The 144179-nt window shown below is 35.2% G+C and overlaps 3 protein-coding genes across 8 annotated transcripts in view; 1 reads left to right on the top strand and 2 right to left on the bottom strand.

Annotated features, from left to right (window-relative positions):
* The window catches only part of LOC111049408 (KICSTOR complex protein SZT2), a 123537-nt gene extending 112240 nt beyond the window's left edge, over positions 1–11297 (bottom strand). Inside the window, exons 1-8 of the mRNA XM_039442183.1 lie at positions 11105–11297; positions 10491–10771; positions 6877–7222; positions 5954–6132; positions 4810–5037; positions 3797–3862; positions 2536–2659; positions 579–760 (exon numbers count right to left, since the gene is read on the bottom strand). Of these exons, the coding sequence (XP_039298117.1) occupies positions 579–760; positions 2536–2659; positions 3797–3862; positions 4810–5037; positions 5954–6132; positions 6877–7222; positions 10491–10771; positions 11105–11258 (1560 nt within the window). The 5' untranslated portion in view covers positions 11259–11297. The remainder of the gene's footprint in view (positions 1–578; positions 761–2535; positions 2660–3796; positions 3863–4809; positions 5038–5953; positions 6133–6876; positions 7223–10490; positions 10772–11104) is intronic.
* Positions 11298–70555: 59258 nt separating this feature from the next.
* On the top strand, positions 70556–118506 carry LOC111049418 (U3 small nucleolar RNA-associated protein 6 homolog). Of its 5 annotated transcripts, XM_039442964.1 has the most exons (8): positions 70556–70843; positions 71946–72081; positions 73814–73950; positions 82305–82539; positions 88998–89062; positions 90529–90597; positions 93292–93448; positions 114929–115061. In XM_039442964.1, the coding sequence occupies exons 4-7, from the start codon at positions 82341–82343 to the stop codon at positions 93352–93354; spliced, it is 396 nt and encodes a 131-aa protein (XP_039298898.1). In that variant the 5' UTR covers positions 70556–70843; positions 71946–72081; positions 73814–73950; positions 82305–82340; the 3' UTR covers positions 93355–93448; positions 114929–115061. The 5 variants fall into 5 exon arrangements, with proteins under 5 accessions (XP_039298898.1, XP_039298899.1, XP_039298897.1 ...); XM_039442965.1 differs by lacking the exon at positions 90529–90597; XM_039442963.1 differs by lacking the exons at positions 82305–82539; positions 88998–89062; positions 90529–90597; positions 93292–93448 and adding exons at positions 116363–116458; positions 116495–116633; positions 118189–118506 and having other exon boundaries at positions 70562–70843; positions 114929–115165.
* A 7526-nt stretch (positions 118507–126032) lies between these two features.
* On the bottom strand, positions 126033–142839 carry LOC111045479 (pro-neuropeptide Y). 2 transcript variants are annotated; one of them, XM_022330908.2, is made up of 3 exons: positions 142803–142839; positions 129803–129994; positions 126033–126893 (listed from the first exon to the last, which is right to left on the bottom strand). In XM_022330908.2, exons 2-3 carry the CDS (start codon positions 129991–129993, stop codon positions 126785–126787), a joined length of 300 nt encoding a protein of 99 aa, XP_022186600.1. In that variant the 5' UTR covers position 129994; positions 142803–142839; the 3' UTR covers positions 126033–126784. The 2 variants fall into 2 exon arrangements, with proteins under 2 accessions (XP_022186600.1, XP_022186601.1); XM_022330909.2 differs by having other exon boundaries at positions 126034–126893; positions 129803–130007; positions 142803–142836.
* Positions 142840–144179: the final 1340 nt, after the last annotated feature.

The raw sequence follows: 144179 nt of genomic DNA, 5'->3' as shown, positions 1-144179 counted from the left end.
TATAGCTCCAAAACTAATAAATTCTATTCCACCCGGGCTTATCATAGAACTACCTTCCAAAAGTGTACCAAGGAATATTAAGAAATGGATAACTGAGAGTCATTATTTTGATTTGTATATTGTGTAGATAATTTAATTTACATACATTGTAATTGTACTACTATTCTGCTAAATTTAAGAGTCTCGATACATAGCTTGATTAATTCTCTTAGAATATAAGTTGTAATTTATTTATGTTATTTTGTATACATCTTTTTTTTTTGTTTTAATTAGATGTGGATGACCGAAGTTTGACAATATGCTACTCCTACTGGCGAACAAGTGATTTTCACTTATGCCAGTGGTTTCATTTCCACCTCTTGTACCTTTATTTTGTTGATAGAATGTAAGTAAACTAGATTAAGGTACATTATCCTAAATTTTGTAATTGTTGAATTTTGTGGAGGAAATAAATTTGATTTGAATTGAATTGAAAACAGTTGCACTGAGTCTTCGTAACATGTACATGCCCTTGGCCAACCTGCCACATATATAATCTAGGTGAGCATTCCATCACAAACATTCGTCTAAGTGAACACCCAAAAATTTAAGGGAAGGCTCATTTGAATTTCTATTGAAACTGAATTTGTGTCAGTGGTTTTATTTTTATTGAGAGATAGATTGTTTGCGGCACACCAATCATTAATAACTGTGTTACGTCTTTCAAGTTCTAAATCTAGATCAGGCTTGGAGGCGCAGTTAATTTTCAATCCCAAGTCATCTGCAAACAAATAGCCATCATTGTTCATGCTATCAATATTAATTGGAAGATCATTAATATAAATTACCAATAAATCATTAATAAACCAAATAATTTGGATTAAATTGACATCTGCAAATATTTGATACGGGAACAGATGATGATGAACTAATCATTTCAATTTCTGGGATGAGAAAACAATTTTTAAACGTTTGGATCAAATAAGACTCAAAATAAAATAAGACAACTTTGAACAGTGCTCTTTCAACATAATTTTGCTACAATACAGAGTGAGCTATCCACTGAAACAAAAAATCTCACCTCCACTCTCAGATCAGAAAAATCACTCATCTTCAAATGCTTATAACTGAAGAATAGGAGAGAATTTGGCCAAAGTGATGACATATTATTGTTCCTCTCGTCAAGTACTATCATTCCTGAGAGTTTGAACGATTTTAATTATTGACCATTTTTTCAAAAATCCATGATGTTGGATTTGATGGTGAATGCAAATCTCCTAGATTTGGTTGATATTCGGGCTATGGAGAGAGGTGTCCTAGACCTTAGACCATGGCGTCTGTCTAGGACAGGTAACAACGTCTGTTCTGACTCGGTTTAAATTTCCGAAGTACGAATTGTACGGGGAAGACCAGGTGTATTTTTTTCATCACAGAACTAATACTCCTAAACTCTGCAATACATCGAAGTAGAGTATTTCTCTAAAATATTGACGGAAAAGCGTTGCTCTGTGACTACAGATTCATTTTCACTAAAAACTGCTCGACAGCGAACACACGATGTTGTACGTTCCATCGCTTGAAGCTGCGTACAGATATACGCGCCTCCAACCCGCTCCGCGCAAGCTCCGCCCTCGTTCTGCCATCGCTCTGCAATCGCTCCGCCCCCGCTCTGCATTCGCACCGATCATGAACGTTACGGGAGATGTTAGCTCTTCTCGCGTTCCACTCTTGCTCCCCGGTCGATCATCAATCGCTCTGCTCGAGTGACGTTCGGTTGCGGAGCAAAGCGAAAGTCTGTACGCACCTTGAGGTGCATTCAGATTTCCGCGCCGCGAACATGAGCAATTCACTTTTAATCAGCTGATGCCAAGCTTTTTATATCTGTATCTTACCGTTTCTGTAAAAATACAGATCTGTAAATCTGTACAGGTGGAAATCTGTACGCACCTTTATAGCAACTGAAATGGCATAGTATGGGCCGTCTGCCAACATTCGTTCCAGGGAAATAATATCCCCTCCCGTCACCGAGTATTAGCGGTTCGAAAAACGGACGTTTCCTCTGCACCACTCTGTATAACACATTGGAAATTAAAACCCTTATAATATATTAATATACTGTTTTTCGGTCGCGTTTTACTTGTTACAAAACGCTATAGTGAGGTCCACGTTATAATGGCAGTATTTGATTAACATTGGTGTTGCTATCCTTGTCGATCATTGGACAAAGAAGATAGCGCTATCCTTACCTACCTCCGTAACGTTGCTAGTTCGTATTTTAACAATGTAGAAATGTAATTAACAGAGGATCTTATCTTCATTAAATTTATTATTTTATAATTAAAAAAATGTTTGGCGAATAAGATATAATTTATAATGTTTAACAAGAATAAACAGTAATTAATATGAGATATAACGGTGTCAGCTATCCTCTATAGAAGGCAGTGGCAAGGCAACATGCTGTTCTCCTATCTTTCTCCGCTGCCATTATAACGTGGACCTCACTATAGTAATGTTATCTAAGCGAACAGAAAAATGCATTAGTGGTTATATTCTTACCATGCATACTGATTTGATCACATCGTAAATCAGATATATCGGCTGTGAAATGCAGACTATCAAACTCATTAGATGACTCCAGCACTCTTAAGGAATCGTCATGTCCGAAGGGGGTCGACACAACCTGAAATTACAAATCAATAACTATTTATAAATAATACAAACTTGTTAGATATGAAGGTGCTTACACACTTAGGGCCAAACCACATTCAGACGGTTCGGAAGGGAAGAAAGCTCTCCGATTGGCTGATTGGCAATCAGCTTCCTGCCCTGCCGACTCTAAAACCCCAATCTGAAAACGATTAATATGATTGGTCCTTTTGTGCCAACAACACACGCATTTCCCTTTCAATTAGCTGATGTTATGCTTATTATCGGTATCTTACTGTTTCTGTACAATATCAGTATAGCGTTAGCTGTACAGATACAGATATTATACGTTTAGCATAATTTGATTAGTATAGCATCATCGGTGTTTGTGGCGCATAAGTCTGTACGTACTCTTAGATCCCAAACTGTAACAATTCAAACACCCCGCTCACATAGATTAATAATTATTAGAATAGCGGAGTCATCACTCAGGCCACCAAATTGAACTTTTTTACCTGTGAGCTGAGAAAGTGATGACCGCGTAGAGGCGAAACTAGAGGGAGAGCGTTCCGAGGCGCGCTAGAGGAATGTTGTGCGTGAGATAGTGAGATGTAGTTTCTAGTAATGTGATTGAGGAGTGATTATGTTGAGAGAGAGAGAGAGAGAGAGAGAGAGAGAGAGAGAGAGTATAGATGTTTGTTATGGGATTTTTTCGATAGAGTGAGATTGTTTTGGTGAATTTGCGTATTGAATTATCCTATAAAAGTAGCAGGGCCCAGGACCCTAAAAACCTGGTGGTGGCAGCGCTACTGGAGAGCACTGTCATGCTCGTCACGCACGCCACAAAATGAAGTATCCTTTTTTAATGAAAAAAATATCTATTTTTACACATCACTTGATAAACTCTCTTGTAATCCTGAATAATTATTCTTTATTTATTCATTGGCAACAAATTATATCAATGGCTGCCTTTGTTTATAACAAAGGCACTGATCTCACCCAGAGATCAACAATCAGTTCAAATGTAGATTGAGTTTACTTTTTCATTTAGATAGAAGATTCGCCATCCACAGTTCAAAGACAACAAATTATTCTAAATTAAATAATAAAAGCAAACAGAAGATTCCAAGAATATGGTGAAGAGGTTACCTTTGAAAACTACGCACCGTACCTTAAGATTTTTAGTAGCGGTTTCTTGCGATTTTTGTGCATTTCTCTTCTTCTGATTACTACAATTCTACAAAGTAAAAAAAATAATGAAATTCATAGTAAATAAAAAATGAATTATGTAAAAATAAGTGAACTATTATAAAATAAAATAAATTATATCACATAAAATAATTGTTTTTTCAAATAAACAACTAGGGTCTGCATGTTGAAATACAAACTAATAATACTCGTATTATCAATCAGCTGGTTATTAGTATAGGAAATGTAGAATACGTATATCTAGAGTGAAAAATACAGCTTTATCTCCCTGAGGGGAAGTTTGAACGATTTCCCTGAGGGAGAAAAGACATTTTTCACTCGTGATGTACACAACATGTTTCAGGGAGTAAAGTAAGTACTTTAGACAGTAGGTAGAGATAAATTTTAAATGAAAATGTCAGCATAATAATATCGTGTGACCTGGCTGGCTCAGGTCTGGTGTCAGAGTTTTCAGGTCGCAACTGATCAATTTCAGGGCCTCTGACATGACCTAACGACTGCTTTTTAGGCAGCCGGGACCAACGGCTTAACGTGTCCATCCGAAACACGGGAGTGGCCCAAGAAAAATATCTTGCCCGGGCTGGGATTCGAGCCATAAATGGAAGCATTACTTTCCAACCTATCAAAATCATGAAAAATCTTATCGGTTTTTACTAGTGTTTACTGGTTTTAAAAATAATATTGTAATAGATAAAAAGTGTACGTCACTGATAATTTTCTATGAAATCACAGATGATAGGAAGAGATTTTGTCATTAACAATATAAAAAGCCAGGTGACCTTCGCTAAAAAACAGAAAAAGTAACAAGCCTGTTGAAATTTATCAGTGATTATGACCTGTAACTTGTTACTTTTATGAAACGGGCCCCAGCTGTTTACCGGCTTGATTCCATGCATGGAAAACAGCTGAAATTTAATGAGTATGACAAAAATATAGTTTATTTGCGAATAAATTATTTTAAATGAAAAAACAAACCTGTCGGTCCCTTTCCCACATGGGCGAGCAGAAGTAATACTTGGGATCAGATGACACAGCTTTGAAGGATGCAGTCAGTATTCTCAGGAATTTATTTTTGATAAGTTTGTGCAAATGTTTGTAGTCCAAGCAGGGCCCAGGATGTTTGAAAACGGATAGTAAGACGTCACTGTCAGTGTTTTCCACTTGATTTTCGGCAAATAATTCCTTCAAATGTCCACACACCGTCTGAAAAATCAAACATTTGAAACTTTATTCTATCAATCTTGAAAACAAATTTTGAATTTTATATAGTCGTACTAAATTGTTGTACGAGTAGTCATATGAATAGTTGATACAAACACAGAAACTAGTAACATAGTATAATACAAATTATAGGCTAACAAGTCATGGTTACTATTTACATAGGGAGTTTTCTACATAATCATATATACGGTACCGGCAATTTATCGCCATATTTTAATTGACAAATATTATGTCTGGCATTGAAAAAATATTATAATGAAATTTCAGCTGCCAACATCTCAACCGAATAAAAAGCCCTGTCTTTGAATAATTCTCTAACTGTGTTCTGTAATCGATCTGTAATCTTAATTACGATGTGTAATCCTAATTACGCTACGCGTTCTCTTAGATGTTTATTGAATAATTTCACTGCCGTATATCATGCATCCTCGCGTTTTTGAAAGTCTTACCCGCCCGGTATTTATTTGATTACACTCTCTAGTATAGTGCTAATGTATATCGCACTATACATTTTTTATCATTTTTCAAATGGGGACTTTCAGTATGTGACTGTGGGGCGATGGAGCAGGCAGTGCACCACATTATATTTGATTGTGAGAGACGTGCCTACCTGGGCGAGGCTAACGACTTCACTGTAGCCAGTCCCCAGGCAATACAGTACATTTCATCCCTCGACGTACATTTCATCCATAAAAGTGTGAAATTTTAAAATTTGACAAAAAATGCCATACGCTAAATATATATATCGCATATTAGATCTGATTTATTGAGGTTACTAGCTGGCAGGCCCGCTCCGCCCGCCTTATTCGTCTAACAACCAGGGGATCATCCGAAAATAGGATCAGCTTTCTTCCTTCATACTAATAAGAATAAAATTGAGGTAAAAGTAGTAATTTACCTTCAAATAATTAGTGATATCAATTTCGACAGATGATTCTTCACACTCCTCTACGGCTGTTTTAACATCAACTGCATGTATGCTATTGCCCAAGCGTAGAGATTTGAACAATGACACGACAAATGCATTATTGAATGATTGCATCACCATTTTACAATGTTCTCTCAGGCTGAGCTCCTCTGAAAAAATACATAAAACTTGTAACTGAATGGTCTAGAAGTTTTTATTGGATACAGTGATAAGTCCAGTCACCCGACCTTGAAGTCAATTTATAAAATCAACTCATATTCTGTGTACTATCATAGAGAAACTATAGCATAAGTAGATATCCCATGGTATAGTGCGTTTATGTCGCAACTTTTACTGTTATCTCAAGCCGATAGTCCACGTAGTTCTTTCCCGTGAAGCTTTATGACGCTGGTAGTCTCTCATATTGTGCCGTTCATACACTCTCTCCCTAACAAAACAGTAAAAATCGACAATAATCGACAGTAATCGGCTTGAGATAACAGTAAAAGTTGCGACATGAACGCCCTATACCATGGGCTATCTACTTACGCTATTGTTTCTCTATGGTACTATGTAATTAAGTTGTGATTTTTGTTTTGATTTTCTGAGTTTTGTTATTGTGTTCTTTCTAGTTGATATTTGCAGCCTTCAACTCTCTTTTCAATTAGCCATTTTGAATACGGTGATCCATGCAACGAGCGCTTGCCAACGTTGGCTACCGCTGGCCTTGATTGGGCACGGATCACATTGCAGTGTGGATGGCAAGACAAATGTGGCCAAGCTTACTGGGCTAACGTGTGGACTTGGCATTACACTCTCACCCGGCCAAAACGGTAATATTCGACAGTAATCGGTTTGCTTGCAATTTGGAACATAAACAACCTATACATGCTACCTTTTCTCTATGGTCTTACCCAAAGTGATATCGGAATTGTCAGAGTCCCTCTCACTACTTGGATCATCGGCAGTTTCGTTAGTCTTGTCGATGAAAATGTCATTTCCGGTTTTGACCGAGTTGGCATCGATGAGGTTGCTGACCAGGCAGTCGTAGACGAATAGAGGCAGTGTGATGGAGTGCCTGCTAGTGCTACACGTGTCACTAGTGCCACACGTGTCACCTGTGCGACTAGTGACACGTGCACCCACCGAACTGGTTCTAGCTCGAATCGAGGCGGTCGATTGGCGCATCATGTCCCACGAGTTGGCGCGCAGACGTGACGCCGGAAACTCTTCAGAGAAATCGGCTAGCACCTTTACATCCTGTCAATTCGAAATAAAATCATACAACTACACAATTTTCAAAACAAGAACAAAATTAAAAATAATAAAATATTAAAATATCGACTAGTAAATTTTATTTCCACCATAAATAAACAGAAATTTCTTTTTGGAAAAGTTGTTTTTGGAAATTAGCTGACATCAAGTAAGCGTGGCCAGGGTACTTAAGCTATCGTAATTTGAATAACACAAAATAGTTTGAGTCAAGTCCACATAACTGTATCGATGTTAGATAATCTAAACCTGCAGTGCAACATAATGAATTTAAAAAATTTTAAATTTTAATTTGAAATAAAACAATAACACATGTATTACCATTATCCTGTCTATATATTTCTTGAAAACCGAGTGTCGATGATATATTTCATGAAAAACCGAGTGTCGTTTATTTCAAACAGCCATTCCTTAGTTCCCTCGAAGTTCTCTGTTGTGTCTCTTCCTCTACTCTCCTCCATTTATAGGTCCATAGTATTACTAAGGATCTTGTTTTCAAATAAAATAATTTTCCTTTCCTCTCTTCTATCTAACTTCCATGTCTCAGCACCGTAGAACAATATTGGACTGATAATTGTTCAATAGATTTCAATTTTCGTTGTATGTGATAACAATTTTGAGGACATAAACTTGTTGCATGCATAGAAACATCTGTTTGCAAGGTTTAGCCTATTCTGTATTTCTGTGATTTATGGGGAGCCAGATGTAGTATGCGAGTTCAAGTGTAGAATGATCAGATGGGCTGGACATGTTTTGAGAAGAAAAGATGACAGCAATGTCAATCGAGTGTTGAAAAGAAATCCGTAAGGATGACGTGGAGAATCAAGAGAGGAGGAGGGGCTTTGTTGGTGCGGCTAAAAATCTACTTAGATATGTATGGCCATGGCAGTAAGTGGATAATTCCTGTAATAATCCTAGGTCTGATAGCTGTGGCTGTGGTGTGATCGAACGCGTTAATCACTACAAATACTTGGGAGTGGTACTAGATTCCAGGATGAGTTGGGAGCAACATGTTCAGTGTGTAAAGAACAGGCTTAGAAAATTATTGTATGCCTTCTCAGAGCTGAGCCATGTGTTAAGCTTGAGGCAAAGCAAAACCGTATATTTTGCCTATGTCCAGTCCATAGTACAATACGGAATCCTAGCTTGGGGTGGGGCCTCCACCACAGTTATTGAGCCTCTGGCGGTTACTCAAAGGGCAATTATAAAAACTATTCTAAAAAAAGATTACAGATATCCAACAATTCTTTTATTCACAGAGTTTCCAGTTCTAAATGTCAGACAGCTTTTTATTAAATCTTTGTTAATTCACATAAAAAAATACAAAACAGAGCTCTTAGGAGAAACTATCAATAATATCTATTCAACACGCTTCAGATCCAATTATAACTTTGAAATTCCCCAGCTGACACATGACTCGGAACTGACAAATCCTGCTTATCTGGCGCACGTCCTTTATAGGAATGTGCCTGACGATATTAAAGAAGCAGAGATATGCAGGTTGGCGGTGTACAGGAGGAGGGTGGACAGGTGGCTATACCATATTGGCTGGGAGATGTCCGAGCAGTTACTTCGATCCCGCTATGCACGATAATCAATCCAATCTAACCCAAAGTTTGATAAACCTACTTACACTTCCTTCATATTGTTATCTATCTTTTTCTAGTCTGAATTGTTAAGATATTGTATTTTTCCTTGTCCCACTCTCCCATTTACTTCAATCTTTTAACTTTTCATTTTATTAAATTTTGTTTTTCTTTTTGATTACTGGGAATTCATCAGGGACCCACGCACTGCGGTTCATGCATCTCTTGAAATCTGTTAATACATATAAATAAATGAATAATCAATCAAATTTTATGTCAAATGATGTGAAATTATAATTAAATCCTTAAAATTATCTAGAATTTAGGTGCATGCTAGATATGTAGGAATTATTATTGTTTTTAACTGATGTGTGAAAGACTGTTACCGTACTGAACTCCCCCCTACACACAGACGGATAGTCTTGTAGGGGGTTTCCTTGCATATTTTATAATACGTTTGTGTTATGTAACACTTCTGTAATTATTTGGGAAATAAATAATTTTTGAATTTGAATTTGAATATGAAGTAAGTATTCCTTCTTCGGCTGTTACAACTTTGGAGGGACTTTGTATAGGCTTCAAGTTTACAATACATTTTTGATTTACAGATTGAAAAAAATAGAGCATTATGCAGATATTAAGGGCCGCTTGCACAGTATATATTGCTAAACTCGATTGAGTTAATCGAGTTGTTAATCTGAAAGTTTAAACTTGAATCGGTTTTCTCAGAGCATTTACTAATCCAGTTTAAGTTAAACTAGTTTAGCGTTAAGTTGGTAATAGAATGTCATTGTTTATAATATCAGGAGGGCTGATTTTTACAGGAAATTTGTTATTTGTTTACAAACCATCAGTAAATTGAGGTTATGTAGCTACTATTACCTCGTACCAAATCCACAGAGCTGTGAGCTGTACGATAATCAAAGTGAAAAGCGAATCAAGAAGTTCTTCATAAAATGATGGAATGCTATATTACTACTATTAGATACAATTTATATTTAGTTGGCACCAAAAATATATTTTAGAATGTAAGAAAAAGTTATTTTGTTACGCTTAAATTTACTACGGTCTTCCTTGTTTATTAGAAATCTTTCGAAAGAAAAATATCTCTGTTATGTGTTTTCTAATCAAAGACCACTGTTAAAAATTGTCTTATTTTCATCAAGTAGTGTATTTAATCAGATACTAAATTGGCAGTTGCTTTACTCAAGCAAAACCGTTTAAAAAATTCTCTATCATCCCAGAAATTTATATGATTCGTTTTTTGCTTAATTCTTGTCAGTTTCCAAATTTATTCACAGTCATCTTTATCAATCGCATTAAAAACTTCTATCAATTCCCTATAATATTTTTTTACATTCAAATAACGATTCACTATAACCTAAATAATTATTATTATCGTCTACAGAAGCAATAAAAACAAACGACAAAGAATGATTTACTATCAGCTGTTTCCCCATCAAATCTTTACAGATTTCAAGTCAATCAAAATTATTTGGTTTAAACCTCCTGCTTTGGAGGTTTAAACTTTCCCAGAGTTTAAACTCAATACAGAGTTTAAACTGATACTGTGCAAACGGAATTTTAGTTTAAACCAAAAAATCAAGATTTGGTTTAAGCTTTAGCTTAAACTTACACTGTGCAAACGGCCCTAAGAGAAATAGTCCTACCTGAAATGAAGCTGGAACCAGTGTGAGGATGCACCGAGACGAGGAAAGCGCTTTGACAAAGCACTTCCACTGGACTGGCACTGGCGGAGTATTTGCACTTGCACTTGCACCGACTGCTTTTTGCCGTCTCTGCCAAGAGTGGTGCAGCTGTGGTCTCCTGGTATCCGCCTCCGGGTCACCATCTCCAGTCGCCCAACATATCATCCGCTTCCAATCTCCTATCATCGGCACTTCCAGAGCTTCGTTTGATCCTGTCTTGCTGGTTGATCCCTCTGAAAATTCTGTTCAATTCCAACAAATAATGTGAGTTTTGATTCAGAATTCTGTCATGGTTTGAATTATTTTATCTACTACAAAATGCGATCAACTCATTCTAATTCTAAAAACGTTATTCATTTATTTATTTAAGGAGACAACACCAAATGATGTCTGCTTCACAAATACACGAGGCTGCCCACAACCGGTAGGACATACATAACACTCATGTCGTCATACATTGTTGTGTCATCACAGCGAAAGGCTTCGAGCCAACATTTTCGAGGTTAGGTATTTGTATTTCCGATATTTTGTTGTTTATTTTCGGGTGAAAAAATACATTTTGAATGTTTACCTACCTTTCACTTCCTCTGCTAGTGATACATTATCTTTCTCTCTCTGTATGATCAAGTCGATTAGTTTTTTTGAGTCTTCTTTCGATAGACACATATCTCGATCATGTAGGTCTTTCAAGTTTTCATAGAACGTTTCCATGAGAAGGCAGTTGGGCATATCGGCTGAAGTCTTAGTTTCTACATTCCCAACTAGTTCTGTCAAAAAACATACAAATTGAATTAATACGAAATAATGAAAAAGGTAGATTTATTTTGCAAAAAATAATTATACAAATGGAATTAATACAGAATAAGAAAATTTATTTTTTAGATAGATTTATTTCGTAGAGGAAGCTCCAATAGCAGTAAGGGTAAGTATAGTGTGAAGGTGATTCCTGTAGGTGTACAGTAAGGGTGACACCAATACAGTAACGGTAAGGGTGAGACCATATTAAGCGTTTTTTTCAGACGGCGTTTTTAAAGTCGGCAGGGCAGGAAGCCCTCCGATTGGCTGATTAGTTTAGTGCCTGAAAAACGCTTAATATGGTCTCGCCCTAAGCATTAAAGTATGGGGAACCAGATTAAAAAAGTTAGCTTCAAGAAAATAAATAATATAATAGAATATATTTTATATTTAATAGAATATTTTCTTCATTGAGCACAGCAAATCAGAACATTATACAGTTGAATATCGTTATCAAAACTAATATTGATACATATTATAAAAATGTGAAGCCAACAATATAACAAATTTGAGTCAATACAATATCATTCATCACATGATAAAGCCCAATACCTACCTACACAACTAATCAAGATTTGAACTATTAAAATCTTCTACGGTGTATAGTGATTTGGATATAAGAAAACTATACAAAACTATAAGAAAACTTAACTATTCTCTCTTAAATTTATTCAAGTCAGTTAAAGTCCGCATTAAAGCGGTAATTTACATAATACAGGTAACTTACATAATGACAAAACACGACATCATTCAAAATGTGAACGAGGATATTAAATATAAGTATACTATAATATAAGAAACTATAATAAAAGCTACGGGTTCACATTAAATCCATCCAAAACAAATAAAATCTGTCAATAAGTAGTACACAATGGGCCATATGAATAAACTTGAGCATTTGCTTATACTTCTAAAATTCAATTCAATTCAATTTATTTGCCATATATACAAGATTTATACAATTACAAATTCACATAATAATTGGGTACATCATACAGAAATTCAGAATATACTCTATTCTAGAAATAATAAAAATAAATTAGATATAACATAACTGAAATCCCAGTTGTACTCATTTTACCGGCAGTAATTGCTAGCAGAGACACGTGTCTGATCGCTAGCAATGAATTCAGTTCAAATCATTGAAAGATTTTTTCTTATTTTTCCTTCTTGACTGAAACACAAAAAAAGAGCTTTGTTGAAATTCACAAAATCACAATTTCATTTTAGGTATTCACCAAATCAATCTATTATGTGTAATTTTATGATTAAAAGTCTATTTTGAAAAATATTCTAGTTTTTACCCATTCATCAATATCTTTTTAAGTTTTTTGTTTATTTTATGGGTGAATAAGTTTAAGGGAATCATATTAATCAGCATATTGCAGTTGTGTTCATACTGTCTTCTACTTACTGAAAGTCTGGAGAATCTGACCATGAGTTTCATTGTAATCGATGGACGAGTGTTGTAATTGAGAGCACAGATTGTTCGTAAATGTTTAGTTTTATTAATAGAAAGGGAAAAAAATATTGAGCATATGCTTCATTTTCTATGAATAAATGTGAGCAAAACCTCTTGCTCATGCTTATCAGAAAAATAGTTTGAGCATTAATTTGCTCGAAAGTAGAAGCTTATACTCAAAATTGTATCAATAAACTAGAGCATTTGCTCAACTTTTGAAGCAAATGCTTCAAAAAAGGTGAGTCTAGTCTAGAGCAGCTTTTCACCTTTTGCTCATAGTAAAATGGCTCTACTAATTCGTGTGAGAAAGAGGGAGCTATACCAGATACGATCACCACCAATAGTTGAGGACTATAAAACTCTTTTTAGATTCAACCATAATATAAATCACCATTATTCCTACAAAAGAATAAATACAAAAGATACCTATCGGATATAAAGATAGCCATCATAGAATAGGAAATAGGCATTTAAGAAGATGATAGTGTAGACGATTATAAGAAGGCTATTGAGATTATAAGATTATGCTGAAGATTATTATAGAGATGACATTTTTTCACACTATTATTTCAAAATCCAGAACTCAACTAACATAAAACTCTATTCATAGAGAACAGAGCAAACGACCAAACACAAGTAGTGTCTATACTTGCATATTTAGCGCTTACTTGTGCTATAAAAACAAAGTAAGGCCACAAATTAAATTCAATAAATAAATTCAATTTTATTGTCAGCCAGCCTAAAAAGCACAAGACAAAGTCACACAAATAGAACATGAAATAGACAGTCACACATTAAGAGACACATTGTTACTATTACATTGCTATTTAGATTACTTTTCCAAATATTATAAATAACAAAGACAATATTACATAATTTGGCAGCTAGTTCATACGTGCTAACAATAAGAATTAAGGTATGCTGATTCTGCTCTCGTAAAATTCACTTAATTTATAAAAAGGATTTTTTGCCAGCCAATCGTGCACCTATAATTTGAACAGTTTTAGGGGTGTTTGTTGGAGGTGTAGCGGTAACTTATTATACACCTTTTGCCCAACTGCTTCAAAACTGTTTAAAGATTTAGACAATCTTTGGTATTGAATATAGAGATCTGTCTATTGTTTCTGGTATTAACAGAGTGAACAGTATTTCTTAATTGATAACGATGCAGATTCTCCTTAGTGTATAACAAAACAGAATATATGTACTGATTTATTACTATCAGAATTTTATTATTTATGAATAAAGGCCTACAGTGTTCTAAATAAGGTGATTCCGTGATTATTCGCACGGCTTTTTTTTGTAGCAGGAGAATATCGTTAATGTGCGCTGAGTTTCCCCATAGAAGAATACCATAAGACATGAGACTGTGAAAGAAAGAAAAGTATGCTGTCCGTAAATATAATTTTGGTACCGTATTAGCGAGGCTTCTCAGCAGATAGATCACTCTACACAGCTTAGTGCTTACATATTTGACATGAGGCTCCCAAGTGAGTTTTGGATCTAAATGTACACCAAGAAATTTTATACTAGATGCGTTGAGAGTAGCTCCGTATTTCAAATTGAAATTTATTTTTTCTGTCTTATCTGAATTCAATACAAAGCCATTCGCCCTGAACCAGAGAGATGCTCGTTCCATCGTACTCTCCGTCTCTTGGATAAGGCCTCTCAAATCATTATTGGTGTGCAAGAATGTAGTGTCATCTGCGTAGAGCACCGTATCAGACCCTATGTAGGCAGGCAGATCATTTATCATAACAAGAAAAAGAAAAGGGCCAAGTATTGAACCTTGTGGCACGCCTGATTCTATATTTAACAATGAAGACTTATTATTATCACTGCCTACAGTCACCAATTGCGTACGGCTCGTTAGGTACGACCTCAAAAGCTTAAGGGCAATGTGCCCAGCTCCATAATACCTCAAGCAGAATCCCCGAATCCACACACTCGAAAGCTCGACTCAAGTCACAGAAGGTGGCTTGAGTGAAGCTTCCCTGCTCGAATGACTGCAGTACCCTTCTCGCCACTTTTTGAAGAGCATCCACTGTGGACCTTCCCCTCCTAAAGCCAAATTGACACTCATTCATTAGTTTGAACTCCTCGAAATGCTCAGATAACTGCATGTACATAATTGTTTCCAATATTTTTGCCAAGACCGGAACAATAGAAATGAGTCTATAGCTACTTGGACAGTTCTTGTCACCTTTTTTATAAATGGGCACAACCCTCGCCTTCTTCAGCTCTTCAGGGAACACTCCTTCCTTAAGACACTTGTTTAAACAGTGAGTCTGAGGCTCCACTATACTATCAATTATCTCCTTCAATAAATTAACAGATACTCCATAGACGTCTCTGCTACTCGAAGACTTGAAACCTTTTACTATACTTAAAACCAACTCAGGCAACACCTGACAGAAATTGAAACATTGTGGCAAACTTGGCCCGTTAATTGCTTGCATATCAATTCTAAAAGTGCTGGGTCCATTCACAGAGGCTCTGATTTCTCTAACTGACTGAATGAAAAAGTTGTTAAGTGTCTCCGGTTGCATAGTTATTGTCCGTCTTGATTCCTTGGCTACATTATTTATTGTCTTCCAGGCAGCCTTACATTTATTTTTTGAGTTTTCAATGGAGTTCTTATTATGTAACCTTTTAGCCTCTCTTATAGCGATTTTATACTCATTTCTACATTTGATATACGCTAGTCTAGTATCTATAGTTTGATATTTGTCATGTATAGTCAACAGCAACAATAAGTGTTCCTTAAGAGCCGACAGATACGGGGTGTACCAGTTATCATTTATATCGTGCTTGACCCTCATGTGACCATTATCTAAAACCTTACATTCACGTTGTGGAATACACTCATTAAATGCTTTAGTGAACTGATGAAAAAATCTCTGAAATGCATCATTAGCAGACAGCTCATTTCTATATAATAAATTAGACCAGTCACAATTATACAGTAGATTCTTAAATCTAAATATGTTGTCCTTATTAATAGGTCTAGTAACTACTATCTTAAAATGACTACCGCCTACAACAGTTGCATCATTATGACATTCAATTGTCAAGAAATGATGGTCTGAGTGACTAAATGATACTACTTTATTGGTAGTAGCAGCATTCCAAACATTAGTGAAAATGTTGTCCAGACAGGCATTCCCTCTAGTATTCTCGCTATTCGAATAAATCATATTGTGCTGTCTTAGCAAATTTATTAGTTCAGTTGTGCTCCGTTGGTTTTTCTTAACATCAAATTCAGAATTTATGTCACCCCCTATAAATATTTGAAAATTTTTAAATTCAGGTCTATGTAAAAAGTCTAAAAGCTTCTCCATGTTTTCTAAAAATATTTTTGGCTTTCCATTTGGAGACCTGTACAGAGAGACAATCACCAGTCTGGTGATGCGATTTACCACACCTGTTACTTCGAAATCCAACTCTTTGCAGAGAAAGTCACAATTTAAAGACTCGAACGAGTCATTCGAACTTATACTGTATATAGCTACACCACCTCTCATGTGTTGTATCCTACAAAACCCGTTCAACAAGCAATAATCATTCAGTTTAACAAAAGATAATTCATCCCTTCTACACCAGTGCTCGCTAATTCAGATAATACCAATATTGTTATCCAGTGCAAATTCATTCATAATTAAATCTTTGTTAATGAAATCCTGAACGTTAATGAAACCCATCTTCAACCCTGATCTATTAGTTGCCTCAACGCTTAGCTCCATTGTGAGACTCGACTCTACTCTAAAAAATTAAGTGCTATCGGTGGAGATGATTCCAAATTTGATAGTTGAATGTCAATGTATTTAATAATGCTGTCACTAACATATTTCTTCCCCTGCTTATTTAGATGCATAAATCTAAAGACGTATGGCATATTTTTCCTATATTACTAATATCAATAAAACTACAGTTTGAGAACAGATTACAAATTTGTTGCATCTTCTTGTTAGTCTGTGCTATCGCCTTATTAACACATGACCAGACCGCCAAGTCATATCGATGAGGAATGGAGAAAACAATAACATTAGTTCTGTAGAGATACGCCAAATTCTTCCGTAGCGCCAACAGCACGTCTCCCGCCTCATTCTTGGACACATCGTTTGAGCCAGCTTGAATCACTAGAAAGTCTCTTTCACCGTAATCTGCTAAATTCTCTGGTAGTACGTCATGAAATTTAGCGCCAGGTTTGACAAATGAAGTGAAACTGTGATTGCTTTTCCTTGTAAATTCACTTCTCACATCCTTTCCTTGACTATCTGCGTAGTGATGGACTTTAATATTAGAAGATGAATCTATTGAGCTCGTTCTATCAGAATTTTGTGCATAAGATTAGATTTATTATGTATAGAGCCGCTGGACTGAGGTTTCAATTCACATCCACCCTCAGAATGAGCACCGTCGAGTTCTGATTGGGTGAAAATGGGCGGCTTGTCGATCCCTGAAAGTTTCTCCTCAAGGCACTCTTTTGATTTCACAAATAACTCATCGTATAGTGTCCTCCATTTATTTATCTCAATTTTATCTAGTGCTTTCTCGTTCCTCAGAGCAAGATTGTCCGCCTCCAAAGTTTCAATTGAAGTGGACATTGAGAGGACTCTATCAGACAATGACTTTTTCTCAGCCTTGAGTAATAAAATTAACTCATTTAATTCACAACTTTCAGACTGGCTTCTAGTTTTTATTTGTTCAATCTCATTTGTCATATTACTTGAGAAAGCTATCAGATCATCTCTCTGTTGCAAGAGCTCCAATTCTCGCAGGCTCCGATCCTCATCAACACTGACCGTCCTAGCTGTAGGAGTATTAACACCCATATCACATACCACCGGGGTGTTTGACACACTATTTTCCCGACTAGAGGATTTTATTGGAGAAATTAAGCCACTTCCATCAAGCGAGATATCGCGCCTACCACCTCTGACATCCTTATCATTGCCATCTGGGACCGTATTTGCCACAACCCTCGCATAGCTATGGGCTCCGCCATATTCAACAATACTCCCAATGCTGGTGTCCGTTTCAAACTCGCGGAACACCCCACCTTGAGACAGCGCCATGCAATATTCCCATTAGCCAACGAGCTATCCCGTCTGTAACTGTAACCGTCGGTTTTTATGCCCTGATTCCCCTTTTTTGTTTGAAATTTTTCAATGAAACTCGACATTTTAGTGTGGGATATGACGATCGGGAAGGCAGAAGAGAGAAGGACACCCAGAAAAGGATCAGCAGAAAGGAAAACCAAGGACTGCCAAGAGAGCTGTCAAGGCCAAGGACATGGAAGCTCCTGATTTGATGGGAATAATTATTAGGATATCATAAATTATAATTCCATTCCAAGTTTATAATCTGACAATCCTCATATACAGGGTATTAATAGATGAAATGAGTGGTCTCCCTTATCAACTTAATTCCACCATCAAAATAATAAATCACTCTGAATCCGAATCACCCGCATCTGGAAAAACAGCTGATAATGAAACTGCTCAGATAGAAATGTTGTCATGGATACGAGGAAACACGCAACAGTTGGAACAGCTGAAAAGTAACGGCATTTTGACAACCAGAGATAAACTCTCTATTCTCGCTATCTGCTTCTCGATGTTGGTGTTATCACTTCGGTTCACAACAGACGACAAAATTTACTCAGTAGTTGTTTACTGCTCGTATCGTACTCATCAGGCAAATACTGGCAATTAGAAATGGCCGAAATCCTCCAAGATCGAGTGAAAAGTACACGCTCTTCGCCAGATTATTGATATTGTCTACTTACAGTTTGTGACTGTGATGATAAAACAGTTGTAATATTTATAATCTGTTATCTCTGTTACTAAGACACATATTTAATGTCGAATAAAGCTTGTGTTGAGTCCAATTCTATTACAATTTATTCGACATTAAAAATTAAATAAATTGGTCCGAAAAGAAAAACGAGTAAACGTCAAGATTTAGTCAGTGAAGGAGAAAACGATTCGCAAAACCAAATGCTTGGAAAAATACTGAAACCAACAGTTTTATCGATTGACCAAGATTCAGATGAAGCACCGAAAACGTGGAGACATTGGAAGGTAACATTTTTAAACTTCTTAAAAAACAGTTCAATCCCGAAAAAGGATGAATTGAATGTTTTGATCAATTATGTGTCACCGAATATTTTTGAAAGTATTTGCAATTGTATATCATTTGAAGAAGCTATAACAACTCTTGAAGAAAGCTTTATAAAACCTCAAAATGTAGTACATGCACGTTACTGCTTATCTAAAGCAAAACAAACCCATGGAGAATCAATTGATCAATTCTATAATAAACTAAAACGGCTAAGTTTACCATGTAACTTTCAAGCAGTCACGGCTAACGATAACAAAAGTGAATATATCCAAGACGCGTTCATCTCCGGATTAGAATCATCGAAAATCAGACAACATCTTTTCGAAATGAAATCGCTAACTTTGCAAGACGCTATCTCACAAGCACGAATGTTAGAGAATGCTGAAAACATTGCTAAAGAATACGAAACCAGTTCAGAATATGTTGACACAGTCCTAGCAAACGAGAATAAAAATACCGAGAAAACGACTTTAGTCCGTAATTCTTACCAAAAGAAGATTCAATGCAGATTTTGTGGCTATAATAATCATACTGATAATAGCCAATGCCCAGCAAAAGGACAACCATGCCTAACTTGTAATCGAATAGGCCATTTTTCAAAAGTATGCAGAGCACGAAACGATAAAAAAAACCAAATGGTATCTGCCACAGTAATTTCAGCAGCAAATACCAGCACTGACCTCTCAAAATGTCTTGTTCCTATACGTGTTAATGGAATAGATACATTGGCACTATTACACACTGGGAGCACAGCAAGTTTTATAGATAAGAAACTAGTAGTACAATCGAAGATGAAAACTATGCCATATTCCAATTTGATTACATTTGCTTCAAGTGCCTGCAACACTGAAACAACTGAGTGCACTTTGAGTGAAATATAATTCCAGAATGAAGAATATAATGATTTTCCTTTGATCGTATTGAACAAATGTTGCGCTAGTGTAATTTTGGGACAAGATTTTCTAAAGAACTTTTCATCCATCACTTTTGATTTCGGTGGATCTAAAGCAGCACTACAACTGAATGAAGACAATGACGCAAGAAGGCCTACTTATGAAATTAAAAAGTGTGCTCTAGCCCAAGCTACAGTAGAACCTGTCTCATTGTTTCGTGATCTTCAACCGGACTGTCGGCCTATAATAACTAAATCGAGACGACATTCAGAAGAGGATTACTTGTTTATGATGAATGAAGTCAAACGGCTTAAAGATGCTGATATTATAGAAAATAGTCATTCTTCTTGGAGAGCTCAAGCATTTGTTACTTCGAGAGAGAACCAAAAGAAACGTATGGTGATTGACTATTCACAGACCATCAACAAATTCACGAATTTGGATGCCTACCCACTACCACTAATGGAAGAATTAGTCAATAAGGTAGCGCAATATAAAATATTATCATCTATTGACCTGAAATCTGCCTATCACCAGATACCAATCTTGCCTGAGGAAAGGCATTTCACCGCATTTGAAGTTGGACACAAACTGTATCAATTCAAAAGAATTCCGTTCGGAGTCACGAATGGAGTAGCTGCTTTCCAGAAAGTGATTGATCAAATCATAGAACGAGAAAATTTGACATCATGTTATGCCTATTTAGATGATATTATTGTATGCGGAAGGACCCAAGAAGAACATGATGAAAATTTAGAAAATTTCTGGAGAGCAACAGAAAAATATGGCCTCACGATTAATGAAGAAAAGTGTAAAATATCTATGGAGAATTTAACCTTTCTGGGATTCGAAATTGGTCAGGGTATGATTAAGCCCGATCCAGATCGATTGAAACCACTCCTTGACTTACCAGCTCCAAAAAATCAGAAAGAATTGAAGCGTGTCCTTGGAATGCTTGCACACTACTCCAAATGGATAAAAGAATTTTCAAAAAAGATCCATCCACTTGTGCATAATACTCACTTCCCGTTGAATGAAGAATGCAGAAATATATTTGAATCATTAAAGAAAGAAATAGGATCTGCAGTTCTAGTGCACATTGATGAAAAAGTCCCGTTCACTTTGGAAACTGATGCCTCAGATTACGCTATTGGAGCAGTATTAACACAGAATGAGAGACCAGTGGCGTTTTTCTCAAGAACTCTTTCCACATCTGAAACTAGGCACTCTGCAGTGGAAAAAGAAGCTTATGCCATTGTGGAATCAATCAGGAAATGGCGACATTACTTACTTGGACGAGAATTTACACTTATCACAGACCAGAAATCAGTTTCATTCATGTTTAGTAATAAACAAACCAGCAAGATTAAGAATGACAAAATCCAACGATGGCGCCTTGAATTGTCAGAATATAAGTTCAATATAATTTATAGAGTTGGAAAAGAGAATATACCAGCAGATACACTATCAAGAGTCTGTGCCACTGTTGGATGCCATACAGATATAAAGAAACTGATAAAAATTCATGAGGACCTGTGTCATCCAGGAGCTACTCGACTCCATCATTGGACCAAAACAAAGAACTTACCATATTCAATAGATGATGTAAAAGAAGTATGTTCCAAATGTATTACATGTTCTGAAATGAAACCACGCTATGCCAAAGGAACTGGCCGCCTTATCAAAGCAACTCGACCATTCGAACGTCTTAATATGGATTTCAAAGGCCCACTACAATCAAGTTCAAGGAACAAGTATATTTTAGTTCTTATAGACGAATATTCCAGATTCCCATTTGCCTTCCCCTGTCCTGACATGACTACTAATACAGTAATAAAACACCTTACATCACTATTCTCTCTTTTTGGTGTACCGTCTTACATACATTCCGATAGAGGAACATTGTTTATGTCATCAGCTTTGAAAAATTTCCTACTATCAAAAGGAATTGCCAGCAGCAGAACATCGCCCTATAATCCAGCCGGTAATGGGCAAGTCGAACTGTACAATGGAGTTATATGGACAAGTGTGATGCTAGCCCTAAAATCGAGAGGTTTGAACAACAGTCACTGGGAACAAGTTCTCCCCGATGCCCTTAACTCTATTCCTTCCCTATTATGCACAAGCACCAACTGCACACCACATGAGCGGATGTTTTTACATGCAAGAAACTCAAGTAATGGAAAACCATTACCAACCTGGCTATTGACACCTGGACCAGTATGGTTGAAGAAGATGACAAAAAACTCAAAACAAGAATCGCAAGTTGAAAAAGTTGAATTAATCGAGAGTAACCCTGAATATGCGTTTGTTCGCCACAACGACGGCAGAGAATCAACAGTCTCACTTCGCTCGCTCGCCCCATACCCCATGAGTGCCGATTGATATTAAGGGGGGAAGATTGTGATGATAAAACAGCTGTAATATTTATAATCTGTTATCTCTGTTACTAAGACACATATTTAATGTCAAATAAAGCTCGTGTTGAGTCCAATTCTATTACAGTGACCAGTGGATATCATCAAAAGGTAAACTAGAACTTAATAACTCACTTGATAATAACAAGTTGTCAACTATTCCACTTTGAATACTTCAATATTACAAGAAATACGGAGCCACAGATTTGAGCACTAACAAGGCAGCCCAGTGCTACCAACTCCCTTTTATATAATTAACTATTTATATTCTGCTTTTATATTGTAGACTACTTTAATGTTGTTAAATCGAGATTCTGGAGATAGCTCACCAGAAGATGAAGTATTCTGAGTTGGGTACTTGTGCTGTGTGAATCGTCATTGATACAGCTTGTATTTTATACATTGCAGGATTTAACATATTTTTTTATAGGTTAAACTTGAATCAATATAAATTATTGACTGTAGTTTTTACACTTGTGTTAGCTGTATAGCTTGTGTACTCTTTCCCCGCGCACGGATCAACAGTCCATGCGGGGAAATAATTATTCTATTCTATATTGTAAATTATTTTCATATTGGAATAAAGAAATTGAATTGAATTGTATTGAATTGAATTGAGATACACTCAAAGCTGGCGTTTTCCAACGTTTTTCTATATTTTTCGGTTTTTCAGAACTTTATGGACAGAAATTGTTTAAATCTGTTCCACAGGTCCGTGTAATTTTTTTCAAGTTCAGAGTAAGTTGTTTTTCCAGGGGTTTCAGGAACAACTGAATTTGAAAGTGTAAACTTGAGGTAATGGTGGTGATAAATCAGAGGGATTCTTTTCTCCAGTTTTTCATTTAGTTTTCTATGCATATTTCTTCATTTTTCGGAAAATTCATACTTGAGAGAGTTTGATATGAATGTTTTGTAAGTTAACCATGTCATTCCTATAATCACGTATAAGCCTGTGGTACTTTTCTGTAAGTTGTGTAATTCTCATTGATTAAATAAATAAATTCCTATCTCGAATTTTAAAGGCCTGAACTGAATACAATAATTTTCATAATATCTCAACAAAGTCTCTACAGAGAAATATTTATTCATACCAATAGAAACACGATTTTTTCCATCCTGCACTACATAATTTGAATCAAACAGTTCCTGAAAGTCTCTTTTGACTTTTTGATGGAAAGGAGCATGCCCATATGAAAAATGCAGACGAGCGAAGCGAGCCAGCCGGCTAGTCTCAAATAGTTCCATCGCTAAAACCTATAATATTGTATTTTGAAATTTTTCAATTCACTCAAGTTTTTTATATTATTGCTGCTGGATCCTCCTTGATCCGCCACTGCCTGTAATTCCATGACCCCTGAACCCCGGCAGTGTCAATGGGACTCACTTTGCTCGCCTGCAAATCCCACTGAAACGAATCTCTCTTGTACATCATATCAGTCAAAAGGGGTTTGAACTTTCTTTACTCGCTTGTTGTTTTGAAATGTGGCTCTTGGATAAGAACATAAAAATATGATCCAATACCTAAGCTGAACCTCATTATGAAGTTTGAACTATTGGTTCTTGAAAAATGTGATATAACTCTTAAAAAAGCTAAGAATGACTGGGAAAACCAGGTGTGATTTGAGGAAATCCATAGAGTAAGTGCATGAAATATATATATGTCAGTTTACTCGCAAAAACTCCGCCACTCAGAGCGAGCGAGGAGCTTGGTAGTCGGGTTTGGTGACAACAAGCAAGCTCCTTGCACGCTAGCGTCAACTAGTCTCCCCGAAAGTAAACCCCCTACTGGTTCAGAGGGGACTAGTTGTCGGGACCGTAGACGACAACTAAGCTCCACGGTCGCTGACGACAACTAGTCTCCCCATCAGTAAAGCTCCTCTTTCAGGAGCCTAGTTGACGCCGTCAGTAAATCCCCTCGAATGTGGTTTCAAAAGGAGCTTTACTGTCGGGGAGACTAGTTGTCGGGGAGACTAGTTGGCGCGTTCCCCCTTAGATACCTCATCCCTGCAGTTGTTACCCTGCTCATATGCTTTGATAAGATATAAAAGAGCATCTGCTGCTTATGGAAAGATACATTAAAGCTTCTTGTGTATCTTTTCGGATGCAACCCGTTGCTTTTGAGAAGATAGGCCTACAAAAGAGGATCTGTTGCTTATGGAAAGATACATTTTCAAACATATGTTGGATGTTTTTGAATGGTTAGTATATTGTATTCTAGTGGCCCTCCGCCGATAGGCAAAGCTACACACTGAACTCTATACTAACTGCAATGGACTAGCAACACAAAGAAAGTGAGGCAGCTGGTAAAGATAATCAACCCGCATTGCTGTGGGATTCGTTATTTTGTAACACATTGGCTCTTATGGAAAAATGCATTGCACAGTTTCAATTTCTATTTTATTTCTATATTGTAAGTCTTATTCCATGGAAGCGTTATTTTTCCTTTATTAAGCAGTTCATTGTTAACTTATTGAGAGCAAAAATAATGAAATAGGTTGAATATGAATAAAGAAAAGATTTTTTCATTTGTGACTGCAGTAGTTTTAGTATTGTCAACTTTTCACAAGCAAGGGAATAACTTTGGGCCAGATTTCAGAGAAGCGTATCATTTATTTATTTTTATTTATTTAACAATGATTGTGATGAGTTTGACAATATCGCTCTCATTGCAAAAGGTAGCAGTGCATGGATTCAATCTAAGTTCGAAGCTCTAGTTTAGATTTGTCAATTCTAAAAAAGTAAATTAATATAAATAATATGTTTTAGTACGTTTGGGCTAGAAAAATGATCGAAAGTATTAGGAGTGATAAATAGCTGTGGGTGAGTGATTATTTAGAAACCGGCCTGCAGTGACAGTTCATTTTGAGGTTAAAGACTGGGAAGTGAGTACAAAACTGAAATCTATTTTCGTAAGTAACTTCATAATTCTCATTAAAGTTGAATATTAAACAAAGAAAAACAATGAACTGTTCAGTTTGCGATAAAGATCTACCGGATGATAATGATTTTATTAGGCCTACCTGCAGCAGGTGTCAGTCTGGTTTACATTCTAGAAGAAGAGGAAGAAGAAGGAGAAGAAGAAGAGGAAGAAGAAGGAGAAGAAGAAGAGGAAGAAGAAGGAGAAGAAGAAGGAGAAGAAGAAGAGGAAGAAGAAGGAGAAGAAGAAGGAGAAGAAGAAGGAGAGGAAGATGATACTCTCTCTCTCTCTTGTCATGCTCTAGTTAATATAGTCATGGCTAATTACATTTAGTCATGCTCAATTACATTTAGTCATAGTCTATTTGATGATTAATAGTAGAGAGAGATATGTGTGTGAGAGAGAGGTAATCTACTGACAGATTCAAGTGAAACGAACTTAACTGAAACATGTTCTTGACAATGGGTTGTACACACAACGAATGTTATATTTTTAATGTTTCCAAATACACTTGTATCTTTAAACTCTCTAGAGAGCGAACTATGATCTTTTACATTTTTTATCGGCAATGTCATATAAGCATTTCCAGAGATCATTAGAATTATTAACAATAGCTAATGATTCATCATTATTTGAACAACCATAATGGAAATGACCGGTTTCTAATGCATCCAATAATTCAAAAATTTCAGATAGAATTGGAAAGTGAAGATTTTCTGTTTTTGTTAATGCAAGATCACTCACCTCATCACCCGTTGAAAATTTAATATTCTTTGCAATTAGATCAAATTCATTGAATGAAATTGTCATCAAGAGACGAGATAGTTTCTTGAACTTTGAAAAGCTATAACAATCAACCATATTTTTCAGTTGAGTGTATGTACAGGTGAAACGCGATAAGAAACTACTTGTATCTGCACACTTATTGCATTGAGCTTCAACGCATGTGAGATCTTTTCAGCTCAACTAACAAAGCAATACTGAAGGATTAAACTTAGACATTGTAGGTACAATGAAAACAATCGAGTATACACTAGAAATTTATTTACACAATTCACTACAATTGTTCATCACTTCCTCTTCAATTTTTATTAGTTTACTAACAGACAGTTTATGAGGTCTGTAATAGCATAGATAATCATTTATATCGTTCAAATTCACTGTGTTTAAGAAAATGTCTTTTAGTTGTTTCACCAAATGATGATTTTCATGAGTTGAATGTTTAATTGCAATTTCACAGGCGTCATACCAATCAATACACTCTTCTAACCTCATTTCCAATTCACTATCAGCTTGCATCCACTTGCACGGGTCCATGATGAGCAAATGAAGAAACTATACATATGTCGGTACTAATATAGAGAAATTAAACGGTTCCTGTGCCTTCCCTCCAATACAACATACACGAGCAGTATGATATTTCAATGCTTGCTTACAATAAACACATTGAATTTCTTCTCCGTTATAGAAAAAGCCATATCTTGCAAAGTTTTTCTTTTCTGTATTTGAATAGAATTGACATTTTTTCATGCTAAGCATTCTATTGTTTTCACACATGAAATTTGGAGATGAGTCCATATTTTTCATTATCAAAGTATTGTAATGAACCGCTGCGAATAACGCACATCGACCGTGCGGATTGCGATGATGAATTTCACAGGCATTATAACACCAAGAACTTGTAAAGTAGTTGAAATTTGGTTTCTCAATTTCATCCGGTAAACAACATACGTTTTTGTGTAACCTTCTAAGAAACTTAGCTTTCTCTGTACCTTTTGTGTAGATTTTATCATATCCTTCAAGATAAGATATCAATAATTCGTCTGTATAAATAAAATTACCATCTTCCCAGCGTATTTTGTGATAATTGTTCTCAGCCCATGTTACTTGCTTACGCAATTTAGCATTCAATTCCGACTTTGCAAATGGCGACTTGAAATGTAACACAACAAAGCTATTTAGCTGATCTACGATTCCGATTTCTTTCACGATAATTTGATTAGAAGTTCCCTTGAACCAATGCATGTCGACTGTTGCAATTTTTTACAGGAGGATTCCTCCTCCTCTTGTGCTGTTTTGTCCTCCTCCTTTGTCCTCCTTTCTCCTCCTCCTTCTCCTCCTCCTCCTCCTCCTCCTCCATTCTCCTCCTGTGGTTTAGGTGTACTACATCTTGAGTGATAGTAGAAGAAGTCTTGTTCGGTGTCAAGATCACACTGCGTGTCAATAGATTGTGTTTTCTTCTCAGAATTATAACACATTATAGGCGTACTACATCTTGAGTCATAGTAGATGCTGTCTTCTTTATCAAGATCGCACTGTATCCCGATAGAGCGTGTTTTCTTCTCAGAATTAGAAGACATTCTAGATGTTAACCGATCAAAGCTAAAACCTCAAATGAGTAAAATTTGAAAAATGCAATACTTATATAGCTTGTACTCTATCGAGAAATTACTGAACTTCCTTCACCATGGAAGTAAGGGGAGTGTACTCCATGATACGATCACTGATTAAAATGCAATAAGCGGAAGTATTTGGAGGTACAGCTTCCTTAAATTCCATATCTATTCTAATATCTGTGGAGGATTTCAAATGAGAAGATTGATGTGAACAGTCAATTACAATCAGGGGTGTTTTAGTACAAAATGTGTCAAAATCAATCTCTGTTCCAAGCTCAGTATTGATACTATGGTTATAGTACGCCGAGGGAAAATCCAAAAACATACGGTACATCAATTCTTGTTTACCAAGGAGGTTTTCATAAGGAAAATAGTCAGAGTTCAAGTAGACCTTTGCATTTTGAAGATTACAACTATCAAATTCCGAGATTGATTTATTAATTTTATTCTTACGATCTGTTTGAAACGCTAAAACAACATACTTTGGTGTGTCGAGATGGGATGCGGTTTTTACTGCCCAAGAATGAACAGTGCTATTTTGTAAATTTGGTAATTCTGAAATCTCCCAATGACGAAAGCTCAGCTTCAGCGGTGTATCAGCATCGAGCAATCTCAAAAATTTCAACCTCACATGATCTTCTAAAGTAATATAGGGAATTCTCCATTGAAGCTTCGTTATTTTTATATTAACGTTTGTTGCTTCTGTAGACTCGATGCAATTGAGATCTGTTGGCGATCTTAATAATACAAGTTCTTGTTTCAAGTTTAAAATTATTCTTTGAAAGTCTTCAAAAAATGGTAAAACTAATTTAAGAGGTACACAGAATGTAAACTTATTATCTTTCAGTGTATATCCTGCTCTGTCAAACCCGGCCAAGTGATATGTGTTCTTATCAAACATATTTTTCACTAGTATAGCTTTAATTGTTGATGTTAATCCAATTAGTCTTGATTTAGAAATTTGTTGACCAGCCAATTCATATCGAATTTCATCAAAGAGATTTCCATGAGGTTACTGGATAATATATACTTAGCTTCTATCGGAGCATCCCCAGCCTTCGCAGCTGGTTTTGTACACTTCACCTCCCCCTCAATAAATATAAATGATTTGCATGGAAGGCTGTACTGATCCATAGAAGCCACATGGATGCGAGCTTCATCTGAGGGTTTAATTTCTTGTCCCGAATATACTGTATGAGTATGGAACTGAAATTTAGTAATATCATTATAGAACTCGAGTTGAGATTCAACATCGAGAATTTCACTAATTGATGCGCCATACATGACGCCAATCTACTATAAATCCCAACTTTTCCAATATTCTCGCGCTCTTTGCCGATATAGCACGTAGCTTTTTAGGTGTTGACTCTATCACGTTCGAGTCTCTAATGAGCTTCTGTGAGCAAATGCTAGTGCGAGGTTTGAAAACGAGGAATCCCATTTCAAGTTCTTTGTTTTTCACGAATGTGAAGTCTAATTGTAATTATATCTCCTCGGAAATCAATAAACGATCCTTCTTGATCGGTTACCTTTACATTAATGCTTTGAATTCTATGTGTGTTTAAAGGCATATAGATTATCGGATTAGGTGTTTCATTTATCAAATACCCGCTAGGTACTCTAGGTGAGAACTCGTATATAATATGTTTCTGTTTGCCATCGGAGTAACTCCCACAGGCTATATTGCACTCAACTACAATAGAGTTAATATTTGTTATGCTAACTTAATGCTGAGAATAATACCATTTATTCGGTTGTAATATAACATTATCAAAACCAAGCATTTTTCCTATTGAAGTAGATGATGTAAAGTCAATAGGCTTATCAGAACGAATTTCGAGCTTCATAGTATTCGTGTTAGCTCTTATATTAAGTTTCTTTTTGTCACTATTCAATTTACTCTTTAAAGCTAATATAATGTCATCAACTTCATATGCACCTGTATCAAGATCAATTAATTTATCACCATATTTGAAGCTAGAATTTTTACCTTTTATAACATTTGCAATGCTATTGTAAGTACAGAAATTAATCAATCCAATTTCCCATTCTTTATTTTTATCCAAATCGAGAATTTCTTGTAAATGTTCATAGAGATCACTTGATCTAGATCGTAATGTAATAACAACCATCTTATATGTTTTCGGTACAAATACTGGATTACAACTGGTTCGCAAAAAACAAGAGCATAAGGTGTCCACATATATTTGTATGTAATGGTTGCATGTGCTCAACATTGTAAAAAATATTTACACCTGTTTCTTTTTTCCAATATTTATTCAATTCATAAGGTGGTTGTAAATTACCAATTGGATCAAAATAGTAAACATTTGATCCTCGTTTCTTATAACCAACCCAGTGTGTACCATGTCCGGATTGAGTGTCTAAATTAACAATACAATTCTCATTTTTTAGAATTTTATTAGGTAATGTATCTATCATGTATACACCTCGTAGGGGAATTTGTAATAATTTACACCATTTTATTAGATCGTGATTGGACAATTCACCATCGATATTCATTTTTTCACCTTCTTTGTCGTTCTACGTTTTTTAACTCTTTTTTTCTTTGGGAATAAACTTACACCATATGGTGAGGAGGAGGATGTGGGGTTGGGCCCAATCAAAATACGACCACCTCTCGAGATTGGAGGGTATGGTTTCAAATAGTAACCTCTACCTGCAATATGCTGTTTCAACTGAGATATAGCTTTTTTCCTTATCGAGCTGCTATGAGTTTTCCCAACACTTGTGCTCTTCTTCTTCTATCTCAATCTACCGCCAAACGCTGCTTTAGCTTTCATCACGTTTGTTACAAGATAACTAAGTGCTCTTTCACTTAGAGATGATTTTGGATTCTTGAATATTTCCCATGCTGTGTTTGCAAGAGCTCTGTCTGCAATCGCACGCGACTTATTATCACTATTTTGAGTGTATGCTATATCATGTACCTTACAGGCCCTATCTAATGAATTTATACCTTCATCCCCCCTCTTTAACCTTTCATTAACCTTGGTGCCAGGGCCACACCACTGGTACCCCCCCGGGAGGTGAATTTCAGGTGATGCGTTTATTAATTTATTTATAATAGTTGATGTAATGTCCCCCGCAGTACCTGCTATACCTTTGACAATTTTGCTAGCCGAACTCAAGATTCCTTTACCTCGTTTCCTAGAAGATAACTTTCTTCTACATACCATTTTTCATTACCTTTCAACTCAATAGTTGAACATCGACTGAGGTTAATTAATCAAACACTTAACCTCAATCGAGAGACAAAGAAATTGTCTCACTATGTGCTTTATATATTACTACAAAGTTGGTATGTTTTAATCAATAGGGAATACAATTTTCTATCATCATGATGTGTCTTATTAACACACTTGTTAAGTATGTTGTAAGTTTTGTAGAAATTGCAAAGAATTGAACGTTCATCAATCATAAATCTATACCAATGTCTTAGACTAACATCGAGAGAAGCATCTGATGAATTGACACATGATTTGATATAAGATAATGTATGATTTCTTACTAGCAGTGATTCCTGCATCAATTGAGGTGTTTCCAAATCCCTAATCTTATTTCATACATTTTGTATAGATTCCAATATTCTCTTACTATCATTTTGCATTGAATCATATTTTTTCAAAGCAATATGGGAAAGTAATAGCATATTCACACAACATATTATAAAGAGAAGAACAAATAAAACTCTCCATACGATTATCTTCATTGCACAACTTCTCCATTCAACTGTTGTAAGCATACTGATGAAAATAGATTGTTATACCTATAGTGAGTGTATAGCGCAAACAGATGGAGGAGAATCTCACAACAAGGTCAAGACTGGCATGCGCGTGCGCATGCAGCAGCAACTATAAAATAGCTTCTCTTGTGAGCGAACACTCATTGACTGTACAAGAGCATTACTATTCTACATTCATTGAGTGTTCAGTTACAAGAGAAGCTATTCTTGCGTGAACTATTCTACATCTTCTTTGACAGGTGAGAATTAAGAACAATTTTTTTTAAAAACAATATTACAATTTATTATCAAACACTACAATATTTACATTATATACTACTTGTGAAGCATATAACCGCTACATGCTATGAGAATAAAATTGTTACATTTTAACAATCTTAATGTTGCTCCATGTAGCGGTTATATGCTTCACTACTATTCCTAAATTTTTACAGTTAGAATTAAATTTAACAACTTTACAAGGTGAAATTATTGAAGAAAATCTCTGAGGCAGGTATACCTCAGAGATTTTCTTCGTAGATGCAATATTAATTTTCAAAATAATTCTTCTACCATGATGGTTCGTTTCCTCCCGCACTGAGATTATAGCATGTGGAACATCCTCCGCCAGCTCGCGGAGAGGCATCCATGGTTTTGGTGATGGGTTATTGATGAGTGCGATGAAGTCCTCATCATCATCATCATCCCGCACGGCTGCCTCCTCCAGTAGCGGAGCCATGGAGGTGTTCTCAGACATACGTTTCTGTTAAATGAAAATCTATGATTAGTAACTTTATTATAATTTGTTTCAGATTATCAACTACTTGTGATCAACAGATTATTGTCATAATCTCAACTTGATATCATCAGATTGACAAGACATTCTCTACTTGTGATCAACAGATTATTGTCATAATCTCAACTTGATATCATCAGATTGACAAGACATTCTCTACTTGTGATCAACAGATTATTGTCATAATCTCAACTTGATATCATCGGATTGACAAGACATTCTCTACACAAAGTGAGTAATATCAGTTATTGAAATAATATTTATTGCAGAATCCAATAGTGAATCAAATTAATAAGCAAACTCTTTCATTGCAACAAATAACTATCAACTGAATCAGTAATTTTCTTAACACATCACTTCAATATTATAGCAAAAAATATGTAAGCATCATAATAATGAAATCAAAATATTCATCTTATTCAATTTTTTGACTGAACTACTAGTAAGGTTGATCAGTTCAAAAATAAAATTATACACATCTTAAGTGAACACTAATCATTTAATATCACAATATAACTATCAACTAAATCAGTAATTTTCTTATCACTTCAATATTATAGCAAATAATATGTAAGCATCATAATAATGAAATCAAAATATTCATCTTATTCAATTTTTTGACTGAACTACTAGTAAGCTTGATCAGTTCAAAAATAAAATTATACACATCTTAACTGAACTCTAATCATTTAATATCACATTGTGCATTGTACAAAGACATCTATTGGAAATTAGTTTTTTCTCACTTATTAGATAGTAGCATGCATTCAACCTAATCACTTCAAATAATTATATTTCTTGAATAACATACAATATCTCGAATAACAATATTTCGAATGTAATCTCCTCATTAATTTTCATAATTAACATCACATGTTGACTTGCTAAATTTCTTCTCAATATTATTGTGATTTTCATTATGTTCGTTGATTTCACAGAGTTCGAGACTGCATAATCACTCCAGTCTTCGAGGAGGAAAGACGTATGAAGAACTAGTGTAAGCAGAGAGAGAGAGACAGTACAGCACATCATTCATTGCATGTAAGTATGATACAATTCTTTATTTTTCTAATCATGATTTTTCAGAAGTTACTTCTTTCCTGATACTACGACAATGCACTTAGGAATCACTAATATCTCGATTACAACAGAGTGCATATTGTACAATATCCAGCTTGTTTTCCCACAGCATCTTCTTTTTCATCATTTGTCGTTTCTTTTCCATTATAGCTCATCTTTTTATATATACAAAATGGAACATGTATCACTTTTTCATAAGGATTTTCAATAATATATTTGCAATATACACATTGCAGATATGATTTCTCATGCAAAAAGTATCCATTTATTGCAAAATAGTCTGCTCTATTAATAAATACCGAGAGCTTGAATGGTTCTGGACGATGGAAAGTTAAAACATGTTCTTCATATTGCCGTAGAATATTATTATCGAAATTCTCCTCTTCACATGAAATATTATCTTCTTTGCGCCATCCACAATTTGGACTACATCGTTCATGTTCCTTACTAGGATCGTCTGTTGCCAACCAATTTTCTAAATATACTGAACAAAACACGCATTGAACAACGTCAGGTGCTCGCACAAATTTAAAACCCTGTTTAGCCATATTTTTAGGTGACAACAGACTCGATTCTAATTTCCATCGATTATCAAATGTTAATAACCTCAATCGTTCGTGCATGAAAATCTGATCCTGTGATAGCATTTTTTTTGCACTATCACGTACACCCTGAGTACCTTCAGAGGTAGGTGATTGATACCCAGGTGTTGCTCCTGGATGACTTCGCTCAGTCGTAATGTGGGCGGGGAAAGGAGGCAAGTCGAAGTTCCTCTTCCTTCTTCTTTGTGCCTCAGCTGGCGTGAACAGCACCTCCTGGTGCTTCTGACGGCGTGAAGGTCGCTCTCTTCTCTGATGACACCACTTTGATGTAATTTTGTATCGGCCTTACGGCCTCGGTTCCGCTCCAGTGGAGTAGGAAAAGGAAGGACAGACAGGATAGGGACGGCAGACAACGGTCCGCTGTGCCCTGGGGAGAAGGAAGAATAGGGACGGCAGACAACGGTCCGCTGTGCCCTGAGGAGAAGGAAGAATAGGGACGGCAGACAACGGTCCGCTGTGCCCTAGGGTGATGGGAGGTCAGGGACGGCAGACAACGGTCCGCTGTGCCCTGGGGAAATGGGAGGACAGGGACGGCAGACAACGGTCCGCTGTGCCCTAGGGAGATGGGAGGACAGGGACGGCAGACAACGGTCCGCTGTGCCCTAGGGAGATGGGAGGTCAGGGACGGCAGACAACGGTCCGCTGTGCCCTGGGGGAATGGAAGGTCAGGGACGGCAGACAACGGTCTGCTGTGCCCTGGGGAAATGGGAGGATAGGGACGGCAGACAACGGTCCGCTGTGCCCTAGGGTGATGGGAGGTCAGGGACGGCAGACAACGGTCCGCTGTGCCCTGGGGAAATGGGAGGACAGGGACGGCAGACAACGGTCCGCTGTGCCCTAGGGTGATGGGAGGTCAGGGACGGCAGACAACGGTCCGCTGTGCCCTAGGTAGATGGGAGGACAGGGACGGCAGACAACGGTCCGCTGTGCCCTAGGGAGATGGAGGTTAGGGACGTACGGCAGCCAAGGGGCCGCTGTACCAGGGCAGGAGGTCGGGGACGTACGGCAGCCAATGGGCCGCTGTACCAGGAGCAGGAAGGTTTGTGAGCGGAATGCTGTGGTCTGGGGCTCGTCCGGCCTTTAAATACTCCCCCAAAGTGGAGGGGATGGAGTTGAGCCGCCGCCAGAGGCGGCGGAAATCGTCTTGATGCGCGGAAGATGGTGCGCCATCGGTACCTTCCTTATCTCCGCGGTCAGCTAGCATTGCTGATAGCCGAGCGTCTTTCTTCAATATTATTAATTATTTAACAATATTTTCCGTCACAATTTTACTTTGTGACACCCCACTCCTACTTGGGGGGGGGGGGGGGGGGTTCGGAGCCCTCTATGGCACCACCTTTAAAGGCGTGAGCCATCTAGGCATCACCTTAAGAGGTGTATACCTCCCAGGCATCACCTTTAGACCTTTAGAGGTGTATGCCACTCACTATGAGTGTCATCTATGTCTGGTCTACAGGCACATATTTAGACCGTCCATCCGGTAATCGGATTTTTATACGTGGCTTGCCGGCCCGTTTGCATTTACCAGGTGTTGAGACTCGGTGACACAACACTGGATCCTTATTCCTTGAGAGTCCTGGTCTGGGATCCTGGGACTGTGAGACTACTTCCTTGATGGTCAAAGACTGTGTTGGCTCTTCTACAACCATATCAATGGGGGGTGGTACTAACTTTTCCACATCACTCTCGGAGCTACCACTTGTATTGGTGGCTGGGGCATGAATCGTGGCCTGCCGTTCATACTCAGTCATCTCATCCCTGTGATCCATCACAATGTTGCCCCAGGATTCTTGCCTTGGAATATATGACATCTCTGCCTTTCTATCAATCAAGGCATTGGGTTCGACTCTGTTCAAACCAAACTGCATGAATATCCTTTTGTCGCGATCTTTGTTGTCCTGAGATTCGGATTGTACAGCTGATATTGTTGGGACTGCTGTTGTCTTAGTCCCCAATAAGAGAGATCGCGACATTATTAGCAGACTTGTAGGATTCAGTTGGGGAGGATCCCACTCTACCTCTCTCGTGAATGTGTGAATATTCACCCTGTTTTCACGCATAAATTCCATGCCTAATAGCAACTCTTGTCCAAGTCCATCCAGTATAGACGCCACTAGTGGAACTGTGATTTGTCCTATAGTGACATTAGTTGTCAGCTTCCCATTTAATGGGGTAGATCGTCCATCAGCTAATATTGCGTGGTGATGAGTTGGTTCTTTCCGTATCATCCCTATTTTCCGGAGGACTTCATAGACCTCGTTACTCATATAATTAGCTTCAGCGCCAGTATCTAGCAATGCCCGACACTTTTTACCGCCGATTGTCACGGTGATAAATAGTCTGTTGTCCCTTGATGACTCTTCAATCACAGGAATCCCTTGTCGCGTTCGCATCACTGCTGTCTTGTTTGTAATCTTATTCTCCTTTTGCTCATCACAGGCACATTCCAGTGCTCTCTTCCCGCACCTTTTACATGGCAGGATTTCGGGACAGTTTGATCTCCAGTGCCCCGGTCTCTTGTATTGCCCACACATGCGTTCAGACTCACTAAGAGATGGTCTGTTACTAGTAGGGGTTATAACTGTCTCAACCTTGAGCCTTGTAATCTTTTTCGTGTCCTCAATCATGTGAACTCTCGAATTCTGTCTATTCTGTTTCTCCTCTGCTTTTATTTGTTCATACTCCCTTGCGAATTTTTCCAATTCGTTGATACTATGAACATCTGATTGCCGAATATACAATTTGTACCGTGGGAGGAGATTCTTATACACTCTCTGTAATTTATTCTCGTCTGTAAAACCTCCTCGACGCCTCATGAGTGTCAGTACATCTTCGAGAAATTCGTCAAACGATTCACCTTCCCTTTGCTTCCTTGCCTGAATTAGACTCTCGAGGTCCTCCTCATAGGTAAGTGGGTAGTAGCGTGATCTGAAATCTGTCACGAAATTGTCCCATGATTTCCACTGGTCACGACGATTACGCATCCATAGAGTAGCTTTACCAACTAGTAATTCAGGAAGGGCAACTGGTAGTTGGTTGCCAGTAAGCCCATAGGCTTGTTGTAGCTCGTCTAGCCTTTCTAAGAAGCTGGGAGCATCTGATTGGCCGTCGAATGACAGTCTCCAGCTTCTTACTTTGTCACATACCGCCCCTGGGTCCATGAGGGGGTTTGTGTGAATGTTGGTTCCAACTTCAGCATGAGTACCTGTTGCTGAGTGTCCAGATTCCTCTCTGCTCCTGCTCACTATTCCGGGTCTTGGGCTGGGATAACGTACAGCCATCTTCTTATGTTGTTCTACTAACAACCTTCTCAACTCAGCAAGTGTCCCAGATGACACTATGCCCCAATCTTGTAGAAGATTGAATGCCTCATCCTTTTTCAATCTATAGATCCAGGAAACTCTGGGGTCGGCTATCACCTCGGGGTTTATGTCCTCGACCGACTGATCCTCTGTCAGCTCCTGGTGTTGAGCATCTGAATCAGACTCTCCCTGTTCACTCATGATTCTTACTTCGTTGCCTCGTGCCCCAAGTGCGGGCGCCAATCTATCACGTACACCCTGAGTACCTTCAGAGGTAGGTGATTGATACCCAGGTGTTGCTCCTGGATGACTTCGCTCAGTCGTAATGTGGGCGGGGAAAGGAGGCAAGTCGAAGTTCCTCTTCCTTCTTCTTTGTGCCTCAGCTGGCGTGAACAGCACCTCCTGGTGCTTCTGACGGCGTGAAGGTCGCTCTCTTCTCTGATGACACCACTTTGATGTAATTTTGTATCGGCCTTACGGCCTCGGTTCCGCTCCAGTGGAGTAGGAAAAGGAAGGACAGACAGGATAGGGACGGCAGACACGGTCCGCTGTGCCCTGGGGAGAAGGAAGAATAGGGACGGCAGACAACGGTCCGCTGTGCCCTGAGGAGAAGGAAGAATAGGGACGGCAGACAACGGTCCGCTGTGCCCTAGGGTGATGGGAGGTCAGGGACGGCAGACAACGGTCCGCTGTGCCCTGGGGAAATGGGAGGACAGGGACGGCAGACAACGGTCCGCTGTGCCCTAGGGAGATGGGAGGACAGGGACGGCAGACAACGGTCCGCTGTGCCCTAGGGAGATGGGAGGTCAGGACGGCAGACAACGGTCCGCTGTGCCCTGGGGGAATGGAAGGTCAGGGACGGCAGACAACGGTCTGCTGTGCCCTGGGGAAATGGGAGGATAGGGACGGCAGACAACGGTCCGCTGTGCCCTAGGGTGATGGGAGGTCAGGGACGGCAGACAACGGTCCGCTGTGCCCTGGGGAAATGGGAGGACAGGGACGGCAGACAACGGTCCGCTGTGCCCTAGGGTGATGGGAGGTCAGGGACGGCAGACAACGGTCCGCTGTGCCCTAGGTAGATGGGAGGACAGGGACGGCAGACAACGGTCCGCTGTGCCCTAGGGAGATGGGAGGTTAGGGACGTACGGCAGCCAAGGGGCCGCTGTACCAGGGCAGGAGGTCGGGGACGTACGGCAGCCAACGGGCCGCTGTACCAGGAGCAGGAAGGTTTGTGAGCGGAATGCTGTGGTCTGGGGCTCGTCCGGCCTTTAAATACTCCCCCAAAGTGGAGGGGATGGAGTTGAGCCGCCGCCAGAGGCGGCGGAAATCGTCTTGATGCGCGGAAGATGGTGCGCCATCGGTACCTTCCTTATCTCCGCGGTCAGCTAGCATTGCTGATAGCCGAGCGTCTTTCTTCAATATTATTAATTATTTAACAATATTTTCCGTCACAATTTTACTTTGTGACAGCACTGTACTTGCAGCTTGTTAAATCACAACTGATTTTTATATTAATGTTTACTTGTTTTTATATCTAATTCTGTGCCATAGTAATATATTCTTTGTTTGTTTTCAGTAACCCGCTAGTAGCAGAGATGGAGCATAGCAGAGAACACAGAGTTGGAGGCGTGAGTTCGCAAGCAATTCGCCATCGCATTTCCTTCGAAAACGTAGCACCTGACATTGAAAATGTGCTTCAAAACTCGAAAGCTCGTGTTTTCGAGATAATAAGAGAACACGCTGCACGTTTCGAAGGAAATGTTAAATGGTTTTTAGTATTAAATGTATTATTGTATAAGATGGTAGTTTTAGAATCAGAGGAATCCGAAGCTGTTTCATCCAATGTGAATCTTCATAGCTACTCGGCCATAGGCATGAATGTCTTGGAGAGTTATGACGAATTGAATGAACAATTTATGTTAGCAGTTAGGAAAATTTTAAGTTCATTCGATAACTTTGTTCGATTTGGGAGTGGGTGGGTGTTGAAGAAGATCGACTCGCTTGATGTAAATGTGATTAGATATAATCCAATGTACACAAGCAGTTATATTCAAACACCCCAGTTCATCAACAATAAGAAATGTGTTATCAATATCAAAAATCTTTCTGATAAAAAGTGTTTTCTGTGGAGTGTTCTTGCCTATTTTCACCAGAAACCGAATAGGCAGACATTAACGGTGAAATATTTGAGCAAATTTGCTCACAGGCTGAACACTCGCGGAGTTAATTTCCCAACCACCGATCGCGACATAAAGAAATTTGAAATTCTCAATACAGACATCGCAATTCATGTTATCGCGTATGACAACAAAAAGTTTTTCCCCTATCGAACAAGCATATTCCGTACGCGTAAATACCAAATTAATCTTTTAATGTTGAAAGGCGATGCAGGAAAAACTCATTTTTGTTTAATTAACACCGCAAACGGGAAAAACGGATTGTTGCGTCTTCTTTTTCACCTTTTGAAAGCTAAAGCACAAGTAGATGTTTGTAATTTCTGTTTTAACAGATTTACATCAGACAGAAGAGTAAACCGGGATGGGAAAGCAAATTTGATGAGACATCTAGAGCTTTGTTCAAAGTTCCAGTCTCAGAGAACTTCATACCCAAAACGTGGTGAGACAATCAAATTTAGAAAACTCGGTTCGACTTTGAAGAAAAAGTATACAATCTACGCGGATTTGGAAACATTTGTTGTGAATATGGATGATAATGAATCTGAGGATGTACCTATTACCAGAAGTTACACCAAGAAAACGGCGCGTCATATTCCATGCGGGTATTGTTTCGTTGTAATTGATGTGAATGGGGATATCGCGTACGGCCCAGTACTCTATAGATCGAGTAATATCAATGAAAAGATCATGGAGAAATTTATCAAGGAAATAATCGAACTGGGCGATTTATTGAGTGCAGATATAAAATGTGAAATTCCGATGGAGCATTTAAGTGAACGTCAGCAACGCGAATTTCAAAATGCTGATAAGTGCGGCCTTTGTGATGAAGTTTTTACCGAAACAGACACAAAGGTACGCCATCATGCACATGAAAATGGAAAGTTTTTGTGTGCTGCTCATGTGTCGTGTAATTTAAATACTCGAACTGACGATACGATTAGCTGTCACTTTCATAATTTTAGCGGATTTGACAGTCATTTTATTCTAAAAGCTCTCGGAAAATGTAAAAAAGAAATTTCCTGTATCGCCAATAGATCAGAAAGATTTTTGACATTGACAGTGGGAAAAATCAAGTTTTTAGATTCATATAAATTTATGAATGAATCTTTAGAAGTATTAGTGCGCAACTTGGTAGATAGTACAGATATGGAATCGAAGTTCAAACGACTGTTTTCAGTATTTAATGACCCCGATCTCGAACAAAGGCAACTATTGTTGAAAAAAGGAGTATATCCCTATTCGTACATATCTTGCCCTGAAAAATTCGCTGAGACTTCTCTCCCTCCAATAGAATGTTTTTATAATGATCTTAACGATACACCCCTCTCCCCCAAAGAATATGAGCATGCACAAAGAGTGTTCTCAACATTCAAGTTGAAATCTCTCGGCAAGTATCATGATTTCTATCTGTGCCTAGACGTCATGCTATTAGTTGAGGTTTTCGAAGAAATGAGGTCAACGCTTTTTAGGTCATATGGCCTCGATGTGACTCATTTTCTTTCGCTTGCTCATTACACTTGGAATTGTATGTTAAAGTTCACCCGGGTTGAACTCCAATTGATTAGCGATCCTGATATACATCTATTGTTTGAATCAGGAATGCGCGGTGGTGTTTCGTTTATTGGCAAGCGTTATTGCGAAGCCAATAACAAACACATCCCTGACACATACGATCCCACAAAACCAAGTAACTATTTGCTTTATATAGATTGTAATTCTTTGTATGCGCACTCTATGAATCAATTCTTACCTTATGGAAATTTCAAGTTCCTCTCAGAGGAAGAAATCCATGCTCTTGACTTTACAAATTTGGAGAGTGAATCAGAAACTGGTTATGTAATTGAATGTGATCTCAAGTACCCACAGGAGTTACATGATATGCATGCCAATTTCCCTCTCACTCCACTTCATCAAATTCCTCCTAGCGAATTGTTCTCCGAGTACCAAACCAATGAGAACGGTCAAACTCTGACTAAAAAACTCATGAACACACTTTTTGATCGAGAGAGGTACATTGTCCATTACATGAATTTGAAACTGTACCTTCAACTCGGATTGCAATTAACAAAGGTAAATCGCGTCATTAGCTTTTCCCAATCGCCTTGGTTGAAGAACTACATTGAGTTCAATACCTGTAATAGGCAAGCAGCGAAAAATAAATTTGAAGTCTCCTTCTTTAAACAGATGAGTAACTTATGCTTCGGAAAATCGATTCAGGGAAATCGGCATCAATGTAATGTTCAAATTATCACAGACGCCAAGCGTCTAGATAAGTACATTTCAAATCCCCTATGTAAACGCTGGCAGATAATAAGTTCGGATGTGATTGCAGTTTTCTCGCGAAAGTTGGAACTAAAAATGAATAAGCCAATCTATTCAGGTTTCTGCATCCTGGATTTGAGTAAACTGCACATGTATGATTTTTTCTATTGTAAATTGCAAAAAATCATACCATGGCAATGCATCCAGCTCTGTATGACTGATACAGATAGCTTCCTCTTATCATTGGAGACACCCAACGTCTACCAACTGATAAGAGAAAATCTAGAATTGTTTGACACTTCAAATTACCCAGCTGAGCACGAATGCTTCTCCAATGAGAGGAATAAAGTTGTAGGGAAATTTAAGGATGAGGCAGCTTCATTTCCTTTAAAATCTTTTCTGGGATTACGGGCGAAATTATATTCATATCTTGTAAATAATGAGGAGGAAACTGTAAATAAGTGTGTAGCAAAAGGTGTGAAGACACATGTGAAAAATAGAAAACTTAGTTTTGACTTGTATAAGAAATGTTTGATTGAACGATGCCAACATATAGAAAAATGTGATATGTTGAGATCCTTCAATCATAACATGCATCAAATTGAATGCGCAAAGGTTTGTTTAAGCCCGTTCGATGACAAGCGCTTTATTGCAGAGAACGGAATCGATACATTACCATTCGGTCACTACAAAATGGCAAACTGATGGCACAGATCAGTGTGTGTGTAACAAGCTAGTGACCAACACATCGAATTCTGTTTCAAGCGTGTCTTCACACAAAGAAGAAGAAGAATAAGTAATATTAGAGCAAAATTAGCAGCAGAGCTTCACTCTGCTGCACGTGTAAATTACCCCACACGCAGATATGAGTTGAAGAATGAGAACGATTTATATCAATCAGATCTGATTGAGATGGGTAGCTTATCTAAATTCAATAAAGGATATCGTTATATTTTAGTTGTTATTAATTGTTTTACTAAGTACGCTTATTGTATACCTTTAAAGAATAAGACTGCACAAAGTGTTTATAATGCACTCAAACCCATTATTTGTAAGAATAGACATATGCGTTTTTTCCAGACAGATGGAGGGAAGGAGTATTTTAATAAGCATGTGAAAGATTTGTTAGATAAGTATAATATCAAGCATTATTCTGTTTTTACTGATAAGAAAGCTAGTATCGCTGAGAGATTTAATCGTACAATAAAATCAAAAATATATCGATCTTTAACTGAATGTGGGAGTAAAAACTGGGTTAATAACTTACAAAATATTGTAGATGATTATAACAATACAGTACACAGTAGCATTGGAATTCGACCTAAAGATGTAACTAAAAAACATCGTAAACGTGTTTTAGAATCACTAAACTCTGCATTTAATAGACGATTCAAATTAAAAGTGTTGAAACCAAAATATAAGCTAGGTGATATTGTGAGAATTTCTAAAAAGAAACAGATATTTGATAAAAAATATCTAATGAATTGGTCATCCGAATATTTCCGAATTGTGAGCATACATCCCACAAGACCTATCACTTACTCATTAGAAGATCTTAGTGGTGAGATAATACAGGGTAGGTTTTATCAAGAAGAAATTAAAAAAACGCTTTTGAATGAATCTGAAAGAAATGTTTATTTGATAGAAAAAATATTGAGACGAGATAAGGATAAGTTGCTTGTGAAATGGGTTGGATTTCCACAATCATCATTCATAAATCGAGAGAACTTATTAGAGTAAATAATAATAATTAGAGTAAGATTACATTTGTTGTAAATAATTAGAGTAAGATCATATATGATGTAAATAATGTACATTATCTATCCACATTTGTTGTAAATAATTAGAGTAAGATCATATGATGTAAATAATGTACATTATCTATCCACATCTGTTGTAATATTCTTTACATTGTGTGTTTTTTAAATAAAAACAACTTGAATTGAATGTTCGCTCTTTCATTTCTCATTTTTGTCATAGAGAAGTGCTAGTAGCATGTGGCACAAGGTGACTAGATGTTGAATGGGTGAGTACATCTAGTCACCTAGAAACGCTTCATTACCGAGTGAACCAGACACATGAAACAGTTCTGTTTGTATATCTCACTTTCTCAACATGAACAAACTCGACATTGTAAATTTCGATAAGTTAATTGCACAAGAGGAAAAGCCTGTATGGTGTAAGAATGGAACATTGATACCGCATAACGCTAGAATTCTCATTGTAGGGCCGTCTGCATGTGGTAAAACGAATTTATTGTTCAACTTGATTTTTTCCAAAAATGGATTGAGATTTAAACATATTTATTCAAATACTAAAAGCCAATATCAAGATAAGTACTTGTTTTTAAGAAAAGTCTTTTCAAAAATGAAAGGTATTGAATTTCATGTCGATGATATTCCTGAGAGAATTCTCCACCCGAATAAAATTAAACAATTTTCTCTTGCCATATTCGACGATTTACAACTTAGTCACACACCTCAAATAAGAGATTATTTTACTATGGGTAGACATCGTAATACTGATACAGCATATTTAATTCAAAGTTATGGTGCAACACAAAAACATTTCACCAGAGATAATGCAAATATGATTGTTATATTCAAAATTGATCAATTATCACTCAAATTAATACATAGAGACTATGTGGGTGAAGATATTTGCTTCAGAGATTTCAGTAAATTGTGTTCAAATGTGTGGAATTCTAAGAAGCATAGTTTTCTTACTATTATGACCGAATGTACAGCTAATAGTGGAAAATATAGACAGGGTCTGGATAACTTTATTGACATTCAGTAGAGAGTGAGTAGCAGTGAAAGAATGAGGATGTCTCGTAGAAGACAAAACGCTAGTGTTGCTCTAATCGATAAGATTAAGAAATTGAGGAAAGTTATTAGAGATAAACATAGAAGCATTGTACATTTTGAAAAGCAATCTGACAATTACAGAGAAAAACTTTTTAAACCGATTATCACACCTTTAGTTGAAATGGGGAAAACTAAATCTTCTCACCACTCTGATCAGAGTTTTATACCAAAAAAGGAGGAACAAGAAGAAGAAGAAGAAGAAGAAGAAGACGAAAGTATGGAATTGGGAGAAAAACATGATGATGAAACAATAGAAGTTGCATCACCATCAGCACCTGAAAAAGATCTAAGCATGAACGAATCAAGTATATTTAATTCAACTAGGCTTGAGAGTGATACAAGCGGTAACATAAAGAAGATAAAGAATCAAGTGCTTGCACAATATTTGTATACATTTCATAGTGAAAAATTGGATAACTCGATTCCTTATGGAATTTCCTACGATTCTGACCGAAAATTATATTTTATGGGTGAGATGGTTGTTAGCTTTGATAACTACTTCTTTTATATTGATAACGAAAAATTCCGAATTACACATGGACTATTAGAACTGTTATTTGCGCAAAGACCAAATTCATATCTCTTTGATGAAAAAGATCTAAATAAATACAAGAAGATTTTATCAATAACAAAAGTTCATTTGGATAGACGAGGATATGTGAAACGTAACAGTGGTGTAAAGTCTCGCTTAATTCAAATGCTGTTTCCTGTTAAAAAAACAAGTAAGAGAGGTTCTGGCTTATTGAAATTTGCAAAAAATACTTCTAGCAATAGAATTTACCAATATTATGACAACTATGACGAATTGGTTCAGAGACTTCATTTATTAAAATCATCAGAACTTGCTGGGCACTCAGCTCATGATGTTGAGATTGCATCAATTATAGAAGAATTGCGTGAAGGTAAAATTATTGTTTAGTTGCAGAATGAGCGTGCACAGATTCGGAGGTAAAAGCGAGAGAGTCGCCGCGAAGAAAGACATTGTATGGAATGGACCAGATCTTACCAGTTTTAGTGAGAGAATAATACAGGCAATTAATCAACAGGGTGTTAGTGAATCTCTGCATTCGTATTTAGATTCACAATTATCTAATATAGTTAAGAATATTGGATTGAACAAGATCGAAAAGGAACACATCTTCAGTACATTACAACAGTTATCTGACAATATCGATAGGGGACTTAAAGAGAAATCTATCAATTTGGAGAATTCTCTTCATGATCTCAAATCAACAACAGAGATATTCAGATCACACTTGAATACGATCAACGATAATAAAGTTGACAAGAATTATTTGGATGAGAAATTGAAAGTTATCTCAGACAAGATTAAAGATTTGCAAGTATTAGATAGAAATTATCTAAATACCAGATTGAAACAGCTTAGCACAGAACTTTTTACTAGAGTAAATGAAACTCATTCATTATCTGTTGATAAGGAATATTTGGATGAAACTGTGCAGGCATTGAATAACATTGTTATAACAAAACAAGAGTTAGAAGATCGATTATCTGCAATGACTAATACCATAAAGACAAATCTTATGGAGGGGATTGAACAATTTGTTTCAAAAAACGATTTGAATACATTGCTAACTACGTTTAGCGAAACTTATGTATTGAAAAATGATCTGAGTAGTGAAATGCAAGCATTTATTAAGAAAGATGAATTACAAGCTACACTCAAATCAATTCGTGAGGAAATAGCAACTTCAATTAAAAATACAGAGAATGATGAAGTGACAAGATTACAATGTTCGGCTACATTCACCGATTATCTCACATTATTTATACACCGAATAGCATACCAAATAGTGCGAAATTATGCGAAAGTTAGTTTCCATATGAATTGGATTGAGGCGAAATCTCATAATTTGACAGAAGATCAAGTAGGTGATTTAATAACTGATAAGATGGATCTCTCAATCTACGCCGATGTTCTAAAACCCTAAAGTTAGGATCATATCAATCTTTAACCGATTTTCACTATGCAAATTGCTTGGGAGAAATAGCTACATTCTATTTCAATGTTCACATGCATTTTTCCAAGCTGAAACAAGAGTATGTACGAAACGTGTTAATGCACGAATTTGAGATGAATTAGAACAGAGATGCATTCGTCCTTGTGAACTCTGCAAAAACGTGACGATACTCAAGTATTGAATTAGAGCGGAACTGCATTTGTCCTTGTAAGCTATGTGAACTAAAATTGCAAAACGTGACAATAGTGAAGTATTGAATTAGACCGCAACAGCATTCGTCCTTGTAAGCTCTCTGAAGTGAAATTTTGAAACATGTTAATCATCAGCCAAGAGCAGAATTGGTGCGTAATGATAACGCCCAAGGTTGTCTCACGGTAAGCAAACGTTGCTACATAGTGTTGTGAAAACTACAACAAGAAATGACAATGTTTTTCAGTTTGATAATATGTTAAGAATGTAAGATTTGGTGAGAATGATTTATATCAATATAGATTCAGAAAAGAACTTTGAATTCACTATTATTCTTCCAAAGAATATTCAACTATGCTTGGCACATAAAGAGTTTTGAAAAGATGGGATTTGAATGTTACTACTGGACATATATTCTTGGAAGAATGATAAAATCTCATCCAAGTTGTCAAGTACATCTAGAATTTATGATAGTAAGAAGATCGTTTCACTTAAATCTCCCAGTGTTCATTGTGTGTACAACTCGTTGTCAAGAACATGTTTCAGTTAAATCTGAGAGTAAGATATTCATTTCACAAGAAGTTCGTTTCACTTAAATCTGGCAGTGTTCGTTGTGTGTACAACCCATTGTCAAGAACATGTTTCAGTTAAGTTCGTTTCACTTGAATCTGTCAGTAGATTGCCTCTCTCTCTCACACACATATCTCTCTCTCTCTACTATTAATCATCAAATAGACTATGACTAAATGTAATTGAGCATGACTAAATGTAATTAGCCATGACTATATTAACTAGAGCATGACAAGAGAGAGAGAGAGAGAGTATCATCTTCCTCTCCTTCTAACTAGAGCATGACAAGAGAGAGAGAGAGTATCATCTTCCTCTCCTTCTTCTTCTCCTTCTTCTTCTCCTTCTTCTTCTCCTTCTTCTTCCTCTTCTTCTTCTCCTTCTTCTTCCTCTTCTTCTTCTCCTTCTTCTTCCTCTTCTTCTTCTCCTTCTTCTTCCTCTTCTTCTAGAGAGAGAGAGAGAGAGGTTCTTCTAAGGGGGCGGGGGCGGGAGAGGTGCGGCAGGAGCGGGGGAGGTGCGGGTAAGGTAGGATGGGTGCGGGGGGAGGGGGGAGGGGGGGAAAAGTCATAAAAAAGTCTCGCAAAAACCGCGTTATCCGTCTACTGTTCGGGTGTGTCAAAAAGTATGTGGAAGGCAAAAGGAGTGCAGAAAAAAATGAATGGGAATGTCCTAAATGTAGATCCAGTAGTAGATTGAATAGCTTTGAAGAAGACTCTACAGACCCTGCTTTCATCGCAATGAAAAGTATGATGGAAAAATTGTTTGCCAAACAGGATAAAATAATCACTGAAAAGATGGATGAAATGAAGGAGAATTCTAAAAAATTCTCAAGGATATGATTGCGAATATCGATCTTAAGGTAGGAGAAATGAGGAAGGATATGGAAATTATTCAAGGAGAATCGGCAAAGTTAAGAAAAGAGTTGGATGATTTAAGAACAACAGTGGAATGTGAAAAGCAATATGCAAGATCCAGGAATATAATTCTTACAGGTATACCTTTCGAAAAAGAGGAAGATCTAGCTCAGAATGTGTTAACTTTGCTGGGAAAAAGGAAATCGAAATAGGATTAAAAGATATCTCAACTCACCGACTGCCATCGAAAAATAAACTTCATAGTCCTGCAATTCTGCAATTGAACTCTAGAGCGGTTAGGGATAAATAATTAAAGCAGCAAGAAAAAAGAAACCAGATACTGGATTAATAAATCCACATAGTCCAAAAAGAGCGATATACTTCAACAATCATCTAACTCCGTATTTTAATTCGCTGATGATGAAAGTGAAAGAGTTTAATAAGGTGAAAAATTATAAGTTTGTGTGGATGAACGGTGATAGAATAATGGTCAAAAAATATGAGTTATTTAAGGCTATTCGAATTATCAAGTTGGACGATCTGGATAAAATGAATTGACTTAATCGATCCATGGCCAATTAAGTTTATCAGTAAATACATTCACATTTTTTCCATTAAAGCAATATTCTATTAAATCTGCTAATCACTTACACAATAAGAACTTAAAACAATATAGGATAATTGTCACATAGTTTTTTTCCTACTTTGTACTAATTTTTAACTAATTTTTATGCATCAATTGGATAATGAGGATTTGAATTTATACGATGATACATTATGTTTTCAAAGTTTGAATGAGACTAGGGGTTTTTTGAAAAAGCAGATTGTGTCCGGTAATGAAATAAGATTTCTATGCACTAATATAAGATCTTTGAGAAAACATTGGGATAATTTAAGGATAGAATTGGATAATGTAATTAATGAAGTAGACTTTATTGTATTAACGGAAATTAATTTAAGAAATGAAGAAACAAATTTATACGGGATCCTGGGATTTGGAAATAAATTTAAATGTAGATCAGATGGAAGGGGAGGGGGAGGATTGGCAATTTTTTATAGAGATGGTTGGAGTGTTGATGAGATTGTAATAGAGTTTAAATCCGCTGAAATGATGTGTCTAAAGGTGTGTTTTCGTAACGGGCAGACGACAGAATTCACTTTAAATTAACATTGGTTCTTATGGGAGTATTCACCCATCGGCAGAAAGTTGAGCAGAAAAAAAGAACTGTTCAAATCAGAGACGAACTGTCGTTCATCTTGCTGTTCTTTATAAGGCCTATCAACACAATGCTATTTTGCTTCGACCGATCACTGCTCGTGAACCGTTTTGTCGAAAAAGAACTAATTTCGGGATTCTGTCGACGAGAACAGACAGCTTCGAATCACTTTTCTGCTCTGATCACGTGACACCGGCAGAATTATCTTTCTGTGGATCAGACGCCATGTTCTTTTTAACCTCAATCTTTAATTGTTGGATGGTTTGTTTTGATATTGGTTGTCAGATTTCGGATTGCTACTATTATACTGTGAAATTAATTTGCAGTGGAAAATTGAGGTATAAAATATTTCTATTGGTTTCTTTATTCTTATAATTTTTACAAGAGAAATTGAAAATGGATTTACAACAGAAAGGCGTGAAATTTTTGAAGTTCAAAGTTTTGTACTTTCCAGACCTGCATAACGAATTACCTATTTGAAAAATAGAATATGGTTAGAAATTGCTGATGTAATAGAGCATTCAAGTAAGTACACTTAAATTTCTCATAATAAAGTAGGCTAGATTTACTGTACACAATTATTTGATATAAATTTTATGAGTAGCCTACTAGCATGTTTACAATTTTTATTCAGGTAGCCCACTGTAGTAGGCCTTTAATAACCTAGTCTCTAGGCCTAAATTGCTATCTTTTTCATTTTTCAAGAGGTTAGAAGTTAACAATAGTTATTTGTGCAACTAGTGCGCAAAGTGACAGTTTGCTGCATCGAAAGAAACGTTTACGCCCGAGCCGTAGGCGAGGGCGGAATGGTTTCTTGAGTGCAGCAAACGAACTTTGCGCACGTATTTCACATTAAATTTTTCCTACAGTTACCATTGAATATGAAAAGTGGGTAATTATGGGTAAAATTGCCTGAATAATGTAGTAGTGTTTGAATGGCGGGGGCAGCTGTGTGGTGTGTGCTGTGGTGGCACTGTGCTGTCGTTGTCCTCCATTATAATATCTACTTAATAATTAGCGCGTTGTGCTTGGTTGCACCTCTGCTCACTATAGCAGCCACAGCAGTCACTGTTACCAACTTCATTTTGATTTTGCTGCACTGGTGCTCCATATAACCTACTAACTATTTTGCGTTGTCATGCTGCAAATCTGGAGTACGCAAAGTACTCACTTTGCGCACTAGTGCGGAAAAGTGATTCTTTGCAGCCTGCAATCAGTGCACAAATGGTCACTTTTCAGGGTATCTGTAGGAAAAAGTTTATTTATTTCTTTTTTTAATGTTTAATTTGTAGTATTTAATAATAATGTAAATCCTAGACTAGCTAGTTTGTGTATGGTAGAGAATTATCACAAGAAAGAGAGAAATCTAATCAACTGATTAGATTTAAACTCATTCAAGATTGATTGATTAGATTAACATTAAATAATCAGATTCAAAACATTATTCAACCAAGATAACATTTAGCATTTCATGCTAACAATCTTTTACAATTTCAGTAAGTTGGCCTAATCACAAAATACATTTTTTATAATGTAGCTAGTAGTTTTCACAAACAGATTTATTAAAAATAATATCATAATTTGACTTAGAAGTATTTCATAACATTCTAAGTCCTAAACTTCCATTATCCTTGTTGCACCTCAAAATATTGTAAACCCATAGTTTATCAAAATAATAACAAAACTAACCTGACTATTAGAACATTTACTTTGTCTTTGGTACCTATCTATGAATTAATCTTCTCTTAATTTATAATTCAAAATCACTTGGAAACAATATTAAATAGATTGTTATAACTTGATCAGAGTCAGTGTAATTGAATATTGAAAGACTGCCATTGGAAAAATATAAAATAGGTACTATTTTTCTGGTTGACCATTGCTACCAAACTCATTTGAACTACAATATTAATGTATTTGAAAAACTTATTCATGCTCTATTGATCGATATATTGCGTGATGCCAGGTATATCAATGTGAATAGTATAAATTAAAACAGGAGACACACAACATAGATAGATTAAAAACACTGAAAAACTTACATTATCGGAAATTTTTAAGGAACTGTGTCCCCTTTCTCAACCGAGCAGAGAGTGTAATGTAAGTTTTTCAGTGTTTTTAATCTATCTATGTCGTGTGTCACCTTTTTTAATTTATATTATAAAACTTTAAAGTGTTTTCTGTTATGTGCTATGAATGTAAGTATATACTTATAGTATTTATATCTAATGTAAATAGTTTATTGAGGCCCAGTTTACTTCTAATTTATTCAAAGTCCAAACTATGTCTTATCATTGATGATTAACTTCACATTATCTCCAAAATGAATATGCTGAAAGATTATGTTTCTTTTTTCAGGTACCATTTACAAACAAAATATTGAAGAGAATGTGCTCAAAGGAAATGCATATAAATTCTTTTTTGTTGACCAGGATGGAACAATTCTTTGGAACCTATACTTAGAATAAGTTAGTTAGGTAAGATAAAATTCCACTCATTTTTTAAACTTTATATAGGCGATGTCATTTTATACAGTTTCCCATTTTTTAAAAAGGTTTATCCACTTCAATGTTTTATTATCGATTTGATGGTAGATATTCAAATAGTAAGATTCAACTATGGTACGTGACTAAAATAATAGAAAAACTGGCTGAATTTTGAAATCATTAATAGCTTACAGGAAATCTTAATATTTCGAAACTACCTGAAACCACATGAGATCAAGATGGACAGTTGAGAAGAGTGCTTAAAAAACAATGTATTCACTTATCATTCAGGGAATAGAGTTTGGGATTCCTTCCATAAAGAAATAATTTATGTAACATTATCTAATAATGTGATAACATTACATCACTAATTTGATGTTAAAATTGTTTTTAAAACACTCTTCTCAACTGTCCATCTTGATCTTGAGTGGATGACTTTATAAATGACCATACATTAGAACTATGAATAGATGACTTCAAAAATCCACCCAGCAAGTGCTGGTAGAAAACACTGAATAATAGCTTTTAATGACAGTCATTCCACCTTTTAAAATTTATGATTAAATTCATGGATGAAATACCCACATTGTTCTGAGAGAGATTTATGTATTTGCAGTTTGGTATTCATTTTCAAATCACTTAGTTCTACTTATAATGTTGTAGATAATCATCATTTCAGATTAAGCAATTAATTTATTGATTATTTCCATTTGTTTCATTAAACTTGTTTCTCTAAATGTAGAGCTAAAAATTACTTTATGCAGTACATTTTGGAAGACTTAAGTAAACCAAACGGTCGAGAAGTAGGCCTACTGACCACAGAAATAAATAAATAATTGTTCATGGTATCCAAAAATATATTGTTTACCAACAAGTTCCTTTGATCTAGGGGCACACTGATTAATCCCAATTCCTGCATGGAGATTTATTTATTCAATCATTCAGAATTACACAACTAACAGATTGATACTAATAATAATTCAACTGAATGTTGGTTTATTGGAATTTCTCATATAATATTACTTTGTCATTATTGGAGGGTTCCTTCCCAAGAAATATAATTAAAAACTTATACAGATTACAATCAATTTCAGAATTCACTTTGCAAAGTTTTTTTTTATAATGAATAATAAATTATCTATAACTTTTTGATTTCAGGCCTAGTGATGTACCAGCCAGAAGTAGAGGATGACAAAGAAAATCAACTATGGATAATATTCCATGGATATGATTCATGTATGATGTAGTAGCCTACAGAAGAAAGAGATGGACTAATCTAAGAAATATATTCATTTTTTCAGTACATCTTGATGTGTTTATTTCATGTTATTCATAATAATATCTTCTTTTTCTGATCGCTCCTGCTAACTGCTTCAATTCAGGTAGTTTTGAAGAAAACAGCAAGTGACATGAAATTAATAAAATATGTTTTAATTGTTTATACTTGAGGGATTTTTAAATCTATATTTAACCCAAAAGCATCGAACTCTTATTAACAACTTTATTGGTTCTGTATGTCTTCTGCTTTTTTGGAACTAATAAAATTATTTAAAATTTCTGACTGGCAAATGCTATAGGTAACACGTAGTTAAATAATAGACTTGAATTGGATATAAAATAGGGTATCACAATTATTATGTATTGTATTAAGAATTAAGTAATAGTACTTATTTACTGCATTGAAGGGGTAATAATTCTTTGAATATGAAAAATAACTCAAGCAAAAGTTGAAAATATGATGTTCCAAGCCACATCAAATATAATCACTTTCAATTCTACCTTCTAGGCTATATTTCCAAGGTTTTGATTAAAATTGATAAGCTTTCAGAACATTATAGTGAATAAGGAGTTTGAAAGGCTACTCTAATTCTAATTAATACCCTAATAAAATATTAATTTTAATAGGGCAACTTCAATGGTTAATTGTAGAAAATAACTAGTAGGCCTACCCTAAAATATTCAAAATAAGCATGACCAGTTTCTAATTATGTCATTGTCGAGAGAGTCCTTATTGAAAATGTCGAAACTAATCATGTTTCATTTTGGAATATCACAAGGGTACTAGTTACCTTCTATAATTAATAAATATTCATCCATTTTAAAATAGGCTATGTGTTATTTAAAGTACCATAACAGAACTCGTTTATTGAAGCAAGATATAGTTATCTCAACAATAATTATTAGAATTAGTTCGCCTGTTTGAATACACTTTGTACATGTCATATGTGTTAATCTATAATAATAATAATTCCAATATTCGTATAGCTTTTACTGGTGAAGAGTCCTAATTGAACATTGCCTGAGAAGGCATATTGATTTAGGCAGTCAATTGGCCTCACGATTCTTATACATGATTGTATATCAGCCGGGACCGTACCCATCCAATGATCAAAAAGGGGACTGCTAAAATAAAATTGCCTAAAAAACGTTTACAATATTGATATCCCTTGGTGTAATATATCCCATAGATTCCAAAAATGCCAAAATTAAAGCACTTATTTATTATTATTTATTGATTTTTTTTCGATAGAGCTTCAATAGGCCTTTGAAGTTGAATACGGTACTCATAGTAGGTAGGCCTACCTATAAACGATGTGATTCAAAGAACATGCATTGACTCTGAAGGCAATTGATTCTAGTTAATAAAATAATTATAATAATATCTTATTAATAATGGAATGCTTCTAGTTAATAAAATAATATCTTATTAATAATGAAATACAATCAGTTACTTCAAATAATTTACCCTTACAAATTTCAAGCATAGGAAATGAAAAGTTAACTCTTAGATTGACATGCCTATAAAGCATAGAATTTTGCATAATTATTGAAGTAACTAATAATTGTGGAAAGTTATCTGAGTTTTAAAAAGCAATTAATTCACTTTATTGAATTAAATCTCCAATAATCATTTCAGAATTACCTTTTGGACAACCCAAAAAGTTCATTACCCATAACACATAAAGCAAAATTCATGTCAAAGAACTAGTTCTTTGAATGTTACTGTTTCTGCCCGCCTGGGTGCGCTGCAATCGATTCTGCTTCTGCCCGTTACGAAAACACAGCTTGTACAAAGCCTTGTAGACACTTGTAAAACAAAGCCTTGTACACACGTCCATACAGATTCGCGCGAACAATCGTATGTACACATGCCTCAACATTCACTGTACGTCCTTGTGGACGCGATCCACGTTTGCCTCGGCATTCAAAAAGCTATCTGATTTGCAGACGACATGAAGCCATGATAGATGTAGATTTTCCACAACATGACAACAATGGCGTCATTTAATCATTGAATATAGTTATCACAAATTGCAGCAGTATCATTTTATTTCAATGACTTATATAATAAAATCAAAAATAAAACTTGACAAACGATGTTGGTGGGTTGAACGATTGTAGGTTGAAGTAAGGAAATAAATTGCTACATGACATAAGATTGACAATTCAAACTTTATTAGGATGTAAAAACATTATCTTGTTAATATACTGAATCTAATTCAACTAGTTATCTAAACAAATGATATCATCATGAGGGAAGCAATAACTCCACAAGAACGATTGGCTCTAACTTTGAGATTCTTGGCATTAGGCGATTCATTGTTGGTTTCCAATATCTATTCTGAATCTCAAAAAAAGAAAATTTCTACAATAATTCCAGAAGTTTTGATGACCTAATCAAAGCACTTAACACTGTCTCACAAAATTGACAGTCTTCTTTAAGGAAATTAGCCATAAATTGAATCAAATACTAAATTGCTGCCATTTTAAACTAACTCTGCTCATACACATGACAAAACAAGATTCTCCAAAAGATTAGCTTCAAGATTTACCTTTAAGGGAATACTAGTTCAAAGTTTGAATAAATCTCTCTATAGATAGCCTAGCTATCTAAAACGTATAATATCATATTAAAGATTACAATTTTAATTAACAACTCTGATTGATAACATGAAACAAACACAAGATGATTTGATAGCCACAGTAAAATAATATTTGAGCTATACTTTCTTGTAGGAACCCTGTAGAGAAGCTTTTTTCACTTAAATTATGCAGTTCTGAATTTGTTAATCATGATACAAATTATATACTCCATGCATGTTTCTATTTAAATATTTGACAATCCACATATCCTACAAAATCACAAAAATCCTACAATTTATTTACAATTAGTTATTGGATCACAATTTGATTTGTCATTCATCAACCTAATTCATTGGAATTAGGTTATGACGCCTTCAATGTTTACGTTTTGCCTCACCCGTATGGCAAAATCGCGTCCACACGTACATTCAATGCTCGCCCGAGGCGCCTTTGAGCACGCCAAAATACCGACAGGGTTCCGGTTCGCCCACATGCCTCAGCGAACAGTGTCCACACGTGCGAATGCAAGCCCATACACGTATGCTCACCCGAGGCAAACGTACGTGTGTACACCGTTTTAGAGTTAATAATAATGGGAAACAGATGATATTAGCAGCATTCTACAGGCCTCCCAATCAAAATGTCAATTTGTTTAATGAAGAGCTAGAGTATTTTTTATCCTTGGAAAGGATTAAAAATGAAAATAATATTGTTATGATGGGAGATATTAATATTTGTTATATGTCATACATGTATAGATCAGATAATTATTTAAATGTATTGTATTCAAATGGTTTATATAACAGTAATCAGAAACCAACTAGAGAGGAATTGTATGATAATGTATTAGTGTCTAAATGTCTAGAACATATCAATGTTAAATTGCACGATGATTTCTCATTTTCATCTTTTGTTGTTGAAAATAAAATTGCTGATCACTATTGGACAGGTTTGAAAATTGTTATGAAAAATAATTCGTATGTTCATATGGAGAATATTGATGATTGTAAAAGTATAATTTTGAATAGTCGAGTTAATTATTTCATTCAAAATGAAAATTGGTGGCCTATATTGGATATCACAGACCCATCTGAGATCTACAATGAGATATTGAATAAATTTACAAGTATATATGATAAAAGTACAATAAAAGTTAAATTCAATACACGTAAGACAGAAAATCCCTGGTTCAATGATAGTATTAGGAATTTAATAGATAGGAAAGAGTATATTTGGAATAGGTTGAAAAAAGATAAATACAACTTGCAATTAAGAGATCAATTTAAGAAGATTCGAAATGAGGTTACATTCAAGATTCGTAATGAGAAAAGATTGTATTATCATAGGATATTTTCTGATAATTTGAATGACAGAAAGAAAACTTGGGAGACAATCAATCAGTTTATAAATAAGAAAAGTAAACCTACTATTTTAGATTCAATTAAGAGTAGTTTCCAGATTAATGATGAGCATCAAATGTCTAATCTACTAGAAGGGTTTAATTTTTGTTTCAAAGAAAGTGTTGAAAAAATAAATCATGAGATGAATGGAGAGCCATTTGACTTGGCGGCACAATTTGAGGAAGGCAATTATACTATTGGCAATAAAATGAGCATGAATCTGAGAAAAATTAATCAAGAATTATTAATCAAAGCAGTAAATAAGCTTAATTACAAATCTTCTGCAGGCCCTAATAAAATTAGACCGCAGGATATAAAGTCCAACTTATATTATTTGAAATTGATTTTGATGCATTTAATTAAGCGAATTGTTGATACTGGGAATATACCACATTTATTGAAAGTAACTTACCTTAGACCTATTTTTAAAAAGGGTTCTCGAAAAAATTTAGAAAGCTATAGGCCAGTAGGCTCAGTATCTGTTATAATGAAAATTTTAGAGCACTACTTATGTATGCAGTTGCAACAATACTTAGACAAACATAATATTTTGAATAATTCACAATACGGATTTGTTAATAAGAATTCTACTATTGACTTATTAGAAAAAATGACAAATGACATCAATGGTGCACTGAATGATAATAAGTTTGTAATAGCGGTGGCAACAGATTTGAGTAAGGCATTCGACTTGGTGAATTATAAGATCATGCTATCCAAACTAAAATTGATAGGCATTAGTGGAAAATTTCTTAGGATATTTGAGGACTATTTTAGGGATAGGAGATTGCACGTCATTATAGGTAGATCAATTAGTAGTGGTTATAATCATGCGGACAATGCGGATTAATTCAAGGTAGTATAATCTCGCCGACACTCTTCAATATCTATGTCAACGATTTGGCTAGTCTAGCATTCAAGGGTAGTATACGACGATAATTTACTCTATGTCATGGATAGTGATTTACAAATGGGCTTGAGAAACATGCAGCAGGATCTGAATATGGTAGTGAAATATTTTTACAATAATTCTATCAAGATGAATGCTCAGAAAACTCAAATGATTATATTTAAGAACCATAGAATAACTGTAAATGCTTTTAACTTGTTCAACGTGGTATGTCATAAAACAGAATGCTTAAGAGAGAATAGAGTAGTATGCAACTGTCAATGCCTTCCAGTTAATGATAGTATTAAACATCTTGGTATAAACTTTGATTTACATATGAGATTCAAAACACATATTGATATAATGACAAGAATAATGAAGGTGGTGCTTAACAAGTGTTCTAGAATTAGTCATTACTTTCCAGTGAATACCAAAAGAATTATATACTTCTCAATGATACAGAGTATTATTAATTATGGAATAACAGTGTACTCCCTAGCCCCTCAATACGTAAAATTGCCATTGGAGAGGACTATGAGAAGAATTGTTCAAACGTTGTTTAATGGAATTGAAAGAAATCTGCTGGGAATTTTATCATTTGATTTATTAGCCAAGTACCATGACTTGTCAAGGAACTATTTTAAAGAGGAATATAGAGTATTAAATGAAATTGTTTATGGGCTGCGACAAAGAAATTACAGAACGCAGAGATATAATAATGTTTATGGGAAAAACTTACCTAATAATAGAATACCCGATTTATTGAACTCTCTCCCCATAGAATTAAGAAATTTGGAAAGGAAAGGTGAAGCTAAAAGGAAATTAAAGGCATATTTATGAGAATAATAACGAATAGGAAAAATAGCTAGCATAACTTTAGATTATTCTGATTGAAATTATTAAATGACTTACCGTTGTAAATGTTAATGAGGTTAGAATACTTGATTCAATGTTATAATAAGTTGGCTATGGTTCAAAACGCATTTAAAGCTAGAAGTTTACTTCCAGATTATTATAAATAATTTTCATGCTACCAATTATATAAATAACTTCCATATTATTTATAAACACTGAATTGAGCCTGGTATAAGTAGATTTGTTTGATAGATAATTAAGTCATATTCAACAAGATTAAATGGAAACACATAAAAATACGATGTATAATTTGAGCAATTAAGAATTCAAAATTGAAAATAGTAGAAAAAAATGTTTTTTGTTGAGTTTATTTCTTGTAATGTTTAAACTCTGATGAAAGAAAGGTTATAATAATTATTATTATGAAAAAAATCAAAATGAGTTTTAGCAAGAGTAACTAGATAAATCTTGGTTGTAACCTGTGTGTATTAATTTGTGGCTGAGACGATGAAAATCAAGTTGGCAGCAAATGCCTTCTGTATGGATATCTGTGATCAGAATACTGTGACAAAGTGGGATGCTAAAAAAGTGTACCGACAATCTGAACTGAACTGTTTTCGAACTTGTTTTGTTGACTTTGTGTTCATTGGAAATGTCAAATTGTTTTAAAATAATTATTGTCTGTTAATTTTCTAACTGTATACCTCTCAAATAGCTAAATAGCTAGAGAGGTTATTATATATGTACTTGGTGAAATGTAATATTGTGAAAATTGAAATAAATAAATTGAAATTGAAGGACAAATATAAACTGTCATGAAATGATTGGGAATGAAAAAACAGGCTCATAGTCCTTATTATTCCAATCCTGAGTTTTGTTCGTACACAGTCCAAAGGAGGGCTGTGTTTAATTGAAACTATTAAACACACAGTCTTATGTTTATTTTGATAGGATATACTATTGTTTTTTGGATTATATGATTTATGGTAAAAGGAAAGATTTATGATTTATTGTTTAAGAAAATATCTCAATTTAATGATATAGGCCTACATACAGCAGGCTATGAATGTAGAATTATGTAGGTGTGCATTGGTGTAATTTCAAATCATGTAAGAGTGAGAGTTTCAGAAATGGAGCAAATAACGAGGAAACATTTTATTATATTATATGTCTATGATAAGAAAACAGTAAAATATGCTACATGACTAGAGTAAAATGAACAATTTGAAATTAAAAGGTTTCAAAAATTAATTCAATTCAGTTGATAACAATCTCATATTTTTAAAAATAAAAGTAGGTAAATAAAATGAATTATGTGGACTCATGATAATTCAATAACACAGGATTATTGAATATGTAATGATAGCAATATACTAGGTATTCTGATAACATTTCAAATCTTGTATGTGTGTGAGTTTCAGAAATGATGCAAAGAAATCTATGAAGAAACATTTATATTAATAATTGTATTATAATTATGACCATATGATAAGCAAACAGTAAAATATGCTAAATAATTATTATAAATTGAACGATTATTTATTTGAAACGGGAAGGTTTCAAAAATTAATCACAATTCAGCTGCAATATCAATATCATATTCTTCAAAATAAAAGTAGGAACATAAATAAAGGTACAGGTAGGTACATAAAATAAAAGTAGTCACATAAATTATGTCATCTCATGATGATAACACAGAATTATTAATCATTTGTATTTATTCTTTTTTGAATAAGGATTAATTTGTTCTTCAACTAAGTTTCTTTATTATAGATGCTATAAAGTAGGCCTAAATTTTCAATGAGCATAGAAACTATCACTGTATACTAGGAATATAAACAAATTTTTTGTTTTATTTTTGGTCAAATAAACTGATCAATATAGAAAAATGTATTGAAAATTAATGTAAAACAAAAAGGTTTCTTCAAATTAATTAATAGACTAAAAATGTTTGACTTTCATGTGAAATGGTATTTCATTTCCTTCAACATGCCCATTCTTGCATCCTAATGCAACACAATACATCACCATTTCTCGGTCATATTTTTATTCAATTCTACACATTTTACAACAAATACATCACAATATTTAGGAGAAAAGGTTGTGATCTAATACTGATAGCCCTAATACTCATTCAAATCCGTTTTTCAACTCTAAAAATGAATAATCGTACTCAAGAGCTGCAGCAACCTGCTTGAATGTATGAGTACGAGAGAGAAGGGAATCCCACATGGTAGGCCTGTCTCACTCACTCCGCCTTACACACTTTTGGCTGTAGCTTAGCATTGGACAGCCCGTTCCAGTTAGTATAGAGTTCACTGAAGCTACATGACCCGGACTGTAAGCATGAGGTATTATTTATTGTTCTCATACTTGCATTTTCTCAACTTTTTGTATTGTGTTCAACATTTTTTTGTTTAAATGATTTTTGTGTTTCACCTCTCCCTTTGGTTGTAAACATAAAATGTTTCTGCGTTTTTGGCTTGACAGCTTTTCTCAATCCCTCTTATCAACTTTTCTATATTTTTCCATCATCACCATAATATTATTAATACACTATAGGTCTATATACACTTTATATATACACACATAATTATAACACTTCCTTCAACCTGTAAAATATGATAACCATAAAATAAAACACAACCACTACTTTAAATAACTCACTTTATTATCTCTACGATTCATCATGCCAACATAACCTTTATGACCACACAGAGCGCGAAAACAACCATGTCTGCCAACCTCATAGCTACATACATTACAATTCCTCCCTTCAACTTTACAAAATATTTCAACAATAAGAGAACTATTACCAGTGACACTCAAAAATCGAAATCATAAACAATGCAAACACAAGTCAAATTACAATAACAAAATAGTTAGTTTTTATGAAAAAATAGTTACTAATTAATTTTCAATTATCTCTTACAAACTGAATCTTAAATTTAAATCTAACAATGAAAATACTATTACAAATTCAATCTTTCCACTGGCTTTCTCAACCTCACTGGATATCTACTCATTTCTGATTCTGAGGAGTTATCATTAGACACTTCACCCGACAGCTGAGGCTGTGACTTTCTGTTTTGTGGAATCCTGGAAGGTAATTCCCTGCCAGGGGATTGAATGGGGATTGGGATGTGATCAGTTGGCGATGCCTTATCCAGATTAATTATATCTCTCTGAACTCCCACTTCTAAGCTCACTTTCGGTGGTGTCAACAATAAATCACGTGTGAATGTTGTTTCTTTAGCTGAGTAATGCGCACTAACAATTTGATCCACATGCTGTTTCCAAATTACATCATTATTTAGTTTCACCAAATATGTTACTGGACCTAATTTGTCAACAATGTTTGCCTCAATCCATTTCCTTTTTCCCCTGTAGTCTCTAACAATCACAGGTTGCCCTACAATAAAATCCCTAGTCTTACCTCCCCGATAATTTTCCACTAATTTGTCATGTTTATCATAAACAACCCTTTGCAAATTTGGTTTAATTAAATCCAAACGTGACCTCAATGGTCTATTGAACATTAACATAGCAGGACTCTCATTTGTAGTAGCATGAATCGCATTTCAATATGCTAATAAAAATCTACACAAAGCCAATTCCACATTTTCATTTTCTAGAAGAGCACATTTTATTCGTTTTTTTGTTACTTTTACACTATTTTCGGCCTGTCCATTAGTCGCCGGTCTAAAAGGAGGTGAAAAGGTATGTCTAATACCATTAGCCTTGAGAAAATCATTAAATTCATTGGATGTAAAAGGTGGGCCATTATCTGAAATAAGGTACTGAGGGAGACCAAAACAAGCAAAAATAGGTCTCAATTTAGAAATGGTTTCTTTAGCAGCTGTAGAATTCACTTTCTCTACTTCTAACCACTTAGAATGTGCATCAACGATTATAAGATAAATTTGTGAATTGATTGGACCCAAGAAATCAAGATGAATTCTTTCCCACGGTTTCTTGGGAAATTCCCACACATGTAAAACACTCTTAGAAGGGAGTTGCCTTTGTTCTAAGCAAGCTCCACAACTATTAGCCAAACATTCTATATCAGCATCTATACCTGGCCACCAAAAATACGACCTTGCCATTGCTTTCATTTTTATGATGCCTAAATGTCCACAATGCAATTCTGACAGCAAAGCTTTGCGTAAACAGGAAGGAATAATAACCCTATGTCCCCACATCAGAATACCCTGCTCTATAACTAATTCATGTTGTTTTTGGAAAAATGGTCTCATATCTTCCATGTTTGAATTAAGCTTACCCTCTGGCCAACCATACATAACATAACTGTAAACTGTTTTTAATAGTGTATCTTTACTTGTTTCTAATTTCACACAGTTAAAATCAATAGGAATGTCATTTTCTGTGATAAACTGTAAATATGTACCCACATAGTCCACATTATCATTTTCAAAAACAAAATCTTTTACATTCAATGGAAGTCTTGATAAGCAATCTGCATTGGCATTGGCTCTAGATGTAATATACTTGATATTGAAATCATAATTTGTCAAAAACAAGGCATATCTTTGCAGCCTACTAGCTGCATATACTGGCAATCCTTTCTTCGACCCAAATATAGATAATAACGGTTTATGGTCTGTTAGTAATGTAAACTTATTACCATACAAATACTGATTAAACCTTTTTATACCATAAACAATAGCCAATGCTTCTCTATCAATCACAGAATATCCTTTCTCAGCTTTTGACAAAGTTCTAGAAGCATAACAAATTGGTTTTTCTGATCCATCTTTTTGAATCTGACTCAGTACGCAACCTAAGCCATAAGCTGATGAGTCGGTAGCTAATTGAAGTGGCAACTTAGCATCATAATGTGCTAGTATAGGCGCTGCAATTAATTTACTTTTAATCAATTCAAAGGCTTGTTGACATGACACTGACCAGTTGAAAACACTATCTTTACGTAACAGTTGATGCAGAGGGGCTGCAATTGTTGCTAATTTAGGCACATATTTACAATAATAGTTTACTAATCCCAGAAATGCTTGGAGTTGACTCACATTAGTTGGAGTAGGGGCATTTGTTATAGCCGCAATCTTACTTGGTGCTGTTCTCAATCCCTCCTTACTAATAATAAATCCCAAATACTCCACCGTTTTTTTGAAAAACTCACACTTATTCTTACTTACCGCTAAACCATTAGCATCCAATCTCTTACATACTTCTGTTAACCTATCATAATGCTCTGTCAAGTTTTTACCACTAACTAAGATGTCATCAAGAAAACAAACTACTCCCGGAATTCCAGCCAGAATTTGTTGAAAAATACCAGGTGCTGAGGCAATACCAAATGGCAGTCTATTATATCTGAAAAGGCCCCAAGGAGTGCTTATAGTACAAATATGTTTGGATCCTTCATCAAGTCTTACTTGCTGGTATGCTTGTGACAAATCTATTTTTGAATATTTTTCACCTTTTTGTAATCTATTAAACAAGTCCTCAATTTTAGGAATTGGATGATGATTCACAACTAAGCATTTATTAACAGTAGAACTAAGAAAATCGGCACATATTCTCAATTCACCATTTCTTTTTATTACAGGTACAATAGGAGTACCCCATTCACTGTTGCTTACTGCTTCCAAAATGCCTTCCTGCTCTAACCTCTCTATTTCTGCTTTTACTTTGTCTTGCAATGCATAAGGGATGGTCCTAGGTTTCAAAAACTTAGGATAAACATTATCCTTTAACTCTAAACGTGCTGACTCACCCTTGTAGCAACCTAACTTGTCTGTGAAAACACCTGGATATTTATTATACAACTCGTTTATCAACTCTGTCTCATGAACTAAACCTACTTCCGAGTTATTAATGGGTTGTTTACTAATTACAGAATTCAAATTTTTAGCTTCTGGGATTTGAACTACCAATTTGAGGTCTCTCATCCAGTCTCTACCAATCAATGGATTTGCACCATTGTTAATTACATACAATGTCAATTGGTGTTCCCTGTTCTTATGTTTGACTGTAACCGCCACTTTGCCCTTAGGTATGATTGGATTATTAGTATATGAACTTAAAACTAAATTTGTTGGCTGCAATTCCAGATGAGAAAAGGTTTCCTCATAACATCTTACATTAATTACTGATACACAAGCCCCACTGTCAACCTCAAATAAGAGAGGTTTGTTTTCAACTATCAATTCTAGTGTGATTGGCTTGATTCTTGTTACACTATTAATTTTGTCACGCTCATACTCTGACTTCAATGTATATAGATTGGTTAAATAATGATTTTCATTACAATTTTCATCATCATCTCGATATTTAAAACCATCATTACCCCCAACATCTGCACAATCCACATAGTTTTGTGCTTTATTATTAAATGAATAAGAAGACTTACCCTTTGCTTTACAGACTTTAACTAAATGTCCACTTTTCCCACAATTGTTACATTTGTACGATTTGAATCTGCAATTTCCAGCGCGGTGGCCATACTTGCCGCAACAGAAACAGGCACCATGCTGTCCATGAACTGTTGATTGGCCACGCCCTTGACTCTCCACCGGCCTGTTACCTCCTCCACCATGTCGCTGAAGCTGCGCGATCTTTTCCTCCCTTTGGAGGCCTACTGGAACCGATGATAATGAAGCCGCCTCCTTGTCTGTTAACTCCATACTCAAGGCAATTTTTACCGCTGCATCATACGTTAACTCATGTTCGCCTAACAGCCTCTTTTTGATTGCATCACTCCGCAGACCACTCACCAAACGATCCCGCAAATAATCTGGCCAATTTGCTTGAAATTCACAATTGATTGAAAGTTCTTTTAGTTTGACAATATAATCAGCAATTGATTCGTGTTCTTGCTGATTTCGCAAACTGAACTTGTACCTTTCAGCAATAAAGGAAGGCTTTGGATTTAAATGAGTTCCAACTAAGCTTACAAGTTCTTCGAATTTCTTTGTAGTAGGCTTATCCGGAGCACACAAATGTTTCAGTAGATTATATGTTTTGAGTCCCATTATAGACAATAACGTTGAAACCTTTTTATCTTTTTTGATGTCGTTTGCATCCATAAAAATTTCAAGTCTCTCGATGTACGACTCCCATGTTTCCTCACTGGCATCAAACGCTCCAATATGTTCTATAAACGCCGCCATAACACGCCTAATGAAACTTCCAATTTCTCGTCGCCAATGTAAAATATGATAACCATAAATAAAACACAACCACTACTTTAAATAACTCACTTTATTATCTCTACGATTCATCATGCCAACATAACCTTTATGACCACACAGAGCGCGAAAACAACCACGTCTGCCAACCTCATAGCTACATACATTACACAACCATCTACTTTTTCATTCAATTCCATTTTTTCATTATCATTCTTGATTCATTTTTAATATTGTATATTAAATCACAAGGATTATTTTCATTTAAGGTTCAGTTATGAAAGGAGTCGCCGGAGCTCCGCCTGCCATGAAAACCGCCACTCACAAAAAAAATGGTCAGTTTTTTCGGACGCCACCAATGTGGAACAGTGGAAGACAAACTGGGTCTATTCCTATTTTAAATCTATCATTTTTTGGCAGCACTGAACCTGTATTCCTCTTAGTTTGTAGTAACGTTAAAAAGGCTGAAAAGTAAAGTCCTATCAAAAGTGTTCATTATAAGAGTTATCATTGGTTTTAGTAATATTCTTAGATTGGGGAATTTCATCATATTCAGGGAATCAAAATGAAAACATAATGCTAATATCATTTTTTCTTAAATCTCCTTCTGGTATAAACTGAATTGAAAACAAAATTAAGATATTTGTAGGCTCAGATTTGATATGCTCAGATCAGAGAAGGTGGTCAATTTGTGTTATCTATTTTATAGGTTAGTGATTTAATATTATTAATGATCATCATCCTGGCTCTACTCAACAGAAAAATTCTATTGACCGAACCGTTGACTGCTCGACCAGTTACTCGAAATTGATGAATAAAATGGAATACTATTTATTACTTATACAAACGTTAATATTATATTGAAATAAAATTATTATTTATATTAATTATTTTTTATATTTAATTTGAATATGGTGGTGGATTTCCGCGAGTAAACCAAGCTTGTCGTGTGCGTTCGAAAAAAGACCTAGTTTGTCGTCGTCCCAGTTTGACGAGAAAGCTCGATTTGTCCTATTTTTTGGTTGTGGTGGTTTTAAGGGCTGGCGGTTCTCTGCGACCCCTATGGAAGCATACCGTACATCTTTCATTTACATTAATTTATACTTTATGTATAAAATATTGTGACGTTTTTAACAGGGTTCGTTAAGGATTTATTTGAGTGGAACTACAAATGAGAATTATACCGAAATTTATTAAAACGATTTAAACGTGGTAATACTTGATGGCACAGACTAAAGAGTTACAAAGATACAGATAACAATGTTGTTTGTTAAACTCAAATTTGATTATCATTATTTTTTTATTAAAACCATAATATTCTACCTGTACCCTAGCCCTTTCTAGCATATTGCAATTTTAAAGCAAAAACTCAACCTAGCCTTATGAAACATTATTAAATATAACCTGAAATAACCTAACCCCTAATCCTTTCACATTCAATACTTTGGATTTCAAAGCAAAATCCTAACCCCCTAACCTATCCTTTCACCTTTGAAACAACAAAAAAAATATCTCTACCTGGACCCTAGCCCCTTCCAGCATATTGCAATTTTAATCACACACTGCCATTATAACGTGGACCTCACTACTTGATACTTACTTGATACTTGATGTCTTCGTCCTTGACAGGGGGTACCAGACAGACTGTGTCAAAGGTTTTAAAATATTTTAAAATAGTGGCTCCTCAGCCAGCTCAGTCAATGAATAAAACAGTTTTAAAATAGTGGCTCCTCAGCCAGCTCAGTCAATGAATAAATTGGTCTATTCATTAATGCCTGTCTGATGAGAGAGCAGAATCTAGTGGGAGGTTTATTTCTAACTTCAATTGGGAGTCTGTTATAAAATCTTAGTGCAGCTGATGGAAAACTTCTCTGCATGCTGGCCAACTGGCTGCGAGGAACTTCCAGATTGGTAGCATGGCGAGTATTGTGGCTGTGAATTTCGTTTCTTCTCACCAACTTATGCTGATTGTCCCTGACATAGATCAAGGAGGACAGAGCATACTGACTGTATATGGTGAGAATTTTCAGTTCCTTGAAAAGTGGCCTACAATGATCTGTATGTCCTGCAAAAGAGATGATTCTGGTGGCCTTCTTTTGCAGTAGTAGCACATCGTGACAGGAAGGTGCGTGTCCCCACAGCAGTAGACCATATCCGATGTGACTGTGAAACAGGGAATGGTAAGCTGATAACAGGTAGTCTCTGCAGACAATATGTCTCAGCTTCCTAAGCAGGTATATCACCCTGGACAATCTCTTGCAGACTTCTGTCACATGGCAGCTCCATCGCAACCTGCTGTCTATCCAGAAGCCCAGGAACTTTACAGGCTCTGCCTCCAATGTTGTCCTCTTTAGGGAACAGACCAGTAAGTTTGTTTTCTTGTCATTTAGCATCAGCTTGTTTGCTGCAAACCAGGTCCTGACAACATTTAGTTGGAAAACTGATCTTTCCACTGCTTCTTCCACAGTTTTACCTCTAGCAGTCAATGTGGTATCATCTGCGAAGAGTATGGAGCTCTCATTGTTTGGGAAGTCATTCATAAGCAGGATGAATAGCAGGGGACCCAACACTGAGCCCTGTGGCACACCATGATCTACATTTTTAATGCCTGATGAGGCTTCCTCAAGTGAGACCACTTGCCTTCTATTTTCTAGGTAGCTTCTTAGTGTGTTCAGTACTGTTCCCTGTACACCATACTTCTCCAGCTTCTTGACAAGTATGCCATGAGGCACACAGTCGAACGCCTTGCTCAGGTCGCAAAGCGTGATTGAAAGGAAATCTCCATACTCGAAAGCTGACTGTATTTTTTCTGTCAGGGACATAAGTGCACTAGCAGTTGAACGACCACCTCTAAAACCATGTTGGGCCTGGTTGAGGAGGTTGTTTCTCACAAAGAAGTTTGTGATTTGCTGCTTCATCTCGGTTTCAATAACTTTGGACAATGTAGGTACTATGGAAATAGGTCTGAAGTTTGATGGAAGTTCTGTATTTCCTTTCTTATGAATTGGCAGAGTCCTTGCTATTTTTAATGTGTCAGGGAAAACTACTAATCTGAAGCAATGATTGACTGCTGTAGCCATTTGCTCTGCGATGGGATCAATGGTGCCTTTCAATACAAATTTTGATATGCCAAATATGTCCTGAGTTTTTGAAATTTTCAGGCCCCTGACAATACATTTGACTCTATCAGTGGTTATTTCCTCCCATACATCCATCCTGTGTACCGTGTTAGTGACATTCTCCACCGGGTCAGTGTCTGCCACAGCCATATTAGTCAATACTTCTTCGACAGAACTCACAAAAAAGTTATTGAAATTGTCTGGACTAATATTAGATCTCACTCTTGGCTTTTTTGAACGATGTCTGTTTATGACCTCCCAGGCAGCTCTACAAATATTTGAAGCATTTTCGATGGTGCATGTGTTATACACTCTTTTTGCTTGTCTCATCATTTGCCTGTACAGTTTGTTTTGTCTCAAATATTGTCCATACTTTTCCACTTTCTCCTCCGGGATCACTGCTGACTTGTAACAATGGTGTAGTAATGTCACCAAGTTTTTTGTTCGACTAGATCTTCAGAAAACCATGATTTATCTCTTGGATAAGAATGAGAACTTCATGTACCTCCCAGGTTTTTTCTTTTGATTTTTAGAAAAACTTAGTTGAAGACACTCATGTATCCAGCAATCAACATGTCAAAAGCAAATTCAGGTCTTGTCAGATTCAGAACTTCTTCCCAGTCTATGCTGTTTAGCTTGCTACATAAAAGAGGTATGAGTTCGTCTCTTACTGGTCTGCTGCTGAAGCTGTAATCTGAGTGCAATGTTGGTGGGGGCTCACTCCTCATACTCTGTTTCAACGACAGAACCACAGCGGAGTGATCTGACAGCATGAAATCCCCTCCAATTATCAACCTTGAATCCTGATTTTCTGTGAGTGAAATCAGGAGATCCTCCAGAAGCCACATGAATTGCTCGAAATCACCATCCAGAGAGCGGTAAATGGAGACCACAGTGATGGAATGTTCAATTAGTTTGATTGCCACAAGCTCCATTGATAGCTCCACACAGTGACACCGAACATCCAGTTACACATACCTGATACCTCTCTTCAAAAAAATTGCTCATCCACCATTTCTGTGGATGCGCCTTGAATAGATGCTAGCCAGATCCAGTCCACCAACATTCCCGTAAAAATCAGCCTCCTCCTCTCTTAGCCATTGCTCAGATACACATAGTATTGGGGTCAATGTCCTCTATGAAAATATCAAGGACATCTGATTTTGTTCTAAGACATTGGGCATTCAAAAATATGAAATTCAGTTTCATGTCCAGTTTTCTCAGAACTTTCTCCTGATTTTCTAAGTCTACTTCAGTACTATAGATACTCAAATACTTTTGAATAACTATGTGATAATTGTGACCGTTGCTGGCCGTTACTCTGTATCTGAGACAAAGGGAAGCTGCTTGAAATAAGCACCTTCCGACAAATGCGGTCAGTGACAGAGTGGGTCACATTCCTAAGCAGACTCAGTTTGTCGTGTCAAGAAGCGACAGATGCGGTCGATTTTCATTTCTGCACCTCCCGACAAATGCGGCTTGCGACAGAGTGGGTCACATTCCTGAGCAGACCTAGTTTGTCGTGTCATGGGGCGACAGATGCATTCGAAAAAATGAACCACTTTGTCGTCGGCCCAGTTCGGCCCTATACCGTTGATAGTTTAGGTTGTGTATCATGTTGAGCTTTGAAAAGCTCAAGCTAGTTCAGGCTAGAGGGCTAGACCATTTGATTTAATTTTTGATTAGAAATTTTTTATTAATAATAATTATTAGAATAATTTCTTATTAGTTCGTATAGTTTTATTTGTATAGTTCGATTTGTTTTATTAAATTCAATTAACAGTAAAACGACTCATCATGGCAGTATCAGTCACTTCGAGGGCAAAAGACCCGGTAGAATTAATATTGATGGAAAAGCTACAACTGTCTACGAAGGCTGAAATCAAGTGAGTAATGTAATCGGTAATATTTTACATATTTTTGTAGTATTCAATCCAACGCTTTGTCTTATAGCGCTTCCATAGCGGCGTTTCAAGATGAGTATTTAGAGCTTCCGTGGTTAGAGCACCTAACCTATAAATTCATTATGCCGCATCTACATGTTGGCCCGACGAAGGCCAATGTCGACAAGTGCCAGTGTTGGCCTTCGTTGACCTACGTTGGGTTACCAGGCTGGGCCAGAGTAGATGCGGCATTAGTTTCGATGATTCAATGAGATGTAGATGCAATGTAGTAGTCAACACTTTTAATTCATCTACAGCCATAACGTTCATACAACATGAATTTCCAATGAGTCATCGATTCTAATGAATTTATAGGTTATGTGCTCTAGCTAAGGCGGCAGAGACGCCGCTAAGAAATTTTACCTTAACATAAAACACATGCTTGCGTGTGTCTTGGTACAATTCCTTATGACTAGTCTGCACTACCGCCAAGTAGCTGGTGAGCTTGGCCACGTTGGTCTTGCCATCTACACTGCAATGTGACCATTTGTGAATGATCAGCTGGCCACTCGTCTTTGCTCGACAAAAATCTGAGCGATGGAAGCAAAGGCGAGTGCTGGCAAATCACCTCTCCCCACTCTGGCGCTGGTCGTCAAGTTGTTAAATTTTCAAACGTTGTTACATTCTACTTGCCACCTGTCCTTCCAAGTTTGCTTCCTAACAAAAATAATTGATAATGAAACACTTGGATGTTGTCTAGAAATATCACGAAAATTGTTAAATTACATAAATGTTTCAACAAAACAGTATCTGAAGTCAAAAATATTTAAATATATTCAAAGTCAAGTATCCGAAGTCAAATATATTCAATGCAAACATCAAACATGTAAGTATGATCTCCACTTGGTACAGGACGTCCTGTACAACAGTACAGAAATTATAAGATCAAGCAACAACCAACAACAAAATTTCCAAGTTGAAATGTTTTGATGAGATGGAGGCAGCATGTTGTATTGCCATAGCTGCAGGTCAGTTGATGAAACTGTCTTTTTCAATGATTTCTTGTAGATATATTTGATAATTTTTGTTCAATTTTTATCAACAGGAAAATTAAATCAAAGAGATCAGAGTTCAGCAACAAAATCGCTCATTGCGTGAAGAATAAGAATAAGAAGAAACACATTTTGCAGTTTATCGACTACGAGATAACCTTGCTCTTCTTGGTTAGAGCGAGGAAACAGGTAATCAATAGTATTATTTATTTATTCATTTATTCATAATAGTACATCGGAAACATCAGGTAACAATTATTCTAAAAAACATTATTTTATATTTGTGGTTAACCAATATTTAGATTCAAGATTCGTTTATTATCAGAACATTAAAACCATTAATGCAAGACATCGTCAAAAAATATACAATCACAAATTTAACAATATATCACAGGTCATTAAATTACCTCACATTATTAAGGATTTCAAACTGTAAGGTTAGCAGTCAATTGAAACAAATTCAACATCAATAGGCCTATATCACAGGTCATAAAAATTACAAATTACATCACATCAAGTCATTTATAGCCTACTGTAAGGACAGCAGTCAATTAAAATATTTTTCACACAAATTTTGAACTGCCTAATCTCAAGCTCTTTCATTTCAACTGGTAACTTATTGTACATTCTTTTTCCAAACTCTTCAAAACTATTCAACATAAAGTGGTAGTTACACTGAGTCATTCTGAGTGCTGTAGCCTGTCTAATAAAATGGCTGTGAACATTACTATTCATTGGAAAACTGTTTACATTTTTCTTTGTGTACATCAGGCATTCAAAAGCATACAGTGCAGTAATTGTCATGATTCTGAGTTTCTTAAACAATGGTCTACAATGGGTTGTACTATCCTTGTTACAAATTACTCTAATAGCTCTGTTTTGTAATATAAAAAGCTTCTTCTTCACATTTGAATTTCTCCCCCATGCAACAATGCCATATGCCAAATGAGACTGCATATATGCATAATAAACAGCAATCAACAAATTAAGACTTACAATATGCCTTAATCTGCTAAGCATAAAAATACTTCTAGATACCTTACTACACAGTAAGCTGACATGTTTTTCCCACTTTAAATTATTTTGTAATGTGATGCCCACAAACTTCACATGATTAATATTACATCGGCCACTTGAATCAAATTCTAACAACTGTGTTTTGTCTTTGTTGAGACAAAGAGAGTTTGCAGCTTTCCAGTCTTCGATAGTTGCATTGATAGAATTACTAGGATAATATGTTAACTAATACTAATAACTAATAGGTTAACAATCTAGTAATTTACTAAACATAACATGATTAGGTCAGCAACCTAAATATGCTTCCTTTTAACATAAAAATAAAACTCAGATAATAATATTCATTCATAGCAAAAACAAGAAATTACTACAACTAATATTTGAAAAGAGAAAAAAATACTTGGAAAGCATTTTTTAATAAAGAAAAAGTGAAATGATGGTGAGAATGGATATGATAGAGAGCAGTGTGTCATTGGATTGTTATAGTAGAAATAAAACTACTTGCGAATTGGAGGGATAAGCAGAGCAGAGCAAAGCAGAGAAATGGAGAAGGAGAGCAGCCAACTGCAGTGACGAATAGAATCATAGAAAGAAGCGCGGTTAGCAATTAGTTGACGATGCAGTGCTTTCATAGAGGAGACCGAGGTGTTGAACACTCATCAAACACTTTCTCTGTTCCGCCCGCATATCCCTTCAAGTCGTAAGTAGTTTTAACTCGACCATAAGTTGTGAGACTTGAAAATGGTGCCTGGACGGATAGGACGTTTGCCTGGCTTTATTTTTTGAATAAATACTCTTTTCAATAATTCAAATTGGTTTTTTGCCATAGAATAGATACATTTTTCAAGAGACAATTGTATTAAACAAAAACTCACGTATGTGCTATGTGTGCATTGTCTTTCAGCAAAAAGGTCTATCATCATCATCAAGCAAATCGCATATATCGCTGTCCAAATTACAGCATTGTGCAATCAAGCAATACTAAGCTATCCCAACGATCTTGGAATTAGGCTTTCCTACATCAAATTCTGCAGACAAATTGTAAGTTGTCAACGTTTTATTATTTCAAAAATTAAGCCGGGTGTTAATTCGTTAATTTTTCAATAGAAAACCATAAATTTCAATTAATTTATTCACACACACACACACACACACACATAAGATAGATCAATATGAAATAAAAATTAATTACATCAATAAAAAATATTACAGTATAAAATAAATAACATAAATATGAGAACACATTACAATATTAGAAGGCAAATTATACATGTTATGTGGTGAAGAAGGGTAGAGGATCAAAAGTTCTTCCAACTATGGCTATCCATGTCATAGGAAGGCTTTTGATCCTTGGAATTTTTGGAAAGGATTGGGAAAGGATTGATAGAGCACAAGTAGGGGAAGTGAGCGCACTAATCAGAAAAGTTCTCTGTTAACTTTCTCAAAGGTAGAAGAAGTAGTTAATTTTGATCCAAGCATTGATATCTGTTTTTACTTTTTTTGTTATCTTGGCACAGCTAATAATTTGTTCAGGAATTTTATTTATAATTTTAGTGCTTAAATATATGAGTTGTCTTCTAATATTTTCAATGTTAGTATGATAGATTAGGTACTTATTAGAGGTGGGTCTGAAATTGTATTGATTATTGATAGTATTATTAGTGCAAATGAAATTATTTTTATATTTAAATATATACTTCACTACATTCATTACATACAACTGTCTAACTGTCAACACGTTAAACTCTTCAAAAGTCAGGTTGGTTGGGAAAAGTCTAGGCTTATTTAAGATTGTTTTAATGATTGATTTTTGAATTATTAAAGGCTCTTCCAAGTGGGAATTATAACAGCCCCCCCATACTGTAATACCATACTGAATTATGGACTTATGTACCAGTGCAAAATATACCATTTTAAGATGACTTGAGTTTAGATTTTTTTTTGCTTCGTAGAAATTATAAGAAATATATCTGATTCTTTTGCATAAAAATTTGATATGGATGTCCCACTTCAAATATTCATCTATTATGACGCCTAGATATTTTGTGCTTGTTACTCTTTTTATTATGGGACAAGTGCAGTTATTGAAGTTCATGTTGCAGTTTGAATGTAGTCTCAGATTCATATTTTCGTCGGGTTTACCAGTTGTATTGAGTGCAAAGGTGATGTAATTGGTTTTATCAATGTTCAAGCTCAAAGTGTTTTTGTCTTACCATTTTTTAATGAGAAAACAATTCTGTTCTGCAATTTCATGAGCCTCGATCCACGATTTTCCATAGAAAACAGCTGCAGTGTCATCTGCGAATTATATAGTTGTTGAGTTTTTTAGTTTCAGGCTCTGTAAATCATTCACATGAATAATAAAAAGGATTGGTGAAAGTACAGTTCCCTGAGGCAACCCGTAAGAGGTCATTTTAGAGGTATCAGTACATCCATTTATTGTTAAAGACTGTGTTCTATCTCTCAAATAGCTTTTAATTAATTCTAGAAAAATTCCCCTGAAGCCATATTTCTCGAGTTTATTGTAAAGGGAGTAATGTGGAATAGTATCAAAAGCTTTTTTGATATCCAAGAAAACCGCTATAGATTTGTAATTAGAATTCAGGTTTTGTGAAACAGTATTAGCAAATTTAATTAATGCATCTTCCGTACTCTTCTCAGCCTGAAATCCAAATTGATTTTCATTTATTATTTTATGTTTGTTCAAAAACATGACTAATCTCTTCTTTATAATCTTTTCCATAATTTTTGCCAGATTACTGATAAGACTGATTGGTCTGTAATTGCCAGGATTTGATGGATCTACTTGCTTGAAGAGAGGTTTTATTTTGCTTTTTTGAAGTGTTTGGGGAAGTAGCCTTGCTCAAAACATTTATTAAAAATCGTGGCTAGTGGCTGTGAAATAGTGTGGCTTATTTGCTTGAGTACTGTGTTATTGAGATTATCCATTCCTGGGGCACAATTATTCTTCAGCTCTTTTATTGTCTCTTCAATTTCTTTAGAATCTGTGGTCTCATGAAAAAAGAATTCAGTAGAGGTGTTTCGGTTATATCGTTGTTGTGATCAAAGTTGGGAGAATTGGCTAGTTCATTGTTGAAAGCTATAGCCTGTCTTTCACCAACATTGGTAAAAAAGTGATTCAGCCTGTTGGCCTCAACTCTGATCCTGTTACACTCCTTTTTTTCCTTCACCGATTGCCTCATTAATACTCCTCCAAAGCTTTCAACTATTGTTTTGACATTGCTCTATTTTAACTTTATAATATTTCTCCTTCGCTTCACTTATGAGCCTATTCAATGTGTTCCGATAAATTCTGTATTCATTTATTGAATCAGCATTTGCAGGACCTTTCCTTATTCTATCATGCATTCTATCCCGTATAGTAATTGATCTTATTATTCCTTGCGTTATCCAAGGCTTCAAAGGGCGATTTTGGCGAGGAATGTTTATCTCAGTTTTGACTGAATTAATAATACCATTTAACCGTTCCACAAACTTTTCAACAAGTAAATCTATATCTTCATTTCCAAAAATTGCATTCCAGTTTTCTTTTTCCAATTTTTCAGCAAGAAGTCTGTAGTTGTATGATATTTTTATGCTGTTTGCAGGCATATTTCTATTTGAAGTGGTTTCGGGATTCCGTTCATTACCTAAATGTAATAGAACCGAATAATGATCCGTTATTGTTGTCTTGAAGATGTTCCCAAATATAAAGCTGAAATTGCTATTTGTGTTTTTGAAAAAGATATGATCTATGCACGATTCAGATGTGGTTGATACTCTAGTACTTCCATTTATATGAGATTCAAAGCCTTTGCTCATTAAAATATGCATGTATTCCTGAACCTGTATACTAGTTGATTGAATATTTATATTTATATCACCAACCATACAAACACTCATTGAATTGGGTATATTGTCAAGGAAATGGTTTAGGCTGTTGACAAAATTCTCGGTGTTATGATTACTGGGTGATCTATAAATTCCTATAACTCTGAACATTTTATCATTTGGTGTTTTCAAGTCTAAACACAACGAGTTTGCATCAACAATGTCACAAGCGATCACACTGACATCAATATTATCTCTAATGTAAATGCACAGACCGTCGCATTTGTTAATTTTCGAATATTTATTTACTTCGGTGTAACCTGGGATCTTGTAAGTAAATGGAATGTTCTCGGTTAGCCAAGTTTCAGTAAGAACTATTACATGGATATCTGTTTTTAAGCTGTTTATACAACAGATTAACTGATTGAAATTTGCATGAAGGCTTCGGATATTGGTTGAGAAGATATTTAAGAATTCAATATTTTTTCCATTTATTGAAGGAACATAATTGATATAACTTACTCATCGATTTCAGGAGTGATGTTATCAATTTCCAGCAAAGTAAGAATTTCATCAATATCAGCCATGATCAAGTCTGTTATCAAGCATGCATAATCTATCCCTGTTCCACTTTTCAAGATCAGTTTCATTTGTTGTTCTTAATTTATCAATGAGTTTGTCTATTGCATCTTTTTCTACACTCGTAGTTAAATATCTGAAAGTATTGGTGTGGCGTGAAAGAGCAACTATTGCATGTTGGATACTGTTATAAATGTCTCTGTTCCGGTAATCTACTCTAATTAATACTACGTTTTTAGATGTTAGTCCTTGCGCTTCGTGAATAGTATGAAGTTTCCATCCTTTCCAAGTATTTTCTCCCCAATTTAGTGCTTCAGTGCTTCTAAAATATTGTGGAAAGAAGTCTGTTAAGCTAGTGAAGATAATCCTAACCATCAACCCATGTGAAGTTAGTTATAATGCGCAAGAATGAATTAATAAATATCCCTTTTATTGCTTTGTTCAGGTTCATTACAAAATTCCAAATAAAATTATAAAATTAATTACAGTATTAAGCAATAATCAGCATCTGCTGGGGAATATCCTTTTGTGATAGGATATTGTTGAGTACATCAATTTTAAGTCCATATAAAAATAAATTTTCAACCAAAGCGAGTGTGTCAATCCTTGTACAGCCATACTTCCTTGTATACATTCTTCATTCTCTCCCACTCCTTTCTCTCTCTTGCAACTCTCTGCCACGTCGCTCCGCCGCATACTTTTCTGAACTCTTCGTCCCATCCATACGAAGGCCTTCCTCTACTTCTCAAATTACGTGGGTACCATTCCAGTATTCTTTTCGTCCATCTTTCGTCCGTTGTCCTTGCGATATGTCCAGCCCAATTCCATTTTCTCTCTATTATCATCTTTATACATCTTATACATCTATTATACATCTTCAATTTTTGTTTCATTTCTAATCCATAATTTTGTTTTCCTGTCTTTTCTTGTCACTCCTATCATTACTCTCTCCATCGACCTCACGGTAGTTCTAAGTTTCTTAATTATTTTTTCATTTATAGTCCAGGTTTCGCAGCCGTACAAAATTGCTGGTAGGATACACGTTTGTAGCAGCTTTTTCTTATTTTCCATTGATATCTTGAATCTGAATAGATAGCTGTACTTTTTGAACATTGCCCATCCTATTGCTACTCTTCTGATAACTTCTCCCCATTGACCTTCTATCCCTATTTTCTGACCGAGGTAAATGAAATGATCTACTTTCTCTATCCTTCCGTCCTCAGTCACCAATACTCTATCATTTTCATCACTGTTATATGTCATTACTTTCGATTTATCAAAATTTACTTTCATTCCAATCTTTTTTGTTACTTCAATCATATCTTTCAACATACCGCATACCTCCTCCGTATCATTTCCAACTATAACAATATCATCAGCAAATTTCAAGGCATTTAATTTCACACCGTTGATATTGATGCCTCTCTCTTGCCATTGCAACTTCATTAGAGATTTTTCTAAGACTGCGTTAAATATTTTAGCTGATGGTATCTCCCTGTCTCAAGCCTCTATTCACTTGCATCACTCTACTTTTTCCTCTCAAGCTGAACTCACTTTTCATATTTCCGTAGATGAATCTGAATATTTCCAAGTACTTATTGCTTATTCCCAGGTCTTCAAGTGTGTATTACAGCTGCTGTGTTGATTTTATCAAAAGCCTTCTCAAAGTCTATAAATAGTAGCACTAGTGGAAATTTATATTCTTTAGAATTCCTTATCAACTCCTGTAGGACTAGGATGTTATCCAGAGTGGAAAAGTTTTTCTTAAATCCGGTCTAGCTGATTGGAGTTGCTGCGGTCAAATATCCGTCTATTCTGTGCGAAATTATTGCCATGAATATTTTGTATATACTTGACAGGAGACTAATTGGTCGATAATTCTTGACTTCCTTTTTATCACCTTTTTTGAAGAGCAGTAACAAGTTAGCTTTGAGCCATATTTCAGGAATCTTTCCATTAGTGAGGCATAGATTAAACAGCCTTGTTAGTATTTCTATCACCTTTTTTCCTCCCGCTTTCAACTCTTCATTCGATATTCTATCTGGTCCTACAGCTTTTCCCTCCTTGAGACGCACAATTGCTCGTTCTACCTCTCTTTCCATAATCGGTGGACATTCTTCGTTTCTATACTCATTCCTGCCGCGTTCTCCATTTTTCAGTTCCATGTTATCTTCTTCCAGTTCATCCTTTTTATAGAGGCTCTCATAGAATTCACAAATTATTCCAAGTATCCCTTCTATTTCTCTTATTTTATTTCCCTTCTCATCTTTCATACAAATCAGTGTGTTCATTCCTAATTGCTGCTGCCTGTTAAACTCTTTGACGCTTGTCCCGAGTTTCAAAGTCTCTTCTAATTCCTTTGTTTTCCTATTATTAGACCATTCAATCCATTTCCCTCGAATTAGTTTGGAGATTTCACTAAATTCAATTTTTCCTCTGCCGTGTCTTTTTAGTTTTCTTCTCTTCTCTAACAATTTAACTATCTCTCTTGGAACTTTTCTTTTCTTGTTTTCTCTTAAGTTTCCTAGCAATTGTCTCGTTTTTCTCAAGGTATTAGTCAGTTTATCAGTTATAATCTCCATATCCTCACATTCGTTGATTCTCTCTTCATTCAAGTTATTTTGTAATTTTTGTACAAATCCTAGGTTTCTCAAGTCCTCTGTTCCCAGTCGTGTGAGCCGTTCGCTGTAATATCTTATTCTATTCTTATTGATTTTTATCACCATTCTCAGAGGCCTATGATCACTTCCAATATTTATCCCATCCTCTACATCTACATCTTGAACAATAAATTTTTTGTCTATCATGAAAAAGTCTATTTCGTTGTTTGTCTCTCCATCGGGGCTCAACCAAGTCCATTTTGTTGATTTGTGTTTCTGGAAGAATGAATTCATCAGATACATCCTCTTGCCTTCGACAAATTCGACAAGTCGTTCACCTCGCTCATTTCTCTCCCCAATTCCGTACCTTCCAACGCATTTTTCACCCCTGCTCTTCCCGATTTTCGCATTCATGTCTCCCATAACAATATTATATTTGCATGTATCATTTTCGAGAGCCTCTTCCAGATCCTCGTAGAAATATTCAAGCTCTTCGTCCGATGACGCTGACGTTGGTGCATAAACTTGTATCAGTTTGATTCTTCCTTTAATGTGTCCTTGTAATTTCCAAATCATCACAGAGATTCGGTGTGTATACTGCTTGAAGCTTACAATTTACTTTTTTGATAGCTTGTTAATCAGAAATGCTGTTCCTCCAGTAGAAGCATTCCCATTCAGATAGAGCATCCTATCATCTCCCATGATCATACACTGCTCACCATCTCTCCTTACTTCCGCGAGTCCTATAATATCCCACTCGATGTTGTCCAGCTCTTCTAACAACTGTTCCACCCTCCAATTTGCTCTAAGAGATCTACAGTTGTATGTGATTATATTTATGTTGTCTTCGTTATTTGCATTTTTTGTAGCCTTGCCGTTTCCAAAATTTACATCCGTTTGTTTTCCTTCATCCTTCTTGTCCTTAATTGTCGTTCCGATCGGTGGTTGCTACTTATTTTTTGAAGATCCTTCCATATCTTGATTATTTCCTTTGTCTCCTATATATATGATTCTATATATGATATATATGATTCATATGATATATGATTCTAATGTATAATTGCTCTTTTTCCCGAGTCGTCCTGTGTTCACACTTTGGTCAATCTTGGTGGGTGAGTCTCCATCACTTCTACGTCTTTTCTTTTCTTTATTATACTTTTCTCTCAAATTATCAAGACCAAGAAGTTTTCCCTCAAGTAGTAGCTTATCTTTTTTGAGATAAGCTTTTTTCCCTTCTTTCCTAAAATCGTACATAAAGTGTGATAATTCTTTCCTGACGGCGCGAGTATTGAAGTCGAGATCTTCTTGTATCTTTATACAACTATATTTCCCTTCCTTTGACAAATTCGATTTTTTCCTGAGTATTTTATTTCTTGTGAAAGACGACGTAAACGTTACTCTAATTGGACCATTGCTTTCTGATTTGCTCAGCTTTTTTAAGTATTCCATATCCTGGTTTCTGATATCAGCATCCAGATATTTGAGTATCTTCATTATCTCTTCTCTTAGAGTCCAATAATTGTTACCGCCTTTAATACCGAATATTATTATATTTCTTCTTCTGTATTCCTCTTGTTTCCGTTCTTTCTGTAATTGCACTTCGGATTTAAGCTCTCCTACTTGTTTCTTCAAAGTTTCAATTTCGTCATTGAATTTGCTGGCAATATTATCAATTTTTGTTTCCAAGCCATCTAGCTTATTTAGTTTTTTTCAGAATCTCGTCCAATTTCTTCTCCATTTAATTGAAATTTAGTAAAACGTGATGGTAATTCAGTAGTGTTCTATCAATACACCTCTCTGTAATATTAGTCTATTATTCACTATTTTTTCGTTTTTATCGAACAGAAAAATTATTCAGCTATAGAACAACGAAACTTATTAGATAAGAATTTTGGCTCAGTTTTATATGACAGTAGTTGAATGGTGAGCCATGTATAATCAAGGTCCAAAGTCCAATTTATAATCTCCCGTTCAGCCTGCTAGCATACTCTTCTTCTGTGGATTCTAACCTCAAACATTGTCACTATTCTATTCATATCGAGAAAATATAACGTTTTCTACATATTGAGCTTCAGATACACTTTCACAAAAAAAAACAGGGTACAGTAACGTATCTAACTATATAAATTGATTGTATCTCACCTAATAAAACTTGACTAATCGAATAAAAAAACACGGAGCTCACAGAACACAACCTTTCACTTCTAGCGCTTATCTCGTACTCCAAGAATGAATAGTTTTAGTAAAATAATGATGGGATATTTATTGACTAATTATGTTCTTAGTAGCATGTGTTACACGTTTTTATTGATGTTTTATTTACCTGTGACACTGGCCGATGTTTGTGTGATGAATCAAATTGCAATAAATATATTTGTATTGCAGGCGTTCTATTCGACGGGCAGCCAAGTGCTGGTGCATATGTTAGCAGATCACAGCGACATACCGATCCTGTTTAAGTTGGCTGCAGATTGGGAGCTGGACGACTGCAGGAACGTTGAAAAGGCGCGCAACCATCTAAAGAATGGACTGCAAATCCACAAAAAATGTGCTATGCTCTATCTCGACCTGTTCCGTGTCCAGTTGATCTACATCAATAACAAAATCATCGAGGAGCAAGGTAATTGGCTGTTCACATTCACCTTATAAAGTCACATTCACCTATCCATTGCTATCCTTGTCTGTTATTGGATCGGTCGAATAAAAGCATATACAGAAAAGATAGTCTAAGTCATGGTATAGTGCGTTTATGTTGCAAATTCCGTTGTTAACTCAAGTCGATAGTCCTAGTAGTTGATTTTGATGAAGCTATGTTACGCTAGTAGTCTCATATTGTGCCGTTCTTACACTCTCACCACCCCAACAACACATTAATAATAGACAGTAGTCGGCAGTTATCAGCTTGAGTTAACAAAAATCGGCTCGGAATTTGCAACATAAATTACCTATACCTTGGGATATCTTCTTATGCTATATTTTCTCTATGATAGAAGCTAGCAAATGCTAATTCTAAGTTATTTTCAAGACTCGGTTGAATAAAGTTGTTGATAGTCTGCGCAAACCTTAGATTCCAGCGTTGTTCACATGGAGTACAGTGCTGGCAGATTTCATAGAATCCAGAGTTGTTCATATGGAGTACAGTGCTGCCAGATTTCATAGAATCCAGAGTTGTTCATATGGAGTACAGTGCTGCCAGATTTCATAGAATCCAGAGTTGTTCATATGGAGTACAGTGCTGCCAGATTTCATAGAATCCAGAGTTGTTCATATGGAGTACAGTGCTGCCAGATTTCATAGAATCCAGAGTTGTTCATATGGAGTACAGTGCTGCCAGATTTCATAGAATCCAGAGTTGTTCATATGGAGTACAGTGCTGCCAGATTTCATAGAATCCAGAGAGCCTGTGAGCTAATTGTGTGAGAGAAAGAGCGAAAAAAGAATAGACCTTCTTAATAGAATCTTCATAAAAACGGCAACAGTGTGCTGCTATATTATTTGTATGTACTGTACTATTAGTCCAAGCAATGAATGCTCAAAAGAGGGTATAGAGGGAAAAGTTTTGAATACAATTTTTGACCCCGCAGTTCTGTTTAGAGTAGTGTGTAGGTAAACATATCAAAAGTCCCCACCCCTACCCACTGTGCTAAGGGGGTGGGGGTGGTTCAAAGGTACCATTATTTGATTTCCTAACACGAAAACTGTGTATCTTATGGACATAACTGATATATACAAAATTAAAGCTTACATAATTTTCTACACTATTAATCTTACAACTTTTTCTATATCTTTTCTAGTTTTCGAGATATCCGCTCTTGAAGGTGTGACATTTTTGAAAAAACACGTTTGCTTCCAACTTTTCTCTATTTATGCTCTTATAACTATTTAAACATCGATGGGAAAAATTCATGCTGATAATGAGCTTATAGAACATTGAATTCTCTTCAATTTGATGTATAATTTCTCACTTTTACGCATTTCCCTACAACTGTTGCAGCAGCTTTAGTGTTGAGTGTGAAAACTCCACTTTTACAACAATATACTAATTGACAAAGGAATTTGGAGGGAATGTTTTTAACACAATTTTTGGCTTTGCAGCTTTGTTGAGACTAGTTAGGAGGAGAACACATTCCGACCGCATTTGACTCGTGATGCATGATTTTGAACCGCCTTGACGAGCCGAGAAGAATGAAGTGTAGTAGGATGAGATCCGAGCTTTGTATCAAAAGTTATAAGTCTTTGAAATTTTGATCCTTGAGGTGTCCTTAAGCGCGCCTCTCCATTAGGAAATACTGAAATGAAGTGAATCTAACGGGTGATTCTCATAGAACATAATCTCATGAACTCATATGATAGTGCAAAATAGGTATGTCTGTTAGGACAATATAGATGGTGATGATGGTTGAAGCTAAAAATTAGGTGTTTTACACAATACAAGGAGCATTGTTGTCAGGTTTACCTGGAAATTTATATGAGATAGAGCGCTCTACCTAGTCTCAGATTGTAGAGCACAAAATTACGCCCAGAGGGATTTTGAATTTTACATCTAGATTGTAACAATCGGGATATATTATTGATCAAATTCTAAATATCATCAAAATTGATATTCTCTTGAAATTTCACTCATTTTTGAAAAATCATAACTCAGTACTCATTGAAGATAGAGAGTTCCGAATGATCTCATTTCATTCAGAATGTTATAATCTTAAAAAAATGCGAGAGCAAATTTTTCTGTCCGATCTCTGGATTTGGCGGAAATAGCTGAAAACTGGAAAATGAACCGAAAATTCGAGGTTTTTGGGCCATTCTGTATATAGAATTTGGGTCTGGATTTCTCTCATGTATCCAAATAATATATTAAAAAATCAGAACTACAATATAAATTGCAAGCACACCCCCTTTTTTATGTCTATATTGACTATAATCAGGTCGAGATGGAACTAGAAATATTCCGGTTGCCCTAGCAACCGCTCAATGCATGCCGATATAAATTGATGTAGCAACAGCTGCTAGACCTTTTATTTGCTTAATGGTATGATGACATTGGTTGCACGTATGTGCAAGTGCACGTGACATGGCCAGATGAGAAACAAAATGTGGAAAGAGCCATTGAAACAGGTTGTGACTTGCCGGTAGCTGCTCACACTGAACGTCACCAGCAAGTGCACGCGTTCAGTGTGAGTGGTCCTATGGCTCTTTCCACATTTTGTTTCTCATGTTCCTGCTTGGTGAAGAAGCATGATCTCACGTGGACTTGCACATATGTGTATCCAACGTGATCATACCCTAGAATTTTCCGAAAACTCCTAGTTGGATCTACTACTAGCACATGATTAGATAGTTGGTAGCCCTACTCAAACGGTATACACACGACAGTGCGAGTTGATTATCCTTGAGCTGTGTAACACCATGTGTGTATTCCAATCGTCTAATGAACGGAATGTCTTTGCCAGGGATCATTAATTAATATTCTTGTGAAAAAGTCCAAGTGTTTACAACTACAATGGGTGGACATTTGGAGCATAAACTTTGGTAAAGTCTATGTTATAAGTTGTCATGGGAAGGTGCAGATGTTGTGATGTTTGTTCATGATTGCAATAATAAGACATTGATGTTCAAAAATGATTTTAAATTACAGAACCAACATTCATGGCAACACCTGCAGCTGAACATAAATAAATGGACTCCTCTGTATTAATTTACTGTAAATTAGTTGCTATATTTAGGTCCACGCTATAATGCAAGTATTTGATTGCCAATAGTGTTTGCTATCCTTTTCGATCATTTGACAAAGCAGAAAGCGCTATCCCTCTCTAGCTTTGCAATGTTGTCAGTTTGACAGAAATATTTTATTTATACTTTTGACTGTTACTACAGATGTAAACAAACAATCTTCTGCCGCCATGTTTCTCTCATTTTAACAAAATACATGAGTAGACAAGTCGTATAATTGATTTGAAATAGTATATTTCACACCTGGAGCACCCAGAAAATGAGATTTTTCTGGCTCGAAATCGGTTTTCAAGTCCGAGGCCGTAGGCCGAGGACTAGAAAAGATTGAGAGCCGGAAAAACATTTTTGCCCGTGATGCGAACGCTATTATTCGCCACACACAAAAATAAACAATATACGTATATATGAGAATAGTTGTTTACTAAGCACTTCCGAAAGCAGAAGTGGAAGGTGATAGCTCTAGCAAATCTGAGGTAATCTGAATATCAGGAAATTGTCCAAGTATTTTTATTTTTTATTCTGATTTGTCTAAATAACCTAAAAGATGATGTTCAATTATGTGGGAGGTTGTGTTTATACTTTTTTATTCTTTCAAATGACAATAAGATGATATTATTATAAATGTTTTAATTATTGAATAATGAACACAAATAATGAAAAGTTTTTTTCGCCCCACTTGGATGTAATGAGCTGGTTTTCGTGCGTCATATGGAGGCCGAAAATGATTGTTTTCTGACCAGGCCGGTGAAAGTTTTACGGCCCTAGGGCTGTAAAGTAACCTTGAAGTCAGCTGATTCTGATTTGATTCTGTGAACGTGTTTACAAAATGGTTTATGAAACGGAATCAGTTTATGCTTATAGAATTGAATAAGTATTCTGCAATAAGATACTATCATTTTATTTGGATGAATAAAATACAGATAAGATATATATTATAAATTATTCAAATTCGATTTTCATAGTGTAAGCAATATATGCCTTCACCGAATGTGTAAGGGTGGGAAAATGAAAAACAAGAAAAGATCGTACAGGTTTTTGATAATTAAAACAAAACAATAAATTATTTGTACAAAATTAGAATTATAATTAGAAATAACGAAATAATAATAAACAGATGAATATTTCAAGGGCTACTCGCTTTGCTGCTAGTGAAGATTCATTTGTTGTGGTTATGAAAAATTTAAAACAATGACTCAGTAGTCACCTACCTTTATGAAAATGGCTTCCCAATTTGGCACCCACTGGTTGAAACGCGACGTTAATTATTAATTAAAAATCAAAATAACTGATCTAATGAAGTGGGTTCAGATCCCTTCCTATACAATAATACAATTCTCTTTAAACTGCCCGAACTGTGACAGGAAAACTGTATTACAAAACAAGAACAAAATCTATCCCCTTCACCAGAACTGCCGGACTTTACTCACAGTCCTAGCGAACGAGCTCACACACCAACCACAAAAGTAAAATTTTGGGTATTAATATATAACTCAGTCAATGCCAAACATGAAGCCATTTCAAATACATATTTTTATCAGTCGCACAAGCGAGCACGTTTGTTATCAAAAACAAAAGAGAAGCTACAATAATTTTGATAACAAATGAAATAAACAATCTTTCTGTCGATGACACAAATTGTTCAAAGACAAAAACACTGTTCATTAAACTTTTCTAAATTGAAACTCTAAAATCCTGATCAATATGAGATAAATATATGATTCATATATATGTCCCATATGACCAGGTGACACATCACCCATCCCGCTGAAAGACTCGTCCCTGAGTCTGTAGTCAAGAGGGGAACAAAAAAAATAAATAATGATTAAACAAAATAATATACTCGGGAAACAAACGTGTGCCTGATTGACTTGATAATGCTACTATACATTGAAATCAAACATTTGCATAGAAAGGTAGGTTACTCAAACTAAATTACAAACATTCAAATCAAATTCAAAATGAAACTATGCTGCACAATAACATTGATTAAATATGAAACTAACTTTCAATATTATACACATTAATATACATGAATATTCAAATTATTAAGAAAAGAAAATCTCAATTGACAATATATTTATTTGTGAATCAACATTGAACTACTTCAAAAGCTGCAATAAAAATCGAAGAAAAAAAACTTTATAAGTACATATGACTCATAACTATATAGTCAAGAAAAAAAACCAATAAAACAGTTAATCCATCAAAAAGCAACTATATAACTCTTAACTATCGATTATATGTATCTTAGGTTGTGCTACCGTTACAGCAGATAATTTACACACATACAACTTGATGCCTAAATATGCACAGAATAAAGTTAAAAACCCTAACCAGCCAAATATAAACCTAGGGCCAAACAATCGACAGTATGGTTAGTCACTCTTTCAAAATGTGCAAGGATGCAAACCTGAAGTCAACTTTGCCACCAGCCGCAGCTTATCAAGACGGTAAAGTTCCAATCAAGAGGGCCAAACTCAATGATGTCAGGGATCTTCTACCGTACATTCCCCATGAACACATGGAGTTTTATCAAACAATCATGGACTGGCCCACAGTGGAGCAACTAGATTCAAGAGTTCAAGATGATTGAGAGGATTTTAGATAAAATATTTTTTTTAACAATTTAATTTCACTGTTTTTCACATTAAAACTCTGTAAGCAGCCTTAACTGTATTTTTTTGTTGTTTTTTTTTGTCAAAAATCCCTTTCTGTTTATAGTACTGCTTTTCAGTGGTCAAGAAGAGTAAAATTGCAATATTTAGTCACTTAAGTGTGTAAAAAGAGTGTTGAAGTAGTATTAAAAAAAAAATTACATGCATAAAGGGCTTCATTTTAGTGCTTCATGCAAAAAGGGCTTCAGTCAACTAAGAAAAAATTTTTTTATCCCAAAATGAAAAAAAAAAATTAAATTCTTCCAACAACATTTAATTGTGTGATTTCTTTCCTACAGAATAAAAAAATTGTTTTTTTTTATTCCTGTGTGTTTTCAAGTGAGACAGTTTTTTTTGTTTTTCTCAAAACTAAGTTTTCTTGAATGAAGCCCTTTTTGCAGGAAGCGATTCAACTAAAGCATATGATTATAGATCATATGATTAATATCATTACACATTTAAAAAGCTTTATCAAGAAAACGTTTATTGAAAGGCTAATTTTAGAAGTATGAAATTACAATAGCCTATGTAATTAATAGATTAATCGAATTTAGTAAGTAAATTTAATTTCCAGTTGAAGCAAACCAGAGAGTTTAAATTTACATTTAAGGAAACTAGAAAACACTTGGAAAAGAGCTGTGAGTTTGTGGCTGATATGTTATAAATATTAGGATGGTTCTTGTTTCTATTCCAGAAATGATGCTTAGAATCCCGATTGTGAGACTCATACGGCTGGAAGACATGGAATACCAGCAAACTGTGAGTAAATCAAGCACCAATAATATATATATTACTAGCACAAAAAAAGATACTTAGAACGTATGGCAATAACTATAGACCTATTGAATCATAGAGGCTGGTTGCACATAGAGGATTATCCAAAAAGAGGACTCCCATCCTCTGGAGATCATCCTCCGTTTTATCTCTCCATTAGTTGCGTAGCTTCCCTACCGCCATCTACCCTCCATCCTGGCCTTAAAGAATTGATTTAGGCATTCGATGATCTGCCATTCTATCAACAAGACCAGTCCAGCCTCTTAGAGCAGTCTTTGTGACTTGTTGAAACATACCACATCCTCACCTTTTACAATTGAATTGACTTCATCATTTGACTGTCTCCTACCGACTCCATTGTCATTGAGCCCTCAAATACGCGCCTAATAATCTTTCTTTTAAAAACTCTTAACTTTAAAGCTAAATTTCTCTTTAAATTACGGTAAACAAGAGTGACCTATTTTGGGGAGTTGACTTTTTAAATAGTTTGCAATTAATAATTAAGTTGAACAAATTTCTTGTAATATTTTTTATTGCATACTGCAATGTTCAAAGAGTATTCTTCATTATAAAAAGTTGATATTTTTCACTTTAATGAAGATATATTTTTTAAAAATAAGAGACAATGTCAACCGCGGGTTGGGGTGACTTTATCTCATTCCGAAAAATATATGGATTCAAGCTCATTTTTAAGAATTGGACAAAGTGAAACCATCTGTTAACCTTCAATAGGAATAATGACATTAATAACAAATGAAATCTACTTCAAAAAACCAATCATTTATTAAAAAATATTTCCGTTTCTGCTGGCTAAAGGACTTTTGTAGCGTCGAGGCATGTTGGCTCCTGCTGCAAATCTAATTTTTTTGTTGAAAAATAAGCATTGGGACGTTATGAATGACTAAAATATAGCTATTGTAAGGGGGGGCTTCTGTGTCGCATCCCTCATGCTTGAGTCACTATAAGAGGCGCCACTATAAGAGAACCCTAAGTTATAGATAGGCTACAAAAATAAAATAGTTCACTGGAGACTGGAGATAAACAATGTTTATGGATAACGTTATTAGTTATAAAACACAAAAGTCAATTCTACTATAATTTAAAAATTATAGTTTATTATTTACATGGTAACAAATGAATGGATAACTCAAACAAGTGCCGTCTGTTTCGTTGGATAGTCGGCTGCTCCTTATTATAGTCAATAACAAAGACAATCAAGAAATGATCCTTCATTGAAATGCTGAGATATCACTAAATTACAATCCTGTTGATTGAGGAAAGAATTTTCCTTATAATTAGACCTTAATTCTCTTATATTTTTTTAATTATCTTAATTTTCCTTATTATTTGGGCCATGATTCTCTTATAACCTCTACATTATTATTTTATGATCGTTAACTTATTGTTGAATTCAAATGTTTAAGATAATCAAGTGAATTTTCTTTTTACAGTCGGTTAATTTGAACACTAAGAATGATGATGAGCCAGAAGTATTCAAAAAGAGTTGCATCAAAGAAGAGGTGAATAAAAAGTTTAATCCGTGATTATTATATTGTTTTTGCTTAGTTTTACCAAATGATTTTTATTTTTTTAAAGAATGAGTAAAATATATTATGTGTATACAAAAGCAAAATTGGCGAAAATAGCAAAAAAAGCAAATTTGTGAAAACTTGGAAGAAATATCCGAGCCCTCCCATGGGCCATGGTTTGCAGTTCGAGTATAAGCATCTTAGTCAACAAACGTATGTGATAGTAGGGATAGGATAGTAAAGCTTTGGTTAGCAGTCTGGGTTACTTAACTTATGCATACAAGTGGCTCTGTATTTAATAAATTATACAAATAGTTTATCACCATCAGTTCTTATTGAATCAAATTATCTGCATTTTATTAAAAGGTAAAGATATTAAGGATAAATATATGATTCATATATATGTCCCATATGACCAGGTGACAATAGTAGGATAGAAACTTCTAACCTAAACTTCCGAAGTCAACGACACTGACATTCAGATTGGCCAAATTTCAAGTGTGCTAAAACAGCTGATCAAAAAACTTTTCATCATTTGTGTTTATTATTCAAGAATCAAAACATTTATAATAATATCATCTTATTGTCATTTGGAAGAATAAAAAGTATAAACTCAACCTCTTACATAATTGAACATAATCTTTTAGGTTATTTAGACAAATCAGAATAAAAAATAAAAATACTTGGACAATTTCCTGATATTCAGATTACCTCATATTTGCTAGAGCTATGACCTTCCTGTTTTGCTTTCGGAAGTGACTAATAAACAATTATTCTCATATTTATATTGTTTATTTTTCTGTGTGGCGAAAAATAACGTTCTCACCATGGGCAAAAATGTTTTTCCTGCTCTCAATCTTTTCTAGTCCTCGGCCTACGGCCTCGGACTTGAAAACCGATTTCGAGCCGGAAAAGTCCCATTTTCGGCCCTAGGTGCGAAATATACTAATGATCAGCTGTTTTTTGATCACCTTTCTTAGTTCCATGTTAGCGGCTGGAAAGGGCACTCTTTCCGGCCTAGGCCGGAAGGAAACCTGTTCTGACGCCAGACGAGAGTCGTCTGCAAACAATGTCTTTCAGATCTACGTAGGGACTGGAAAATAGTTGCTTTCTGTGCAGTGTGGCGAAAATGTATTTTTGGATAAAGGAAATAATATTTAGATTTTATCATATGAGATACACGAATTATTCCTGAATTGATATTTTAAAAGTTGTGATAACTTTAACCATCCTAGACTACGTCCATCCTCAGAAACATGTTTCGGTTAGCATACAGGTATACCTATATACTGGTATAAATATGTAAAGGGACATTCTATTGATGAATGTAATTAATTTGACATGAAATTGATTATTTTATCAAAGAAAATAAAAACTTATATTATGTTTATGTTTTGAAGGGACGGATTCAAAGATGCAAAGGCTCAAAGAACCTCACACGTCAACCGAAGCTTATTGTGTGTCCCAAAGTATATGTTAGTTAGCCAAACCAACTCCCGTATCCTTTACAAGGTCCAGGAGTTTTTTCCCTGTACCAACATCCCATTCCTCACCTGTTGCTTGGAGCCCTTCTTCTAGCTCCAAGACTTTCGCAATCCAGTATGATATGCTTAGCAGTCTCTTCACACTGATTACAAAGCCTACACATCTGGCTTTCATTTCTGAGTCAACTTATATTAGATCAAATGTAATATTTGAGTTACAGCAATCCAATATAAGTTACATGGCTGTGATACAGTACATTCTGTGGCAAAATGGAGTCAAATATTGAGAATCGGCATCTCTGTTATCCTATATTTCCATTATAACATGGCATTGAATTATGGGGGAGTACCTCGAAGCAAAACAAAGAATTTTTGTTTTGCAAAAGTCCGCAATAAGATACCTGGAGGGGCTCAAATTTACACAGACATGTCGGGAGTCTTTCAGTAGCCTAAGTATTTTAACTGTTCCATCATTGTACATTTTCAAATCAATATTACATGTGAAGGATAGGTTGAATTCATTCCAAGTTAACTCAGATATTCATGGCTATAACACTAGAGGAAGGAATAACATTTCAGTTGAGAGACATAGGCTGAGTGTATTTGAGAAAACACCTACTTATAGGGGACAAAAGTTTTTTGCGAACTTCCGGCTGATTTGAGAAGTATTGTTGAAGAAAAACAATTCAAAACAAAACTATATTATTTTCTCAGTGAGAAGGCTTTCTATGAGGTTGACGAATTCTTGTTAGAGTGAGAAAAATTATAATCTAAATGTTGCAAATTTAATGAATTGTTAAATGTTATTAGAGTTTTATTTTAAGATTGATATTTTATGTTATTATGTTATTTATCTGTGACGTTTTTCAACTGTATTACATTGTTTTTGTTATACTTTTGTTGAGAATAAAATATTATTATTATTATTATTATTATTATCACTATAGATTTTGATTTGATTTTTTTGTGTAGATGAGAAATTGATATTGTGGTAATTATTCATATTGAATGAAAAATACTAAGAAATTGTCTTATACATAGATAAACAGTTCATCAGAGATTGACAATGGTGTAATAACCGAAACCGGTCTTTCTAAGTATCAATAAATCTGTGGTTTTTGACAACTTCTTAGTCTTCTTCATTCAATATGGTTTGAATTGTAGAATTGGAAATTAAGAGCCTGTTTTGAATTGATTTCAGGTAATAGCGATGCGCCCGATGCAGAAGATATACAGTCCTTGGATGATATCTACGATGCAATAATGAGCAACATTAACACATTTCAAATCATGATTGCACTGATGAAAATCTGCAAGCCCTATGTGTTCACCGTCGATATACGCAACAAAATCGTATCGTAAGTAATGAAAAAATCTGGTGTCGTACACTCAGACAACTTTCCTTGCTCATTGAACTGTAAGCCCCATTCTTAAACGAGAATAATTTAGAGGAATAACAGAATGACAATTGGCGGCGTATTTGAAACTACGATCAGACTTCTGTATAATTATGTGTATATATAATAATTGTTTTCAGAGTACTTTTTCCTTTGCGTAAATTGTGTGATTCAATGATTTTTTCTAAAAGTCGTCAAAAAAGACGTTCTACAGATGAAATATCTGGACTATGTGTTCTTTTTATGAACTGCTCTACCTACCTACCTCATGCACGAGAATGAGGCTACAAAGTCCATTTCTCAAGGATGGGGTGGACCCCCCATTAGTTTCCCAGAAAGGAGACTCATGCCAGTTGATAGAGCTGATAAATAGCTGAGGGGAAACTCGACTGACAGCTATAAAATATTTTTAATTCAAAAAAAGATCATTAGGGTGGTTTTTGGTTTAAGAGCTAGAGATACATGCAAATCTATTTTTCGGGAATCGAAGATCCTCACTCTGCCTGCCATCTACATATTTCATTTGATAATATTCATAAAGAGTAATATCCATAAATTTAATTTTTGCACAGACAGACATAACTATTCTACGCGTAATCAGAGCTTGATATTATACCCTATTCACAGACATGCCTCTTATGAAAGAAACCCTTCTTATTCAGGAATAAAATTGTATAATAAGTTACCCGAGGCCATCCGTAAAATTGATTCATTGCCGCTGTTCAAAAAAACTATCAAGTCAATGTTAACTGAGAGAGTTTACTACTCAGTGGCAGAGTTTATTGTTGATAGATTTTGAGGTGAAATTTATTCTATTATTATGAATAGTTCTATAACTGTGACTTGAAATGTTATTGATTTTATTTTATGATTCTATCATATATGTTATTGTATATTCTTATGTACCTATATATTATTATATCTGACAATTTACGTATCAAACGGGAATATTCCCGGACATGATGTTATGTAATGATGAGTAATAAATAAATAAAAAATTAACCGAAGCGAAGCAGAGGTCTTAGTTTCGACTCGATCGGCTTTTGTCTGTTTGTTTGTTTGTACCGCAGCTACAGTCGCAGTTATTGTCCGATTTGGATGAAATTTGGTATACAAACGTATGTGTAACGACTTTTGATAAGACCTCCGGTTTTTTTGTAATTTAAAAAACCGCAGACCAACCTCCATCCAGAAATTTACTTTTTCGTATCTAGCGCCGTTATCTTTGAAGATACAGCAATTCTTATTCTTCTCAAAATGAAATATATTGGATTTACAATAAGTTAAAGAGTAATCATGCCCACAATAAATATGAGTAAAAAAATTGGCTCTCATTTTTTAGAATAGAAATTGTGCCGCTCTAATATGTGCTGTATTGAATGAATGGTATGAATGCTGTCGATAGAGGACAAGAGTTGTCAGCGGTGAACCTTGAGAACGTCTGAGCCGCTCCAGATCATACTGTATTCATTAATTGGAGAAAACTTCTCACTTGATCGCACCATTTCTTCCCTTTTCAACACGAATTTTCCCTGTTTCGTAGATGAATATTTTCTAGACCTACGGAGCCGGCCGGAGGCATCACAGCTTAGTTAGCTTTTGTTTTCCTTCTAGTATGAGATCGGAAACCGACTTGTGAGCATTAACATTCTGCATAGGCATAACAAGCCATAACATTGAATCCACTTTTCATGAAATACATCATTAGCAACCTCCTGTCATTGTCACCAATAAACCCATCTTATTTAGAATCATTTTCCGTCTCCTGTGAGACGATACATAGTCTAAATTGCCTACTGCATATTCAATTTTTCTGTCAGTTGACTGATTTCTTATAATTAATTATTAGAAAAGTTGTAATATTGAAAATATTGGGACGATATAAAGGCACCTCATTGAGAGACACTGTCGATGGAGAAAATAATAGATGACATGGATAAATCTTCACAATATACTGTACTTTCTTAATGGCCCTTCTAATTAGTTTGAAAGTTGTAGGCTACTCATGAGCGAGGTCTACTGTTCGTAGAACTACTAGAGGTGGAAATTGCTGTAGAGGAATTGTATATAATATGTGTTTGTATGGTAATGTTGTTGTGGTCAGTGGTCAGGGACAAGCACCCAAAATACCCTCCTTGGTTCTCTCGGGACATAGTCAGTGATTTAAACGTTGAAAATAGGTTGACTACTCCACGTACCACGAACAGCAGTTCAAGCTTGTGCGATCCCGAGTCAAAGCAACAGCCTACTCGAGCTATGTAACATCTGTTGAAGAGAGGGTTGGTTGTGACCTAAGCGAGTTCTGCAAATATGTCAACAACAAGCGTTTCTCTCATCTAAACGAAGAATTCATCAAACATAATGATAACATATACAACGGTGCTGATATTGCTAATGCTTTTGCTGATCTGTTTTCGTTCAAAACTCTCGTGCGCTGAATGTGGCAAAGTGTAAGGTGGTGTCGTTTACCAGACAGAAGGAACCTTTCCATTATGACTAAAATATTGGTAATATTCTGTTGGACCATTCGCAAGAGTATAGGGATCTGGGAGTGGTTATGGATGCTCATATGGATTTTGATAAGCACATTGAACACCTGTTATCAAACTGCAATCAGATGATGGGCTTTGTTTTCAGAACATGTTCAAGCTTGGAGAGGTGGGAGCCCATTTTGTTCTTGTCCAAGTCTTTGATTCGAAGCCGGCTTGAGTATGCAGCGCCGGTCTGGAGTCCTTATCAGATCACCTATGCAATAAAACTTGAGAGAATGCAGAATAAATCTCTAACATTCCTCTTCTTCAAAACATGGGGGCATTCCTGTGAGAGGGGTTTTCCTACACATCGATTAAGATCATTGTTCGAAGTTGGGAGGTATCATCTTTGATTCTTTTCCGTAAGATACTAATGAATGAGGTTGATTCTTCTTACCTCCTTGGCTGTGCCCACTCTCAGGCGGAGATGGCATTTCCTATTCGCAGTACAGAGGTGTAGGACAGTTAGTGCATATTTTACCCCCCCTTAACCACATGCCAATATTGTTGAACGGACTTGGCTGTGGGGTAAACGTGTTTTCGGATGGCCCATTAAGTTTCAAGCGCACAATAAACGGTGCTTCTGAGAGAGAATCAGAATAACTGAATTTTTAATCAACAGCCATAATTTTCGCAAATATTTCTATCATAAAAATATCACTCATTTGACTTTAGTTTTCTGTCATTTGCACATTTAAACTCATTTTAAATAAATAAATATTTATTTCCCAAAAAAACTAAAACTACAACATCAATTACACAAAATATTAGATAAATTACAATTACATACAATAGTTAGTTACAAAAAATTCTTATAATGTGTCCTCTACTTGTTTAGTTTTTTCTGTGTGGAAATTGACCAACTCCACTACGGCGTACCATGTTCTAGAGTAGGTTATGTTAGTTTTTTTGTGCGTATTATTAATTAGTGTTTAGTAAGTCATTAGGTGGTTAGTTGTTGTTTGAAATAATGTTTTCCATGTTCTGTCTTCCTTTGCTTATCAACCAATTGTGCACTATTGTTTTGAACTTTCTAGGATGATTAATCTGTTTAGAGTTTGCAGGAAGTGGATTATATAATTTTGGTGCTAAATGATTGAAATGTCTCTGGTATAGTGCCTTCCTTGCAACACTGGTGATGAGAAGATTCGTGTATGTGGTGTTGTGGTTGTGGTTTCTGGTTTGAAATGTTGGGTTCTTGTGTAATCTGCATAGTATCTCCTTGGAGTAAAGCTGTCTTGGATCCATCACATCAAACTCATTGAATAGCTGAAATAAGAATTTTATTCTTACTTACCCCTTTTTTCAAAGTTATTTGCTGGTAGTTATCATTATCACCCTCATCTTATCATTCATCATTCATATAAGACTGCATACTCTCTTATCATCTTTATTGATAACACCTCTCCTTCATCACTTCATATATTTAAGTGGAAAACCAAAGAGCCATTAGACATGTTTATTGTTTCATTTAGTTCAGAGGAGAATATCAAGAAAGTATTTGAACTCGATAATATCCTGGGTTGCAAAGTACAAGTCCAAGCTTTGAAAAAAACTAATCTAATACCACAATGCAAGCGTTGCCAGTCCTACAATCACATGCAATCCTACTGCAATATGGAAGCCAGATTTGTGAAGTGTGCGGGCAAGCATGAAACGAAAGATTGCCCAAAGCCCAGGGAAGCTCTGCCAAAGTACATTCATCGTGGAGAAGGACACCCAGCGAGCTACCGTGGATGTACTGTGGCAATTGAGTTACAGAAGATCAGAAACTCGAGTAGGATAACCACTAAGAATTTACCGAGAAATAATGTAATAAATTCTCAAGCTCAAAATTCGATTAACTCTCAAGCTCAAAAACCAAGTATGAAGAGAGCGACCTTCGCCGAGATCGTCTCCAAAGAAAATGGACAACAGATAAAGAAAGATGAAGGAGTGGAAGGCACCCAACAAATCCTACAGCTCATCTTAAGTAAACTTGATAACCAACAGGAATTAATTTCATCCCTTCAATCTCGCTTCGAAAAATTAGAGAATACTAGACAACAGAAATCAAGATGATTCATTCACTGAATATAATGGAGTGGAATGCAAAGGGACTCTTACTTACTCGACACTCTTACAACCACAACAGGAGTTGGAAGCAATTCTAAACATAGGTAACGTAGATATATGTCTTATCTCAGAGACACATTTTACTAAGCAGTGTTACATAAAATTCAAAGGACCTACCACGCCCTAAACTCTAACAATGTTGCAAGATGGGGAAGTGCAATTATAATAGGGACAACTTATAACATAATGAAGAAGTTGAAATAGAAACTGAGAGAATACAATTAACAGACGTATCTGTACAAGTAAATCTGTAAATTATAGAATCGTAGTTGCAGCTGTCTACTGTTCACCTAGATAAGAAGAATATTTATCAATGCTCAATATGTTGGGAACGAAATTTATCCTTGGTCGTATACATATATATGCATATGCATTCATAGGCCAAAGTTAGAAAAAACATAATTTTACACTTAATATCTTAAATACTAATAGAATCTAGTAAGTTGTGGAGCCACTGACTTGCCTCTTCTGCAGCATCATGAACTTGTGTCAGCCCTCCATGATAGGAGTGTTGTGGACACTCAGATCTCAGGTGATTCATTGATTGAATTTGTCCACATTGGCACAGAGGATCAGAGGTGTATCCCCATGCTGTCATCAGCTCAGCACACCTTCCCACCTGCGTCCTGAACCGGTTAAGGCCACACCACTCTCTACGTCTCAGCTGGGTGCCAGGGACAATGTCATTAGGGTCATCCACAAGACCTTTGTTCCTGACCTCTCCCTGCAACCACCTCAGTGTCCATAACCTTGTGGTGGTCAGTCATCCTTTGTGGTGATTTCAATTCAAAGCATATACATTGGGGATCATGATTAACAACCCCTAAAGGAAAAGCTCTCTATGATGCAATAAGAGAGTCTTATTGAAGCTCTTTACTTCTCTTTCACAGGCAAACCAACCTACTGGCCAACGGACACAAGAAAGATCCCTGATCGTATAGACTTTTTCTTATAAAGAATATTTCAGTGAATTATTTACAAATTTAGGAAAGCTTTGATCTTAACTCAGACCACTCCCCTATTATCCTAAAGTTGAGTAACACTATTCTACAGAAACAAAGCCCTTGAACCACATTAGTTAATGAGCATACAGATTGGGATGACTTTCAACAAATGCTGGAGGAAAGAATTCATCTTAACTCACCACTAATGAATGCAGATCAGATTGATAACGAGTCGGAAAAATTTGTTACCTATATAAAACAGGCAGCATGGTGTAATACTCCACAAGCAAGTAGAAGAAGAACAACTGGCAATAACTACCCAAGAGAAATAAGAGAAATGATTGCGGAGAAAAGAAGAGCTAGAAGAAAGTGGCAGCAATCACGTTCTCCCCAAGATAAGAGATTGCTGAATAATCTAACTCAAGAACTGAAAAGAGAGATACAATCTATTACAAATGAATCGATCAACGGTTACTTGCGCAGCTTAACAGGAGGAAAAATTAATCGCTCCGGAAGGCATCTAGGAAAATAAAAACCCTATTGAACAAGCTCCACCTATCAGAAAGCAAAACAGTGAATGGGCCAGAAACAATGAAGAAAAAGCACAGACGTTCGCAGATCATCTTGTTGAAGTTTTCCGGCCAAATAATGGACCACAGGATCAAGATTTAGAAACTGATGAAAATGTTATGCAAGAGAATCAAGAAATTCTATGTGTCTCAGTGGAAGAAGTTGAAAAGGAAATTAAGTTCATCAATGCAAAGAAAACTCCAGGATTTGACTAGATAACTGGCTTAGTCCTAAAGCACCTGCCAAGGAAAGCACTCATCAAGTTAACAAACCTACTAAATGCTTCATTTCGACTTAGGTACCGTATCTGGAAAGTAGCTGAAGTTATAATACTGCTCAAGCCAGGTAAAGAACCACATGAAGTAACTGCATACAGGCCGATTCCATTATTACCTGTGTTATCAAAGCTGTTTGATAGGTTATTATTGAGTAGGCTCAAGCCAATAGTAGAGAGTAAACAATTATTGATTCCTAATCATCAGTTTGGTTTCAGAGAAAACCACTCCAGAATTGACCAGGTACATAGAATAGTTAATGTAATAGGTTACTAATAAGCACATTGAACCCATGGTATTGAAGACTTGTATTACTGATCACTATGTTACTTCTCTTAGGGTTCGTTGTGAAATAGTCTTGACTAACAATGCTGCTCAGTTGCCACTTGTTGCCACCAGGCTCGATTATGATAGGCTTTTGTCTCTTATCCAGTCTGAGGGCTGGCAGTCTGTATTTTCTAGTAGGGATGTTAATGTTTCAACAGATAACTTTGTAGCAACTCTACAAAGCTATATTGAAAAATCCACTATAAATGTAGCCAAATCTAGTTCGAGGTTTAAAAAAATCAAGCCATGGATTACTCAAGGTTTAGTATTTTCTATTAGAAGAAAGCAAGCTCTATTTAACAAATGTAAAAAGGAACCATTCAATTTAAATCTGAGAAATTATTTTAGAAGTTATCGAAATAGATTGACAGTCCTTATTAGAGAAGCTAAACGATTGTATTATAGCAGAAAAATTGAGGAGGCTGGAAATGATGTAAAACGGACTTGGAATGTAGTTAGGGAGGTAGCTGGTTGTAAAATAAGGAAGGAGTGTTTGGAAGAAATTGAAATTGATGGTAATGTCTATAGTGCTAGGGATAATCCCAATATATGTGCTAATGCTTTTAACGATTTTTTCATCTCTATAGGAGAGAAAATGGTACAAAATATTCCTAGTGAGCCTGGTGACGATTTGCAACCAGACAATCCCCACAATCCGCAAGATCATTTTACTTTTCAATATGTATCAGAGACTGAGGTTGTGGAGGCGATCGAGAGTCTTAGAGGTGCATCTGGGCCTGGTCATGATGGCATTACTGTATCTGTTTTAAAATCTGTTAAAAGTATTGTTGCCTCTCCACTCAAACACATTATTAATGTAAGTTTTGAACAAGGTATTTTTCCAGATTCTTTTAAAACAACTGTAGTAAAACCAATATTCAAATCACAAGACAAAAGGAAAATTACCAACTATAGACCTATAAGTTTACTTTCGAATTTGGCTAAAATAATTGAAAAATGTGTAAAGAGACAGCTACATAAATTTTGGAAGTGAATAATATTCTGTCAAAAAATCAATTTGGTTTTAGAGAGGGGATGGGAACACAGGAAGCAATTGCTGCCTTTGTTCAAGAAACAATCTTAAACTTGGATGTAGGTAGGAGACAAATAGCTATTTTTCTTGATCTTGCAAAAGCCTTTGATACAGTTTGCCATGATCGTCTACTTGATTGTCTCCGTAGCCTTGGTCTTGAGGATGTGGCACTGGGATGGTTTTGCAGTTATTTAAAGAATAGGCAACAATGTGTTAGAGTCAATAACACTGTTAGTGAATATAAATCTGTTAAAATGGGAATCCCGCAGGGAACAGTGATTGGACCTTGCCTCTTCCTGATCTATATTAATGACTTTTGTAACCTTAATTTAATCAATGGGAAAATATTGTCATTTGCAGACGATGCAGTTTTAATTTTTCATGAAGAAAACTGGGCTAGCACATATGACTCAGCTGCTAGGGGACTGGGAGAAGTAAAAAAATGGCTTGATAGAAGAAAACTGACTCTGAATTTGTCCAAAACAAAATACATCTCTTTTTCCTTGAATATACAGAATCAGCCAGTTAATATGTCACTTGTTTTGCATTCTCCAAATTGTCTTAGTCATGTAGATTTAGGGTGTTCAGTTAATTGTAATAAAATAGAGAAGGTTAGCAGTATCAGATATCTTGGAGTAATGGTTGATCAGCATTTAAAGTGGGATGTACATTTGCCGCAGCTTACTACACGATCTAGAAAACTTATTTATTTATTTGTGAAATTACGTTCTGTTTTGCCTATGAAAGTCATGAAGATAGTGTATTATGCACTGGCACAGTCATTGCTCCAATATGGTATTGTGGGTTGGGGTGGTGCATATACAAATGTTCTAAAACCAGTAAAAACAATACAAAATTTAATATTAAAAATTATTCTGAAAAAGAATAGAATGTATTCAACAAGATTGGCTTTTTTGGAATTTTCAGTTCTACCGATTTGACAGATATACCTGAAACACATCATATTATATTATAAGAAGCTATCACTTTTTCATTTCATTAATAGAACGGATTGTGCTATTACAAGACGGGAGGAGTCAGGTCTGGTTACTGTTCCTAGATTATTGACTACTGCTGGTCAGCGTAGCTTCATATATTTATCTCCATTATTTTTTAATATTCTTCCAAGTAATTTGAGAGGTTTACTCGCCCAAAAAAACTTTGGACTACATTTGAAAAAGTATCTGGTTAGCTCTCATGGCTGGGATAGTGCCGAGAATTTCTGGATTACATTAGTATAGTAATTATTCCATTTGAATAGATTTCATTTTGTACCACATCTTATATCATGTTATACACTGGGCTAGGCAATATCAGGTCATTATTATAATTTATTATAATTTACAAATTTTGTTGCATTCTAACACATATTGTATGTAAATATATTGATCTATTATAGCATCACTGATTTATCTTGTTTATTGAAAGGATTTGATTTTAGTTGTTAATGTATATACTGTAATGTTAATTAATAATAAGTAAGGGGATGTTTCACAGAGACAAGTTCTCACAGAGACAAGTAGTGTTTTTTGAACGATATTAGTGTCACAGAGACAAGTTTCACAGGAGCAAGTATTTTATAAATGGCAGTCTCACAGGAACAAGTTCCCACAGAGACAAGCAGTTTCATAGAGACAAGGTCTCCGTCCAAAGTAGTAGCGTTATAAATGGCAGTCTCACAGAAGCAAGTTCCCACTGGAACAAGGTGTTTCACAGAAGCAAGGTCTGTGTCATAGAGACAAGGTAGCGAATGTAGGAAGAAGTTAGGCGTGTTGCCTACATCTGAACTTGAAGGCACTCCATTATTTGTTCTAGTAAATTGAATGTCTGCTGTTTTTTAATCATGCAGGTATATGATTATGATTGAAGGTTTATCATATAAGATAGGGATGGGTTGGTAACCTATTAGAATTAGATAGAAGATAACTTAAATAAATAAATAAATTGAGTTCTATGCAAATGTAATATATTTCTACCAAACTCCAAGATAACTATTCCAATATATCTAATACGTATACATATAACCTTCCACCCGAAAGAATAATCAATATGAATATGAAATGGAATATATAAAAGCCAAATAGCCTACCACTGACCTATTCATCACCGCTTCTTAAAAACCACATGGCCAAAATGGTTTTTCATTATAATTCCTTCTTTCGTAATAAATTGTTTATGCTTTTGTACTCCTGAGCGAAGCTCGGTCCCCGATATTATGAGCTAATCATCTCTTCTTTTTCCGAGCTGCGGTCTCGAATTGTAAATTCAAATTGATATAATATTAACTCCAGACAGTCACAGAGTAAAGCTGCGTCAACACCAATAGATTCTATAGATTCTATTAGATTGAACATAACTTATCATACACATGATGAACATATGTGTTTTTCATGTGCCGTTCAATCTATAATAATCTGTGAGGATTAAGTTATTAACATTTCGTTAATAACTTTGGTGTAAACGCAGCTTTAGATGCCAAGATTTATCATGGCGTTCCGAGTTACGGATGATAATGTCAATGAAAAACATCATTTTCTCATGAAATCTTTCCCATAAAAAATTTAACAGATTGTTGTTCTACAAGCGTCTCTACATGTTACAAAATGAAAATCCCAGTGAAAAACAAAAAATGCCACTTGATAATTCCCAAATCATCTTTTTAATCGTAGCTCTGATTCAACTGAGCAATAACTTTCTGAACTTACTGAGTTAATAAAGCAACATTTAAAATTATCATAAGCGCAATGGGACTTGGGATTCCATCAATTCAGAATAAGTATTACACCGGTATTCATTTTTACAGGATTGAAGTAGTGCAACATTTAGATTAGCACACCAATAGATTTTATTTGTAGCGGAGTGAGTTCATTACTTTCATATCAAAGTTCTACTTTTTCCATTATGATATAGTACGACTACTGCAAAACAATGTCTGGTAGCCCTGGTAATGTAATGTAATGAAATGTGATCGTATGGTTGATTGGAAGTCTCCAACCAGCCTGATCAGATTTCTTATTGGGGCCATTGGCAAACATTTTAAAAAAGCCCTGATATTATTAAAATGACTTTATTCCTAGTAGATAGCATTTCTAGTAGATGGCTGAATATTCTTGTTACCACATTGCAAAGGATGTCCGGTGAGGTCTACTGTTATCTGGACTACTAGAGTATTGTAACTCCTAATGTCAGATTGAGTAAGAGCTTGAAATTTATTCCTATCTAGTGTACTCCATGTTCAATAATCTGCCTTTATCTTATATTAGAAGAAACTTGCCTCTGAATAAATCAAAAAACGCACTAAATGTAATTCTGAATGAAAATGCTTATTGTTCCGTAAATTAATTTTCAAATTGTTGAAAATGTGATATTCAGTGCTGTGAGTTTATAAATAGTTTATGTCTTTTTTCAATGTATGACTTAATTTATTCAATTGTACTGGGTGATGATAATTATGACTTGATAAGACTGATTTGATGAATGATTACACTATTCATAAGATGACTACTAAGATGTTATGAATTGAATTGCTCATTTATTGTATAACAGACTATAAGCTGAATCCTTTAGACAAGGCCTATTCGCCTAATCAACATCCAAATTGTTTGTATTTATCGGTCAATATATTTCTTATTCCTAGACGCCAGCTAAGAAAGGGGTTTCAATTTTCGTAGAATAAGCACGTAATTCAAAACTGTATGTTTTTCAAAAAATGTTGTGATTTCAAATTCAAATTTCGTTTATCATACACATAGGCTATACGAGAATTAAGAATTAATGAGAAAGTGTCCCGGAATAAGGTTTATGATTTTTGTTCTTCTGTATTTATACTAAGTGACATATTTATCAGTGATGGCTCTTAAACTGTAGGTTTATTATTAAATAACGAGTTTGGAGCACCAGAAAAATGGGATTATATTTTATTATAATAAATATTCAAAATTACGTTTCCAACCCACAATTATTGTCTTATTGTCATGTCCTTAAAGTTACTGTAAACCATATCGGTTGAGACTAATCAAGGTTTATTTAGGGTGGTTTCAATTATTAGTTTATGTGTTACAAATAGTTCACCTAGATTTAGATGGCAATTGAAACATAATTGATCTAACTAAAGCATGATATTAGTGTCAAAGACAGAAATCTGCGTTTTATTTCATTATCATGAGAGAGAGAGAGAGAGAGAGAGAGAGAGAGAGAGAGAGAGAGAGTGCGAGATAGTGAGCCCGAAGGAAAGGGTATGTGTAAGAGAGTGATGTGGTTGAGTGGGAGTGACAGAGTTCGATATATTATATGCTATATGGTGGGTGAATAATAGTGTGTCCCTTACGCTACACTCACAGATATATATATATATATATATATATATATTATATATATATATATATATATATATATATATATATATATATATATATATATATATATATATAGTACATAAACCATATCCATAGATTTTGGAAGCGGCATGCTATCTTTTCAATCTTTTGAAACAGCATTTATTGTCTAAGGTTGGTGAAAGAAGTTTTCTGCATTCCATAACAACAATCTGCAGACTGACGTCTCGGGTATTAGAACCAAAAGGCCTTGCTTTATAGAACTATAAATACTCATTCAGTATTACAATGCCTTGCTTCCATAAAACAAAGCAAATGTTTCCCGTTAGGTACTTCTGGAAAGCCCGGTCAATTTGTCATCGGTGGTGTCCAGGTAGAACTACCCTGCTCATAGACTATGTTCACTGAAGCGTAAAACCAAAGTTAATCAAATGCTTCTATTTCTAAAAATTCTATTGCCAGGTATAAAGTACTGCACTTTGGCGGCAGGAAATATTTAACATGTGTTTTCTATATTGTACCCTTCCTGGAAAAAATAGATTTTTGTTCAGTATTGTTTGCCTCCCCTCTACGAGGATGCTACCGTATAGTAGCATCTAATAGTTGACAAAACACATTCAGTCGACATGGAATTGGTCAAGGAAATCGTAACGCTCCGCAATACTACATTATATCATATAGACGATGGATTTTTCTATCGGGTGACCTCCAGCGACCAAACGCGTATCTATTTAAAATGTAATGTACGCGAGTGTGCAAGTCGCGCCTCAATGCCACTTCGTATGGCAAATAGAACTTTTGATAGTTTTCTTATCACTATTAATCATAATCATCTTCCCAACCCAACGTTTGTTGGTGTTACCGTGTTGAGGGAGTGCATATTGCAACGTTGTTCCAGGGAAACAACAGAGCCACGACACATCTTTGATGAAGAGTGTGCCAAGTAAGTACCCACATCATCATTATTTTCAAGTTCAAGTACGTATATGGAGTATTATATAAAATCTAACCGCATGTAATATACACTTAGACTATTATTAACATTTATAATAATCTCCATCAGAAGTTAAGTAATTCTTATTGTCCCAGTGAAATACGTTCCCTTAAAGTTTCTATTCCCCTCATATCTATTATTCGATGAATATCACAAGGAATCATATTAATAAAAATCTAGTGCTTGATTTGATGTAATTCTTTCGATGTGATGTAAGCTTTTGAGAAATAATTTGTAATTGTTAAAATGAATCGAGTCCAATTAATCACAGTTTATAAAGTTCTAATTTAAATGGGTAGATATAGTTAACATAACAGCGCAGAGTGACTGGGTGGAAATTAAATAGATGATTAGATAAAAGAGCAAAACAAAATTAAATAAACAGAAGAGCGAGAAAGCATTGAATGCAAGAGGACCCAAGCCTGGCGACGATGCCAACAATATTTTATAATTAGATTATAAAAATAGTACCAGTTGATCATCCGTCGAATTATTTCAAGAATCAAAAATGTCACAAACAAAATAATTGCATTGACAAAAGTCACTTCTCAAGGATACAATAACATAACATTGATACTTTGTATACAAGTGAACGTTATACAGGTTGTTCTGGAAAAAGGTGCCCAGAATCCAGGGAGTGATCACATCAAAAGAAGAAAAAAAGTTCTAATTAACATGGGTCCGAAATTCTTAGTTATCAAATTATACAGAGTGAAAGATTTCGTCTGAATTTCAGTTCTCCTGCCCTACGGGTATTTGTTGGCTGTCAATTAAAACGTTGAATTCAGCGTACTTTATGTAAAATGAACTGAGAGATTGAATGAAACCGTTTCCAGACCGAGTTGGAACCGGTTACTTACCGAGTTGAAAGCAGAGAAAAGTCGAGAGAAAATAACAAGCTAACTACTTTAAGTTATCAATATTGAATGCCTCATCGCTTGCAATAGTTCACACGACAGCTGATTTTTACCAAATAACATTGGGATATTAATTGCATGCGTCATTTCATGCAATTAATAGTCCACTCGACAGCTGATTTATGATGAATAGTTCTATAGTTTGATTTTTACGGTAATACTGGCGTTTGAAAGAGACTCTTTTTCCTTTTGTTTTATCCTTGAAATGCAAAATTTCAAAAAACCTTGTATATTATATAAACGTTGACGCGCAATTTAAAGAGTAACATACCTGTTAAATTTCATTGAAATCTAATGCCGTGTTTCGCCGTAAATGCGGAACATAAAAATATTTGGACATAAAGAGAAATGCAAAACCGTCGACTTAAATCTTAGACCTCACTTCGCTCGGTCAATGAAACTTTGGATATCTGAGTTCTTTTTAAATTACTATTCTATTCTACTTGATCTACTGAGCCAGTACCATTTTGATTTTTTTTTCATAGTACATGGCACTATTGAAATTAACTGTTCTATTGATTTATTCTAACTTTGTCTACAGAATTGTGAAACTGCATATATGAGGTGTAAAAATTATGTTTAATTTGTTTGTTATCCACGTCTGCATCTATTTTCAGTTTGAAGAACTGGATATCAATCTTGATTATTCAAATTTCTTATTGTTCAACATACACACACATTATTTACATACATATAAAAACAAGATGATACACAATTTTTTTAGAACAATAATGCTCAAGGTAAAAACCTGTGAGGGGAGAAAAATCTAAATTTTCACATGAAAACGTCACTCGAGAATAATTATATCACCCGGCCTCACAACAGAGAGTCTTAGAGTCCTTGACTTAGAATAGTTAATCTCACATTTGTACAGTCAGTGTGAGTGAGATTTTCTGCACACATCATGCGTGAATACGCCGGATGGATCGACTCGTATAATTTGAGGATGGTGATAATGATGAGGAAACATGATTCTGTTAAAAGGAATAGTCTCCATCTCCATTATATTCTTATATAGGATTTGCTTGTGATCATGTTTCTATAATTTTATCAATTCGAAGATCAGCCTTCAAAAATTTAGGTCAACTTATACATTTCAACTCACGTTGCTACACGTTTCAACTTAGCAAAAGGACAGAGGGGATTAGTATTATTATTCTCTAGAGCCCTGGAAATATCTCTGTTATTGTTCTTGGTACCTTATACAAAAGGGACTCCATAATACAAAAACAAATCAGTCCTTGCCGGACAAAGCTAGAGGAAGAAGAAAAGAAGAAGAAGAAGAAGAAGAAGAAGAAGAAAAGAAGAAGAAGAAGAAGAAGATGACAGGCGGAGAAGAAGAACAAGCGAGAAGAAGAAGAAGATAATAGAAAAAGGAGACAGAAGAATAAGAAAGAAGAGGAAGAAGATGAACAATAATAAGAAGAAAAAATATAGATAGGAGAACATTATAACCGTTGAGTACACTATTTTATCTATAACCACTCTTTTGACGAATTGAAAACTTATAAATTACTGGTGGTACTCCCATACAGTAACAGTCAGGGGGTTATTCAAATACCGTTGGATAACATCTTTCCAATATTGTTACATTCATCTAGAAGTATATAATCTGTTCTTTCTTACATTGATATCACTCATGTATAAGTTACTGCAGAATCAAAATTATTTTATATTGACTGAACAATTAAAAGTCACATTGAAATAGTTATTTTGGAGTTTGGTAGAAATAATACATTTACATGGAACTCAATTTATTCATTGAAGGCAATCTACATAATTCTAATAGGTTCTGATAACACATAGTGATAAAATAGGTGTTCAATTAATTAATGAAGCCTAACAACTTGAAATATATTTCAAATTATTTAAGATTAAATTGATTCTACCTCGGTGCAAGTCAGCTTCACATTTGTACATGTATCATTGTATCGAATTATTAAATATTTGATGATTTTGGTAAAACAACATTTTAATCCTGGACTAGTAGTTCTATGAACAGTAGACCTCGCGCAGTTATAAAACACAGCCTCGTCTCATACTGTCCATAAGAGTAAATCCTGTTTGTATGTTGTGTCGGCAAGATGTCGGTGTGAAAACGGCTAATGGCTGTTGGGGTTAGTGTATCAAAAATATGCTAACATCAAAATCTAATCTCCTTCAACTTACTGGCAACATTTCAGACCGAGTTGAAAGCAGATAAAGGTCGAGAGAAAATACTATGATTTCTTTCCGTTATTAATTGCATGCGTCATTGCATGCAATGAATAGTCAACACGACAGCTGATTTTTTACTAAGTTACATTGATATATTAATTGCATGCGTTATTGCATGCAATTAAAAATCCACTCAACAGCTGAATTATTATGGATGATTCTATTCTGATTTTTACTGTAATATTGGCGTTCGAAGGAGACTTTACCTATTGTATTAACCTTAAAATGCAAAATTTTCAAAAAACCTTGTATATACATCGAGGCACAATTTAAAAAGAAATATACCTGTCAAATTTCATGGTAATCTATTGCTGCGTTTCGCCGTAATTGCGGAACATATAAACATGAAGAGAAATGCAAAGCCGTCGACTTGAATCTTAGAACTCATTTCGCTCGGTCAATAAATCGAAATTTTAAGAAACCACAAATATCCTGGATGAAAAGGGGAATCAATTGTTATGTATAGATTTGAATCTGAATGTCTAGGATCCACTGTGGATCCACAGTGAACCGATTTGAGTGAAATTAATATTTTTCAATGTAAAATAAAATTTGGAGGAAAGTTATTCTTGTATATTTCTGTAATAAGAACGGTTTTCATGAAATTATAAAAAAAATTAATATTGATCTTTAAATGGTGAAAAGTGGTCATGCATGCAGTACGAAAAAATTAATTTCTCTGTTATTCTTCGACCAATCTTAATAAATTAGGTATCATTGGAATTGTGAAAAAATTTGCTAACTTTTTTGTCTCTTGTAAATTTTCTGTAAAATGGACGGTTTTCGAGATATTCGCCATCAAAATTTAAAATGGCCGCCATTTTGAAAAATTTCAACGAAATTTTTTTTTTTATTTTTTATAGTTGAGTCTTTATAGCATAAATATTCATGCCAAATTTCAGATCAATACAACATTTCGTTCTTGAGATAAAATTTTTTAAGTGAAAACAGATGACATCCAATTTATTAGAGCAAATTGAATGCCTTCATCTTCATGTGTAGGCAACACACCACACCAACCTTGTTCCTGTGAGACTGGCCTTGTCTCTGTGACACTACACTTGTTCGAATGGGACTCTACCCCTCTTCTTGTTCCACTGACACTACTTGTTCCAGTGAAACAGACCTTGTCTCTGTGAGACTCACCTTGTCTCTGTGAGACTCAACTTGTCTCTGTGGGAACTTGTTCCTGTGAGACTGCCATTTATAAAACCACTTGTTCCTATGAAACTTGTCTCTGTGACACTAATATCGTTCAAAAACACTACTTGTCTCTGTGAGAACTTGTCTCTGTGATACGGACCCATAAGTAAGTAGTCAAAGTACGGCTGCTCCTTCCCCAAGCTCGAGCTTGCTCTTTTGGGGAAGTAGTTCCTTATGTTTATTTGTATTTCCTATTGATTCATTTTGTTGTTATATTTCTAAATTGTGAATTATTGTAATGCTTTTTCAAGGAATAAATAAATAAATAAATAAATAGAGAAGAGTTTGGAAGAAAAAAATTGTTCAGCAGCTTTTCTTGACATAGGGCAAGCCTTCGACAAAGTATGGCATGAGGGACTTTTTTACAAGTTAAATGAAATGCTTCCCAAGCAATTCACAGAAATACTACGATCATATTATTTTGGATGGAAGGTACTTCAGAGTCAAGTATGAGGACTCATATTCTGATCTGAGAGAGATAAAAGCAGGAATTCCACAGGGGTGTCTTGGGGTCAGTGCTTTACCTTCTCTTCACCAGTGATATTCCAAATTCTGGAGGAGAGTACCACAGCGACGTATGCAGACGACAGCGATGTTCATACTGCAACAGAAAAGCTCCAGAGATCGGTCAACAGAATACAGGACTGGGCCAGTAAGTGGAGGATGAAACTCAATGAGGGCAAGTCAATTCACGTCAACTTCACCAACAGGAGAGCTGATGAGTACCATCCAATCAGCTTAAATAATATCAAAATACCACATGCAAATTCTGCTAAATATCTAGGTATGACTCTTGATGCTAAGCTTCGCTGGAAAGAGCATGTCAAAAAGAAAAAAGAAGAGCTCACCATCAAATACAATAAATTCTACTGGCTTATTGGAAGAAACACATCACTCCCAATACCAAATAAAGTTCTCCTGTACAAACAGATCTTCAAACCTGTTTGGACCTATGGTATCCAACTGTGGGGCTGCACCAAACCGACTAACATCGCCATCATTCAACGATTCCAAAACAAGGTGCTCAGAAACATCGTTGATGCTCGTTGGTAAGTGCGGAACAGCGACATCCATAGAGATCTGGGAGTCAACCTGGTATCCTGTGAGATTCAGCGGTATGCAGAGAGTCATGATGCACGGCTCTACCAACACAACAACGTCGAGGCAATCCAGCTGCTAGACAACGGAGGATTGGTGCGGAGGCTGAAGAGGAGGAAACCATTTGAATTAGTGTAGTGCAAGTGGTTTCAAGTGAAAAAGCAGAGCAGTGATTGTATGAAACAATGAAATCATGCATTATAGTACAGTTATTTAATTTAAGTACATAATATAATTATTAGAAGTAAGAGATTCTAGTGAGTTTCACTGTATTTTATTTTTATTTAGTAGGTTAGGTTCTAACCTAAAATAGGTTACCTATACCTTAGGTTCTAAATTTAGTAAAATTTGCTCTTTAGTCATATGACTAGATAGCAATAGTACATAAAAAAACGTTCACCATCAACTTCATTAAGAAATGTTTTAGAAGTAATTTTTTTCTATTCAAACATTAGTTTTAGTATTTTTTGTTATTGTTTTGATTAAACTGTATACTGTACTTATTTTTGTGTTAAGGAAACATATTTGGGTTATTACCTGTTGTTTCCGATGTAATATTATGATTAAATAATAAAAAAATAATAAGACAAGACAAAAGTTTGCTGCCTCAATTACTGTTACATCAAGTTGAGCTCATGTGTATATGCCACATGTAACGTGTCGGCTCTAAATTGCCTGTCAAAAATGCCCTTTATTGACAGGGAATGTAGAGCTGGCACGTTACATGTGGCACGTGAATATACACTCAGCTCAATAAACCAGTGATTGAGGCAGCAGTGTTTTCTCATAGAGAAAAATAGAACTTATCCAAAAATAATAATAGAGAAAAGAAAAAGATATCCCATGTTATAGGGCGCTTATGTTGAAAATTTCACGGTTATCTCAAGACGATAGATAGTCCTATAGTGAGGTCCTATAATGGTAGTGAAGAAAGGTAGGAGAAAAACGTTGCCAAGTCTCTCCATTTTGCCACTGACTGTACACAGCTGTTACTCAATTCTTCCCATTAAATTTAATCTAATAATAGAGAAAAATAGAACTTATCCAAAAATAATAATAGAGAAAAGAAAAAGATATCCCATGTTATAGGGCGCTTATGTTGAAAATTTCACGGTTATCTCAAGACGATAGATAGTCCTATAGTGAGGTCCTATAATGGTAGTGAAGAAAGATAGGAGAAAAACGTTGCCAAGTCTCTCCATTTTGCCACTGACTGTACACAGCTGTTACTCAATTCTTCCCATTAAATTTAATCTAATAATAATTATCATTTCCTTGATAAAATAATCAATTTTATGTCAAATTGATCAAGAAAATATATTTTTTCATAATTTGATTCAAAAATTTGCTTTCATGACTGAGATCGGATTTTTATACAAACCTGAAATGGCGGCTAATTTAAAAAGCTGTGATACAACAATCTGAATTTCAAAACAACAGAAATTGAGTTATTTGGTAGATATTCTATTCCAATTTCCTTTAAAAATAATATAAAAATAGAAATTCTATTTAAAAATAAGTAATTTCAATGGATTAATTCTGAAATAACTTTTCAATATTATTTATACCGGTACGTGTAGGTCTAACCTATACGGGTAGGCTAACTTAAGCATGGATGAAATCTAGGATGGTTAGTTATCAACTTTTAAAATGTCATTTCAGGTATTTTAATTTGTGTTTCTCATAAGGTAATGTTTAAAAATTATTTCATTGTTTCAAAAATACATTTTAAATCAATTATACGACTTGTGTACTCAAGTATTTTGATAGAATGAAGAAAAAAAATGGCGGCTAAGAATATGGTTTGTTCTGCTTTGTACAGTCACTGTCAAAAGTAAATATAAAATATTCTGGCAAATAGACAACATTGCAAAGCGAGAGAGAGATAGTGCTATCTGTTTTGTTGTATGACAGAAAAGGACAGCAACAGTATTGTCAATCGTACACTGTCATTATAATGTGAACCTCACTATAGTAGTTGAAGCTATGTGACGCGTGTAGGCTCTCATACTGTGTCGTTCTTACACTCTTACCTCATCAGTAATGACATTTGGAACATAAACGACCTATACCATGGGAAATCTCCTTATGCTATATTTTCTCTAGTTTTACTTGAAGGAAATAGAAAACAGTAATTTTGCCACTTAAATTCAAATTTATCAGTTGAAATAAAATAAAAATATCATCCAGTACAGTACTTTTTTAATTTCATTAGTGCATAATATGTTTCAACTCGTGAGAGTCATTCTCGAATAAAGCGGCTTATAGAAAGGGAATGCGAGGAATATAGACAGCTGACAAGTTGCATGCGGCAAGAACATGCCTCGTCAACGTTCCGCTTACATTCCCTGTCTAAATGGCTACTTGCCACTAAATTGGCATGTGATTAGCGGCGACATAGGGACAAACAAGTTGGTTTTAATGTGAGCTCCAAAAAGAAAATTATCTGTTGTGTTTGCTAAGAAGAATGTGATAATGAATAACGTTATAAATCCAAGATTTATACCTCTAAGGTATTTAAACCAAGCTTAGCTATTGTAATAAAATTAATTGAAGGAATTTATTCTCGTTCAAAGTATTGCTAGGACCTAGGAGTAGACTGGCTGGCCGCTATGGCTTCAGAGATTGTCAGTTTGGTATAAGGGTAAGCATTCCTGACTGGCAATTAAGAGGTTCCGGGTTCGATTCCCGAGCTTGCAAAGAATTTTTGGATGGTGGCTCTCATCGAATTTCCATCTGGCTGTTGAGCCTGTTGTCAATATTCACAGTAGCAGAAGTCTTCGGGGTGATTTCCAGCATTTAATTTGGATTTTCGTTTAATAATAATAATAATAATTATTATTATTATTATTATTATTTATTGTTATTGTCATTGTATTGTAGAAGTTTGGCAAGAAGTGGCTTGGTGTGGTGCTGAAGGAGGCGACCGTGAACATCAGCGGCAGCGTTACACTATGGGAGCTGCGCATGCGCATGCACTTGGTTTGGGACGAGGTTGGTGAGGCGACCGCCATCCTTGATGAGGCCAACCTCGCGCTGCAGGGTGATGCTGCGTTGCCGCTCTGGCAACATATGCTGCTCTATTGGCTGGCCAACGATCCCACCAAGCACAAAGTCAAGGTCTGTTTCAATCAATCAATAATTTTATTCAATTCAACACAAAAGAAAATAATAAAAATAGAAAATCATTTATAGTTCAATCGATCAATGGTTCGTAGGGTGAACTTTTGTTCATAAGATATATTCACGGCTTTGCAAAAATATCTGGCTTCAGAGACCCTAGATCTCTAGATGGAGGAAGCTCCCTTCACAAAGAGATTCTTCATGAATGAGAGAGTTGCAACGTATCATTAACAATGGAAAGAGCATGTTGATCGAATGCCATAGGCTCAGTTGTGCTAAAAGGACGTAACTCCAAAAAGCTCCTTGTGTATCTTTTCTGATGCAACACGTTGCTTTTGAGAAGATACAAAACAGCATCTGTTGCTTTTGGAAAGATACATTTTCGTGAATGTTGGATGTTTTTGATTGGGTGGTATAGTAGTCTAGTGGCCCTCCGCCGATAGGCAAAGCAAAATGACTGTTGCAAATGTCATGTTGAATCTATGGTCATCGGCTGTTACACCTTTCAAGGGACTCTGTATATTTTACATCAAGTTGCCATGTGAGTTTGGGGTCCACGTGAATGCCTAAAAACTTTACACTAGGTAGATGGATTATTGTGTCAAGCTTCATGTTTTAAATTGGAATTCATAAAAACAAATTTACCAACATTACAATAATGTAGCAACTAACTCTCTTGGTTGCTCAGATTATTTTACTATAGTGAGGTTCACGTTATAATGGCAGTGGATAAAGATAGAAGAATAGCGATGCCGATTCTCTTCATTGATTAATTATATTTCTACACTGTCAAAAACATAATTGGCATCGCTGCGGACATAGAAAAGGATAGTACCACCGGCTTTGTCGAATGATAGCAAAACCAAAGTTGATCAAATACTGTCATTATAACGTGGACCTCACTATAGACACTTTTCGTTGCAAATTTCCTGTTGAATCTATGGTCTTCGGCTGCTACAACTTCCTGTATGTTGTAAGTATCTGTAACTTCCTGTAATTACTGTCAGTATGAATTGCTGTTCAATGTATTAATTGTTGTATTATTCAAAGGCAGAATAACGTTGAGATGAAGAAATTTCCGTTAAGATTTATATAATTGGTTCGCTCAAAGTTTAGAAAGATATTCATCGAGTTCAATGCAAAATTTAAAATAATTTGTAAATTAATAAAGTTAATTTTCATTTGCAATTTCAGGTTAATGAATTTCTGAAGAAAGCATCCAATATGGAGAATCAACCAGCCATCTGTAACCATTTCAGAGTGATTTGGTTGGGGTGGATTGTTTTGAAGAAGGGCATTAGTGCAGCTCGCGATTTCTATTTAAAAATGGCCAAGCGATCTCCTCCCTGCCTCCAACTGCATCATAAGATGATTGAGTACGAGAAAATGCAGGAAGACTGCAATGAAGCCTGTCTTCGCATATACTACGTCCTTGCTTGCATTCATTTCGGAACTGATAATAAAGGTACACGTTCAGTTGAATTAAATTGAAAAAATCTTTATTCATTAAACTTGTACAAATACATATGAATAGTGTCACAAACTTTTACGTAGCCTAAATACTAATTACAAACAAATGTCATCACATCAATTATATCAAACTCCTGTAACGAATGCGGTGATTATTAGCCTACCAAATATTCCTTCAATTTAATACCAAACCTTTTATTATTTTCTTAAATTTTCAAATTGTTTGGCTGTTTTGTAAAAAATGACTTTCCCCTGAAAACTGTTTTCCTCTCAAATAGATTCAATTTATGTCTCTCAGCAATTCTGCCATAACTGGTATAGTAACTGTGAGTCTGGTTTCTCATTTCTTAATTTGTCTTCCTAAAAATCATGATGACATCAAATATATATTGTCAAAATCCCAAGCTGCGAGAAAGACAATCTTACTGAGTCACATCTTTTAAGCTTAAGGATTATTCTGATTGCCCTTCTCTGCTAGGCAAAATCCTTCTGGGCGTATTTTTGTGCTCTACAATCTGAGATCAGGTAGAGCGCTCTATCTCATATAGATTTCCAGGTACACCTGACAACAATGCTCCTTATATTGTGAAAAACACCTAATTTTCAGCTTCAACCATCATCACCAACTACATAGTCTTCACATTGATATTTCGCACAATGACATAAGTTCATAAGATTATGTTCTATGAGAATCACCCGTTAGATGCACTTCATTTCAATATTTCCTAGTGGAGAGGCGCGCTTAAGGACACCTCAAGGATCAAAATTTCAAACACTTATAACTTCTGACACAATGCTCAATTTCATATTACTACATTTCATTCTTCTCGGCTCGTCAAGGCGGTCCAAAATCATGCATCATAAGTCAAATTCGGTCGAAAAGTGGAAAATTTATTGTTGAGTGTACTAAAGCCCATATTCCAATACACAAAAAATGACCAATATTCTTGTTTGAAATAATCAATTTTTTTAGTCGAGAAGATATATTTTTCATTGATGTAATAATTAATTTTCAGATAGCTGATTCCGGTATATCTTATGTAATATTAACTGTTGATTCATGATGAAATGAATGATTTTTTCGCACTAGGTTGAGTACCTTTCATAGAAGATAAAACAGCAGTGATTTTAAAACAAGACAGTTAAACAGTTTTATGATGCTTTTATCGCGCATTTCACTTTTCAACAGCTAGTGCTGTTCTTATTATATTTGTATTTGTACATTATAACAATTCATATCTGTATTTGTACAGAAACAGTTTGTGCCGGTTGCACAAAAGCCGGTTAAATTTTAACCGTGATTAATTCCAAGAAAACCAATCAGAGCAGCATTCTTATCAAAAAGGGTTTCTCTGATTGGTTCTCGTGAAATTAATCACGGTTAAAATTTAACCAGCTTTTGTGCAACCGCTTAGATACAGATATAATAAGCATAGCATCAGCTGATGAAAAATGAGCTCGTGACGTATAGGTCTGTACACACCTTAGTACACATCTTAGTACACACCTTTAGATGTACAGCCTTTTCATGTTGTGCTATTCTTTTACAGAAATATGGCTAGACTATTTCCGATTTGAAAAGGAGTACGGAAAACCTGGACAGATGGGAGACCTTTACAACGATGCTTGCTCATATCTCAACAAGTCATTGGTGGAGCAATTCAAGGAGGAGTATAATCAACTCAATAAATGAACTCGTTTCTCCAAAACAGAATTCACACATTTCGAAAAAAACTTTATCACAATTATAATTTGATGTTCTGTCAGTGTCGCAAGTTGAACAAGTTTGCTTCCATTTGAGTATCATCCAATATTTTTATTTTTCATTTGAAATTTTTGTCTCTTTACATTTATTGAGAAAAAAACTAATGTTTCTAAGTTCATATCTTCACTAAATAGAGTTCCCAATCATCTTTACCTAATGAGTATATTGAGTAATGAATAATGAGTATAATGAGTAATCCTGAATCTCTTAACCCGATCAGTGCCTACAACCAGTGAAAAGCCCGCAAATATAATCTTCTCCTGCCCAATCCTAGCAGAGTCAGTTCTTGGAGACCGCATTTGAATTCACACCAATTGTGTTCTTGTGTATCAAGAAAGTTCAGTACAATTTTCACATCCTTGTTCTTCCAGTCAGGCATCTGTTGGAGATCCACAATGGTGACCATGCTGTGTCCCAGCTTGAAGAATGTCTTCAACAACACTTGTGTGTCATCAAACAGCACACTAAACTTGATTGGAAGTCCAGGTGGGCAATGCTGCATTATAACTTTATTGATCCCATCCTTGATATTTTTCATAGTGTGGGTGAAGACATTGGTCAGGAACTGATGCACACATCCATTGCTGACAGCTGTATTTACCAATGGATTGTGAATATCACCTCTTCTATAGAGAATGACACTGTCCACGCTTACTGCATTGACAACTGCATGTCATTTATCCCGAAGTCTGGAGCAAGCACAAATGTAAGACTCATGATCTGGACATGATTCCAAATGTCCTGCATTGTTGAAAAAGTCTGTCAACGAGATAATACCATGATTATGTAGTTCATCCTCAAGCTCAATCACTGCATCCCGCAGACATAGCTCACTGTTTGACAACATGTTGCAGTAGACTGAATACCTCTCAGTGCTGACAAGCCGTCTTATACCAAACAGAGAAAAGTGGTGGTGGTGCTGGTGGGGATAACTTTTCCTGTTTCAACAGGTCTATGATGATGTTACCCCATCATGACTCACTTCTCAATTCCTCGTTATCATTAGTAGGAAGAAGTATCATATTCTATATAATTTAAGTCTTTAAACATAAATCCTCTATGGTGTAGTGGTTAGCATGTCAGCTTCCCAAGTTGAAGGTTCCAGGTTCGAATCCAAGGCCTATAGTTAATCTATAGTTAGATAGTTGAGAGATGATGTCATAAAGACTTGTTGGAACAGGATGCTGATAAAGACTGGTGGGCGTGGCCATTAGTCATTTGACAGGGGGAGGTGGAGTGGGGGTCGTTGAAACAGCCTTTGTTGAAAGTATAGTAAGGTGATTTCTTACCTATATGAAAATCAGTCAATTGCTAACTGTTGACAATGTCATACTTTAAAGGTTATGTTCTGTTTGGTGATAGCCAACGAGTACCTTTGGATACTATCTACAGTCTCAAGTATAGTGAAGTAGCTGTTGTAAATTTGGATAAAGTCTATAATTGGCGAAATGAGGATGTCAAGATTGAATTGATCTTTGATGATCGTTCATCCCGAAAGTATTGGTGTGAATTTGAATGCGGTGACAAGAGTCTAACTCTTATCAGCAACAACAAGAAGGTGACCTTTGCAGGATTCTCATACTGCAGAGATGATGGATATGTGAAGAGATTCAGAGTTACAGAGGGCTGTTCAGGAGACCCTGCTCTACTAATACTATCTACAGTGCTGCTTTTCGGGATACTGTACAAACTGATGGAGTATGCAGCATTTCAGAATGAGAGGAAAGGTTGGCAGAGGTCTATCAGGAGACCACAAAATATAGAACAGGATTTTCAATGACTAATTCTGTTTTATAATGGAAAATAAATGTATATGGGAAGAATAAAAATATCGTTTTCTTTTCTCTACCCACAACATACAAAAAAATATATCCTCTGGTTCTGTTGATACTGACCTTTAATACTTACCTTTACCGCCTTGGATTCGAACCTGGAACCTTCAACTTGGAAAGCTGACATGCTAACCACTACACCATAGAGGATTTATGTTTAAAGACTTAAATTATATAGAATATGATACTTCTTCCTACTAATGATAACAAGGCGTTAAAGGTAAGTATTAAAGGTCAGTATCAACAGAACCAGAGGATATATTTTTTTGTATGTAGTGGGTAGAGAAAAGAAAACGATATTTTTATTCTTCCCACAGTCTCCAAGAACTGACTCTGCTAGGATTGGGCAAGGAGAAGATTATATTTGTGGGCTTTCCACTGGTTGAAGGCACTGATCGGGTTAAGAGATTCAGGATTGAGGATGGAGAGTCAGGTGATCCAGCTTTTGAAATAATCATTCACAAGGCAGTTGCTTCCAGAATTATGTGCACATCCTACAAATTCTATGATGATGATCTTTCTTGTGATGTACCTGATGGCCCGTGCAAAGTTTGAGAGCATGAGAAGCCGTCAGCTGAGAGGTATCATGGGACCAATGATTATACAAGAGGAGAGAAGCTGTTTCATTTGCATATTCTTTTCAATAATTGAGATTTGTTAATAAATACTATATACTTGCACATTTTCGTTATTATTCAACAACTTCCTTATCACTTGGCTATTATATGATGTCATACAGACCAGTTGAAACATGAAAACTTTCCTGTTGAGTCATAGTTGAAAAAAGTTATTTCAACAAAAGATATCCATTGTGGTGTAATGGTTAACAAACAATTACACCTACACTCTACCTACCTACATTCCTTAACCAAACATCCTACATCCCCATATATATAATAAAGATTCGAAACCGGGTCCTTATGAATAATTCAAATCTGAGTCCTCTAGAATGGAAAGCAGAAGTGCTAACCACTACACCACGGTGGATATCTATTTACTTGTTGTTTGTTATGTATACTTCTATATCCAAGCTCATTGCAGCTTCCAGCGAGCTGTAAGTGAACACTGACTGAACAGTGACTGACTGAATACTATTGGATGATGCTGTACTGGGAAAATATATCCCTTGTGATACAATGATTTGATGACACTCTAGAATTCATATCTGAAAGCATACATGCTACCCAGAGGATATCTCACTACTGTTTGGATTCAAGCTCCTTGTATATTATTCTATAGAATGATCACTTTTTCTTACATTACTAGATGTGGGTGAAGAGGATTTGAGGAATAAGAATCAGCAATTCATTTTTTTCAAATTTTTTTAATTTTTTTTTTATTTAGGTTAGGTTTGGTCCTCTTGGGTGACCTTGAGGTTAAGTTTGGTCATCTTGGGTGACCTTGAGGTTAGGTTTGGTCGTCTTGGGTGACCTTGAGGTTAGGTTTGGTTGACGTGGGTGACCTTGAGGTGAAGGGTGCCATTTTTGTACTACTACACTATGGGTGACCTTGAAATTTATCACCATTTTTATACTACTATGCTATGGGTGAAATTTATCGCCATTTTTATACTACTACGCTATGGGTGAAATTTATTGCCATTTTTATACTACAACGCTATGGGTGACCTTGAAACCCAATTGTTACTTTTGGGACAACTCAAGGTTGTCCTGACCTGAGTTGTCCCAAAAGCAACAATATTATACTACTGATAGCTTCATCTGCCATATCATTCATTGATGAATGAAAATTTGACTGTTCTAGCATTAGGCTCAATTTACTCATAAACGGTTCATCTGACGGGAAAATATAACTGAACAAAATGTGTTTAGAATTGTGTTCTACATCTGGTTCAGTCATCAAAATGACCAGGTGTCAAGTAGTCGGGGTGACAACTAGACGGCTACCCAATGGAAACCTTAAATCGGTTGCTAACTCAGGTTGTGGAGGCTGTCAAAGACTTGTCGTCTAAAAACTTGTGAATAAACGGTCAAGGTTTCTCTGTAGATACATCACAGAGCACAGTAAGTGGTCATCCAGGAGTGAGTACACGTTCCAATGAAAGGGAAGAATTCTCTGGTGTTATCTTCTGAAGTTGGGTACCTTTGACATATTATATATCCATCGAAAACTCAGAGATGAATGATAATTTTATTGGTTGAGTTGGATTGGTTGATTGTTGATTGGTTGAGTTTGTGGAGTTTTGTTGGGAAGCATAGATTAGAGGCTTGTGGTCTGTGTAGATAGTGAAGGGATGTCCTTCTAAGTGGTGGCGAAAATGCTGTACCGCTACATAAACAGCAAGTAGCTAGCGATAGTATACTGGCCAGCAACTTTCTTTCAAAGATAATTTGTTTGAAAAGAAAGCAAGAGGTTGCCATACACCTTCAACCAGTTGTAAGCATTCTCCAACTGAGTGGTTAGAAGCATCAGTAAATAAACCAAGTGTTTCATCCTTGAATGTTTACTCATCTTTCCCATTCCTGAAATACTGTCATTCCATTGAGACTTGCTTCATCGAGATATATTGCTCTCTCAGTCCAGATGCTTGGCGGTATTCGAAAAGTGTTTTCTTTTTATTATGTTCACTACTTGATTCATTCTTCAGAAATGAAATTTTATTTTTGTAGAAATTAAAACTTTCTATCCACCTTCAAAAAAATGTTCAAAAACAAACTTGAAAATGTTCAATGCAAAATTTCATGAATATTTGGAAACTTTTTGTGGGTTAGCAAAGTTTTAAAAATAATATTTAGAGTTTCAAATTCTCGAGCCAATTGATGCTGTAATTGTGAATTGTAAACTGTTCACGTCGAGCAGAAATTTGTTCTTCATCCATCGTAGTGGATAGCTTAAAGTAACTTATCTAGGTAACTTTACTCACGAGAAATGATTATGTAAAAATGCTTGCTGTCCATCACGTCGGGGTATTATAGGAAATTTGGTTTGTGGCTTTCCTATGATATAGGTTAAATAAAACTGGATGAATGATTGGATGTTTTAATGTAGAGATGACAAAATTGAACTGAGAAAATATTAATAATAAACAAACTAATGCAAGTTGAAAACAGGTTGTTAATAATCACAGGTGCAAATATCACATGATTCGTCACATATTTAATTACATTTTCAACACATTATTGTCTAACTGTCAACATTTTATACATGAATAAGAAAACTATAGGGTGTAAATCAACTTCAATTGCATCGAATAATAGCATTGATAAAATACTTCAATATAACTCAGATATCTTATTTGATTTGAAACATAATTTGGTTTAGCTTCACATTCATTCATCTATCTTCTAGATTCATCCTAAAAATAATTTGAGATATTCATGAATTAATCAAATAAAATTCATCCTCAATTAGGCTATTCTTCTAATCAAATGAGAAATGAATACCACTGATCAACTCAAAATTGTTATTGAAGAACGAATACAGCTTGTGAGTTACTGTGTTTTTCAAAACAAATCACGCTGTATTGTTATAAGAGATTGATGAGTGAAATTATTTTTATTTATACTTCTCCGTTTCAGACAATGAATGTAATGAGCTTAGTCAATGCAATGTCGCATCGCTGAAGAAACTTCTATTGTCCTCTCTAAATTCGTTATTTCCCCTGCGCCAGATAAGTAATAATTACAAACAAATGAATGTTGATTAGTCATCCTGTCATTCTAATAATTGCAGCTGTTGAATTAGAAAAAAGATACTATAATAGAGCCTTACAGCTTGAAAAAATTCTCTCTATGAGGATTTGCGTACGGTTTTCCTACCAATAGATAGCATCAGTTATAGCAGAGACAAAAATAACAAAATATCTTTATGTTTTCCAGTGTGGTCGTCCACGTTATGTAATGGCTGTATTTGATTAACATTGGTGTTGTTATCCTTGTCTATCATTCGACAAAGCAGATAGCAACTATTTGATTCATTGTTGTTTGTGGAATACATAAATTCTTAAAAGTACTTTTCTGAAGAAGAAGACTAAAATAGAGTTGATTATTTTAAACAACCTCTATAGATGAAGGTAGTGGCAAGGCAGAGAGAGAACCAACAACGCTGTCTCCTATCTTTCTCCACTGCCTTTATAATGAAGGACCTTATAGATGTACTCTCAAGTACTCTTTAATTTGAAAAGTGATGTGCTCATTACAAGAACAATGTTATGATTTAAGGGAAGATTTGTCAGGGGATTTGTTGAAGCACTTGATGTTTGGGAATAAACAGTTTGCCACAATGTAAACCCTTGTGTGGATAACACTTGGCTAGATGAGTAAACTAGCTGTTGTAATGCAGCAAACAAGGCAAGGCAAGGTTTTGTTATCAATCTCAATCTCGTCGCTGGGACTTGGATAATAATAATCCTCTTTGGATAGAGTCCAGTCCATCCAAACTATATGCAAGTTATAGTAAATAACCATTATTGAACGAAAATGCTGTGAATCATCCCGAAGATTTTTGCTACTGCAAAATTGACAACAGGGTTATAAGCTAGGTGCAAATTCGATGAGAGCTACTGTTCAAAAATAATTTGCCAGCCCGGGAATCGAACCCAGTACCTCCTAATTGCCAGTCGTGACTGGCAATGACTGTTCCCGACTGGCAATTAGGAGGTACTGGGTTCGATTCCCGGGCTGGCAAATTATTTTTGAACAGTAGCTCTCATCGAATTTGCACCTAGCTTATAACCCTGTTGTCAATTTTGCAGTAGCAAAAATCTTCGGGGTGATTCACAGCATTTTCGTTCAATAATGGTTATTTACTATAACTTGCATACTACCCTAAATGCTCTCAGGAATGATAATACGAGAAGGTAGGATTGTTTTAGTGTACCCTGAAAACGTCTCATACTATAGCACGACACTTGTTAGGTCAACCTCTATCCATAGCACGAATATCAACCAAATCTGTGAGATAAACATTTTTCATGGAATCCATGAATAATAAAAACATCATAGAATTTTGCAAAAGTGGTCGAAAATTAAAATCGCTGAAACTCTCAGGAACGATACTACTTGACAAGAGGAACAATAATATGTCATCACATTGGCGAAATTCACTCCTTTTCTTGAGTTATAAGCATTTGAAGATGAGTGATTTTTCTAATCTGAGAGTAGAGGTAAGATGCAATGTTTCAGTGGATAACTCACCCTGTATTGTAGCGAAACGTCTCATATTATAGCGCGCACAACACTTGTTAGGTCAACCTCTACCCATAGCCCGAATATCAATCAAGTCTGGGAGATTTTCATTTTTAATGAAATCCATGAAGATGAATGAGTGATGTTTGTTACCCAGTTGCTCTGTATACTTATTCTTTCATAGGCTAAGTTCAGATCATAGAGCTAAATGAGCATAGCCGACTTGATTATGTGTTTTCAAATGACGTCCTGACATGAGAGTACCTGTTCTAATCCTTTTTCACTTACTCACACTCTCTGTCTCCATACATACATGGCTTACATACATAAATGAATATATCTAATCTAATCTTCAGCCGGGGGTCCAGCATGGCTAGACGGATAAGGCGAGCGAAGCTAGCCTGCCGGCTAGTTTTTAATAAAATGCTTCGATTGTATACTGATTCCCAGCGCCAATTTTACCAAAAAATCCAGCAAAGTTTCACTAGGAGATGTAGATAACTGTTCAAGTTTCAATTCTGCAACTTTCTTGTGTTTCATACTTCTGAACCTTCAGAATAAATCGGTTATTTTTTTCAAAATGTTAGTCTGTTGACCACGGTTCATTCTCATAGAACTGAGTAGCCTAGAATTCAAATGAAAAACACAAAATGAAACAAGACACTTTGAACTCCAAGTTTATTCAAGAAATACAATTGAGTACACAGGTGCTTTTCACATGAATGTTAAGCATTTGGAATGGAATGACAATAATTTATTATATATTCAGCTGAAACTATTTTCTAACTTAATTTTGTGATTAGAAAATTCAACATTCATTGGTCAACCTTGATGACAAATTTTCTAGAAAATGAAATTAACACAACTACAATTCATAGATCAAAATAGATTTTCATCTAAACTCGCTCATATACACCTGATAACTGGAATCTATATACGTATTATACGCATCAATGGTTGCAACAGATTTTGGGATATCTTTGTAAGCTGGGTGAATATCTCCAGTTTATTGTATAAAAACTTTCATTGAAGTAAGAAATTTAAGTAGATTTTAATGAAACTGAATATCAGGCCCATATTGGGTAATAATGAAAAACTATTTTCAATATACATTTTTATACTGTAGTGGTGAATATTTAAATGTATTCAAAGATAGACCAATGTTTTATCTCTTTCATGAATTCCATACATGTGGTGCAAGATCACAAAATACATTACTGTGTAGCATATTGGTACATTACAGTTAGGAAGTTTTGTGAATTGTTTTGTTGTTTCAACATAAATTTTGTTATAATTTAGGAGTTGTAAGAGCTTTTTCAAATTTCAGACAAGTTTTATTACAGCGTATTGTTCATTTGATGAACTGCAGAAAATTGAAATCAGAGTAAACTACTGGAGTTTTTCATTTTTCTCTGAAAGAGTAAATCTGCTCCAACTGATCGTCAACTGGAGAATCCTGAGAAGGAACCCAACTGCTAGGTCTGCCATTATACCCAACTCTTTTTCCAAATCTGAAATCAATCACAGAAAAATTAACTACCAATATCTCTTCAAATTTATTGAAGAAACGATGGTGAATAATAGTGATATGTACCTTGAAGGAAATAAGCCTTGAAGGGCGTTTACATTAGTCAAGTTTCCTTGGAGTTTGTGTAACATGAATGTATTCTACAAATTTGAAGACAAGTTTACATGAACAGAAACTTGAATCATAGAGGAAATATAGCATAAGAGTTATCCCATATAGTATAGGTAGTTTATGTTCCAAATTTCAAGCCTATTTTTTGTTAGCACAAGCCGATTATTGTCGACTACTGTCTGTTATTAGAATAAGAATAAGAATAAGAATCTTTATTATCATAGATATTGTTAACAATACATTGATAAACGTCGAAAATAGGTACTAGATATTACATAATACAATAATAAATACAAATAATATTAGCCTACAAATATTTGGTCCAGTCAATTACATAAAATTCTTCGATGTTATATAAACTTTTAGCTCTCAGTACAGTTTTTAATTTCCTTTTGAAGAATGTAAGAGGCAATGCCTTAATTTCTAGTGGTAATGAATTGTTCAGTTTAACAGATGTTATGTTATAACTTATGTTATTACTTATATTATGTTATTACTGTTTTGTGTCTAATATTACACATTACGAAGGACTACCAGCATCACATCTTCACGAAAAACAACTACCAGGAACTAACCGGCTTCACTAACATTGAAAATTCTAACATAAACGCCCTATACCATGCAATATCTTTTCTTCATGGTTATAAATTGAAGAAATAAACCTTAAGGAGCGTTAAGATTACTCAAGTTTCTTTGAATTCAAGTTTTCCTGACGTTTGTGTAAAATGAATGTATTTTGAATCCAAGTTTGCAAGAACAGAAACTTGAATCCAATTTATAACAATGTAGACCCTTCTTCAAGTTCTGTTGATCCAAGTAGATGTTGAACATGCTTGATTTTTGGATTTAAAATGAATCTTGAAGGTACACTGCAACTTACAAATAGGAGAATGCGATAAAAACAGTTGTCAGTCAATGTGAAATATATAAAATCAACTATAAAATCCCAACTACCACACATGGCAATCTGCAAGTGGCTCCGTAGCTTAGTTGGTAACTTGCGCTGTTCATGAATCAGAGGTTGCGGCTTCAACACTTATCAAACTCATTTTTCGCTGCAAATTCTCAACTTTCTTAAAGTTTTTCCACTTACTTTTGAACAAAGTAAAAAATAATTCTTCTATTTCTCTATGTTTTCGGGACATGAGAAGGTATAACACCTAATTTTACCCGGTGCAAAGCACGGGTTACCTGCTAGTCATTTATATTTTATTAGTCAAGAAAATATATTTTTCAATAATACATTTTCATAATTGGGATTTGATATTCTGTTAATTAATTATATTTTTACATCGTTACAAAAGATCTGACAAGGTTGCGGAGCTTGTGAAGAATAGAACTATCTGCTTTTTATGTAATAAATTATTGACAAGGATAGTAACATCAATGTTGATCAAAAACTGCCATTATAACGTGGACCTAAAAGGTCTACTTTAATTTTTTTCAAATGAATGCTCAGTATAGGTAATCCGCTAAACACCCGCTAAATTTGCATAGTTGATATTGAATAATATTTGATAATTTAGTATATTTCTACATTGTTAAAACACTATCTGGCGACGTTGCAGAGCTAGAAAGGGATAGCGCTATCTGCTTTGTGAAATGATAGAGATGTATAGCACCATTAATGCTAATCAAATACTTCCATTATAACGTGGAAAAACTACATCAGCTCAATATCGGCAATTGTCTAATCAAGCCGTAAATGTGTGTTTCTATATAATATTGTATTGTTTCAACTTTAATAATAAAGCATTCTTTCCATTATATTCTATTCTCAATATCAAAATATCTTCAGAAGCTGTTTTTGGTGGGATATAGTGAAATTTATTCATAATGAAACACTAGAATATATACTAAATATATCACGGATTTACTAGTAGCTCTATGAACAGTAAACCTCGCGCAGTTATAAACCACAGCCTCCTCTTATACTGTCCATCAGAGTAAATCCTGTATGTATGTCGTGTCGGCGAGATATCGGTGTGGAAACGTCTTATGTCTGTTGGGGTTGGTGTATCAAAAATGCAAACATCAAAAGCCTCCTTCAAGACATACTGGCAACAGGTCAGCCCGAGTTCAAAGCAGAGAAAGTTCTAGAGACAATATTACTATGTTATTTTAGTTATTAATTGCATGCGTTATTGTATGCAATTAATAGTTTATTTAATAGTGCATACAAATTGCATTCAATGAGGCAATTAATAGTCCACACAGCAGCTGATTTTTTACCAAGTTACATTGAATTGCATGCATCATGGCATGCAATTTATAATCCACTCGACAGCTGATCTATGATGAATAATTCTATAGTCTGATTTCGACTCTAATATTGGCGTATGGAGGAGGCTCCTTTTCCTTTTATATTATCCTTTGAATTCAAAATTTCCAAAAACCTTGTATATACGTCGACGCGCAATTTGAAAAGGAGCATACCTGTCAAATTTCATGAAAATCTATTGCTTCGTTTCGCAAAATATAAACATTTAAACATAAAGAGCAGTGCAAAACCGTCGACTTGAACCTTAGACCTCACTTCGCTCGGTCAAAAAAGTTACATACATGTTTCAATACCTGTGATGTAATCTTTAGTGTGACCTACAATTTCATGTGTTGATTTGTCATACTGAAGATGAAATCATAAGTGTTGAAACATGTATGTACCTTTTTGATAAATGCGTGATAAATTTAGACAATATTACAGTGTTTTATCAAAATATCTTTTGTATTCTAGCATTCTAATATTTTTTATCGATAGAAAACAGTTAGAAATAGCGGTACCTGGGTCTACCAGCAACTGCGTAGTACAGCTGCAACTGGTCCAGATAAGACCTGAGATCCTCCGGAGATTGGAATTGTCTCGGATTTGATGCATGCATTCTTGAATCGGCTCCGATTGAGTCACAATAGCTAGGCCACGCCCAGAGCAGCACACAGCATACCAATAGTAGAGCAGTCTTCAAAGTCAACATCCTGTAATTACAAACTATTTTTCATCTCAACGCTATTCCCATCTCATATTCAAAATACACATTTAAATCTTTAAATACACTTTTTTTATGTATTTCACACGACATGCAGTCAACTTTTCGAATAAATAATCAAATTTGTTTAATTTTTCACTGTTGAAAATGATCGCTAGCCGGTCGATAGTACTCCAGTCAGTAAGTACACAAATTTGATTATTTAATTGAATATTCGACTGCATTTCATGTAAAGTACGTTACAAAAGTGTGTTGATACATTGCAGCTCGAAATGGATCGAGAAACCATAATTTTTAAATCGATGATATAATAAAGTAATAAAGAATCGGCTTAAATACGTAGGGGATAGGAAATTCACGAATGACGCATCATCACGTTTCAACTACTCAACTGATTAACATGAAAACTTGCATATATAGATTCTTGATTTACCGAGGATGGTTATAGAACCTATTTTAAATTTTTCCAGATTTCAGTAGGTCAAGTTTTCAGTTTATCAAGCTTTTAATTAGACCCTTGCGGAGCACGGGTTACCTGCTAGTATAATAATTATGATGTTGAGTATCTTCTGCTATATGAACTATAGTGAGGTCCACGTTATAATGACAGTGGAGAAAGATAGGAGAGCAACGTTGTCGATCCTCTGTCTTGTCAATGCCTTCTATAGACGGTAGCTGATACAGGTTTATTGATGTAATATTAACTGTTCATTCTCGTTTGAAATGATTAATTATATTTTTCAATATTTGTATTATTAAGATGGAATATTTCGTTATTCAATCATTAATCCTTAATGCCTTCTGTAGACGGTAGCTGATACAGGTTTATTGATGTAAAATTAACTGTTCATTCTCGTTTGAAATGATTAATTATTTTTTTCAATATTCTCATTATGAATTTTCATAATTAAGATGAAATATTTTGTTATTCAATCATTAATTCTTAATGCCTTCTATAGACGGTAGCTGATACAGGTTTATTGATGTAAAATTAACTGTTCATTCTCGTTTGAAATGATTAATTATATTTTTCAATATTTTCATAATTAATATGAAATATTTTGTAATTTAATAATTTATTCTACATTGTTAAAAGACGATCTGGCTACAGAGCAAAGCTAGAAAGAGATAGCGCTATCCGCTTTGTTAAATGATAGACAAGGATAGCAAATACCATTGCTAATCAAACACTGCCATTATAACGTGGACCTCACTATAGTCTAGCAGTTAACCTACTTTTTTGAAGTGGATTATTAGGTACCGTATATATTAATTAGGTTATATTTCTTCGATTATAAGACCACTTTGTCTATTCTATTCTTCTTGTTCCTTAGATAAGGATGAAGAGAAGGGGAGAGAATGAATGCTAATATGGAGAACTGAATATAAATTCAAAATAATAAATCACTGTGAAGAAGATGCTTATCGTACTCAAAATATGCAACAGTCCACAGCAATTGAATACAACATGTTTTATGGCTTTCCATTCATTTGAATCCAACAAATCATTTTTGAAATTTATTTCGCTCAATGGCGTGCAAATGCTGTGTGATCCAACGCGGAAAATATGAGATGAGTACTTTGAAATATGGCGATAATGAAATCTATTCAAATTAATTACATTGGCCTGACGATAATGTGAATGAGCATCATTGTGTAATACCAACTTGAATCGCTAATTTCAGTTTGTTGAGTTGGTACATCAGATCATCAAATAAGAAATAATATTTCAATTGCAGTTCACAAATATATATCATCTCCAACTCAATATTGTTTTACACACCTTATATTATATGAAAATGGATATCATGCAAAGAAAATCACATTGCAAAAACATATTCGTCAATACTGCCTGTTGTGTCATCTCATATTATTTGTTATTAGCAGAAACTTGAAACTAATTAGAAACTTGACAAACTGAAAACTTGACTTACTGAAATCTTGAAGAATTTAAAATAGGCCTATAAACATCCTCGGTAAATTAAGAATCTATTTGCAAAATTTAAAGTTAATCAGTTGAGTAGTTGAGACGTGATGATGCGTCATCCGTTAATTTATTATCCCGTACGTGTAAAAACCAATTCTTTCGTTGATAATGAAATGTTGTGATGTAACTATATATACAGAGTGTGTCACCAAGGTTGTAACAGCCGTTCATCATAGACTCTTCACAACATTTCTGACAAAAAATATTCAGTAATTTTTTTTCCTATCGACCTTAGCTTCCGAGATATATCGATTTTTCAATATTTTCAGAATATGCCTACTTCCTGTCATTAAATACTCAATAACTCAAAAACTACTGGTCGAATTTCAATTTCAAGAATATTGTTGGAAAGAAAAAAAAATTTCAAACAAGATTAATGTAATTTTATCTGTTGTTGGATAAATATTTTGTAGTTTTTTATTAGGGCTTAAACTTATAAATTCGAAAAGGTAAGTTCCATGATGAAGTGTTCAAAACTGCTAATATCTGGAATAAACACCTTTAAAATGAGGAAATTCACAAACAGCATGGATCATATGGTGATCCTAAAGGGGTGAAATCACCTGATTATTGCATTATTTCCTGTAGTACATAGCCTAAGTCCTATATAAAATATTACAGAAATAAATCAGGTGATTTCACCCCTTTAGGATCACCATTTGATCCATGCTGTTTGTGAATTTCCTCATTTTAAAGGTGTTCATTCCAGATATTAGCAATTTTGAACAATTTATCATGGAATTCACCTTTCCGAATTTATACTCATTCGAAAGCTTATGAAACGGAGAAGTTTTTGAAATATTGAAACTACTATTATTACCCAGAGCAAAATTGAGAAAAACTGTTTAAAATTTGACTTTGAATTTAAAGAATAGCATTTTTTCAAGTTTAAGCCCTAATAAAAAATTATAAAATATCCAACAATATATAAAATCACATTAATCTTGTTATAAATGTTTTTCTCTTTCCAAAAATACCCTTGAAATTGAAATTTGACCAGTAGTTTCCGAGTTATTGAGTATTTAATGACCGGAAGTGTGCATAATGTGAAAATATCGAAAAATCGATATATCTAGAAAACTAAGATCGATTAGGAAAAAGTTTACTGCACTTCTTTTGTCAGAAATGTCGAGTAGAATGTATGGTTAACGGCTGTTACAACCTTGATGGGACACCCTGTATATGGGCGGTGTTTCAACAAATATTTGTCGACTATCTGTAAATTATATAGAAATATCCTTCCAATTAAGACATGACCGGAATAAGAGATAGAAAATTGAATAGAATAGATATGAGTGAGATAAGTGTAACGCAACTAGAAGAATACAAAAAAGCATCATATCTCTTGGGAGAATACATTGCATCAGTACATTCAGGAAGTGCTTTTCGACACTTCTCAATGACTGACATGAAATTTTATACTGTATGTTATTCAGATATCTAGAGTTGCATCTGTCGAATTGAAGAATGGAGATAGTGGGTGGTGGAATATGAAATCTATAGACTCGTCATTCCTACTAACAACAGTAATTTAACCAATATTATTCGTGATAATAACAAGTGTCTAATTAAAAACTTAACAAACTGAAAACTTGGAGTACTGGAATCTTGAAGAATTTAAAATAAGCCTGTAAACATCCTCGGTAAATTAAGAATCTATTTGAAAAATTTCAAGTTATCAGGTGAGTAGTTCAGACGTAATGATACATCATTCATGAATTTTCTATCCGGTAGGATATATGTGTATATGCCAATCCTTTCCTTTATTATATTAAAAATATTATCATTTTGTATTCTAACTCGACAATGTACTACTGAACATTACATTATAATACAGGTTCTGCAGAGTCAGTGCATTAAAACTATATATAATAGAACACTTGAACTGTGCAATTCTATAAACTTCATGTGAATCTTCAAATCAGTGGAAAATAACATTATAATGGTAGTGGAGAAATATAGGAGAGCAACGTTGCCGATTTTCTGTCGTCTTCTACAGAGGATAGCTAGCCAATAACGGTATATCTGATGTAATATTAACTACTCTTTCTTGTTAATCAACTATACCGTATTTTATTCCTCAAGAAAATATATTTTCCTACAGGCACCTTGGAAAGTGACCATTTCTGCACTGATTGCAGGCCGCAAAGAATCACTTTTCCGCTCTAGTGCGCAAAGTATTACTTTGCGTACTCTTAATACTTTGCGTATTATCTTGCAGCCATCCCATTCAGCTGTTGACATTGTTGGAGTGTATTTTGAATGCAAATTCATTCTATCTATATTTTTTCTGATTTTCAAATAAATAAAAATGAGAACTCATTAAATTATACTTTTTATATATTATTAATTATTCATTATTTCAAATAATATTTTTTTCATTCATAGATATTGATTGGTTGAAAAATCATTTAGAAATTGAGATTTACACAAAATATTTGAACTTTAAAATTAATAGGATTAATTTAATTTTTAATTTGAATAAATTATCTATTATTAATTTAAATGAATTATCAAGTTTAAAATAAATTGAAGCTGTTATTAATAACAAAATTATACAGACAAACATTTGATGGATTTCAACCATCATTTTACCCATAATCAACCACTTCTCATATTGAATAGTAACTGTAGGAAAAATTTAATGTAAAATACGTGCACAAAGTTCCTCTGCTGTACTCAAGAAACCATTCCGCCCTCGCCTACGGCTCGTGCGTAAACGTTTCTTTCGGTGCAGCAAACTGTCACTTTGAACACTAGTTGCACAAATAACTATTCTCAATCATTAAATAATACATTTTTCTAATGATTTACAGGGATAGTAACAATCAATGTAGATCAAAAATACTGTCATTGTAACGTGGACCTCATTTTTTTCAAATGAAGGCACAGTATAGGCAACCCGCTAAACACCGCTTTCTGCTTTGTACAATGATAGACAAGGATAGCAACAACAATGTTTATCAAATACTGCCATTATAACATGCATCTCACTATAGTGTTATTAACTTACTATACAAAAACTGGAGCCAACTCGTATTACAATGCTTAATATTTAGCAAGCCCTCGTATGTAGTGTTGAAGTTATTATGAAATGTAATCTTTTGTGATGTAGGCCTAAAGTATCAATTCCTCTCAATAGTATAGTGTCTTCACTGAATAATAATGTTTGAAACTGTTTCTCAACTACTAGACTCACTAACATCAGCTCTTCCAATTTCCATCAGACTATTTTCGTGCGTTCTACTATGATAAAATGCCATGACCTAGGTAGAATGGCAACGTTGCTAATAAGTCTGTCAACAGGACAGCCCGAGTTGAAAGCAGTGCAAAGTCAAAAGAAATGGATCAAGTTGCATTGAGCTATTAATTTCATGAACTTAATACACTGACAGCTGATCACCTACATTAACTCTATAGTCTGATTTCCCCTATTTTCAGTAGTAGATAACATATGTTTTAATTTTAGAATGTAGGGAAAATTCCTTGTCTATTATACTATGCTTAAAACAAAGAATTCCATAAAACGGTACACATACGTGGAAGCACAATTTAACCCTGCATCAGGCGCGGTCCCGTCTGTTACAAGATCGGGCGCAATGAGCCTGACAGGCTCACTCTACACAAATGGTCTAAAAAACCTCCAAATTTCCAATTATTGAAATCTGAGTTATTCTCAACTTCATTTGGGATGTACTCTAGGATTAAAATCAATAAATTGACTCTCAGTTATAATTGAAATGAATTTACTTGTAAAAACATAAAACAGGGAGATATTAAACATTGATACATAACTATAAAGATTTGAAAATCATCAGTCCTAGTGTGATATTATATTTGCTGTCCATAATTCATTTTATTTTAGATATAATCATATAGTATGTATAATTATTATTCCGAGTTGTGAGGCTCCTTTGTGCAGACTGCTGAGCAGGATGAGCAGAATGTTTCCGCTCAAAATCTTGCTCACCTGCATCCTCTTCTTCACACTCATCTGAAGACAAATCATCCTGTTCACTCTCAGAATCTCCAGACCTCTCTTCAATTTCGTCTTGAAAGTCGATATCACTTTCCTCTCCCAGATCTCCGGTTGCAGCAGGGTCTCCATCGTTACTGAGCAGCATGCTTCTGATCTCCTCCAGGTGGTTTGGGTCCAAAAAATTGAACCAAGTGTCACTCATTATTGCAGCCTCTGCAACAAAAAATAAGAACCGGTTGATGAAATTAACGAGCAATGGGAATATGTTTTGTTATTTATAATATAAATTATAAATTATGACTATAACTTGCCCTATGGAAAAAACATGAAAAAATGGGAAGAAAGAGTAAGGTGCCTGTCAGACACTAGAGCACAGTGATCTTTTGACAGACACAGATAAATATAATTTTATTTTACCGTTTTTATGTCACATGAAAGTGAACAAACATACAGAATGTACATAGAATTGGTATTTGAAATGAAATAGAAAAATAGAAAAAAATAGAAAAATACAGAAAAACTTACCATGAAAATTTTCCTTAATTGGGCGCAGTGAGCTTCTCAGATTGGGCGAGCTGTAGTGAGCCTATCAGGAAATCAACTGGAAAATGAATAGCAGCATACCAACTGACGTCCAAAGACAGGAAGCTACCATGAGAGTGAAGTCAAAACAGCGCGATGGTGGGGGAATATTAAAGGAAAACTGACCGCTAGCCCGATGCAGGGTTAAAAAGGAAAATTCGTGCCAAATCACATGACAATCTATTCGGCCAAATATCCAGTCAAGTTGAATCGAGGACCTCACTGCCCCCCGTCAAATATTATTTATTGATTCTAACTGTATTTGGAGTTTAATAGCTGCAATTTTATTATTTAAGAAGGCTTGGGTATTTGGGCGAATATTAATTCAGTTATCTATAATATAACAAAATCCTGTCTTATACACGTAAGGGATAGGAAATTCACGAATGACGCATCAACAACTCAACTGATTAACTTGAAATTTTGCAAATAGATTGTCAATTCTAAAACCAAGGATGGTTTTAGGCCTATTATAGATTCTTCAAAATTTTAGTAGGTCAAGTTTTTAATTAGACTGTTGCGGAGCACGGGTTAACTGCTAGTATATAATAATGAATTAAACAACTGTTGCAGCCTTATGGAGAGCATGAAGCTTCCAGCTGAGTTTCAACAAGAGCAGCTTTTGGAGAACGGTATTTATTTATGAAGCTCTCACCGCGGGTCACTTTCAAAATAGTTTCCCCAACACTCAAAGACTTCTCACACCTGATAATATAAATTTATATCAGTCTATGAGTTACTTCCCGATATATTGGAGGCATTCATGGCATAGAGCGAACAATACAATGGTTAGAAAAGACTTTTTTAAACGTTTAGAGATTAGATGCTTTTTATTTTGGGATGAGTGTTCAACCACCTTACCCCGCAAATCTTCGGAGCCAAAATTTTAGCTGAATAAAGCATATCCATCCATTTCCCAACAAATCAACCACTCATGTCCCAGTATTTGCTATACAAAGCATTTGCTATACATCTCGACTAAGAAACTATAGTAAGGTCTACGTTATAACGGTACATGGTATTTGATTTTAATTGTTGTTGCTATCCTTGTCTATCATTCGACAAAGCAGATAAAGCTATCCTCTTCTACCTCTGCAACGTTGTCCAAATTAATTTCCAACAATACAGAAATATAATTAATACAATATTTAATCCAAATTGGGAAAATCATTATTTAAGCATTGAAAATATATTGTCTTGACGAATAAAATTTAATTTATTCCAAACAGGAATTTGGACAGTTAATATTACGTATACGCTCTACCAGTATCCTTTTCAGTGGAGAAAGATAGGAGAACAGCGTTGTCGATTCTCTGCCTTCTCTAGAGGATAGCTGATACCGGTGGGTCAATATCTGATAAAATATCGACTGTTAATGCTTGTAAAAATGATAATCACAATTAAATGATCATTTGTCATGTAATGATTCAATAGTAAATCTACATAATATTGTGATTAAATATTTTGTTAATTAATTATATTTCTTCATTGTTGAAGAACGAGCTGGATTGGTAGGGAGTCCGTAAACACCCTGTATTTTATTAAGCAAGAAATTATATTTTTAATAATTCCATGATGAATTCTCATAATTGAGATGAAATATTTTGTTTATTATCAATTTTACTCTACATTGTTGAAAGACGATCTGGCAACAGAGCAAAGCGAGAAAGAGATAGCGCTATCCGCCTTGTTGAATGATAGACAAGGATAGCAATACCATTGCTATTCAAACACTGCCATTATAACGTGGACCTGAATATAGGGTAGGTGAATAGTATATCGGTCATATTCTCATATTTTTTGGAGATTGTATGAGCACCGAAATCAATTATGATGCACTAACCCAACAATCCTCCTTAAAAGCCCTTTCTTCTTTCTTCTAGAGATGGGTGAATCATTTATTTATTACTCAACAAATAATGCTCCAAAGATAACTGGTCTTTCTTCTTTTCTTCTCCGTGAAAAACTTCAAAACAGTGACGAGTTTTTCTCTTCAACCCACATGTATGACAAACGTGAAAAAAGTTTCTGATAAGTTTGAACGATTAATGACTCTCTTCAACAAGTTTGTCTAATTACTTCAACAAGGTGAAAGTTTCTGTGCAAAAGCAGCTGTAATTTCATCTCATTTTTGAAGGATCAGATCATTGTTTCTATTTTCGATGAAAAAGTATCATTTTGAAGGAACACTTGGAATAAATTAGAACCTTTTCTTCTTAATATGATGTAACAAATTTTACCACCCAATATAATATACGATGAGATTTAACAGCTTGGATTTGTAAGAGAGATATATGAGCAATCCATGGAGTTTTATTTGTGTTCCCACTCTATATTATTTTTAAAGCAAAAATTGTGAATTTTGTAAAAGTATTAGAATGGGAGGAATTGTACAAAGTTTCTGTTTTGTTGATTTGGTTGATAATTAGGCATTCTTACTAAATAAAAACGACTTGCTATTGTCAAAACCACTAAATCATTAAAACAATTTGAAATAGCCTGATAGTTTCGGTTGTTACACCATTATCGATCGTCTAGAATATAATAAAATAAAAAATTGACCTATACAGGTACGGGATAGAAAATTCACGAATGACGCATCCTCACGTCTCAACTACTCAACTGATTAACTGACTGCATATAGATAATTAATCCACCAAGGATGATTAAAAGCCTATTTCAAATTCATTAACATTCCAGTAGGTCAACTTTTCTATTTCTTTTCAAGTCTTTAATAAACTGGAAGCAGACATAGAGACGCAGAATATACCTGTACAGTACGAGTGAAGCTCTACGATTAGTCATTATAGGCTAATGAAGGTTGAGCTCTACTGTCATTGGCTGAGAGTAGACACGCCCAAGTCTCACAGCCAATTACAGTGGAGCTGAACCTTTATTGGTCAACAGCTAATGGCTAATTGTGTGTGGGCTCCACCCATATTATGCTGCTCAATGTTTAAGCTTTCAGTTCAATACAGATTGATAATGGTGTTACAACCAAAGCTTGTATCTCAAATTGTTTAAATTAATGAGTTTTGACAATTATACAAGTCGTTTTCATTCAATTGCAAAAGTAGTTGATATTGTCCAATAAGAGTTTGAAACCTTGGAATGTACCGGGTGCCCAACGAAGAGGTTTACACGTTTAATTTTATATTACGTGCCCATTCTTGCACCGAATTTTTTAAAATTTTACACAGTTTACAAAGTAGGTTCTGGGAAAATTTCAGCTCCCTAACCTTCATCAAACAAAATTGCGCCATATTGAAAATTTTACCAATTCGCTTACTACTTTCATGAGTTATTATCTTATTCATTCACTACGTTGCAGTAGTATTGCCTCATTTGATGGTACCAGAAATAGATCAAGCGATCTCCCAACAAGATGGTGCTCCACCTCATTTCGCAAACCATGTTAAGCAATTACTGAATGACAAACTTCATGGCCGTTGGATTGGTCGTGGAAGTGATTTTTTAGATTGGCCACCCCGATCACCATAGATTTAACTGTTTGTGACTTCTTCTTATGAGGTTATATACTTGAAGGAGAAAGTTTATACCCATAAATTCAATAATGATGTGAAACTAAAACGATCAATATAAAAGGAATTTCTCCGGATACCGCGGAGTTTCTTTGTAAGAGCTTACGAATCATTTCTTAAGCGCTGCTATCAGAATGTTGCTGTGGATGGGTTTCAATTTCAATAATTTTGGACTTTTAAGGTTTTTTATTAGGCCTTGTTATATTGCACTAAAGTGCAACAATAAAAATATTCTATAAAACCAAAAACACGTTTTCAATGTTTTTAAAGTATCGTTTTTCAATATGCCGCCATTTTGTTTCTACAAAGGTTAGGGAGTTGAAACTTTCCCAGAATATTTTTGGAACCTACTTTGTGAACTGTGTAAAATTTAAAAAAAGTTCGGTGCAAGAATGGGCACGAAAATCAAACGTGTAAACGTATGTCTCTTTGTGGGACACTCGGTATATAAGACAACATTCAATTGTTATCAAAATGACTAGTACCGTTTTTATAGTTTTTTACAAGTTTTACAGTTTCCAGTTCTTGTGCCATTTCCAAGTTTCAGAAGCTAGTTGGGTTAATGTAAAAAAGTATGAGAAGGGTATTAGTAGTTTCTATAATAATTGAACAATTCAAGTAGACTTATTGAAATACACTATTAGATATCATCTTCGAGAAGGACAAATCTAACATGTAAAGAAAGAGAGATTTCTAATGAAGGCAACCAAAGTCCATCTTGAAATGACAACAAAGATAATACTTCAATGCTGTTTTCCATCACCAACTGCTTACTACTGAATCACTTTTTTTATGAAAAAGAACTACTGTCAGTCAAATTTCTTTAATAAATGTATTTATTCACTTACTGTGACCACGAGATCTTTCGGCAGGTCCGCCATCTTCATGATTGTACAACTGTAATATTCATTTATTGAAGAAATTTGACTCCATTTCGTTTCTATTTAATAATAAAAAAGTGATTTAAAAGATATTCCTTCGTGTAATATGAAATTACAATCTGATCGTTTTTAAAATTCAGTATGTAAATTGCTGTTTATGATCGATTTTAATGCCACATGATATAAATGTTCCCAGTTATTCGTACAGAAATCTCGAACTGTTGAAACTGAAAGAGATCTTAAAATAAGAGAAAGCTTCAAAATTCTCAAAAAGTGCGCTCTATTCTGATACTTTACAGCTCGAAAATCAAGCGAGAACACCTATTATAATTATTTCAACAACTATGTGTAGTAAATTCCATTATTTCCTAGTTTTAAGATGATGTATATTCCCTTAGAATCATTCTTTCAAAGTCCCGAAATTTTTTCGGGGGTGAAGCCGCATCCTGGCATTTCACAAGATTTCAGATTCGGATTCAGCGCCCCAAAATTCATATTTACAAATCAATCAGTTAACAAAAAACTTGACAAATCTACTTTTCCTACAGTTACCTTGAAAAGTGGCCATTCCTGCACTGATTACAGAACGCAAAGAATTACTTTTCCCCTCTAGTGCGGGAAAATTTTTTTCTGCACTCCAGATTTGCAACATGGCAACGCAAAATAATTAGTAGGTTATATGGAGCACAAGTGCAGCAAAATCAAAATGAAGTTGGTAACAGTGACTGTGGTATAGTGTTGTGGTGCACGTTATAATAATAACGATGACAGCGACAGCCACCACATTCAGCACACAGCCGCCCCTTCATTCAAACACTACTACATTATTCAATTTGACAATAAATTAAGGTTTTTATTAATAACAAAATTACACAGAAAAACATTTGATAGATTTCGGGGAATTTTACCCATAATTACCCACTTTTCATATTCAATGGTAACTGTAGGAAAAATTTAATGTGAAATACGTGCGCAAAGTTCCTCTGCTGCACTCAAGAAACCATTCCGAACTCGCCTACGGCTCGGGCGTAAACGGTTCTTTCGGTGCAGCAAACTGTCACTTTGCGCACTAGTTGCACAAATAACTATTTTTAAATTTCACAGATTATATCATGCATAGAGAATCATTTTATCTGTTCTCATAATCAGTATGAAAACTAATTTCATAATTTGAGATGTTTTTTCTTCAATCTGCTGAATGAAGTCAGTACCGGTAGCCTAGTAGCACGACTGATGCATGCGAGTTTCCATAATTAATAATAATTAACACTCGTTAAGAAAACAAGCTCTTGGAGTGCAGAACTCTCTCTAGTGAGGTCTACGTTACAATGGCAGTGGAGATAAATAGGAGGAACAGTGATGCCGATTCTCTGCCGTCTATAGAGGAAAGCTGATTCCGGTATAATATCTGATCTCTGTTCATTATTGTTGAGAATAATTAAATATATTTTATTTGTCAAGAAAATATACATGTTAATTTTTTGATGATACATTTTTATGATTGCGATTGAGTTGATCGATTATATTTGCGTATTGTTAAAAAACGATCAGGCAAAGCTGCGAAGCTAGAAAAGAATAACGCCATCTGCTTTGTGGGATGATGGACAAGGATAGCAACATCAAAGTTGATCAATTACCGCCAATATATCGTGGACCTCACTATAAAATAATGTATTTTACTTCTGAAATAATATCTATTCTGTGAGTATCGTGAAGCTTATACTTGTGTGTATGCTCGCGTTTTTTTCCAAGATAAAACTAATAGATAAGAAAATCGGATTAGAAAATCGAGAGAATCTAAATTGTGGAGTGAAATTGAAGTTTACCTGTTGCTGCGTGGTGGGTTAACAAGTGAGAAGTGAGGTGCTGAGCTGGTAGAGATGCGCTCTTATAACACCTGACGCCATCCAGTGGGTGGTCACCCATCCCCCTTCCCCCCAAGAGCACCTTCCCCCCATCGAGCACCACCTTCCATCCAACAGATTTTAAATCCGTCATCAGACTCTAAATCAATCAACCATGGCAGTCATTTTCATACAAATTGATACAGTGGCACTTCTTATCAATTTGGTGTTTTTGATTGTCAGTTTTCAATTTCGTTGTTCATAAATATTGATGCTCAAAGATTGAATGTTATTCATTATTCAAATTTATGTCGGACACGTAAAATGAATATGACAATAGAATACAATAACATAAACATTGAAAATCAAAGTACCCTGTAAATACCTGAGTTGTTCATAAATATTGATGTTCAGATATAGAATGTTATTGAAATTCGAATTTATGTAGAACGAATATCACAACACATGCTAAAATTGAATACAATTACATGAAAACTGGAAACCAAAGTACTTTTTTAAACTTTTATGCATATACGAGTAGCTCTTGCCATAGAGAGAAGATAGGATATAAGAAGATATCCCATGGTATAGGTCGTTTTTATCCAAAATTTCAAGCCGATGTTTGATAACTCAAACCGGTTACTGTCCATTATAACTGGTTTTGTTGGTGTGATAGTGTAAGAACGGTACGGTATGATAGACTACCAGCGTCACATAGCTCCACCAAAAATAAATACATTTGCAAAATACATTCATTTTACACAAACACGTCAAAAAACTTGAATTAGAGGAAACTTGACTAAACGCCCTTTAAGGTTTATTTCTTCAAGGTAAAACCATAAATAAAAGAAATCACAATAGTTATTTGTGCAACTAGTGCGCAAAGTGACAGTTTGCTGCACCGAAAGAAACGTTTACGCCCGAGCCGTAGGCGAGGGCGGAATGGTTTCTTGAGTGCAGCAGAAGAACTTTGCGCACGTATTTCACATTAAGTTTTTCCTACAGTTACCATTGAATATGAAAAGTGGGTAATTATGGGTAAAATTGCCTGAAATGAATCAAATGTTTTTCTGTGTAATTTTATTATTGATAAAAACCTTAATACTAAAATCCTAAAGTCCTCGTTGTCCTTGGTTATAATATATAATGAATAATAATTAGCGCGTTGTGCTTCGTTGCACCTCTGCTCACTATAGCAGCCACAGCAGTCACTGTTACCAACTTCATTTTGATTTTGCTGCACTGTTGCTCCATATAACCTACTAAGTATTTTGCGTTGCCATGTTGCAAATCTGGAGTGCAGAAAAATTTTTCCCGCACTAGAGCGGAAAAGTGATTCTTTGCGTTCTGTAATCAGTG

The sequence above is a fragment of the Nilaparvata lugens genome, chromosome X (genome assembly GCF_014356525.2).
Source record: "Nilaparvata lugens isolate BPH chromosome X, ASM1435652v1, whole genome shotgun sequence".
Lineage (NCBI taxonomy): Eukaryota > Metazoa > Arthropoda > Insecta > Hemiptera > Delphacidae > Nilaparvata > Nilaparvata lugens.
This window is presented reverse-complemented; position numbering and strand designations above follow the sequence as displayed.

Excerpts from the sequence above, each read along its gene's own strand:
- LOC111049418 (XM_039442961.1), top strand. The coding sequence starts at position 115,013 with ATGCGCATGCACTTGGTTTGGGACGAGGTTGGTGAGGCGACCGCCATC. Across the intron at positions 115,166-116,362 it reads CCACCAAGCACAAAGTCAAG|GTTAATGAATTTCTGAAGAA; the intron begins GTCTGTTTCAAT and ends TTGCAATTTCAG. Across the intron at positions 116,634-118,188 it reads TTTCGGAACTGATAATAAAG|AAATATGGCTAGACTATTTC; the intron begins GTACACGTTCAG and ends ATTCTTTTACAG.
- LOC111045479 (XM_022330908.2), bottom strand. The coding sequence starts at position 129,993 with ATGTTGACTTTGAAGACTGCTCTACTATTGGTATGCTGTGTGCTGCTC. Across the intron at positions 126,894-129,802 it reads GCAGTTGCTGGTAGACCCAG|ATTTGGAAAAAGAGTTGGGT; the intron begins GTACCGCTATTT and ends GATTGATTTCAG.